The following is a 144,179-nucleotide window of genomic DNA, read 5'->3' as shown; positions in this document are numbered from 1 at the left end:
TGCAGAACCCCAAGAGAACCCAACCCTCAGCCTGTTCATAACTCGGCTCTGGAGTGATGGTGAGAAGCAGAGGAGGGAGAAGGAGCTGGCCACCACACAGCCTGAGGTGATGCTTTCCAGCTTCCTGGGCCGGGATCTTCCTGCCCTCTTTCATTTTGAAAAGGCCAAGCCCTGAAGAGAGAGAAAAATGGCTTTTTTTCTAAATTCCTTCATTTCATTATTTAACATATGCCAGAAAACAGGCAGTCGCAGGAAGAAAGGAACACAGGCTGCTGGTTAGACTGTGAATTTTCTAAAGACCTGAGTTTCTCTTCTGCCTCACAACCCAGGGTACACATGGGGAGACAGAGCTTGGAGGAAGAAAAAGTGAGCCTTCAGCCGGCGCTGTGGAAGCCAAGCCCAGCGGGAGAGGCCGGGAGACTCTGGAACGCAGGCCTGTCCCGTGGCCTGCACGTGGAGCAGCAGGAGCGCCACGGTTTGTTTCTCAGTCTGCTTTCCCGAGCTGTGTAGGGTGAACCCAGAGGTTCCAGCAAACCATGGATAAGGAAACTTGGAAGTGAGCTAAGTGCCAGTGGATGTGCCAGGAGCAAAGAAGGCAGTCAAGGCCAGTGGGTGGATGCAGAAGTGTTTCCTCAGCTGCAGTCCCAACTCCTGATACCCCTTTCCCACTCTACTGAGGAGAGAGCCCTGATTTTTCTTTCAGCGAGTAGTAGGTAGAGCCCTAGGGGTAGAATGATGATTGACCTCAACCTGTCATGGCAATCCCATCCTCTTTTGCTAAGTATTAATTTCCTAGCCTCTCTTGCAGCTAGGTGTGACCATTGTTTTAGTTTGGGCCAATGAGAAGTAAGGGAAAGTCTGTTGGGGAAATTTTGAGAAAGAGAGTAAGAGCAAGCCAAGGAATAAGTTCTGAGAGCCAAGGAAGAAGAGATGCTGGCTTTCTGCCTTTGAATGTAGCCATGATGTCTGGAACAATGGAAGCCATCTTGCTACCATGAGGTAACAAGCATGAGGATGAGAAGACAACCACCCACAGACGGCAGAGCAGGAAGACAGAACTTGGATCTTTTGCAGCATTGTTGAGAAACTAAACCAATCTTCAGACTGTTAATCTCCATGCCTTTTATTGAGTAAATTGTAAATGTCCTTATAGTTTAATCCACCAATAGTTAGGTATCTGATACTTCTAGCAGAGTGTATTTTAGCCGATATACTAAGTATTGGGGTTCAGTCCAGAATACAGAAACTACATCTATTCTTTCTTTTCTTTTCTTTCTCTTTCTTTCTTTCCTTTCTTCTTTCTTTCTTTTCTTTCTCCTTCCTTCCTTCCCTCCTTCCCTCCCTCCCTCCCTCCCTCCCTCCCTCCCTCCCTCCCTCCCTCCCTCCTTCCTTCCTTCCTTCCTTCCTTCCTTCCTTCCTTCCTTCCTTCCTTCCTTCCTTCCTTCCTTCCTTCCTTCTTCTTCTTTCTTTCTTTTTTTCAGAGTTTTGCCCTGTCACCGAGGTGGGAATGCAGTAGTTCTATCTCAGCTCACTGTAGCCTCCATTTCCAAGGTTCTTCTGCCTCAGCCTCCCAAGTAGCTGGGATTACAGGTACATGCTACCATGCCTGGCTAAATTTTGTATTTTTAGTAGGGATGGGGTTTATCCATGTTGGCCAGGCTGGTCTCGAACTCTTGACCTCAAGTGATCCACCCACCTCAGCCACCTAAAGTGCTAGGATTACAGGCATGAGCCACCACCCCTGGCCACATCTATTATTTTAACAGATAATTTAATACAAGGAATTGGCTGAACTGAGTATTGAAAAGGCAAAATGGGACCACTGAGGTCTCACAGAGGTGGTAGCTGAAGGAGGCAGCTTCCATCCTTATGACTGGGGAATCAGAGGAGGTCAGGGTTGTGAGGACTTAGAGGCATGGAGGACGTGCCCTGCAAAGCTGGCATCCAGGCTGGCTCTGGAGGGGTGGGAAAAAGCTGGAACCAACCGTTGCTGCGAAGCTGAAGGCAGCTGCTGGGCTGTGCAGATGGGAACAGGAAGAAAACAGGAAGAAACAAGCTCCTTTTCTCTGCTCTTCTGCCTTCCGGTTTCCCCTGAGAAAAAGAAAAGAACTTTTATCTGAGGATTGCAAGTCCTTTCAAATGATCAGTCCCAGAGAGACATGGCAATGAGACAGCAGTCACATCCGACTCTTCCCTTTGAGCTACGCATTCATCTTTTGAAACTGCTTGCTATTACCGCAAGGAGCTATAAATTAACCCAGTAATGCCACACTAGACGCTGTAACCCACACCCTATAGCTTAATGCACAGCCAATCCCTGCTCAGCGTGATTTCTGTAAACCAATGAGAACTCCTGACAAACAGCGCTGAAGCAGCCCACTCCCTGTCCCCCTTCTTTGCCTTTAAAAACCTGCTTTTAAAAAATGCGGAAGAAAACTCATAGCCAAGGTTACTTGGGTCTGAGTCTTTCGGGCAGCTGTCCTCACTTTGGCTTAAGTAAACTCTTTCTATTTTGTGCCTCAACCTCTTCCTTTAAGACCAAGACTCTCAACCAGTAGGATGTGGCAGACGTGACAAGGAGATAGTTCCGGAGCCTGGACCTTGGGATGCCTTGTGCTTCCTTCCTGCCGATCTTGGAATATTGCCCTGACATGGCCATGCCATGAAGAACCACCACCAACCCCACGAATTGGGAGAACTGAATGTTAGGGTTTGTTACGCAGCAATAATAGATAACAATGAAGACAGCAGTCAACTAAGGCCAGGCACCCAGCAACAGGACTTGATGGCGCTGGGGCAGATAGGAGAGGGACCAGGGGAGGAGGAAGGGGCAAGGACAGGTGAGAAGGGACTGCCTGAGTCTCTCTTCTGAGTTATCTTTATTACTATTACTTTTTTTTTTTTTTTTTTTTTTGAGACGGAGTTTTGCTCTTGTTACCCAGGCTGGAGTGCAATGGCGCGATCTCGGCTCACCGCAACCTCCGCCTCCTGGGTTCAGGCAATTCTGCTTCAGCCTCCTGAGTAGCTGGGATTACAGGCATGCGCCACCATGCCCAGCTGATTTTTTGTATTTTTTCAGTAGAGACGGGGTTTCACCATGTTGACCAGGATGGTCTCCATCTCAACTTTGTGATCCACCCGCCTCGGCCTCCCAAAGTGCTGGGATTACAGGCTTGAGCCACCGCGCCCAGCCCTATTACTATTACTTTTGAGACAGGTCTTCCTCTGTCGCCCAGGCGGGAGTGCAGAGCTTCGATCACGGCTCACTGCAGCCTCAAACACCCAGGCTCAAGTGATCCTCCCACCTCAGTCTCCTGATAGCTGGGACCATAGGCATGTGCCACCATGCCTGGCTAATTTTTAAATTTTTTTTTGTAGAAATGAGGTCTCAGTATGTTGCCCAGCGTGGTCTCAAACTCCTAGACTCAAGTGATCCTCCTGCCTCGGTCTCTCAACATGCTGAGATTATAGGCATGACCCATGGCACCTGGCCGTGACCTCTTATTATTGAGGCTCAATGAAGCCACAGCTGGTAGCTGGTTTCTTTGAGCAACAAACCAATGACGATGTGGCTCCAAAGCACAGTCCAGTCCTGCTCCCTGGAAGGCTGTTCCCTGGCTCCCCATCTAACTCATTTATGCACCCGAATCCTCAGCTTCTATTGTGGTGTCTTTAAGGCAATACTTACTGACCCTCAGTCAGAACCCTCTGAGTACTCTCTGAAGACACACTGAGTTTTCCTGCACAGCACTCATCTGAGTTTATAATTACATATTTATTGTTGTATTTCAAAGGATCCAGACCCACAAAACCAAAACAGCTGATGCATCAAGACCCTATGACACAAGATGAGTAACAGAACTTCCCAGTCCCTCACCCTCTGTGTGAATTTCCTTAGACCACCGGTTCGCCAAATGTGGTCTGCAAATCAACATCATTTGGCATCATCTGGGAACTTGTTAGAAATGTAAATTCCTGGGCCCTAATCCCAGTGGTACTGAATCAGAAACTCCGGGGGTGGAGCTCAAGCAGTCTGGATCTGTCCTGGTGATTTTGATGATATTAAAATTTGAGAACAACTAAGCTAGACATCAGGGAGAAAGGTGAACTGGGGAGAAGCAAGGGATGAGATGAGATCCTGAGACCAGACAGCCCTACGCCAGCCGGGTTCCTCCCTGCCTGGTGTGGCCAAAGCAGCGGGGGGAGGGGGGTGTCAGAAGTGCCCAGGAGGTTTGGAGGGGATTGGTCTGAATACACAAAGATCTATGCCCAGTTTGTGGAAGAAATATCAGATGAGGTATGACTGCATGCTTGACCTACAAAGCTACCCATTGGCCCACTGTCCACAGGGCTCTGGAACGTGTCGGGAAGACCTTTAAGTTCCTCCTGAGGACCATTCAGACTGCAAAGCCAGAAAGGCCTGCATCTCTGCCCTCATATTTTGCCCATTATTATGATTATTATTATTTGAGACAAGTCCTCACTCTGCCATCCAGGTTGGAGTGCAGTGGTGCAATCATAGCTGACTACAGCCTCTAACTCCAGGGCTCAAGTGATGCTCCAGCCTTAGCCTCCCAAGGAGTTGAGACCGCAGGCACACAGTGCCATACTTGACTAATTTTAAAATTTTGTGTAGAAATGAGGTCTCACGATGCTGCCCAGGCTCCTTTCTAACTCTTGGGCTCAAGTGATCCTCCATGTCAGCCTCCCAAAGTGCTGGGATTGCAGGTCCTCAGCGCCTGGCTGCCCATTATATTTAACAAAACTGGATTATGGGGGAACCCAGTGATGTTTTTCATGGTCAAACTTCAAGCAAATTGGGAGCTGCTCAGATCTTGAAGACGTATGCTCTAGTGAGATATCCACTGATATCCTGAATTCATCTCCCAATTCCTGGGCACAATAATAAAATCTGCTATTGACTGGCCTGCCTGACATTTTTCCTGTATTTTATCGTTTAATTCTCACTACACCCCAATGAGGGAGGGACTATCATACCCCCATTTAACAGAGGAGGAAACTGAGCTTTAGCGGGATTAGGTAACTTCCCCAGACCCATTCAGCCAGGATGCCGCAGGGCCAGGACTTGACACCATGCCTGTCTCTCCCCAGGGTCTGCACTGACAGCCAGCCTGTTCAACTACCGGCCTCATCATTTTTTGGAAACACGTTTCACACTCTTTTTTAAAGAAGTAGCAAAACGAACATCTCTGTAGAGAAAGACACTGTGCGCTGAGCTGGCTCAGGAGGTGGAGAGGGGTTCAGAGAGGATTCCCCTGCAGCTGGTAGGCTCAGCTGCGGGTTCCGAAGATGATACTCATTCTCTTTCTCTCTCTCTCTCTCTCTCTCTCTCTCTCTCTCTCTCTCTCTCTCATCCTTTGCTCCAAGCGCTCCAAGGCTGAAGGGAATAAACAGCCAGGAACGCATCTCCTCGAGTTTATTTACTAAAACAACATTTTTTTTATTACCAGGACATGATCACAGCGAAAATATGACAGCTCACATTTTATGTCGCCATTGATCTTTAATCCGAGCCTGCCTGGAGGTTTCCTATAAAATCAGGGCTTCCTGGTCCCAAATGTGATTCCAGCGCCCGAATGAATGACAGCGGGGCTGCTCTTTTCTCATCTGAAAAGGCTGAAATTGCTTTGTGTAAATGGGTAGAAAATGCTGATATTTGGATTCTATAAATATCTCGCTTCCCGAGCGAGCAGCGCCGGGTTTCATCTGCGCGGTCTCCTTGGAGTGTTTGGGGCCTTATCACTTGTCTCCAGGGTGCGGCATACAAATGAGCCCCCGCCCCGCGCGGGGTTGGAACATTTGGGCGCATCTGCGGTTCCCGAGCCGGGATGTTGCGGAGCGAAGCGGGCCGCGGCCCACGAGAGCGGCGTGGGGGCTGGAGATGAGCACGAGCCTCGCTTTAGGCGAGAGAGCCGAGCGCAGCCCCTGCTCCCCCCTTCCATTTGCAGCCGGCGCCTGCCTGCGTGGGAGCAGCTTCTATCTATAGCGCGCTATTTTTAGCTCCATCATCTGAGGAACCTGACAGCCAGTTAATGACTGGGACCCATCGCGGCGTGTCTGCCGCGCTGTGGCACTGGCACGCCAGGAGCAGATGTGCTGAGACTCAAGGTTGTTGCATCTGAAAGTGCCCTTCCTTTCCTGGGAGGTGGGACTGTTTGAGCAGGCCTGTATGAGGGGCGTCTCCCCCCACTTTCTGACAATCCTCATAGAGCAGGGAGGGGGCACCTTATTCACTTCTGCTGCAGTGAATGGTGTCTTCCTGATGCCCTGGCCACCCCCCCTCCCTTTCTAGACAGTGCAGCCTGGAGAGATGGAGGGGACAGGGAAGGCTGGGTGGCAGCTCGGAGCGATGACAAAGGACTCCTATTGCACCCTGGGGTGACGGGAAACCTGGGAAGATCAGGGCACAGGCACCCTGGTTCAGAGGCTGTAATCTTTCCCCAAGGAAGGAACATTCTGTGTTTCAGAGATTTAATGCCTTTCAGAGACGCTGTGCTCTGTGTTGGACTGAACACTGTTTTTACAGATAAGGTGCTGTATGTGCAGAGAGGCCCAGCCACCTGTCCAGGCCCACACAGCCCGACCCCCCACCCCTCCATGCTGCACCAGGGCCATGTTACAAGTCAAGGGGCTCGTTGTACTCCGTGAACCATCCCAGGGATGTAGTCAGTGTTTGTGCACTCATTCATTCTTTCACTCCTCCTATGTGCTTGGATCCTGGGTGGGCTGACTGGCTGAGTGCCAGGAAATCAGATCCAGAGCAAGGGGTGACGCGGAAAAGCCAGCTCAGGGTCCCAGCTGAGAAGCCTGGGAGAAAGTCTTGGGTTGAGAGTTAACATCACAGATGCGCCCAGGAGGCCCTCTGTCAGATTTCCCGAATAACATCAACAGCCAACATATGCAGCAGGTAGCAAGTGCCAGGGCACCATCCTGAGCATGTTACAAGGATCAGCTTAGAGTCCTCCCTGCAACCCCTAAAGCTGGTATGCTGTTATCACCTGGATTTTGCAGGTGGAGAAAGAGAGGCACAGAGAGGACAGTAACTTGTCCGAAGTTGCCCAGCTGGTAGGTAAGTGGAGGGTCTGGGATGGAAACTGGGGCCACCTAGCTCCCTATTTATGCCCTTAACCATTCTTCTGTACCACATTCAGGTCAGAGCAATCTGACTTGCCTCACTCAGCCCAGCCCTGCTTGAACTTCCAAACAGGCTCGGTCACTCTCAGGTTCCTCTAGAACAGCACCATCCAATCACCGCACTGTCTATGACGGTGGAAATGTTCTGTATCTGCTCCGTACAACAGGTAGCCACTAGCCACGTGCAGCTGCTGACTGTTCGAAATGTGGCCACTGTGACCGAGAAACTATTTTACTTAATTTCAATGTCAATAACCACATGTGGCTAGGGGCTAGCCCTTGAACAGCACCGCTTTAGAAGACCAGCGGCACACTTTAGTCAACTAGGGAGATTTGAAAGGTAATTATGCTAGGACCTGTTCCCAGAGATTCTGATTTCAGTTGTCTGGGGTAGACCAGGGCATCATTATTTTAAAAGGGCTCCAGTTGAGTTGAAGTACAATGAAGTGTTGAGAACCACTGGGCTCCGTGACATCCTAAGTCCTGCTAGCCCTCTGTTCACACTGTGGCAGATACTGGAAGTGACTCATTCAGCACTGTTCCTATTCCTTTTATCCCTCACCTTCCTCTACTACAGAGACTAGAAAGCCACATACTTCATTTCTCTAATGGCCATGCAGCTGGAAATGGCCGTGGAACTCTGCTCTGGCCAAAGAAACCTAAGCAGAATTCTGCCGGTGTTCCGTCAGCCGCCTTCTTCCCGCCTAGGATGAAACCAGCATCTAGTGCTGCGCCAGCCATCAGGGAAGACCGGAAGAGTTGCCGTCAGCTGGCCTGGATATCATGCTAAGGACTCAAATCCAGCAACTTCTAGACTTTTTGTTTTGGAAAACAGTAACAACCTATTCGCTTAAGTCACTCTGGTTATCATTTCTGTCTCTTACATTCTGAAGCAATTCTAGTACAGCCATCTTTGTTATCCTCGGCCTTGAGATTGTTGTAAAGGCCAATCATGTTAATATATGGGAAACCACTTAGCAAACTGTAAAGCACTCAGTGAATGGACAGGGTTTGGAATTGGTTTGGAAATATTGCCAATCTCTGCTTTATGCAAAGAATCTAAAAGCAGAGCATGAGGGCTGTGCTATTTCAGGGTGAGCTGGGGAGCATTTCCAGGAGGATTTGGGGGAGGAGAGGCTCAGTCCTGGGAGTAAGGTGACCAATTTGTCCTAGTTTGGCCGAAACCTTCCCAGTTTTAGCACTGAAAGTTCTGTGTCCCAGGAAACCCCTTAGTCCTCAGAAAACCGGGATAATTGGCCACCCTGTGTAGGAGCACACAGCACAGAGACCTATCAGCCGCTGCAAAACATCTGCTTTTGGAGCAGGTTGCTAACTCATCCCGAAAGGCCTGGCCACTTCTTACTGGGGAATCCATCAGCTGATGCACTGTGAGCCAGAACTTACTCCTCTCAGCATTTCAGCTGTGGTTGCTGGTAATGAATAAGCGGCTCTTTGAAATGCTCACACGCTTCCTTCAAAGCCTCCACGTCTGTTTTCTCTAAGAAGGAGAAAATGTGTGGGAATCTGCCACTCCTGGGGAGCAGGGCTGGCCCGTGGGCTAAGGGCTTCACTGCCTTGCTCAGTGCCCTGCCCAGAGCCAGCCTCCAAAACACTTGCTGCTTGGGGGAAACGCACCAGGCTTGTCTGTGGCTCCAGTCCTGTTGCCCATCCCCCAGGTGCTGCATCCGCATCTGGGTCACCCCCAGCCCCTGCCTCGCCTCAAATTCATTCCAGCCAAAATAACTCCTTGCCAGTAATTATGCCCACCCCTTTCATCTGAATGGCATGTTTCTGTTTGCAAGGGAATCTCATGCCTGTTACCTCCTACAGTTCTTCCAATAGTCCTGGGAGGTGCTCATTAGTCACCTTATCCCCACTTTCCAGATTGGAAAACTGAGGCTCGGAAAATAAACTAACTCGATGGAGTCCCTTCAGTTTCTCTCTGCCATTGCTGGGGTGTGGTTAGGGACAGGGCTTTGGAATCTGACACATTTGGGTTGAATTCTGTCTCTTCTCCCTCACAGTGTAACACTGGACATTTCACCCTCCTGAGCTGGGAGGAGTAGATCAGTTGGTGTCTCTGCAGTTCCCAAGAGGTGCCTGACACCCATAGAGGCTCAGTGAGTCCTCCCTTGTCCCTTTTTCCTTTTCCAAGGTGCCACCCCTTCCACTGTGCTTTAGAGTTAAAAAGCTTCTAACAGACTAAAACTTCAGGTTGGGTGTGGTGGCTCACCCCTGTAATCCCAGCACTTTGGGAGGCTGAAGTGGGTGGATTGACCCCAGGAGTTTGAGACTAGCCGGGGCAACATAGTGAAACCCCATCTCTAGAAAAGAGTACCAAAACTAGCCGGGCATGGTGGTACTTGCCTCTAGTCCCTGCTACTCAGGAGGTTGAGGTGGGAGGATCGCTTGAGCTCAGGATGTAGAGGTTGCAGTGAGCCCAGATTGCGCTATTGCACTCCAGCCTGAGTGACAGAGCAAGACCCTGTCTTGGGGGAAAAAAAAGACTAAAAGTCCTTTAATAATAATAACTAACAGCCATGTGCCCAGCACTGCCCTAAGCATCTGTTAATTCTTTTGGTTGAAGTCTGTGCTATTTTCATTTCCATCCACAGATGAGGAAACTGAGGCACTGGAGGCTAAATAACTTGTATATAGTCTCGCAGCTAGTGAGCTGGGATTATGAACCCAGGCTGCCAGTTGCAGGTGTGTTTCCAGCCATGCACTGTTCTGCCTCCATAGATGTCCTACTGAAGAATTCCAGGAGCTGGCAGGACAGGGTAGCTGGAGGGCCTTTGTGGATCCTTCATGCCTTCTGTGCATTGATTTAAAAATACCACGCTTCCCGAAATGACCATGGTGCCCTGGCAGGCATGGGGGGCGGGTGTTAATTTCCTGCTACTGCTGAAATAAGTTGCCACAAACTTGGTAGCTTAATACAGATTTAGCTTCCAGTTCAGGAGGTCAGAAGTCCTAACTGGGTCTAATTAGACTAGCATCAAGGTATCGGCAGGGCTGTGTTTCTCCTGGAGGCTCTAGAGCAGAGGCATCCTGTGCCCTTGCAGTTTGCAGCAGCTGGCTGCTTTCCTTGGCTGCAGCCTCTTCATCGTCAAAGTCGGCAGCACCTTCCAGCCTATGACTCTGACCTCTCTTGGTAAGGATCCTTGTGATTAGGGTCACCTGGATCATTCAGGTTCATCTTCCCCTCTCAAGATGCTTGACTTCATCACATCTGCAAAGTCCCTTTTTGTGAGGCAGCATATTCATAAGTCCTGGGGATGGGGACATGGACATCTTTGGGGACGCCTTACTCTGCTTACTGTGAGGCTGAGCCAGATTTTGAATCCCAGCTCTACCAGGTGTAACCTCTGTGCCCCACTGTCCTCCTCTGCACAATGGGGGATGATGAGGCTGCTGGACTTAACCTCCCTCCAAAGATTGTGAAGGTCAAAGGGGATGACACACGTTCAAGTGCTTTGCAAAGTTCTATGAAGGTGTAACTTCTTATTGCTGAATAAATAGTACTGAAAGAGAAAGACTGCTTCAGGCCAGTTCAGGACCAGTTAGAAAGACTTGCCTTCTGCAGCCCAGAAAATTCAACTGCAAGGTTACCCCCTATAACTCTCGCTTCCATTGCCAGACCTGAAGTGCGAGGTAATTACTCTTCAGCCATTTAGCGCAGCGAGTCTCTTCTTTTTGACAAGAATCAAAGTCAAAGTCATGGAAGAGTCCTTTCTCATTCGGAGGTGCATCAACCAAACACTCCTCCTGCTTCTCTGAAAGGTTTAACTTCATCTGGGAACATCTGCTCAGCGTGCTCCTCATGCCCTCCCCTCCTCCCAGTCCTGTGTTCTGGGGCAGATTGAGGAACTGCAGCGGATCAGAATGAAGTCCAGTGAATCAGAATGCATGGACTTCATTCTTTTCAAGGAGCTGGCACTCCAACGGGGTGAGGCGCTCCCCTGGGGTCTCCAGGGAATGCATCCAGCATGGCATGGCGGGATGTCCACATATAACAAAAACACTCTTCTGAGTCCTTTCAATAAAACAGCTCACTGAATCCTCAGCATAACCCTAGGAGGTGGATATGGTCATTTTTCCCATTTTGCAGATGAGAAAACTAAGGCTCAGAGAGGTTTAACTGCTTGCCCAAGGTTACACAGCTAGTAAGTAGCAATATTGGTATCTACAGGCTGTCACTATTCCCCTTTACCGCTGCTGCGGGCTCCTCTGTTCTTTCTTTTCCCAATCCAGGAAAACTGACATTTTAATAAGACTCATAGGCCTTAACAGCTACGTAATCATTATGAAAAAAAAAGAAGGTAATGATGGAAATATTAGTAATACATGAAGCCAAAGGGGAGAGCTGCAAACGTTCAGAGAAGACTCATGGGAGAAGGAATCAGAGAAGATAACACACTGGGCTTGGCGGGGCTGAACTGTGCGGTGCAGGAGAGGTAAGCCGCCTGTGGCCAAGGCTTCTCCAGGCCAGAGCCATGAAGTTAGGCAGGTCTGGGGACAGTTAAGAATCTTGTTTGATTAGAATGGAGAATTTGTGGCCTATGTTGGAATCGAGGCCAGTCCCACTCATTCATTCAACAAACATTTACTGAATGCCTTCTGCAGGCTGGTTGTCCTTGGTGCTGGGGAATTAACAATGAAAGGACAGATGACTCCAAGCTCCTAGAACTTCCACTGCATTGAAAGAGACAGATAAGGACATACTAATGAGAACATATCAGGAAGTTAAGTGCTGAGAAGAAAATAAAGTCACAGGTGTCGGAAGAAGCAATCCACTGTGAGTCCCCAGCGTCCCTGCTCTTGATTGCTGGGTATGCCAGGAATGCCAGACCCTCCTGCTTTTATCTGGGCCATTTCTCAGGGTTGTGTTTGCAACAAGCAATCTTTTTTGCCCACCAAAGAGCAGGTTTGTTTGCTGCTCACTTTCCCAGGAGCAATGTTCGTTGGCTGTGATGGAAACCACCTGTAATGTGTGGCCTCTACCTGGGCCTGCCTCTGTCACCCCCATAGGACTTGGGAGATGTCAAGACTCAAGCTAACATCATGCTCTCTACTTGCTCTGCTGTGATTCATAAAAATTCCTTTGTCTCTGACCCAAGACTCTCATATCTTCTGCCAGCATCCATGAAACTGTAGCAGGCTTTTTTTTTTTTTTTTTTTTTTTTTTTTTTGAGATGGAGTTTCCCTCTCTCACCCAGGCTGGAGTGCAGTGGCATGATCCTGGCTCACTTTAATCTCTGCCTCCCGGGTTCAAGCCATTCTCCCGACTCAACCTCTTGAGTAGCTAGGACTACAAGTTGGGACTACAGGTGTGGGCCATCACACCCAGCTAATTTTTGTTCTTTTGGTAGAGACGGAGTTTCACCATGTTGGCCAGGCCAGTCCTGAACTCCTTTCCTCAAGTGATCTGCCTGTTTCAGCCTCCCAAAGTGCTGAGATTACAGGTGTGAGCCACTGCACCCGGCCAAACTATTATGAGCTTGCAGGTAGGGAACGTTTCAGATTTTTCCCAGACCCTGACGGAATGATGGTGGTAGAGTATGGACAGGGGACAGGTGGCTTAAGGTGATCTTACTTTGATCTCAAGGGGTAAGGAAACACCACTTGACCTCAAGGTCACATGTCGAAGATCTTGACCTCAAGATCACATGTCGAAGATCTGGAAGGTAAAAAAGAACTGTAATATTATCGTGTTAGCTTGATTTTGTGTCACTATAAATGAATATCCAGGACTGAATAATTTATAAAGAAAAGAGGTTTAATTGGCTCAAGTTCTGCAGGCTGTACAGGAAGCATGGTGCTGGCATCTGCTCCTGGTGAGGCCTCAGGGAACTTAGAATCATGGCAAAAGGTGAAGGGGGGAGCAGGCGCATCACACAGTGGTAGTGAGAGCAAGAGAGAGAGGGAGAAGGTGTCACATTCTTAAACAACCAGATCTCATGTGAACTAACTGAGCGAGAACTCACTCATTACCTAGAGGAGGGCAGCAAGCCATTCACAAGGAACCCATCTCCACGAGCCAAACCCCTCCCACCAGGCTCCACCTCCAATATTAGGAATCACGTTTTAACATGAGATTTAGCGGAGACAAATCTCCAATTCCAAACCATATCAATGACTCATTAGGTGCCTTGGGCAACCGGTGACTGCAGGGCAGTTGGGGAGCACCGTTAGGCTTTCAAAGGGAGTGAATGTGATGGCAATGTGTTATGCTGTCTGTAGTTCCATTAAAAATATTTTAACAGAAATAGTATAATATGTAGTGTGTGTGGGGGTTCACTTTAATCTATTCTCTAGAGACAGTTAACATTTTAAGCATTCTAATCAGAACATGGCCTTGGTGGTTGGTTAGCATTTGATAGCTTCAAGCCAGATTTCTAACCTGAGGGGGCTGCCACAAGATTTCAATTATTAACTTTAAATTTAAGATCAATATCAGAGGCTTTGTTAGCTAACATAATAGGTGCTAGAAGTTATATTTTTTATTGGTGAAATAGGGAGCATTCAAGGTTGCCTTAACATAGTATAGCAGGACCCCTGCTCTTGAACTGAATTTGAGAATCCAAGGAGCCCAATCTTGGCTGCATATTGTAACCACCTGGTGGGAAGCTTTTAAAAACACTGATATAGTATCTGGGCTCGACTTCTAGAAACTGACTTAATTGGCAGTCTTGGTAAGGGCCAATTAAGTTGCCGGTATGCAGCCTGGGAACTGGGATTTTTAAAAGTGCACAGTGATTCTTTTTTTTTTTTTTTTTAGATGGAGTTTCACTCTTGTTGCCCAGGCTGGAGTGGTGTGATCTCAGCTCACCGCAACCTCCGCCTCTCAGGTTCAGGTGATTCTCCTGCCTCAGCCTACTTAGTAGCTGGGAGTACAGGCATGTTCCACCAGGCCCAGCTAATTTTTTGTATTTTTAGTAGAGACAGTGTTTCACTGTGTTGGCCAGGCTGGTCTTGAACTCCTGACCTCAAGTGATCTGCCCACTTTGGCCTCCCAAAGTGGTGGGATATGAGCCACCATTCCTGGCCAAAGCAGCACAGTAATTCTAATGCATGGCAGAGTTTGAGAAGCATTACAACAGCTCACACTTAGGTCTGTCTCTTAGGAGCCATACGACCTTGAGCGAGTTGTCTAACCTCTCTGAGTCTGTCTCATCTGTAAGATGGGTGTGATAATATGCCTACCTCATCTGCTGATTGTGAGGACTTCATGAATTATTCCATGATGAGTGCTAAGAATAGTGTCTGGCAAGCAGCAAGTTCTCAATTAAGTGTTAGTCATTATTACATCATTCTTATTCAAACTATTTTTACTTTGATCTTTGGAAAATTTCTCAAGGTATAATTATGGTGTCTAGCTGCTATCTTGGAGAATTCATGTTACTAGTCTGCTATAACTAATTGGCTGAAGCCTGCCACTGGAATATTTGCCCTAAATGAACCTTTTGTATGAGATGCTGTTGGAACTCCCGAAAAGAGAGCGGGTGCCAGAACTTGATCTTGCTTCCAGAACAAGTTGTAGGTAGGAACTGTTTTAGTGTCAGTTTGCTAATAAATGTCTGCGTGGGCATCAGGAGTCTGTATGAAACTTGCTTTCAATGAAACTGAATGGGAGGGTTGTGGAGCAGTGATCTTTGACCCATCTCTGCCTCTGGTTCAGATGTTCTTACTTCTTTTTAGGGCCTTGGACCCTTTAATAGTCTGGTAATGCCTCTGGATCCCTTTGCAAAATAATGGTTACAAATGCATAAAATAAAAAACTTATTACTACAGTAATAAGTATAAATACCTATTACTACTATAATTATAGTTATCAAATTATTAAAAACAAATTTATTACATAATTATGTATGTACTTGTTAGTATCTTAACAAAGTGAATTGTAATAAAATCTATCTTCAATTGACATAACAAAGTCAATTGAATAAAATCTATCTGTGATTTCTATTAGTGACAATAGAAGTCACTTGTGACAAAGCCGCAAGTATTTTTATACTACTGTGGTTTCTTGTCTCATTTGTAATGAAAGGCAATGCTAAATTTCAGTTAAACATTAATAAAATAAAGATGTTAGCTTTTTCCCCATCTGTGTAAATTTCATGATTCTTGGGATAAAAGCCCTTGATTATTGGTGTAACCAAATGGGCTTAGGCCAGACTTCAATACAATGGAAATACAATGAAAATATAATACATGCCATACAGTGGACAGAAAGGAGCCATAAGGAGAAACTTTTCCATTATTATTGCTGTAATAAAACTCCAAAACTTAGTGCTTTAGAACAATGATTCTGTAGGTCAGGACTCTGGCCAGGTGATACAGTGTGGCTGTGTCCCCACCCAAATCTTGTCTTGAATTCCCATGTTTTGTGGGAGGGGCTCGGTGGGGGATCATAGAATCACGGTGGTGGTTTCTCCCATGCTGTTCTTGTGGTAGTGAATAAGTCTCACGAGATCTGTTGGTTTGATAAGGGGAAACCTGTTTCTTTGGTGCTCATTCTCTCTTTGCCTGCTGCCGTTCATCTAAGATGCGACTTGCCCCTCCTTGCCTTCCTCCATGATTGTGAGGCTTCCCCAGGCATGTGTAAGTGTAAGTTTAATTAATCCTCTTTCTTTTGTAAATTACCCAGCCTTGGGTATGTCTTTATCAGCTGCGGACTAATACCCCAGGGCTCAGCAGGGTGATTTTCTGTTGGTCTCACTTGGGATTTCCCATGTGTCTGAATTCACTTAGGAGCTTGGCTAGATCTGGAAATGCTCTTCCTCCAAGACCTCTCTTCACATAACCTCTGACCTCAAAGTCATCAAGGCTGGACTTCCTCAAAGCATGGCACCTGTGCTCCAAAGAGACAGTAGCATCTGCCTGTCCTCTTTAGACCCAGGCCTGGAAGTCCTATAGAGTAGCATCCAAAACCTTCTGCTGGTGACAAACAAGCCAGAGGCCAGTCAGATCCCAGGGGAAGGCACATGGACTCCATCTCTTGAACTGAAGAAGGACCCAGGGAGGGAAGAAATTATTGGGAGCTGTCTCTAGATTCTTTACACCATGGGGACCTATCAGGACTGGGGACTGCTCAGACACAAGGGTGAGTCAAAGCTGCCTCTGAGACATTCTGCTTCAGGACTTGCTGTTTTTGCTCACACATTGGACTTCCTCTCCCAGAGTTCTTAATCAGTTTTCACTGAATCATCAAAAACTATTGCTGAAGCTTGAGTAGTGTTCACCTCAATGAAAGAAAAAAAAAGTGCCAATTTTATTAATACTCATTAACAGACTTAATTATGAGTGTGTCCTATACTGTCAATATCATAGGTGGCTGTGGCTTTAGGAAAGAGAGCTAAATGCACACTTTCCCTTTCATTACCTCAGCGTGTCTGACTATTGCGATATCTAAGCAGAGGGAATACTCTCCTCCTTGTGGGGAGCCCTGGCTGAGTCTGACCCCAGCCGCAGCCTGAATCAGCTTTCCCTCCTTGGGCTTCTCTAACCCCTACCCTTGCCTGTGCATTTTCAACAGCTTTATTTTTTTTCCTTTTTTTCTCTAATTGCTTTTCCTTCCTTCCTTTGTTCCTTCCTTCCTTCCATCATTCCCTTCCTCCCTCCTTTCTTTCTTTTTCTCTTTCTTTCTCTTTCTTTATTTTCCTCTCCCTCCCTCCCTCCTTCCCTCCTCTCTCTCTCTCCTTCCTTTTTTCTTTCTTTTTCTCTCTCTCTTTCTTTCTATTTCTCCCTCTTTCCCTTCCTCCCTCCCTTCCTTCCTCCCTTTCTCTCCTTTCCTCTCTCTTTCTTTTTCTTTTCTTTCCTTCCCTCCTTTTCTTTCTTTTTCTTCAGCTTTATTAAGATGTATACATACCATACATCACCTGCCATTTCTGGCAGCACTGGCTTGGAATAATCTTACATAGGCTATTCCTACCAGACGACTGGTTCTCACCATAGTCACACTTTGGATTCATCTGGGGAACTTAAAAAAAAATGCCACCTGGGCGGGGAACGGTGGCTCACACCTGTAATCCTAGCACTTTGGGAGGCCAAAGCAAGTGGATCACTTGAGGTCAGGAGTTTTGAGTCCAGCCTGGCTAACATAGTGAAATCCCATCTCTACTAAAAATACAAAACTCCTCTGGGTGTGGTGGGCGCCTGTAATCCCAGGTACTCAGGAGGCTGAAGCAGGAGAATCACTTGAACCCAGGAGCCGGAGGTTGCAGTGAGCTGAGATCTCACCACCACACTCCAGCCAGGTAACAGAGTGAGGCTCCATCTCAAAGAAGAAATTGCCATTTGGCTTCCACCCTCGTAGATTCTGATTTAATGTGTCTGGATGCACAGATGCTTTTTAAAGCTCCTAGATAATCCTAATGTGCAGCCAGGCTTGGGAACCTCGTCCTAGGCTGTGGTGTCCTTGAGGGCAGGGGGCTGTCTTACTGGTACACAGTTGGTGCTTAATAAAAGATGAACACGTGAATGAATGATGGATGTCCCTGCCTTCCTTCTTATGGAACTGAGCCTTATGCTCCAGCTGCTGGAAAAGGTATTAAGCCATTGTTTTTGTTTGTCTTGTGGCTGCCGGAAGGCTAGCAGAACTTGAAAACTTGGAGTCTTGAGAGCATGTATTTTGTTACCTTTGGGGCAGAAGTAAGCTGTTCCTGAAAGCTTACTTAGGAAGGAGGTTGGGGGAGACTAGGAGAGGTTGGGAGAGGCTGGAAAGAGGTTGGGGGAGGCTGGGAGGGGTTGGGAGGGGCTGGAAGGAGATTGGGGGGGATGAGGAGGGACTGGGAGGGGCTGGAAGGAGGTTGGGGAAATGGGGAGGGGTTGGGAGGGGCTCGAAGGAGGTTGGAAGGCTGGGGAGGGGTTGAGAGGGGCTGGAAGGAGATTGGGGGAGATGGGGAGGGGTTGAGAGGTTGGAGGGAGATGGGGGGATGGAGAAGGGTTGGGAGGGGCTGGAAGGAGATTGGGAATGGGGAGGGGTTGGGAGAGGCTGGAAGGAGATGAGGGGTGGGGAGGGGTTGGGAGGGGCTGGAAGGAGATTGGGAATGGGGAGGGGTTGGGAGGGGCTGGAAGGAGATGGGGGGTGGGGAGGGGTTGGGAGGGGCTGGAAGGAGATGGGGGGATGGGGAGGAGTTGGGAGGAGTTGGAAGGAGTTTGGAGGAGATGGGGAGGGTTTGGTAGAGGCTGGTAAGGGGTTGGGGGCACTCTGAGGATTCACAATATCCACAGAGGATCAAACTTATTCAGCACTTCCTTTGTGCTGGGCAGTGTGCCAAGGATTTGATATTAACGCATTTATTTTTTTATCTGACCCTATGAAGAGGACACAATTGTTTTCGTTTTATAGACAGGAAAACAGAGGCACTGAGCAGTTAAGTGGGTGACCTCCCTCATGGGAGGTTCCCAGAGGCAGGAAGTCTGTGGGTTTGGGAGAGTGGCAGGGGGTGACACTCCTGCACCTTGGTTCTGAGGCTTCTTTGGCCAGGAAGCTCCCACAAGAGGATCCGCTGAGCATGAACTCCGGGAGCCTCCCACATGGGGCACTGGCGCCAAGGCCCCCAGCCTCCTCCTGGCAGGGGCTCGGATAATGGGCTCATCGGCCTGTTCAGTGAGAGCTGGAGACCAAAGAGCTCTGTGGACATGCTCTGTGTTACCTATAAACCCTTGCCTCCCTCCACTCAACCCTGAAAAAAATTCTTCCCGAGCAAAGAGCTCTGGTGGGTGGTGGCTTGACTTGCATTTAATTTCACATATAATAAGTAAAGCAAGGATTGTGCTAGAATAAAACCCATGCAATGTCTGGGGCCACAGGATTCTGGTAATTTCGCTTCTAGGCCTCTCCTCCCCCACTGACTGAGTTCCAGGTCGCGCTGTCCCTGGGCGGCCTCCTGAAGCTCCATACCAGCCTCTACCTGCTGCTGCCCCAGCTGCCTTCACGCCCCCGACAGTTCAAGTGGCCTCTTGCCTCAGCCTGTCTGAATTGGGTTTGTTTAAGGAGATTAAGAACCAGACTTGGCTTAACTCAGGCTGGCTCCAAGTTGTTATTACCCCGCAGTCCTAAGCTTTAAGCCAGCCTGAACGAATTCCTGCAAGCCGCGGTGGGGAGAGAGCCACCCCTCCTGTAAAAACAGCCCTGCCACACTTCATGGCAGGTGCATGCTAGGAGGAGATCTGTATTTGATTATTTATATTCACTTTCGGTTTTGCTTGGTAGGATTTAGAATGACCTGAGGGAAAGGAATGTGTCAAGAGAGGTGATGGGCACATTCGGGTAAGGGGAAGCTCTAACAGATGGGAAGGACATAGCCCCTTCCTCATTTTTGACAGTTAGGGGTCTCAGTGGGGCAGGCTACAAAACACAAAACAGGTTATTCGTTTGGGAAAATGGCAAGTTTGTCCTCACATTAGGAAATCACGGTAACAAGAAATGTTGACAATAACAAGTACTGGGTACTAAGTACTTTATCTGCTCGCCAGGACCGGCATCATTTCCCCCGCGTTATCCACTCTCTTTGCCTTCATTGTACAGAGGAGACAGAGAGGTTTCGCAGTGTGCGCAAGACCCCTCAGTGACGGGCGGAGGTGGGCCTTCTGCTTGCGTTGTCCGAAGCACCCTGCTCTCAGCAGCTCTGCAGAGACACAGCCGGGCAGAAGCTGGAACAGACTGCAGCCAGCGGCTCTCAGCCCTGGATGCGCATTCACATCAGCTGGGGAGCCATAAAAACAGCAGTGGACCCAGGCGCCACCCGGAGAGCCTGAGTGAATTGAACTGGGCTGTGGCCTGGGCATCAGTGTGTTTCCAAAGTTCCCCCGGTGAATCTGATGTGCAGTCAGGGCTCTGAAGCCTGGCCAGTGGGTTGGAGCTAAAAGTAAGTCCTGAGGTGACCTGCGCCGAGGTAAGACTCCAAGACCAGGGAGCCTGGGAGAAGGAAGACAGGAATCACGATTTCTTTCTTCTGCCTTCTTTTTAATAAGTGACTCTGCATTCAAGATAAACTTGAAGATCTTTAAATACCACGTTTCCCTAGATAAAGCACAGAGAGCAAATCATCTGAAACTTCTTTCATTTTGTCAGTAGCTCAAGCCAGAACCAGCTGGACTGCCATCTGACACAAACACCACTAGAGAGCCGTCACCCTGTCCCTCGGGCAGGTAAACCCAGACCTGGAGTTAATCCTGACCTGATTTTATATATATATATATATATATATATATATATATATATATATATTAATTTTTAAAATCGTGGTAAAAGATACATAACATAAAATTGACCACTTTAATCATTTTTAACCTGTGCAGCTTGGTGGCATTAACTCTGTTCACCTCGTTGTGCAGCCATCCCCATTGATATGGTTTGGCTCTGTGTTCCCACTCAAATCTCATCTTGAATTGTAATCTGCATAATCCCCATGTGTGGAGGGAGGGAACTGGTGGGAGGTGACTGGATCATGGGGTGGCTCCCCCCATGCTGTTCTCATGATAGTGAGTTCTCACGAGATCTCATGATTTTATAAAGCAGTTGTCCCTGCTCTTGCTCACTCTTCTGTCTCCTGCCATCATGTGAGAAGGTCCAAGCTTGCATCCCCTTCACCTTCCTCCATGATTGTAAGTTTCCTGAGGCCTCCCCAGTCATGTGGAACTGAATCAATTAAACCTCTTTCCTTTGTAAATGACTCAGTCTCAGGTATTTCTCTATAGCACTGTGAACACAGACTAATACACCCGGTATTCATTTTCAGAACTTTTTCATCCTGCGAAACTGAGACTCTGTGCCCATTTAACATTCCTCCCTCCTGCTAGCCCCTGGCAACTAGCATTCTACTTCTGTTTCTGAATTTGACTGCAACTCAGACTTAATTTTATTGCAGATTAATTATTCCTATAACCACTCAAATAATATCAAATAATGATAACTCTCCTTGATTAAGCAGTTAATTACAGAACAGCTATCTCAGTAGGTGCTGTTGCACCCTCCATTGTACAGATGTTCATGCAGTGTGGCAGAGAGACAGTTCTACGTGCTTGCACTGGAAGACCACCCTATATAACCTCTGTGGAGAGTAGGTGGGGCCATACTACTAGGTTTTAGCCAATAGAAAATAGGCAGAAGTGATGCGTATCATTTCCAGGCCTGGCCGTAACCCACTGTGCTATGTTCCACACTCTTTCACCCTTCCACAGCAACCTAAGAGGCTATACATTTAAGGTGGCAGTGTTAAAAGATGAGAAGAGTCTGAATCTTGAGTCCCTGCGTGGACAGAACCATTAAGAATTGGTGTTCAACCTGCATCAAACTGGGGCATGAGCAAGAAATCAAATTGATATATTGGGCATATTTATTACTGTGGCGAAGCCTATCCTTCCCTAATGTAGAGAGACCCAATGACTTACTGCAGTAGTCCATTTTCACACTGCTGATAAATACATACCTGAGACCGGGTAATTTATAAAGAAAATGAAGTTTAATGGACTCATAGTTCCACGTGGCTGGGGAGGCCTCACAGTCGTGGCAGAAAGCGAAAGGTACATCTCATATGGCGGCAGACAAGAGAAGGGAACTTGTGCGGGGAAACTCCTTTCTAAAACCATCAGATCTCATGAATTTATTCACTATCACGAGAATAGCACAGGAAAGAGCCACCCCATGACTCAATTACCTCCCACTGGGTCCCTCTCACAATGTGTGGGAATTGTGGGAGTTACAATTCAAGATGAGATTTGAGTGGGGACACGATCAAACCATACACTTATATCGAATGGCCACTGGAGTCAGTATTCGACACCAGTTCTCTCTCATACCCAATTTGGTGGCCTTGGCATACACCTGCTACGATTATGTTGTCCACATTGCTCTCAAGCTATTTATTTGAGGTTAAATATAGGACTTTAAAAAACTGTTTATTTCTGTACAAAAAGCTGGGCATTTTGATACGTCCCTCTCTCCACACCAAACCAGCCTCCGTACATCTTGCTATCCTTAAAAGAAAAATAAAACAAACTTCTTCTGCTGAGCTCCATCCCTCCAACTGATAAAAATCCCAGAAGCCTCTGGTCCTCAAGTCAGGCAGACATTTAAACCTATTCTTCTTTAAGAGATGGTTCACCAGCAATTTATTTCCTGTCACAGCCTATGTTTTCTGCCTATGAAGGATGATATTTTGTTCACCTTTGGTACCTTTACCCCATCGTATTTGGCAGTAAATGTCCCCAAACAATGCTTGCACTATCCATTAAAAAAAGGCTGTCTCGATTGGCTGTCACCCAGCAAGGCCGCTTCTCCCAGTCTTTGGTCTAAACATAATGTCATTTCTTTTTAGCACATCACCCACTACTATCTCCTGTTGAGTGAATATGTGTGCATTAAAAAAAAAAGTGTTTCAACAGAATGTTTCTTCTCTAGTCTATATCAATACCCATTTCATCACAAGCCAAGTGCTTGATAACCTTTTTAAAACTTTGGAGAGAAAGGGGTAGAAAAATGACCCAGAGATAGAACATACATCCAGAAACTTAGAAAAGTAAAGTTGGACATAGAGCAGCAATGTTAGTGAAAAGAAAATGTCAGAAAACTTTCCGCATTATGAACTTCGCAGAACAGAGAGGTAAATATTTTTGACTCAAGCATTGGAATAGAGTAGGGTGGCCAGATTTAGCCACTAAAATACCAGATGTCTAGTTAACATTTGAATTTCAGATCAGCCATGAATCATTTTTTGTATGTCTCATGCAATATTGGGGTATATTTGTACTAAAAAAGTATTTTTTATTTATCCGAAGTTTAAATGTAACTGGGCGGCCAGGCACGGTGGCTCAAGCCTGGAATCCCAGCACTTTGGGAGGCTGAGGCGGGTGGATCACAAGGTCAAGAGATCGAGACCATCCTGGTCAACATGGTGAAACCCTGTCTCTACTAAAAATACAAAAATTAGCTGGGCATGGTGGCGCATGCCTGTAATCCCAGCTACTCGGGAGGCTGAGGCAGGAGAATTGCCTGAACCCAGGAGGCGGAGGTTGCGGTGAGCCAAGATCGCGCTATTGCACTCCAGCCTGGGTAAGAAGAGCGAAACTCTGTCTCAAAAATAAATAAATAAATAAATAAATAAAATAAATGTAACTGGGCACCATGCATTTTGCCTGGCCATGCAAAGAGAGGGTGCAGGCTTAGGCTCAAACCCTGGTTCTGTCCTCTATCAGCTAGGCCACCTTGGATAGAATACTTAACCTGTCTGTGCCTCAGTTTCCTCATCTCCATGATGGGGACAGTGAAAGGGCTATTGGGAGACTCAACTGGGAGACGCGAGTAAGGACCGTGCACTGTGCCTGGTACAAAGTAAGTGTTCAACAAACATGCAAAAGCTGGTGGCCGGCTATGGGGAAACTAAGCCTGTCAGCATTCGCCAAGGGCCTCCTCCGTGTTTGGTGCTGTGTTGTGTCTGTTTCGTATCTGAGTCCCTCTGTGACTTTGTGCAAACTGTTCATCTCTCTGAGCTTTACTCTCCTTATCTGTAAAGTGGAGCTAATAACATCTACTCTTGGAATTTCTGAAGCATTAGTGAGTACATGCAAAGAGGCTGACTTGATTCAAATCACCGTTCCTGTGGGTTAAGCATTGCCCCTGACGGAGTCTGTCCTTCTGGAGGCCTGAAGCGACCCAAGACGCCTGAAGCCTCACTGAGGAGATGAAATGGAAGAAAGGCCTGGAAGGGCCAGAGGAGAAAATGGCACCCTAAAGAAAAGCAAGGGGAACAGAAGAAACCTTCTCTTTCCTTGTACTTTGCCTGTGTGGGAGGAGCTGAATTTCTGTTTTAGTGAGAGGTCCCCGCTGAGAAGCTCCCTTCTATGTTCTCTCCACCCCTCCTCCTTTCTGATTTGCTGGTGTCATTTTTTTTGTTTGTTTGTTTTGTGATGGAGTCTTGCCCTGTTGCCCAGATTGGAGTGCAGTAGTATGATCTCGGCTCACTGCAACTTCCGCCACCCAGGTTCAAGCAATTCTCCTGCCTCAGCCTCCCGAGTAGCTGGGAATACAGGCACCCACCACCATGCTTGGCTAATTTTTGTATTTTTAGTACAGACAGGGTTTCACCATGTTGACCAGGCTCGTCTTGAACTCCTGACCTCTGGTGATTCTCCTAAAGTGCTGGGATTACAGGCGCGAACCACGACACCCAGCAGATTTACTATGTCTGAAATTCCTTTCCTACAGGATCCTGCTTCTAACACAATTTGATCCTTTAAATATTTGTTGAGCACGTACCACATACATTGAGACAGCAGGTGGTGGGAGAGACATATCTAAAATTTAAACAGGATCAGAGTCAGGCTAGAAAGGAAAACTTCGATGGAAGAATTTTAGGAACTTGGAGAGGCACTTCTGAAAGAGTTTTCCAAGGACTCCTGGAATTATACCATGTAATTTTCCATGCAGCAGACAAGTGTTGAGCACCTATTGCGTGCCCGTCACTGTACTGTGCACTGGACAGGTAGATGAATGAGATTCAGTTCCAGCCTTGCAGTTGCTCCGGTCCACTGAGTAATGTGTTACATACAGTGTGGCAGGTGCTGTGATGAGTATAAGAACTGGGCACCATGGGGACATGGAGGAGGGACGGCCAACCCGGACCTGTGGGGGCAGGGAAGGCTTCCTGGAGGAGGTGATATTTGACTCCAGTCTTGAAGGAGGGGTGGGTGGTTAAAGAAGAGAAAGAAACAAAGGCGAGAAGCATTTCAGGCAGAAAATACAGCACCTGCAAAGGCATGCATCTCCTGTATGAGACCCACCGAATAACAATAGAACACTGCCAAAAACAGCAGAGCCAATGTTTCCTGAGTGCTTACTGTAAGGTAAGGTATGGTATTAGGTCATTTAGTACGCACAATAGGTGGTAATTTTCCTATTCTCTCAATGAGGAAACTGAGCAATAGGTTGGGTAATTCGCTCACATTCACACAGCCAGTTAGCAACAGCTCAGCATTGTAATTGGCCTGTCCAATTCCCAAAGCTAAACTCCCAAAGCCCCTTCCCTAAGCCCTCTGCGTTCTTATTTGGAGCCGTGAAGTGAGAGCTCAGCATTCCTTGGTCGTCTTTCTACCTATTTGCTGTTTTCTCTTTAATGAGAAAATTGGGCTCCGTCTAAGGATCCTGATAAAAACCAGTTAGGTGCCAGAGTCCCTGGGCTTCCTTTCTGCCCTCTCTCTGCCCAGCACTTCAGCCATCTATCTTCACAAAGCACCGAATCAGAGAAAAGTAATGTGAAAAACAAAATCGATGGCTGGATGTCACCCCCAGGTCTTTAATGAAATTGCAGTGATGCTTGACTTGTGGTGGCCTGCCCGCTTCCCACCCCAGCTCCTGAAGCCCTTAGTGTCCCTGTCGATTCCTAGACCTCTGCGGATGGGAGCCCGTTGCTAGGAGTTGCTGAAGTCCTGTTAATCTGCCTTCCGTTGTGGGTTGATTTTTTTTTTTTCTTTCTGAGACAGAGTCTTGCTCTGCCACCAGGCTGCAGTGCAGTGGCACAATCTCGGCTCACTGCAATCTCCGTCTCCCGGGTTCAAGTGATTCCCCTGCCTCAGCCTCCTGAGTAGCTGGGACTACAGGCACGCACCACCACGCCCGGCTAACTTTTTGTATTTTAATAGGGACGGGGTTTCACCATGGCCAGGATGGTCTCCATCTCCTGACCTCGTGATTCGCCTGCCTCGGCCTCCCAAAGTGCTGGGATTATAGGTGTGAGCCACTGCGCCTGGACTGCGGGTTGATTTTTTTGCTTGTTGAATTTCCCTATCTAATTTCCCTAATTGCTCCATTTAGAAATACGTAATACAGTCGAGTTAAAGAAGCAAAGGATCCCGTGGGTCTTGAATCCGTTTCCTCTCTAGCTGTGTGCCGCATCAGAGGTAGCTGACCCCTCAGGTAGCTCTTCTTTCCAGGCTGCAGTGCTGTTGACACGGCTCGGTGTGGCCGGTGGGAGGCCAAGGTGGGAGCAGAAGGGTGGAAAGAAGGCAGAAACCAGGATATTTCTGACCCCTTTCAGGCTCCAGCATGTCTAGCAGTGGCTGCATATTCCCGGTGCCATCTTCCTCCAAGGCTCTACCTTGGCCCTGTAGGGGACCCTGGCCCTGGGCTTTGGTGGCACCACCTCCTCCTCTGTCCCTTCAGCCTAAGAGCTAACTCACTGTCTCCTGTTTGGGTTCCCAGCTCTTTCATCAGCTGGGCAAACAAGGCCCTCTGTTACATTCCTTCTGTTGTAAATACTGAGTGGTTTCTCTTTACCTGGCTGGAGCTTAACTGATCCAGAAAGGGAAGCAAATTTGCTAAGCAAAGACATCTGGGATGCAGCCTGGTCTATAAACTATTAGCAATCCTATCCAGTATGATTCGGTTCAATTCCATTCAACTCAACAACTCAATTTAACTCAATTCAAATTAATACATGCTCACTGAGCACCTACTTTGAGAAACTCACTCTACTAGATAATGGGGATACAAAATAAAGACGCCTAAGAAATCCCCTAGATGTCTAGTGGCATAGTCAAGAGAATGAAGAGTGAAGATATTCTGCACAGTGGATCGTAATAAAGGGCACTGTTAGACGATCTCTGGGGTGGGACGCCTCATTAGACTGGAGGTTAAGGAGCTTCTAAGGAGGCAAGTCTCAAACAGGAAGGTGTGGAATAAAGACTTCTAGCTAAGGAGAACAACCCCAGGGAGTAGATGCATAGGCTTGAGAAATCTGATTTCCAGAAACTGTAATACTCACACCCCAGTCTTTAAAATCCATCCAAGCAGATAGTTAGATGGCACAGAAGAATTAACCTAGGAATCAGAATTAGCATAGGATAAGATTTTTATTTAATAAAAATAATGAAAGGTAAAGAAAATATTACAAAGAAATAGTATTATGACAACAATTGAATTACTGGGGAAAAATATATTTTGTCAAAATTATTAATTGTTCACTCCTCCCCCCAATAAATTATGAACTCTGGCAAACACTATAGGCTTATTGGATTTGAGGATGGAGAAGGGCGTGCTAAAGCATGGAATATATTATAAAGAGAAAAAGTAGAGCTTTATATATTTAACTCCATAAGCAACATTAAAATTGAACAGAAACAAACTGGGATTAAAAGATTGCAAAAAAAAATGACAAAAGATTTGTATATTTAATATGGAAAGAATTTTTACAAACAAATGGAAGTCTAATGGAAACTATAAGCTAGTGATGAAAATATGCAATTCATATAAAATATAAACATAAAAATTTATTTATGTGTATATATATTTTAAGTAAATTTTAAAAAATTACTAGTTTACCAACTAGTAATTAGAGATATGCAAATTTTTAAAAATAAGATTTTTTGCCAATCAAATTGGCAAAGTCTATTTTGTTTTCTAAATAATGCTCAACACTGGTGAGCATGGTGTGAGACGAGAGCCCTTATCATTGCTGGTGGAAGTTTCAATTATTACATTTTTGGAAAACAATTTTGTGACATCTATCAATGAACTTAAACATGTTTATGACTTTTTCATCTCTATAATATCACTTTTAAGGATCTGTCCAAAATAAATAAGCCGAGATGCAACCATCTCAGTATTCCTTAAAATGGAAGATTGAACACAACCTGTCTTAGGCAGCTGTGTTGTGTAACAGACAATCTCATTATCTCATGTTATACAATATTATATAATTGCAATATAATGTATTTCATGTCATATATTATATAATTGCATTATAATATCACATAATGCTATATAATTATCACATTGTAATGTGATATGTAATGAATTATTGCATTATAATGTGATAATTATAATGCAATAAACGCAAAGAAATGTGAACAGCCAGATGAGAAAGAAATTATTCTGCCTGGTGGTAGCAGAGAGGGTGATATTTAAATTGGGTTCTGAAAGATGAATAGGAGTTTACCAGGCAGGTAAAAGGAAGGGCCAGGTAGAAAGAAGAACATATGTTAATGTGAAGAGGCCTGAAAAAGTACATTTAAGGAGCTGTAAGTAGTTTAGTGTGGCATGAGCTGACATAGATCACACTGCTGGGAGAGAGAGGGAAGGTAAAAGAGGGAAGCCAATGGGTTTCAGAAGGATTTTGATGCCATCCTGAGAATCAGACAATAGCGAGTATATTAGTCCATTTTCATGCTGCTGATAAAGACATCCTTGAAACTGGGTAGTTTATAAGGAAAAAGAGGTTTAATGGACTCACAGTTTCGTGTGGCTGGGGAGGCCTCACAATCCCGGAGGCAAAAGGCACGTCCTACGTGGTGGCAGGCAAAACAGAATGAGAGCCAAGCAAAAGGGATTTTCCCTTATAAAACTACCAGATCTCGTGAGACTTATTCACTGCCATGAGAACAGCATGGGGAAAACCACCCCCATCATTCAATTATCTCCCACTGGCTCCCTCCCACAACACATGGGAATTATGGGAGCTGCAATCCAAGATGAGATTTGGGTGGGGACACAGCCAAACGTCAAACCATATCAGGCAGTCAACTTGAGTTTGATATCAGAATTGTGGGAGGATTCATTTTGCTTTGGAAGATTAGTGAGGCATCCTGGAGGCAGGGGGACATTTAAGAGACTCTGGTGAGAGACCAGCCAAGACTTACTGAGATTTAGCCCAAGACACAGGTGGGGAGGGATTAAAGAGGTATGATGGGCAGGACTGCCACAATGAGAATAAACACATAATTCCTGGATTTGCAATTTTTTGAGACAAATGGGAACAATAATTAGAATACAGTTGCCACATGCAATCAATAATGCAAGAGGTACCAATGAGAAGAGTGGTGAACATAGATATTTGGAAAGTTATGACTTCAAACGGTAGGAATTCCAGAAAAATACCTTCACATCTCCTGTCAGTCTTATCCAGTGAAAACAAAACTTGTTTTCCCTGGGAAGTATCTGGGAAGCATAGTCTACTCCTGAGGATGTGGCAGTAGGGTTAGCACATATGCTCACATCAGTTTCTGGCATCTACTGTTGCAGTCTTTTCTCAGTCAGCTCCCCCACTCCTCCCCACACCATAGTGGAAGTGGGGGAAATGAAAGTTCATGAAATGCTACCAGTGAATTTGCCACAGATAATAGAGGCCAGCTGGTAGCTGATATGGTTTAGGTGTGTCCCCACCCAAATCTCATCTTGAATTATAGTTCCCATAATTCCCACATATTGTGGTGGGGGGACCCAGTGTGAGATAATTGACTCAGGGTGTGGTTTCCCCATACTGTTCCTGAGTAGTGAATAAGCCTCATGAGATCTGATGATTTTGTAAGAGGTGTCTCCTTTCACTCGGCTCTCATTCTCTCTTTGTCTGCCACCATCTAAGACATGCCTTTTGCCTTCTGTCATGATTGTGAGCCCTCCCCAGCCACGTGGAACTGTCAGTTCATTACACCTCTTTTGTTGTATAAATTACCTAGACTCGGGTATGTCTTTATCAGCAGTGTGAAAATGGGCTAAAACAGTGGCCAAACTCAAAGTCTGGGTTTTCTGTGAGCATATATAATAGCCCCTTCCCCTAAATGGATTGCAGACACTAACAATGGGCTGTGCAGACACATGCACCGCACTCTATCCTACTCACCCTGCATACCTTTTTGCCTTTCTTTATGGGTGACCATTTGCCAAAGCTGATGTGAATGCCCATGGAGAGTCCATATTTTACCATGACATTGTTATTTAAATAAGAAAAAAGGAGAGGGTTGGGGGTTGGATCATAGGGCTGCAAGCTGCGTCCGGTAATAAGGACCTCGGTTTATAGGTTAATGCTGCCATCGGCTGAAGAGGCTGCCTTCTCAAGCATGTCAGAGAGGAGGATTTATTACCCATGGCACTGCTGTCACTGGGAATGCAGGTAAATAACCGCGTTGCAAATGTGGTGTGAAGGGGACACTTCTGTTTGAAGTTGGCAGGCAGCAGCAGGGTGTGGAGGAAACTCCAGGCCTAAGGGACAGGGAAGAGAAAGACCACCCAGCTTATGTGTGTGGACATTTCCGTTTGGGGACACTGTCCCGGTCAGCTGGGGAGTCCAGTTATTCAGCCCCTGTTAAGCCTAGGAAATAGCTGATTGCACAATTCGGAGCCTGTTTCCAAACAGCATTGTCATTGTCACTGAAGGTTTTAAATGAATGATAGCCTGGTGACAATGGGGTTTAAAATGCCAAGCATGTGGCTGTTTAGTAAAAGCTGGCAATTAACCTTCATGACCCCTATTATCACTTGGTTTTTTTCAAAATTAGGTGCCAACCCCAGATGAAGTTTTGACCCTACATTACAAGGGAAAACGCGTCCTTGCCTCTTCTGGCTTCTGGTGGCTCCCGGTCTTTGCTGGCTGATAGACCCGTGACTCCATGGTCTGTGGTGACAATTAACATTCCAGGCAATGCTTGGGAAACATCTTTTCCTCACTGTACTCCACTGGATCACCTTCAATACCGGATCTTTGGGTCTACTCACTACAGCTTCCTCTTGTGGGCTCCCCATAATTTTTTAGGGTAAATACTAAACGATTGTAATGATACGAGAAAATGCAGAACCTTAAACAAGATTTACATTTATTTCTCTCTCACAGAACACTTCAGATGGAGGCGGATGCTCCAGGTTGGGTGGTCTGGTCTATTGAGACCTGGGGCCTGGGTCACTTCTACCCTGCTATCAACCTTCTTCTAGCAAACATGTTCTGTAAAGGGCCAGAGAGCAAAGATTCTCAGCTCTGTGGGCCCCTTGGATTCTGCTGTGATTACTAAGCTCTACCTTTGTAGCCTAAAGCAGCCAGGGACTATGCAGAAGCAAATGAACATGGCTCTGTGCCAATAAAACTTTATTTACAAAAGCAGTTGGTGGTGGTCAGTGGGGCACAGTGGTTCATGTCTGTAATCCCAGCACTTTGGAAGGCTGAGGGGGGTGGATCACTTGAGCCCAGGAGTTAGAGACCAGCCTGGGAAATATGGTGAAACCCTGTCTCTACAAAAAAATGTGAAAATTAGCCTGGTGTGGTGGCATACACCTGTAGTCCCAGCTTCTTCGGGAGGCTGAGGTGGGAGGATGGCTTGACCCAGGGAGGTAGAGGCTATAGTGAACTGTGATTGCACCATTGCACTCCAGCCTGGGTGACAGAGTGAGACCTTGTCTCAAACAAACAAAACCCTTTGCATTACGAGGTCCTAAAAAAATTTAAAAATATAGGTGGTGGACAGGTTCTGACCAGTGAGCTGTAGTTTGCTAACCCCTGCTCTAGAGCCACACTGTTCAATGGGCATAAAATGCAAACCACGTAGAATTTTAAATTTTCTACTAGCCACATTAAAAAAATCTAATGAAACATGTGAAATTGATTTTAATATGACATTTTATTTAATGAAATATATCTAAGATTTTATCATTTTGACACGTAATCAATATAAAAATGTTTTACATTTTTTTTTGTACTGAGTTTCTGAAATCCAGTGTGTACTATACACTTACAGCACACCTCATTTGGGCGGGCCACATTTTAAGTGCTTGGGAGCCACATGCTGCAATTGTGGCGAGTGGTGACCGTATTAGGCAGCACAGTTCTAGAGGGCTGCTCTTCTTTTGCGTGATTAAAACTGGCTCATTAGAGTCAAGACTCCAAATTCGTGTACGTCACTTTTCCTGACTTAATGCTGGTGAGAATCCAGTCACATAGGCACAAGCTTCTGCAAAGGACACTGGAATATGTATTCTCTGGCTGTGTAGCCCTGTGCTCTGCTAAAATTTGGTGGGCACAGTTCTGTCACTAAGGAGGAAGGGGAGGAAAGATGTAGACAGCAAGCTTTGCCAAACCATCTAAACTTTCCTAATCTTCAACAGAGTCTTCCCTTCGATTCTGAAATTACACTCGGGCCTGAGGCCGATCCTGGAAATCAGCCTGTGGGAATGGAAGTGATGTCTTTCCTTTCTGTCTTTCTTGGCACCTCCCACCCCCCTACCATTCTTCTGCTCCATTCCCTGCATCTGTATTAGTCACCAGGGCTGCCATGACATTACCTCAGACATGGTGGCTTAGAGCAACAGAAATTTATTCTCTTACAGTTCTGGAGGCCAGAAGTTCAAAATCAGAGTGCCAGCAAGGCCTGCGAAGATCTCGGGGAAACGCGTCCTTGCCTCCTCTGGCTTCTGGTGGCTCCTGGTCTTTGCTGGCTGATAGACCCGTGACTCCAGTCTCCGCCTCTGTCTTCACAGCGTCTTCTCTTCTGTATCTCTCTGTGTACTCCCCTCTTCTTTTAAGGATGCTGTCATTGGCTTTAGGGCCCATCTTAAATCCAGAATAATTTCAGCTCAAGATCCTTAAGTAATTACAAGATTAGGTCTGCAAAGATAAGGTCTATTTCTAAACAAGGTCATGTTGAGTGGGGCATGAATTTGGGGAGATATGATTGAACCCATTACACGCTGTTTTCAGGACTGAACCACAACCAGCAGTTTTCCAACCGCCCTCCCACCACAGCCCTGAATTTCTGCTGCTTAAAGCCCCTTACATGTAGGATACCGAGAGCCAGGAAAGCGCTCAGGGAGCTCCCGGAAGACCTCCTCAATGGCTGGAAGACCCAAAAACGATTGAAGAAGGGTATCAGAGTAGAGAGGATACCACTGGAGGAGGCAGATGGGGTGGTGGGCAGAGGGAGTGTGGAAGCAAGCTTTGCACACCTCCACTATGAACATGTGTACCCACCGTGCCCCAAAGATGGAACCCATACAAAACAGTGCATCCTGAGATAACACAACAACAAAATTCAAAAACCGGATCACTCTTTCTATTTCTAGTACCCCACATAAGTGAATCCTTGAGCATCTCCTGATAGTTGCTGATTACCTAGCAAAACACCTTTAACCCCGACTCGTGGAAGGCTGGTTTCTGCAGATGCTGGGAGGATATTCACTGAAAATGGCCATTTGCCCATGAACAGACTAAGGGAAAGTTGGCGACTCTAGTAATTCTTCAGGGTTTGTTGTATTTTTTTTTTCCTTTTAAATACCTGTTGTGTTTTTTATTTTCTTGCTTTCTTGCGATTCTTTGCAAATGGACTTCTTGCTTTTGCCTTGAGTCTTCTTTTCAGTTTCTTTAGCTATCAAGGGGAAAGACTGGCCAAGCTGACCTTCTTCTCCGTCTCTAAGTCCTGTTGATTCTGTCTTCCATCTCTTCCTTCTGTCCAGCTCTCTCCACCTCTGCTCCGCCAACCTTGCTCGTATCCCACTCCGACGATCGCAGCAGTTCTAATGGGCCAACCTGCAGCTTCTCGCCTACCTCCCATCCATTTTCCACACAGAGCCCTCAAACCTGATGGCGCCACCTTCTTGTTACTAAGCTGTACTCACTCCCTGCTGATCTTAGAATCACAGCAAATATAGATGGCACTGTGTGCCAAGCACCGTTAGAAAAAATTTACACACACCAGTATTAATTACCGTAATCCTCCCATGAATATCCTAATATTTCATATAAACAAAATTAAGTTACCTAGCTATTCAGTGATGGAGCTGGGACTTGAACCCAGAGAGACAGGCTTCAGCATCTGTGTTCTTACCTGCCACTCTGGAATTGGCCGGGTGGCCTCTGAAACCTGCCATACTCCCCCGCCACCTTGTCAGCTTTCTTACTTCTGCACTGAGGACCTTGCCTGCTTGTCCTTCCTTGTACCCTTCCTGCTCCTACCTACCACAGAGCCTTTGCACACATGCTGCCCCTGCTGAGCATGCTCTTCCTTCCTTTCTAAGCAACAGTAACTTCTCACTTTCCAGACATCAGTTCAAGGATGCCGTCCATGAGCTCCTCAAGTAAGTCAAAGCCCCAAGAGAGGCTTTCAGAGCACTGAGAACGTCTCCTGTTCTCGCATGCCTCAGTTCTACCTCCCATTGGTTTGGATGATTATTTGATAATGTCCCTGCCTCCCCTCACCCCACTTCCTCCAACTCAAGTGTAAACTCTATGAGGACAGTGTGTTTCGCTCTCTGCTATCCCTTCAGGGCATGACATAGGCTCTGACTCACAAAATTTGCAGAATAAGGACATGGATGAAGGGGACATGGATGAATCGATACCTTGGTTTTCAAAACAGTCCCTACAGATGCAGTTACAGAAAAGCTAACAAGGAGAGAACAGAACTAAAACTGTGGTTTTTGTTGCACAGTCAGAGTTGTGGTTGTCGTTCTCAGTGTGACCTGCCATCGTTGGCACCTGGTGCATGGAGCAGAGGGCAAGCAGGCTCTGCAGAGAAGAGAGACTAGATCCTGGGACCAGAAGATGTTGGCATAACAGCCCATTCTCAGGGCTGATGTCTGCCATATTCCTGTGGATTTCAGATGCTCTTTTGTTCCCTTCAAAATTGAATGTATTTGAAAGCAAAAGTCATCTTATAACAGAGCTGTACCCTTAAATGAAGTGCATTTGTTGGTCCCTATGAAGCAGTTATGAAATCAATGGTGAGTACCACAATCAATGGCATCTGGGAATCAAGGAAATTCTATTTGTGGCCCTGGGTAAAGTCTTTGCTCTTCTGTGTCCCAATTCCCTTCTCTATAAAATGGCAGGGTTGTTGTAAATATTGGAGATGTATGTAATGGCCGTAGTACAGTGACCTGTAGCTTTAATTCATCGATAGAAAGTCTATTATGTGTTTCATAAAACATGTGTCAGATTAGCGTTTTGCTAGAATAATCCATATACTTGTATGGTCAGTCATATATTTGGCCACTCAATTTTAGAGAACAAATGAGAGAGAAGATTTTGAGGGCTCTTGTCTTCTTTACATTTTAATTAATTCTGTCTAAAACCTCTTGCTCACAGCTGTGAGTCACCAGCACAGCCAGGGGAGGGAGGCACCATCTAACCCAGCACAAGGGTGCGCTCTTAAAGCTCAATTTCGTTCACTCCTCCATTTTCTAAAGAATCTGCAAACATTCCACATAGAACTTTACTTCTCCCTTACATTGAAAATGATATGAAATTTGACTCATCTACAAAGCACGTCACTTTTTATTTTATTTTATTTTTTAACTCAGGGCAATTACTTGTTCTATTTCTGCATCTAATGCTCTTCCCAGTTTATTCTTGGTGAGCATTAGTCAGCAAAGCTATATTTCAGTAAAAGATTCTACTTGCTCCCAACCAGCAACGGGAGGATGGGGTATAATCTCAGTAAAGTCATCTGGAGTCTTCATTTACGTCACTGTTTGCTCTTCCTCGACTTAAGCCAGGACACGAGCAATGATATAATTTAAGTCTTCAGATGATTCTGTGGAAAATTATGGCTTCATGAAGGACCTCCCTTTACCCTTAAAAATATCACAGGCCCGCCTGGTAGATGTCTTAATCACATTTAACTTGGCAGACTAATGTGTACTAAGAATAAACTAGAAAACATACATTCCCATTAAAAACAGAAAAAGCAACTGTTGAGTTAGGGCAGAGAAAGGGTATAAAATGGATGGATGACAGCTTCCAAGTGAAGAGGTCCAAATCCCTTTTCTGATGACTGTGGGAGTCTGCCACGGTGAGAGAGTTCGAAGCAGACCTTTCCCACTGACTGACTTTGGTGGATGTTGGCAAATACTTTTCCTCTTTATTTATGCTACTATGAGAAGGTTTTCTATTATTGGCTGTGGAACATATTTTTTTGTCTTCTAACAGTTGATTTAACATTTGGAAAAAGTGAAAAACATCGAGAGCTCAGCTGGGTGAATGAAATTGAGGAAGTAGAGTAATGGAGTGTGTGTGTGTGTGCATGTGCCTGCGTGTGTGTGTGTGCGTGCATGTGTGTGTGTGTGCGTGTGTGTGTGCATGCATGAGAAAGAGAGAGAGAGAGAGAGAGAGAGAGAGAGAGAGAGAGAGAGAATGATCTCAATTGATTATAGTGGGTTGAATGACGCCCCCTCACCCAAAAAAGATGTATCTGTGCCTTCATCTGTGGAATCTATGAATGCAGCCTTGTGGCAGACCAGGTCTCACTAATGCAGCACTGATTGAGTGGTGAAGTTAAATATGAAAGCTGGGAGAGCCAGTGCCCTTGTACAAAGGCTCGAAGGTAACAAAAGCCCACCAGGAGTTTTGCCCAGGCCTTTCCTGGACTTTGAAGCATGACAAGATAATGAGGGCATTCTTAACCAGAATCCTTAATCCGTCTAGGAATTAACAAGTTTTATTGAGGGTCTGAAGAAACGTCCGTGGCCTCCACAAACTAGTTTATTGGGGATCTGAAGGAATGCCCCAAACCTCCATGATTCAGCAGGAGACAAGATAAGGAATCACCCCAGCACCTGGACTCATTTAGATTCAGTCAATTTGCTGAGGCTCCAGAGAAAGGTCTTCAGGACTCGGATCTTAGTTACAGATTAGAAGTTAATCACTTAGTCTTTAGATGAATGCACCTTACCCGTAAACATACAGCTTAGAAGATATTTAAGCTCTGGAAAACTTTGTAAATTTGAATTGGTCTGGTGATATTTTCCAGGCCTTCTCCCTGTAACTGGTAACAGAAATAAAAACTCCTCTCTGGCCGGGTGCCTGTAATCCCACCACTTTGGGAGGCCAGGCTGGCGGACTGCCCGAGCTCAGGAGTTCACGACCAGCCTGGGCAGTATGGTGAAACCCCATCTCTATAAAAATACAAAAAAAGTAGCTGGGCGTGGTGGCACTCACCTGTAGTCCCAGCTGCTCGGGAGGCTGAGGCAGGGGAGTAGCTTGAACCCAGGAAGTGGAGGTTGCAGTGAGCCAAGATGGCACCATTGCACTCCAGCCTGGGCAACAGAGCGAGACTCTTTCTCAAAAAATAAATAACAAACAAATAAATAAACAAATAAATAAAACTCCCTTCTGTCCCCGTTTATCCGCACCTCATTATTGGGCTATGAGAATAAGCAGCTCGACCCTTGGTTTGGTCCAGGAACAGCCTTGTTTGGAAAAAGAGTCTTTGCAGGTGTTCTTAAGTTAAAGGTCCTGAGGAGAGGTCATCCTGGGTTAGCCCGGTGGGCCTTAAATCCGATGACAAGAGGCTTTGCAAGCAAAAGGCAGAGGAGATTTGAGACAGCAAAGACGAAAAGGTCACGTGAAGACAGAGCAGAGACTGAACGGCTGTGTTGCCTGGCGTGCACACCCTGGGGTTCGTCGTTGCACTCTAGGAAAATTTGGGACATGGACCCACACAAGGAGTTTTGGAGTAAAGGTTTAATAGGCAGGAGAGAAGAGGCAGAGCAACAGCTCTCTCTATAGAGAGAAAGCGGTCTGCGAGCAGAGAAAGAGAGGCTGCGTGGCGAATGCACCATGGGTTTGAAGAGACAGTGTTTGATTTACACAGGGTTCACGGATCGGTTTTATCAGGTGTGATGTTTAGCCTGCGGGGAAGGCTGATTGCCCCACTCTAATCTTACTATGCAAATGGGCTTTCCAGTTCGTGGGTGCCCTCTTGTCTGCTCCCTACCCTACACATGGCTGGCAGAGAAGGGAATATGGAGCCACCATCTTGAACACATCTAGTCCCTAGTTCCTGCCGCATTCACTGCACAACCTCCCAGCTTGCTCCTCTATGTCTAGTTCAACGTTCTAGGCTGCTTTTTGTTAGGAAATGGTTTGGGGCTGCTTTTCATTAAAAAGAAAAGGACTCTCATACCCTTACTATCTGCCTAAGTGATTTCTTCTTAACTCCTCTATCAACTGGAGTGATGTGGCCACAAGCCAAGGAATGTTTGAAACCATCAGAAGCTGGAAGAGGCAGCGAAGGATTCTCCCTTGGAGGCTTCAGGGGGAGCATGGCCTGTGGACACCTTGATTTTGGATTTCTGGCCTCCAGAACTGAGAGAGTAAATTTCTGTCATTTTAAGCCACCATGTTTCTATATTTGCGGATATAGAAAAATATTGCTCTTCTATGTAGAGAATATAGAGAATTTTTCTTCTATAAAGAAAAATATGGCTCTTCTATAAAGTTGATACATTGCTTTTCTTTTCTGGCTTGAAAACTTGGTTTTAAGATAATTCCCAAAGAGAAAAAAATTTCAGAACTAATTATAGTGATAGTGTTATTGAAATGTGTCTATTTCTCTCTAAAGTCTACTTAAAATAATTTTCACCCACATAGTCTATGAGGCTCCAGCTAGGAAAATAGAAACCACTTCAGGTATTTATAGGGAAGGAGTTGAATGCATGAATTTATTATAGCAGTAATAGAGGAGCTGAGAAGTGTGAACCCTGAAAACCGGAGACAGGTGTGAGTTAATTTAGAGAGTGTATTTTGCCAAGGCGGAGGACACATACCTGTGACACAGCCTCGGGTGGTCCTGCCGACATGTGCCCAAGGTGGTCGGGGCACCGCTTGGCTGTATACATTTCAGGGAGATATGAGAAATCAATCGATATGTGTAGGATGTACATTGGTTCAGTCAGGAAAGGTGGGCAGCTCAAAGTGGAAAGGGGGCTTCCAGGTCACAGGTAGATAAGAGACACAGGTTGAATTCTTTGAAGTTTCTGATTAGTCTTTCCAAAGGAGGCAATCAGATATGCATTTATCTCAGTAAGCAGAGGGGTGACTGAAAAGAATCAGAGACAGATGTGCCTTAAGCAGTTCCCAGCTTGACCTTTTGAGGCACCAAGATCTACTTTCCTTTCATAGAAGGCAAAAGGAGACGGAGAGATGACCTGAGATTAGCAGCCCCAGGAAGCCGTGAGCACCCTGGGGAGGTGCCCAAGGGTCCCTACAGGAAGCTGGAACCTTGGTGGGCTTCTGTGGGAAGCAGCAGGAGGGAGGGCAATACCCCAGCCTCTCTCTTCCTCACCATCTTGTCCCACCCCCGACCCTCCCATTGGCTGAACCCACCTAGCAGCTTCCTGAGGAACTGCCTTGGGGGACGGAGCAAGGGAAGGGCGAGGAGTTGACTGAGGACAGCCTACCCAGGACCTCGAGCCTCTCCCGAGAACACATTCCGGAAGGGCTGCTCCGGACAGTGAGATGGCATTCTCCTCTCCCAGGAGGCTTGGCAGTGTTTCTCTCTCCTTCGTATTTCCCTTTCTGTGGCAGACAGGGTAATGGCTCCCTGAAGATGGCCACGTCCTTGTCCCTGGAACCTGCGAATGTATTACTTTATTTGGCAAAAGGGACTTTCCTGATGGGATTAAGTGGGGGATTTTGAGATGGAGGGATTATCCTGGGTTATCTGGGTGGGTCCAATGGAATCACAAGGGAGGTAGGAGGGTCCGAAATTGAAAAGGACAGTGACTCAGAATCGGAGGTTGAGCAAGATGCTCAGAAGATGGAGAATGGGGCCAGGAGCCCAGTAATGTGGCGGGTGTCTAGAAGCTGGGAAAGGCAAGGACTTGGAAGCTTCTCTAGAACCTCTAGGAAGGGACACAGTCCTGCTGACACCTTAGCCCAGTGATGCTGATTGCAGGCTTCTGACCTCCAGAACTGTGAGAGAATACATCTGTGGTGGTTTGACCCAGTTAATTTGGGGTAATTTCTTATATTAGCAGTTAAAAAAAAACCCTAATATACTTCCCACTTCAAATAGTAGAAGAAAACATCCAATGTCATCGTCTCTCGAGCTGACACACTGTGCTCCCACACTCACCTTTCCTGCTCATTCGTGCCCCAATGCTCCTCTTTACCAGGAGAGTTTCCAGTAAAGCCATGTGGCCAAGAAAATAATGGCTGTGACTTCGTGCAAGCTGAAGAATTACAAGCCATACTATTTTGTAGTAAATGACGTTACAATGACTTTGTGTAAAGGTTTGATTTACACCTATAAAATAGTGTTTAATCCGATCCATGCATTCAACAGGTAATCACGTTGGGCTCTGACAAACGACCCTTTTCAACACTTAGGCATAATCGCTTCACTTTGGTAGTTGGTGAGCATTACTTTGGTGATATTTATTAAAGCTGTAAAATGTCTTACGCTATTACTTGAGCGTCTTCGTTAAATGAAGCAGGCTTCATTCAGATAAATTACGTGGTAAAGGATATTTTCTAAAATAATAGCTCATGCTTTCGAGAGGGTTTTTACAACCTAATTAATGGCACAACCCCATGGCACCGACATTACTTTCTTCTTTCTCCATTCTAGGGGCCGAGAAAGAGAAAGAGCAGGGAAAAAAAATGAGGAGCCAGATTCCTCGCACACCAAATGATAAAAGACTAATCATAACAATCTAATAATGTAATTTAACGACATAGAATCTATGTTAAGAGAGTGAGTTTGCATATGCTTTTCATTTAGTTCTCATGACCTAATGAAAGTGGCATGATTAGCAATATTTTGTCACTAACGGAGTTCAGTCTTAGCAGGTGAAGTTTATCCAGGTGGTGAGCATTCGAGCTGGCACTCTTAAATCTCGTATTTTAAATAAAGGTGAGTTCAGTTGCTGTTGTTGCTGCTGTTGTTTCCAGCCTGGATTTCTGCCATTTGGATACGGAAGAATACCTCGACTCAATAATAATTGATACATGGTATGCATTTGTTAAATATTTATCACACTCCTGTCTGAATAAATGAATGAAAATTGTCCACTCATCCACTGTACACCTCCAGGCAAATTCCCTGCTAATTCTTTGCCTGAGCAACGTGTTGCGAAGAGGCAAAACACTGGTTTGTAAAAGAATGAATGGCTTGAGCTCATTCATTCATTCAGTCTTTTCATTGAACAGACATGACTGAGGACTTACCGTGAGCCAGATATTGTGCTGGTTAGTGGGAGTTACAGGTAGAGAAAACACAGTTCCTTCTTTTAGGGATGTCCAGTGGCTTTTCTATAGGGCCAGGAAACTCAGCCCACTTTGATAACTCAAAGAATACCCTAGACTCACAGAGCTTAGTCCTGAAAGGGACCTCATGTGAAAGAGGCTACAGCTAACTGGCTGAATTTGAGTCCCAAAGGCCTGGGATCAAATTCTGGGTCTGTTACTTACTAGCTAGACCTCATTTACTACAGATGCTCACTTGAGCACAATATCAGTTCATATTCTGGAGGGTTGGGGTGAAGTTTAAATGAGGTGACATAAACTGATTAGTTCAGGATCTGTCCAGAGTAAGCACCTGATAAATATTTAAACCGTGCATCACTACCTCTACCACGCTTTTGGTCTGAATGCATTCCCTTCTGTGATGACAGTGTTGCATGTCTAATGTTTGTACATCATATCTACTTGTCTACGTCGTAGGTGCCTTCAAAACTGGTGAATATAATACGATGATGAGGCTGAATACTTTCTGTAACTATTTAATATGCAGATTCTAGCCCACAAACCTCCTGGTACGGTGGCGAGTCCAAGCCCTTGTCGCGTCTTACCAGGCCCCTTCTGTGCTCCCCCTCTTGCTTGCTAGAGTCTGTCTTCTATGTCAGCACGTCCTTTGGAAGCAGCGTAGCCAGTCTTGCCTTTCAGTGGCTCTCCATTGCAGTGAAAATGAAGCTCGAACTTCTTCCCGTGCCCTGTGAGGCCCCTGCTGGCTTCTCTGATGCCCAGCCTGTCAATTTCCTCTGAGATCTCTCTGATCTGGCTACCTCAGCCTCCTTTCTGCTCCTTGAACACACCAAGCCCTTTCCTGCCCCAGGGCCTTTCTGCCTTCTGTTTCCTCTCTGCAGAGTGACCTTCCCGTGATGTGCCACCTCCGCTCCTCCAGGCCAGCACTCCCTGCCTCCTCTCTAAACCCTCATCATGTGGCGTCTCCTTCGGGACACTCCTCCCCATATATTTACTTGTTTATTGTCGTCTCCTACGCTGGAAGGGAAACTTTAAGAACATCGGGGTCAGGCAGGCAAAGGGTGGAGGCCAAGATGGGAGGATTGCTTGAGCCCAGAAGTTCAGGGCTTCGGTGAACTATAAGGGCACCAATGCACTCCAGCCTGGATGACAGAGCAAGACCCTATCTCAAGAAATTTTTTTAAAAAATTAATTTGAAAAAGAACATTACATCATTCACTGTTGCATCTCTGGGGCCCGGAATAGAGCCTGGCACATATTAGGTGCTCAATAAATATCTACCAGATGAATCCTACGCAACAGCGATTTTTCCAATTTGAGGTTTGAGGGAACATATTCCTAGGATTCAATAACATTCATATCTAATTGTTTAATCATACATGCTTGTGCTGTAACTGTTTATCAGCAACAACAAAAAGCTAAAAGTTAATGACTGTTCCCCCCTCCCATAGACCTGTGGACCTGTGAACTGCACTGTGAACTGCACTGGACAGAGTAGCAAGAAGACATCCTGTTTATGCTTCATATTCCCAACATGCCAGTGGGGAAAAGCATCCTTGAGTCCTGGGATTGCCCGTGGAGAATCTAGGCACTTAGATGAAACAAGGAAGAATGTCAGGAAAATGAAATCTTAAGCCAGGAAGAGCAGGCTCTGTAACTTTACAAAAAGGTACAGTGTGTGTCACATTCAACAGCCAGGTGGATGTGGCTTCAAGTCTGCCCTTGTGTTTCTGGGACACCTGAAGATGACTTGGGAGAAAATGAAGCTCTGCTGTAGGCTCTTAGCACTGATGGTCGGGTTTGGAAACAGACGCATCTGGAACTTTGATTCAGGTGGCCGATATAGACACGTTAGAATTGGTGGCTCACACCTGCAATCCCAGTACGTTGGAAGGCTGAGGTGGGAGGATTGCTTGAGTCCAGGAGTTTGAGATCAGCCTGGGCAATATAGTGAGATCTCATCTCTGCAAAATATAAAAGATTAGCTGAGGGTGGTGGTGTATGCCTCTACTCCCAGCTACTTGGGAGGCCTAGGCGGGAGGATCACTTGGGCCCAGGAGTTGGAAGCTGCAGTGAGCCATGATTGCACCACTGCACTTCAGTCTGAGTGACAGAATGAGACCCTGTCGCTAATAAATGAATAAATAAATAAAATAAAATACGAGATGAGGTAGCTCATGCATTTCCCATGTGAAAGTTGGTTTTGGGGTGGCAAAAAGTCCTATTGTTTTATGTATCAAGCACATACATCTATATGCATTTCATAGAAGGGGGATGATTAGAAAAAAAATATCTAAATGATAACTATCATTCACCTAACAACAAGCCCTGAGAGGTTAAGACAATTTTGATCACTTCATAGATGAGGAAACTGATTATTGGATAGAGTAAAGCATGCACTCAGGCTCACCCAACTGTGAAGTCTGGGCGCAGGAGCAGTAAGCTCCAAAATCCCATGCTGTTTCTAAGGATTTTTTTCATAAAGACCTTGGTGGGCGCTGGGGCTCACTCAGTGCTGCTGGAGTACCTTGTTAACACAGTGTTAAGCAAAACTGGGAGCTGAGTTCCTTCCAACTTCCTATCAGGAGTCTTTCCAGCATCCCAAGGGCCCCAGAGCCCCTCACCGGAAACACATCTGAGACCTCCGATTGACATCATTCATGTTCAAGTGTGCTCATATGCAGACACGAGGTGACGAGGCCGGGAGGAACTAGGCTGACACAACAAAGCATCACGGGGAGACTGCAGGAAAACAGGCAGACATAGGAAAGAATGCAACCATCAGGCTCCTGACACAGGAGTCCGGGCCCATGAAGGATAATGAAGCCCAGCTCTGTCCTGCCTCACTGCATGCATGACCTGGACAAGTTATTTGACCTCTTTGAGCCTCAGTTTCCTTATATGGGAGAAGGGTATGAGGACCTGTGAGATAGTCTAAAACAGGCGTCCCCAAACTTTTTACACAGGGGGCCAGTTCACTGTCCCTCAGACCGTTGGAGAGCCGCCACATACTGTGCTCCTCTCACTGACCACCAACGAAAGAGGTGCCCCTTCCTGAAGTGCAGCGGGGGGCCGGATAAATGGCCTCAGGGGGTCACATGCGGCCCGCGGGCTGTAGTTTGGGGATGCCTGGTCTAAAAGAATGGCCTCCCAGCTTCTGCTAGAGAAGATGCTAATATCTAGTTGTATTAGTTTTCATGCTGCTAATAAAGACATACCGAGATTGGGAAGAAAAGGAGGTTTAACTGGGCTTACAGTTCCACATGGCTGGGGAGGCCTTAGAATCATGGTGGGAGGGGAAGGGCACATCTTACATTGCTACAGCAAGAGACAGTGAGGAAGAAGCAAAAGTGGAAACCCCTTATAAACCCAGCAGAAGGCCAGGTGTGGTGGCTCATGCCTGTAATCCCAGCACTTTGGGAGGCCGAGGCGGGTGGATCACAGGTCAAGAGATCGAGACCATCCTGGTCAACATGGTGAAACCCCATCTCTACTAAAAATACAAAAAAAAAAAAAAATTAGCTGGGCATGGTGGCACTTGCCTGTAATCCCAGCTACTCAGGAGGCTGAGGCAGGAGAATTGCCTGAACCCAGGAGGTGGAGGTTGCGGTGAGCCGAGACCATGCCATTGCACTCCAGCCTAGGTAACAAGAGCAAAACTCCATCTCAAAAAAAATAAAAATTAAAATTAAAAAAACCCAGTAGATCTCATGAGACTTATTCACTATCACAAGAATGGCATGGGAAAGATGGTCTCCATGATTCAATTACCTCCCCGTAAGTCCCTCCTACAACACATGGGAATTCTGGGAGATACAATTCAAGTTGAGATTTGGGTGGGGACACGGCCAAACCGTTATCATCAGTCTATAAGAATGTCCCCCACCCTCCAGCCTCTGCTAGAGAAGATGCTAATATCTGGTCTATAAGAATGTCCCCCTCAACCTCTTCTAGAGTGTATGTTAATATTTAGTCTATAAGAATGCCCTTCCCCAGCCTCTGTTAGAGAATATGTTAATATCTGGTCTATAAGAATGCCCCCTCAGCCTCTGCTAGAAAATATGTTAATATTTAGTCTATAAGAATGTCCCCCACCCTCCAGCTTCTGCTAGAGAAGATGCTAATATCTCCATGCCTGTTCTGCCATACTTTGAAATAAATGGTTCCTTTTTCCCAATAGTTCTCCCACTTCATTCCCATGTTTGATATATCCCAAACGACTCACTGAGTGAGGGGACATAACCCACAGAGCCCCAGTGTAAACACAAAGGACCGTTGGTGAGCACGAAACCACTAATTGGGTGAAGAACACATCCAGGGAGAATGATAAAATCATGCAAAACATTACACTGTTTCCAACACTCATAAATACTTTAAGAGCCTCTGTTTACAAACAATTGACACAATAATTTCTAATTATCCTTCCCCACTCATTAAATCACTTCTCTTAAGAGCCTTTCCTCAGCTACCCTTTTCAGCCTAGTTCTTTATACCCCATATACCTGAACATAATTAAGTGCCATTTTTTTAACATGCAGGAAATAAAAAACTCCCCATTACTCACATTGAATGTGTTTGGTGCTGTCATTCACCAACTGGATTAACTGTTTTCTCACCTCTCCCTTTGCTTGGTTCTTATGTCCCCTATACTGATGGGTAGAAATGCCACTCCTGGTGGGGCCAGAAGGAAATGGAGGTGGATCCTATTGTTGCCCCTTCGTGGCTGGGTGAATTTGGAAACATAAGCTCTTTGAGCTTCGATTTTCTCATCTGTGGAGCAGAAACAGTGACTCCTGATGTGAGAACCAAATGAGACCTTGTTTGTTGTAATAGCATTCTTGATAAAATATAGCAGAGAGCTCAGCTCAAATTGACACAAAAAATAGTATTAGCTTATGGAGCACAAATAATTCAGGGGTATATGATGCCTGTCACGTGTGAATAGTGCTGCAATGAACATGTGTTAGAGTAGGCAGATAGATAGACATGAATAGGAAAGGCAGCCCTGGAAAACTTGCCCCTGGATCAGCCACAAACACAATAGCCACATCTGGACTTACTGTTAGGCTTTATCTGACCCTAACCAGGACTTATCTGACCCTAACAGGAGATAGTTGAATATGGACTTTCTTTAGTAGCAAGCATGTGCAGTTCCATTTGATTTGCCTCCAAAGTAAACTTTTCTCATTATAATAGTAAAAAAGTGCCCCAGGTGAAGATTTAACATGCTCTTGAGACACAGGGGGTATATACTAGCATGTTCGCCACAGAGCATGCACACCCAGAAAACCACTCTAAACACGCTTACCAGTAACACCCTTTTGCACCCCTTTCATAAATAATCATGTAAGATCCTCATAAAGAAAACTTTCTCCATGCCCATTGGAGCTGTCTCATTCTCTTGAGCAGACTGCTCTTACCAGCTTTCAGAGAGTACTGTCCCTTTAAATAAACTCTGTTACCGCATAACTCTTACCGCATGTGTCTCTTGGCTGAATTCATTCCTCCAAGAGGGCGAAAACAGAGGACCCCTCAGTTTCCAGTAATAACTCCACTGATAATTTCAGCAAAGGATGCCCCTCACAAACGAGGTGGAACAGAAAGGAGAGCCATGGCAGGCCTGGGCCATGTGAAGCTTCCCCACTCATTACACATTCCTTTGGACCTGAAGACTCACTATGTACCCATACTCTGAATATCAAGGAAAAATGGTTCTTTTGTTACTTAATTCAGTTACTGGAAAAATTTAAAGTGTGGTTTGAAAAATTTAGATAGGTGATTCTTTTTCAATTGGGATTTTTTTTAACTTTTATTTTAGATTCAGGGGTACATGTGCAGGTTTGTTACATGGGTATATTGTGTGATGCTAAGGTTTGGAATCTAAATGATCCCATCACCCAGATACTGAGCATAGTATACCCAATAGGCAGTTTTTCAACCCTTGCCTCCTGTCTCTCCCTACCATCTAGTTGTCCCAGGGTCTATTGCTTCCATCTTTATGTCCATGAGTACCCCACGTTTAGCTGTCACTTATAAGTGAGAACATGTGGTATTTGGTTTTCTGTTCTTGCATTAATTCACTTAGGATGAGGGCCTCCAGTTGCATCCCTGTTGTGAAAAATGACGTGATTTTATTCTTTTGTATGGCTGCATAGTATTCCATGGTGTGTATGTGCCATATTTTCTTTGTACAGTCCACTGTTGATGGGCACATAGGCTGATTCCATGTCTTTGCTAATGTAAATAGTGCTGCAATCAACATGCAAATACACGTGTCTTTTTGGTAGAATGATTTTTTATTTCTTTTAGGTACATCCCTGGTAATATGATTGCTGGGTCAAATGATAGTAGTTCTGTTTAAGTTCTTTGATAAATCTCGAAACTGCTTTCCACAGTGGCCAAACTAATTTACATTCCCACCAACAGTGTCACAAAACATCCGCAACAAAACACTAGCAAAGTGAATCCAACAGCAAATCAAAAAGTCACCACAATCAAATAGGTGTCATTCCTAGGATGCAACATTTGTTCAACATATGCTAATCAACAAACGTAATTTACTACATAAACAGGATTAAAAACTACATGATTATCTCAACAGACATGGGAAAGCTTCAATAAAATCCAACATCCCTTTGTGATAAAAACCCTCAAGAAACTAGGCATTAAAAGAACATAATTCAAAACAATAAGAGCCACAGTCAACATCACACTGAACAGGCAAAAACTGCAAGTATTCCCTTTGAGAACTGGAACAAGACAAGGATGCCCACTCTCACCACTCCAATTCAGCAGAGTATTGGAAGTGCTAGTCAGAGAAACTGGGCAAGATAAAGAAATAAAATCCATCCAAATAGGAAAAGAAGAAGTCAAACTATCTTTCTTCATTTATGGTATAATTCTATACCTAGAAAGTCCTAAAGATCCTGCCAAAAGGCTTCTGGGACTGATAAATGACTTTAGTAAAGTTTTTGGGTACAAAAATAAATGTACAAAAGCCAGTAGCATTTCTATACACCAATAATATCTAAGCTGAGAACTAAATCAAGAATGCAATTCTATTTACAATGGTCACAAAATGTAAAATACCTAGGAATACATTTAACCAACAGGTAAACTATCTCTACAAGGAAAACTACCAAACTCTGCTAAAAGAAATTACGGGTGACAAAAACAAATGAAAAAACATTTCATGCTCATGGATTTGGAAGAATCAATACTGTTAAAATGGCCATACTACCCAAAGCAATCTACAGATTCAAGGCTATTCCTATCAAACTACCAATGTTATTTTTTACAGAACTAGAAAAAACTATTCAAAAATTTGTATGAAACCAAAAGAGAGTCCAAATAGCCAAAGCAATTGTAAGCAAAAGGAACAAAGCTGAAGGCATCATGCTCCCTGACTTAAAGATACCTATAAAGGTACAGTAACCAAAACAGCATTTTGCTGGTACAAAAACAGACCACGTAGACTAGAGCAATTGATCGTGTAGAGCAATGGAACAAAACAGAGAACTCAGAAATAAAGCTATACACCTACAGCCACCTGATCTTTTAAAACGTTGACAAAAATAAGCAATGGAAAAAGACTCTTCAATAAATGGTGTGGGATACAGCTGGCTAGCCATATGCAGAAGAATGAGACTGGACCCTTCTTTTCACAATATACAAAAATTAACTCAACATGAGATGGAAAGGCATAAGAATGATATATTGGACTCTGGGGAATTGGGGGAAAGAGTGGGAGAGTGGTCAGGGATAAAAGACTACATATTAGGAACAGTATATACTCTTCACTTTACGTGTGCACAAAATTCTCAGAAATCACCCACTAAAGAACATATTCATGTAACCAAAACCCACCTATATATTAAAAACTATTGAAATAACAAAAGTAACTCAAGATAGATTAAAGATTTAGATGTAAGACCTCAAACTTTAACAATACTAGAAGAAACCGTAGGAAACATCATTCTAGACATGGGCTTTGGGAAAGAATGACTAAGTCCTCAAAAGCAATTGTGACAAAAACAAAAATTAACAAGCGGGACCTAATTAAACTAAAGAGCTTCTGTGCAGCAAAAGAAACTCAACACAGCAATTAGGCAATCTATGGAATGGGAGAAAACATTTGCAAAGTATGCATCTAACAAAGGTCCAGCATCCAGAATTTATAAGGAATTTAAACAAGTGAACACACACACACACACACACACACCCCATTAAAAATGGGCAAAAGACATGAACAGACACTCCTCAAAAGAAGAAATACAAGCAGTTAACAAACATAAAAATGCTTCATCTTGCTAATCATTAGAGAAATATAATGAGATACCACGTCACCTAAGTTGGAATGTCTATTATTAAAAAGTCAGCAGGGTATGGTGGTTCATGCCTGTAATCCCAGCACTTTGGTAAGCTGAGGTGGGAGGACCACTTGAGCCCACGTTTGAGACCATCCTGGGCAAGATGGCAGGACTTCATTTCTACACAAAATAATTTTAAAATTACCTGTGTGCAGGGGCATGCAACTGTAGTCTCAGCTACTTGGGAGGCTAAGGTGGAAGAATCCTTTGAGCCCAAAAAGTCAAGGTAGCAGTGAGCTATGATTTTGACACTGCACTCTAGCTTGGGCTGGGTGGCAAAGCAAGAAAAAAAAAAGTCAAAAACCAACAGATGCTGGCAAGGCTGCAGAGAAAATGGAAATTTTATGAACTGCAAATACAGATAAAGTATTTTTGATGAAAATTTAGTGTTATAAGTATAAACTATTATAAGTGAGAAATGGACCACTATATATCATACTATATGCATAAAATTCACCATTGTACTTCAAAGTCTTAGTACAAAGACAAGTGAATTGTCTCAATAATTTTTATACGGATTAGATGATAAAATTTAAAGTATCTTGGTGTTTGGGTTGAATTGTGTTCTCCCCAAATTTATACGTTGAAGTCCTAACCCCCAGTGTATCAAAACGTGACTGTATTTGAAAATAGAGTCTTTGCAGATATAATTCATTAAGATAAAGTCATACTGCAGTAGGATGGGTTCTCAATAGAATAGGACTGGTGTGCTTTTTAAAGAATGACGAAGAGAAAGAGACACATACAGACATAGGCCATGCAGAGACACTAGGAGGACACCATTTACAAGCCAAAGAATGCTGAAGGCTGCCAGCAAGCCACCAGAAGCTAGGGAGAGGCATGGAACAGATTCTCTCTCATAGTCCTCAGAAGGAAACACCACCACTTGCATCTCCATCTTGGACTTCCAGCCTCCAGAACTGCAGAACGATACTTTTTTTGGTTTAAGTCACTTAGTTGGTGGTGCTTTGTTATGGTAGCCCTCGCAAACTAATGCGCTTGGGATAAATAAAATGGATTATTAAAGTGAATTTCACCTTCCCTTTTTTTACTTTTAAAAAATGCGGTTAATAGGTTTAAATCATATATGTAGCGTGCACTTTATTTCTATACAATAGCGCTTTTCTAGGGGAAAAGTACAGATACTCTATCTTCCTCAAAGACGTGAGGTTTAGATGGAGACTTTGAGATTCGTTAGGGTTTAAGTGATGGAATAAGGTGAGTGAGATGTGGAAGGGCAGAATGCTCCAGATAGACGAAGGGGTTTGTATGAACACTCAGGCAGGAAAAAATACGGCCCTGGACGAAAACCCCCCTTGCCCGAACCCCTCCTTGCCCACAACAACTGGCCGAAAGTTGTCATTCAACTGTTAGGTTAACTACTCCCTGCAATCCTACCCCTGACCGCTGAGGGGCGCGGTAGCACAAAACCGCGGCACGCAGTTGTACAGAAGACTCAAAGACAGTCAACAGCTTCTGGTCAACACTGCGCATAATTGAAAGCTTAGAGTAAATAATCTGTAAACAATTCAGTCACACTTGGAAGATAAGATGAGCCTATTACCAAACTGAACAATTTCAAGTTACTGAAGCACTCCCTAGTCATCGCTCAAATAACGCATCTCCAGTTTACCTCATTTGTCGGTGTTGGGTGTGACTTTCAGGGTCTCCTTTTCATGCCAGGCAATAGGACCAGTTTTTACTGGGTTATCAGAAACAACAACTCCAGCAACCCTGCAAGGATTTACCATAGGACCCAGAGGATTCTAATCTTTGTGCCCAGAAGAGGAATCCCCTCTGCACCCTAACACAGGGTGTGAACCCAATGCTCTCAGCTGAAAGCGTGGATGAGGCTGTGCTCAAGAAGATGACAGAATGAAAGCAAGGACAGAGAGAAGGAGATTCGTGTATTCATTTCCAAGCTAAGCCCTGCTGCCTTAAATATATCTGGTTTCTTAACTGGGAAGGAAATTTCCTCTACACTTTGAAAAATGGAAATGTAGTTGGTTAGCACTAGAAGAACATCTTTGAGGCAATCTATTTTTGAATGTAATCTAATTCTTCTCTAGCCCTATGCGCCATTGAAAATTTGAACAGCTGGAAGTCTCTATAGCATGAAGTTTTCATTCATTCATTCATTCATTCATTCACTTGTTAACCCCTTTTGGAGCCTAGAGAGGTTAGTGATGAAGGTTACAGAGGCAATTAGTGGCTGAGCCTTTCTTTTTTGGCTGAAACCTCATTCCCTATGATGAAAGCAGAATTTTTGTATGTGTGTAACAGACAGGGTCTTGCTATGTTGCCACTCTGGTCTTGAACTCCTAGGCTCAAGCAATGTTCTCGCCTCAGCCTCCCAGCTGGCTGGGACTACATGCATGCTCCACCATGCTCAGTTAAGGAAGCAGAATTTAAGAAGCCAACCTTCAAACTATGGCAGGAATAACCTTGGCCTAGACCAGAAATCTGAATGACCCCAGGGGCCTAGAGACCTTTTGGTCCTCCCTGGTTTTTCCTTGTACGGCTTGTCCTTTTCATTAATGCTTATCCCAGATGCTCCAAACTCAATGCTGTCTAGGAAACATCCTCAGTCACAGTGTGGGGATGCTGGGATGAACGTAGGTCCTTTCTTTATTCTTTCATTTATTCATCTATTGAATATTTGAGAGATTATGCTCCATCAGGGACTGGGCTGAGCCAGGAAACCGTAACAATAAACCAGGCATCATGAGCTCTGCCCTTGGGCTTCTTCAGGAACATGTCATTTCAATGCCAGCCACTCATCATTCTGCAGTAGGAGCTTTTCTAGGCCTTTGGGACTGAGCAGAGAACAAGACAGGCAAGGACTCTGCCTCTGTAGAGGTCAGAACTTTACTCCAAAAGTAAAGTTCTTTACTAAATACTCCACATTCGAATAAGGCAAACAAACATTAAACAAATGTGTGAGCAAGCAATATATACTATACTGAGTAGTGTGAACTGTTTACAAAGAGAAAGCTGTGTGCACGGATAGAAGGTGATGGAGGTACCATTTTAGATGAGGTAGGCAGGGAAGGCTTTGCTGAAAATGGGACCTTTAAGGAAAGGTATGAATAAAGCCAGGGTGAGCTGTTGCTGAGTGAACATGAGTAATGGGCTCTTATTCCTCCCAAGGGTGAAATTGACAATGGAAGAATCTTGTGGGGTCTCGGTTCCCGCAGCACCTGAGTGGGGGTCTTCCTGGCATCCCTCATCTGCTCCCCCTGGCCTAATGATGTTGTGTCTGAAGTTGCTCAGTGTCCTCTTCTGCTGACGGCAGTGCAGCCAGGGGACTGTAGAGAGCCAGGTGGAATAGTCAAAGTCAGAGTGACAGAAAGGAGGCTCGCCACACGAGATCGCATCCCTCTTACCTCCTGGGAGCTCTTCATCCGTTGAGGAGAGAAGAGTGTCATTTTCTAGAACTGCGTGACCAGAACCTAATTATCCTTGGAGCCATGAGTTTAAGCAGTGGGATTCCTGTCATCTGGCGCTGGGAAATGGGTCAGCTGCCAGGACAGGATGTGCTGCTCTCTTGAAGTGGGCAGCCTTGCCAGGCATGTGCCGCAGGGCTGGGCCACTCAACTTTGGTACAGGAACACTTGTGGACAACTCAACACACCTATGCTCAGCACCTTATTATAAAAGAAATCATGGACACCTAATTTCCTACAGGGAGAGCAGTGGCCTGGTTCTATTACTTACTCTCCCAGAGGCACCTGCCCTCACCAAACCCAGCAGGGCCCTCTAAGTCCCCAACCTTCTCAGAGCCAGCACATGCCAGAACTGGAGGCTGCTCCCGTGTCACTTCCCTCTTTGCATCAGAACAATGTCCATCTTCTTTCAGCTTCTGCCTTCTGGTCCCTCCTCCCCCAAAGCCCGCAAGCATTGGGACATTCAAAGCTCTGGGCTCCTGAGGTCTGGAGCTCCCACATGGAGACATGAGACCCAGAGACGTTCAGTTGATTTGTCCAAAAGCCCAGCACTTGTTTCAGGGCAGAGCCAGGCCCCGGCCTCTTCCTTCTGGTCAAGGGCACCTCCATCCTCTCTCCATTCTGCCCTTTGCTTTCTCTTTCACAGGGTTTGGGCTTCTCTGCAGCTCCTTAAGCGGTGCAGAGTAAGGGAAGTTCCATTTCGGCCTGTTCTTTCTCAGCCAGGGCGCCCTTGCTTCATGAAAACTCAACAGATTTGATTTAAATCACCAGCCTGTGAAAGGCTAGAGCCCTGCTCATAGTTTCTGCAAATTCTCCACACTTGGGTTTTCAGGGTCCCTGTGCCTGGACCTCTGTTCCAGGTTCACAGTCTGTTTCACCCAGTGTGGGCCCTAACATGAAGGCTGCTTTGTTGATTTTCACACACACACACACACACACACACACACACACACACACACACATCGTTTGTTCAGACCACGTGTGCTTTTGGTAGTTTTTCCGAAGGTTGGGGAGTCACGAGAAAGAACTTACAGTGAGCAGAGCCTGCCTCGCCTTTCTCCACCTCTGCTCCTATTTCTCCAGCCCATTTGCACCCAGCAAAACAGATTCTGCTCTTCCGCTACAAGACACCCTAGACATCTCACGCTCGTGGCGTTTTTCCAAACAGACCCACTGCTCTCCCTGAGTGAATAAACAGACCTCCACCTTTAAAACTAGCAACGATCTCTCCCCTTCTCTCTCCAACACCCCGTTCTAACCCCAGCCTCTTTTCTGCATTTGAAACTCAAATTCCCAACTGGCTTCTGAGCATGTCCACCGAAATGTTCGACAGTCCGCCCCAGGGTGACCCACCACCCTTCTTCTCCACTCCAGAATGTCTCCTGCTCTTCATCCTCGTCCTGCCACGTGCCCGCCCTGGCCAGCCGTGTTGTTAGCCTCACATTTACCCATGTCAGCAGACCCCGTAGGTCTGGGAATTGGCTTTCAAGTCGGATCGTCTCACTTTGCAAACGGAATCTGCTACTGCCTGTGCATCCTTAGGCAAATTACTTCGTTTCTCTGAGCCTCAGACCCTTTTCTATATATTGGGAATAATAATACTAATATATGGTTTGACTGTATACTAATAATAATAATACTAATATATGGTTTGACTGTCCCCACCCAAATCTTTAAGTGTAGCTCCCATGATTCCCTCATGTTGTGGGAGGGACCCAGTGGGAGACAATTGAATCATGGAGGCCGTTTCCCCCATACTGTTCTCAAGGTAGTGAGTAAGTCTCACGAGATCTGATGGTTTTTATAAGGAGAAACCCGTTTCACTCGGCTCTCATTCTCTTCTCTTGTCTGCCACCACGTGAGATGTGCCTTTCACCTTCTGCTATGATTGTGAGGCCTCCCCAGCCATGTCAAACTGTGAGTCCATTAAACATCTTTCTTTTGTAAATTGCCCAGTCTCAGGTATGTCTTTATCAGCAGCATGAAAATGGACTAATACAAATACCTCCTGGGCAGAACTGTTTCAAGTCTCAGGTAGGATAAACTGACATAAAGTGTGTGGCACATTATGGGAACTAGAAAAGTGTTAGTGATTATTCCTGCTGTCATTAATCAGTGGCTTTACTCATATCATTCCATGTGAAATGTCCCTCTCCTGGTATCTGTCTGCTGAGGTCCTACCCATCCTTCATGGCCCAGCTCCAATGTTAACAGTCCCAGAAAGTCAGTCTGACCTTGCAAATTAGAGGCAATCACTACCTCTTCTGCACATTTATAGTCCTCTGTGTTATCAACCCCTGTGAGGCAGCAGACTTATAAGGAAAATGGGTGGACACAGTGACTTCCCCTCTGTAATCCCAGCACTTTGGGAGGCTGAGGCAGCAAGATTGCTGAGGCCAGGAGGTCGAGGCTACAGTGAGCAATGATTGCACTGCTACACTCCAGCCTGGGCAACAGAGCAAGACCCTATCTCACCAAAAAAAAAAAAAAAAAAAAAAAAAAAAAAAAAAAAAAAGATAGAAGGAAAGAAAGAAGGATGAAAGGAATAAAGAAAAAAGGAAGATAGAAATAAAGGGAGAGAATCTCACAAAAAAAAGGAAGACAGAGAAAGAAGAAAGAAAGAAAGAGGGAGAGAAAGACAAATTACTGCTACTAGTCTTTTGGGTTCAGCCAGAAAGACCTGAAGATTTTCTGTGACAACTTTTACTGAGTTTCTCTCAGTTTTTGTCAACTGATCAAGCCCACATGTCTTTCTTTTCAGTATCAATTGTCCCAAGCTTTCCTGCATTTCTTCAGCTATTTGCACACTGTGTTTATCTGTTGCAGAAGGGCAAGCCCTCGGAGAGGAGCCCAGGAGCCTCAGGATTCTTTGTAGCTTCAACCCTTTACCCAGGGTTTGTCATTTCCAAGGAGCTCAATAGATATAGATTGAAAATGCTCAATAGATGTTTATTGAATTAGCCAGTGAAGTAGGAAACAACAAAATTCAATAAGAGGCAGTTATGAACTCCTGTTAAGCAGTGAGTTTCTAGGGAGAAATCACCGTAAATACTCTTTTGGGTCCAGAAAGCCTGGAGATCTGTAGCATCTTTGACTGAGATCCTCTGAGCTCATGTCCCCTGACCAAGCCCAAATGTCCTTCTCACCATTTGTAGCAGACCTGGAGAATCGCAGCTCAGAACCGGCTGCCAGTGCCTGGGAGTGTGCTTAGCTCACCGCCTCGAGCTGTTAGCCCCTCCGGATTCTCCTCACCTTCCCGGGAGCAAGGGAACCCTGGCCCTGTATGTAACTAAGCAAGGCCGCGGTCCAAGGACCCAGCCGCTTCCCCTGGATGTGGGATTCCTCCCACACGCAGTCTGCTTCGGAGCTCCCTGCTGGCTGGTAGGGACTTTATCCGGTCTGAGGTGCTTCGCCTCTTTTTCTTTTATCGGTGTTACTTCCTAACAAGGCTTTTGCATTCTCAATACCAGCTCAACCTCTACATCCCAAAGATCCCAAAGAGCACACCACTACAGATCAGTGTCTCCAGGGAGCTTGAGGAGAGCCTGGAGGAAGACTGACCTCATTTTCCAGGAGCAGTGCTCATTTCCAGCAGGTGAAGAAACACGCAATACTGAGCTGATCTGACAGCAGCAGTCGTGTGGCCATCAGAAGCCTTGTCCAGTGGCCTGGCCTGCCCATACACCAGAAGGACACCAAAAGTCCCTTGGTTTTGCTGGGGGAATCCAGCTCTAATTACATTGTTCAAAACATGACACTGTAGTAAAATCGATCAAAGAGAATGTTGTTCTCGTGGTAAACTTCCTGATTTCCCAAATGAGCCTAAACGCAAGACGTTATTGATGAATCCTATTATTTTTCTCAGAGGATAAAAGATAAAAATAAATAGGGCTGTCTTGGATTGTTGTCCCCAGGGAGCTGCCGCAGCTCATACTAGAAGGTGGAGAAATGTGCAGAGAGGCTGGGGAGTTTTTCCAGCTGCCCTTTGCTGGTCTGGAGGCTCCAGGGTTCTCCCCGATGTCCGAGGGTGACTATGTCTTTTCTGCTCTCTGCCCCTGTCAACATTCAGGGATTCTCTCTTGGATCTTGGGAAGGCTTGCCTCTTGCCAGGTCTCATTTGGATCAAGGAGGAATTTGCAGAGGGCTTCCATTCTCCACTCCCCCTTTTGCACTTGACTCATGCCCGAAGGGATATTTGGACAGGCTCGTTGAGAAGTTTCTGTGTGTCTGCAAGTCATTAAGACCCACCCTCTGAGGACCTGAAGAATGGTCATATTCAAAATCGCTTGTGAATGATGTTCCAACATCAAAGAGATGCCTTCAAATAATTTCGGCTTCTGCCTTCTAGAACTTTGTGGAAAGTATTGATACTCTTTTTCCTTCTTCAATATTCTCCAGCAGCTTTGTTGATAGAATAGGACAACTCCATCCAGTTCTGCTGTTGACACGTTGACATTGGCTGTCTGATCACATAACCTAGCCAAGCCTCAGTTTCTTCCTCTGAAAACTTCTGTTCTAGGTTATGTGAGCTGCAATGGAGATAATGGAGATGAAAAGACACTGTAACCTACAAAAGCTCTATACCCACATCAGACAGTATTATTGTAACCTTGAGAGCTACTTTACTTCTCCTTCCAGGGAAGGTAAGTATCCCAACATCGGGATGCTGGAAATAGGAACTCTCCCAGAAGTTTCTGTATAGTAGAGGGCAAGCCTTTGTGTGACATGAGCTAAGACAGCCTGCTGAGGACAGACTTGAGATTTACAACTGTCCTCTCCTTGAAGTGACCGCTCCTGTGTGTCAGCATTTGGGCCAACAGACATGCCCCTTTGCCCTTCCTGAAATGATGTATCACCCACTCTCCCACCAAATTAGCAGTCTTCAGGAGCCACATAAATTCTAGGCTCCAATGTCGTTGTAACAATCGAGAACAAAGGATCATGAGGTTTGTTTAAGGACTGGAGATTTATCTCAGCACAGTGGCGGTTCCGGTCTTGTCCTCGTGGAAGGGCAGTGGTGATTGAGGATGCTGGAGTTTCCCCCATCTCGTCCTTGGGCTGGGCTCCTAAGACACTGTCTCGTGGCCTGGGGGCTGCTAACCCCAGAGTGCAAGAGGCACCCCTGGAGTTGTTGCACGTGCAGGGCAGGCTGAGGGCAGCAAGCGTCGCCTTGTTCACCAGTGGACATCCACAGTCTAGCACGGTGCCTGATTATGGGAGCTGCTCAGGAAATGCTTGTTGAATGATTAAACTAAGCTCCCTGGCTTTCAGAGAAATGCACAGATATTATCTCTTGGGACTGTGGAAAGTGTTGGGGAAAAACGAAAACACTTGTGTGATACGAGGAGGCTGTTTTGACATAGAAGAGTTTTATTTTCTTGGTACATTTTAAGCTTCTTGAGGAGAATATCTCTATCTTCTCTCTATATGTATTTACCTATATCTATCTATCTGTCTACTGCCTATCATCTACTTTTTTATTTTTTGAAACAAAGTCTTGCTCAGTTGCCTAGGCTGCAGTGCAGTGGTGCGATCTCGGCTCACTGCAACCCCCACCTCCGGGGTTCAAGTGATTCTCCTGCCTCAGTCTCCCAGTAGCTAGGATTACAGGTGCCTACCACCACACCTGGCTAAGTGTTTTGAATTTTTAGTGGAGATGGGGTTTCACCATGTTGACCAGGCTGGTCTCAAACCCCTGACCTCAAATGATTCTCCCGCCTCAGCCTCCGAAAGTGCTGAGATTACAGGCATGAGCCACCATGCCCAGCCTCATCTATCTGTCTAATCTATCTGTCTGTCCATTCATCCATCCATCTATCCATGTCCATATCCATATCTTACCATATTTATATCTATATCTATAGTGATTTGTGTCTGTCAATAAACAGGTAGAGACCAACTAGCTAGCCACTTAGTTAACTAACTTGTACTGCTTATAAGAATGTTCACATTCTTCAAGTGACTTCATCCTTCAAGCAATCCAAGCTGAGGTGCACTGTCCTCTCCTATTTGCAGAAGAGGAAATCAAGGCCTTAGAACTGGTGAAACTGAGATTCAAATCATGCCATACTCCTTCACTGCACCACTGTCTCGCTTGATGAGCTTTGGAAAGGGAGGTGTGGGGGTGAATTCTGAAGATGAGCTGTGCCTGCTCGTCTTCTGAGCAACTCTTCCTATAAGATGTAGGTGAGGTGAAGAGGAGACACCCACTGCCAGGCCTCTAGGTAGCAGTGGAATCCTTTGTCCATGTTCTGATTTCAGGAACTCTGAAATTCCCTCCGTGGTGATTAGTTTAAGTCTGAGAGCTATGTTCAAACACAAACATCCCTGGGAAGTCTAACCCAATAAACAAGCAGTCATGGGATTAAATGTGAATGCATTTTGGACACTTTTCCCCAAAGACATTTTGATGTGAGCTAGGATGGGTTGAACAGAAGGCTTCAGAACACAGAATAACTCAGATGCTAAAGACCAAAAAAATTTATAAATCCCAAATATATTTAATTTAGCCTTAATTAAAATTAAGTTGAGACCAGAGGCCACAGTCTTGAATAGCAAAAATCTTGAGAGGATATAAGACCTTTCAGAATGCAAAGCATTGGATTAACCATGGTTTGTGGATAAGAGAAGAGCTTAGAGGATATTTACAGACCCCTTATTATAAATTTAAGTTAAATCTCTGCTTATTCCACAACTCGTTCGCCTAAAGTAGAATTTCTGCGAAGTCTGTTTGCTAAGAAGAGCAAAGAGATTTCCCATAAAGTTACCATGTTACTTGTAAACTTGAGACTGTAAGTTTGTTATATAGAAAACTGTGCTTGTCGGCCAGGTGCGGTGGCTCCCACCTGTAATGCCAGCACTTTGGGAGGCTGAGGCAGGCAGATCAAGAGATCAGGAGATCAAGACCATCCTGGCTAATATGGTGAACCCTGTCTCTACTAAAAATACAAAATATTATAGTCACATGCCTGTAATCCCAGCTACTCAGGAGGCTGAGGCAGGAGAATCACTTGAACCCGGGATGTGGTGGTTGCAGTGAGCCAAGATCATGCCACTGCACTCCAGCCTGGGTGACAGAGCAAGACTCTGTCTCAAAAAAAAAAAAAAAAAAAAATCAACCAACCAAACAAACAAAAACAGAACCTTGCTTGTCTCTTAGGGTTTGACTTGACTCACAGACTCTCTCTCTGTGACTGTACAGATGAACTTCTCATCCACTCAACCCAACTAAAAGACTGGGCAGGTTCTCCTAGAACTAGGAGCACAGCTAAAGACATTCTATCTTGTAAACATAAATGAAATGTAAAAGAAAGTGACCTGCATAATAAAGTGACTCTGATTAAGTTTTTTGCACAGTGCAGAACTTCAGAATAAGTAAAAGAAAGCAATGATGAAAGTAAAATCATGTAATAATGAAATAGAAAACCAAGATAGAATACAAAAAAGCAACAAAGGCGTAACTTGATTCCTGGAGAAAACTAATCAAATCGACAAATCTCTGGCAGTCTTGATCAAGAAAAGAAGAGATGACATAAAGGAGAGAGGAGCAGAATTTCAAAACCCCCTTCACAAAGAGGATGGAAAGAATGTTACGAAATTAGGGCAAGAGTTAAAGAGCCCCGTCAAGAGGTTTCGTTAGCCCTGGTTGTTCCAGTTGGGTGGTGTGTTTATCTCTAAACCACTCTGTGGCTGGGAGAATGGAATATGCTGGAATGCTCTAGTCTAGATGACATGTGTTCTTCTGGGAGATGAAGGTATTCATCAAGTGAGCCACAGACTGAACGCTGAGGAGGAGTGATTCTCTCCAAAGGAAAGTCGTGCCCTGTTGTCATGAGAAGGTGCAGCTGGTGCGGGGTGACACAGATCGCACAGACGCATTACACCGGTGATGAGGAGGAGGTAACAAAGGTCACCAGAAACCAGTGCCTGGGTCCTGCGGGCCCTTGGGCTGATTTAGGAATCTGGGTAAGATATCCACAGGCAGCTCTTCAAGAACATGATGCAATCTAAGAGGCCAATCAGGGACAGATTCAGAATGAGTTCCAAGCTTGTGACACCAACTGAGTTTATGAAGAAAACAAATGGTGGGAAGCTAGAAACAGGATCTACATTTGGTCAGCAGCCAACCACACGAATAGCACACTGGGGTGATGCGGTCAAGAAAGGACTGACATACACTATGATTTAAAAACAAAAGAAAACAAAAAGAACGGCCAGATGCGACGGCTCATGCCTGTAATCCCAGCACTTTGGGAGGCTGAGGCAGGTAGATCATGAGGTCAGGAGATTGAGACCATCCTGGCCAACATGGTAAAACCTGTCTCCACTAAAAATACAAAAAATTAGCCGGGAATGGTGGCACACACCTGTAATGCCAGCTACTCGGGAAGCTGGGGCAGGAGAATTGCTTGAACCCAGGAGGCAGAGGTTGTAGTTAGCTGAGATCGCACCACTGTACTCCAGCCTGGGTGACAAGAGTGAGACTCCATCTCCCAAAAAAAAAATGGACAAAATTTTTTTCTTTTCAACCCAAGGAGTCTAGTTTGTAGCCATTCAAGCCAAGTGTTCTTGATGTTTGGATGAATAATTTTGTTTTAGTTGTTACAGCAAGCATCAGAGTCAGAAGTTTTAGACATTAGTGGAGGCTTTCCAAAGCTTCTAGCTGTGGTGATAAGACCAGGTGGGGGGTGGGGATGAAGTTACATTGGAAAATGGGAGGTAGCAAAAGAGGAAGGATAAGCAGCATGATGAGGTATCTGAGGTTCTTACAGGATTCACAGTTTGATGTAGAGTTTAAAGCCTATTTGGGGTCCTAAAATCGAATTCCCAAACTGTGATATCCTTAGTCACATTCTTCTGTAAGATTTCTGTTGCTTCTTACAGATTGCACCTGAGAGATATTGTCTCTCTAATGTCTGTATTTCTGAAATGTCATTCCTTTATTCAATCAACCAATGTTACATGGAGGGCTTACCAAGAGGGAATCACGGATAGCCATATGGTCTGAAGATTTCCCATCTACCACTGCCCGTCTCCCTCTTCCCATCCTGATTGGGCTTCTAGCTACCAGCTCAACATCTGCACATGGAGGCCTCCTGGACATTTAAAACTCAACATCCCCAAAACGAATCTCTTGATACTTCTCTTCCAGCCAAATCCTCTCCTCTTCTAGGAGTTCTCGTCTTAAGAAACGGCACCTCCGTCCACCCACTGGCTCCAGCCAAAACCTGGTGTTCTTGCCGTTTCTTTCCACTTCTCTCCTAATTTCAATCAGCAGCAAGTCTTGTTGCTCCCTCTTTCAAGATACACCTTGAGTCCACGTCCACTCTTCCATGCCACTTGTCACGTCCCAGCTGCCATCATCTCTCCCCAGGACTTGTTTCCATTCTCCACTCACCAGTCAGAGGTAACTGACGTACAAAGGACAGCACGCTGCTTCTCTGAGTGACATCTTTCAATGGCTCCCTCTGGCATTTAGAACAACATGCAGGCTTTTTGTCTTGGCCTGCAAGGTCCTGCACAATTGAGCTTCTTTCTGCCTTTCCAACCTCATTTCATCTCTTCCTCCCCTCACTCTCCATGCTTTGGCCACACAGGCCTGCGTTCAGATCCTTACATGCATTCAGCATTTGCTGGTCTTGGTGAGTTCACACACTCCGTGCTTCCTGCCTGGCCGTCCCTCCCTTTTAGCCTCTGCTTACTGCCCATCGCCCTCCTGCACGTGTCTGTCTTTTCTCATCTCAAAGCACCCAGCTAAGTTCTCAGAAAGGCTCCCTTCATCTGATAGGATTTGGTTGTGTCTCCACCCAAATCTCATCTTTTGTAGCTCCCATAATTCCCACATGCTGTAGGAGGGGTCAGGTGGGAGATAATGGAATCAACAGTATGGCCATAGTGTTCTGGTTAGTGAAAAGTCTCCTAAGATCTGATGATTTTCTTAGGGGAAATCTTTTTCCCTTGGTCCTTTCGTTCTCTCTTGTCTGCCACCATGTAAGACCTGCCTTTCTCCTTCTGCCATGATTGAGGCCTCCCGAGCCATGTGGAACTGTGAGTCCATTAAACCTCTTTTTCTTTATAAATTATCCAGTCTTCAGCATGTCTTCATCAGCAGTGTGAAAACGGACTAATACCTCAATTAGCTCTCCCCTCTTCTCTTCCTTCATATGCTCTATTAATATTTGCAATTGCTACTGATTTGTGTATTATTTTAGTTTAGCTATCTACAGTGAAGGTGGGGACCATATCTGTCTTAGTTATTGTTTTATTATTGATGCCTAGCACATAGTTGGTGCTCAGTTAATTCTGACAGAATGAACTGACAAGTAGCTGAACGTGAGGGTGCATGAATGCATGAATGAATGCCGTTTTAAGCTTCCAACACATGTAATCATATAAAATAGAACAAGTTTGAGACTTTAAAGAAGGCCACTCCATCCTGCACCATTTCAACCAATGTAGGAACGTGTGTTATTCGTGTTACAAAGACATAGCTTGAGTAAGTGTACATCCAAACAAGGATTTTTACATTTTCAAAAACTCTTGCTATTTCCTGAAACAGATTGTGTCTCTCTGATTGTCTATTAAGTTTTTTTTTTAACTGCTGAGGAACTTGGAACTACACCAAAGTAATCTGCATTTCCATTTTTATATTTTAATTTATAAACTGCGCCTTATAATTTACAAGCACTCACTCACTTAGTGCCTCTAGCAGAGCCGAAACAAATACTAACTCTGCCAGCTCTGCTACTCCAGCCTGCTCTCCGCACCATTCCTATTGGGAACTTTTGAGTTTTTCGGGTTGGAGAGGGCAGGCTGGAGCTAGCCTTAGCTTGGGGAAGTTAAGATTAGTAACAATGATGATATGTCACATTTATTTGGGAAAGGGTGAAGAAGAGCTCTTTATTTGCATTTTATAGATGAAAAAAATAGAAGCTGGTGATGGGAATCACATGACCAAGAAGGTTTGCTTGTGACGGATGAACTGGGCCGACTGTCTGCATCTCTGGAATTCCTCACGCCAAGGGTCTTTCTGGAACACTAAGCCAGGCTCTCTCAACCTCAGCTCTAGCACCATTTTGGCCTGGATCGTTCTTGCTGAGTATTGCAAGATGTTTAGTAGCATCCTCAGCCTCTACACATTAGACGCCAGGGGGACCCATTCCAAATGTCTCCAGGCATGGCCAAGTGTCCCCGGAATTACCCACAACTGAGAACCACAGTACAAGACAGTGACCCTGACTTTGATTAAAATGGAGGCACAGAAGTCAGGGAAACCCATCTCCCTTCACAGGCCTCTCGCTGCACTTCCTTACAATCTAGCCACATAGAACTCTGCTCCAACACTCATGTGGTATTAAGCGCTTTATTTTCTTGATCTCATTTAACCCCCCCAAATGGTTACAACAACCTCTTGTTTACAGGTGAGGAAATCGAGGTTTAGAAAGATCACAAGTTGCACAGCAGTGAGTAGCAGGCTGGGACTACACAGTGACAAAGCAGAGAGGGGCAGGCTGGGATGCCAACCCCAACCTGTCTAGTCCTGGGGCCAGCGTTTAGCTACCCCACCCTGCCCCCTGCCGCCCTTCCCACTCTCACAGGTGAGAAATAGATTTTCTTTTTCTGGGTCAGCAGGGAGTGCTGTGTTGCAGAAGCCCTGCTCCTCTGCTCTATAGAGCAGTAGTGCCTCCCTCTTAAGGCAAACGTTTTTCAGGTGCACAGCACACACATCCATGATTGTGGGTCTGCATGTCTGTTGCCCTCCCCAGGCTGTGGTCGGTGTACTGAGCCCCTAACACTGGGCCTTGCTGAGTACAGCATTTGTCAAACACGTTTTCCATACAGCAGAGAGAGTTAGACACAGCAGACAGTTGTGGAGTCTGAGCCCCCTGGCCGTGTCCTCTGTGACCTTGGGCAAGATAAAAACTTCTCTGAGCCCAATATTTCCATCCATAAAATGGAAGGACTCATTTCTCAGGACAGATGGGAGAATTAAATGATGATAAATGCAGACTGGTTTGCCCTGATGCCAGGCAGGTGCTGGACACATGGTCCCCAGCAGGGAGTGTCTAACTCCCTACGTGAAGTTGCCTACACAAAGCCCCCTTTCATTCCTGAACCTCTTTTGGTCAGTCTGTGACCCCCATGTACCCAGTGGAGTTACTCTTTTAGGGTTGTCTGTCCAGCTAGACTGTAAGCTCCCTGAGGACAGGGGCTGTTCCTTTGTTCCCTCCCACAGCGGCCAGCCTGATCGTGTTCTCATGGATCCTGTCAATGGATCACCAACAATAATTGCTGAAGTAGCAGTAGTGTGATTCCTGCTTTTGCATTGGATACTGCCTTTTCAGGATAGGTTTTAGCATCTGCAATGCTTTTCCTCAGTTTGCAGCAGAGCAGTGGGGCTGTGACTCCCTTCTTCGAGAAGTTCAGGCTATTAGCCATTACTCTGCTTCTGCTTTGGCCATTTTCTTTGATTTCCCCAGCCGTACACTACCTGTGTTAAGATTCCAGCTCACTGCTTCAAACTTAAGGCTTTCAAGAGGGGATCAGGAGGGCCTAGTTAGCTAGCCTTCAAGGCTCGGAGCCCCATCCTACCCAGCCAGGAGCTGCTGGACCGCCGGCCAGTCAGGATGCTTTCTGGGCTTCAGCGGCCTCATCAGTAAATTAAGGATATGAATGGGACCTGCCTCAAAGGGTAAGGACATGAAGAGCACAGTGGCTAGAAGGTATCACACCCTCAGTCTCTACTAACCCTCGTTTGACTGGGGCAGTGGGGTGGCCCGTGAGCGACTGAGCGAGGGGAAACTTTCCCGGGCTTTCCAGCTCTTTAGCAAACAGCAGGCAGGGCCCAGAGCGCCGGGCGTGCAGGCTGCAGCGGCTTTGCTTCCCCACGTTCCTCCCATCGGGAAGGCTGCTGGCTTCAGTAAACCCTGGTGCTGTGGGAACGGGAGCCAGACCTCACCGCCCCACCGCAGAAGACAAGCAAAGCCACCCCCCTGACCCCGCTGCACGCACTTCAACATTAACAAAGGCTGCTCAAAAGTCTCTCCTCTTCGAAGCACCCAGGGCTGCCTGCCCCCCGGTAATCAGCCCAGTTCTCCACACCCCCCACCCCGCGACTTTATTTATTATCTGCCAGAAAGGAGATCAGTGCCCTCCCCGGGTTATACCCCTGGAGGGACTGCAGGCATCCGATCCTCCACGGCTCGCCAGGCCCCTAGGGGATCTCCGCCAGGCTCGGCCCCTCCCCCAAGGTCACCCAACTTTTCCCTCCGTCCCCGCGCCCGGGCCGGGGCGGGAGGGGGTGGCGGGACGGGGACCGGCTGGGGCGCCCTCGGGGCGGCGCTGGCCCCCTCCCCCGCGGGGCGGGCCCCACCATGCATTATTCATTGGCCAGAGCCGGGCTGCGGGCGCGAGTGCTGATGTCAGGCAGGCGCGAGTGCGGCGGGCGCAGCGGCGGCGGCCGCCCAGCAGCCCGGGCTCGGGTGGGGGGGCGCCGAGTGGGGGTGGCGGCCAGCATGCTGCTCGGCTGCGGCTCGGCCTCCCACACCCGCGGCGCCCTCGTCCTCGCCAGCAGCGGCGGCGGCGGAGCAGCGAGCGGCGCCCGCGTCTGCAGCGGCGCCGGGTCCGAGCGCGCGGCGCGGCGGCGGGAGTCGGGGCCCGGGCGGGTAGCGGGGACCCGGCATGGCGCTGCGGAGAGGCGGCGGCGGGGCGCTCGGGCTGCTGCTACTGCTGCTGGCCGCCGCGTGCCTGATCCCGCGGAGCGCGCAGGTGAGGCGGCTGGCGCGCTGCCCCGCCACTTGCAGCTGTACCAAGGAGTCCATCATCTGCGTGGGCTCTTCCTGGGTGCCCAGGATCGTGCCGGGCGACATCAGCTCCCTGTGAGTGGGACCCCTCCAGCCCCCAGCCCGCCCCGCCCCACCCCACCCTGCGCCGGCCGCCGCGAGGGAGTTGCCTCTGGCGCTGAAGCAGCGCGACCCTGACCCACTCCCCAGGGCCCTTCTTTGCGCTGGGTGGGGGACGTGGGTGGAGTGTTGACACCGGGGAGGATGGTGAGAACCTGAGCCCCACCATCTGGAAACCCAGACAGGTCCCTGGGGCAGTGTTTCTCACAATGTGGCCCGCCGGCCACCTGCATCAGACTCACCTGGGGAAGCTTGTGCCAATGCAGAATCCCGCTGCTCCGAAGCTGCCTTTGGAGCGCAGCCCTGGAGAGTGCATCTCACGTCCCCCGGCGAGTCGGGGGTGCATTAAAGTTTGAAGGGGTGTGTGTGTGTATGTGTGTTTGCGGGTTGGGGCTGTGTGATTCTGTAGGAGCAACTGAACACGACCTGATTGACTGCAAACTGGGAAGAGTGAGGCCTCACCGCCCCACGTCAGGTCTGGGGTGAACGTTCACCCGTGGCCTCCTTCTAACTTCTCCACATCACAGGTTGCACAAAGCCGAGATCAAGGCAGGCAGGCTCTGGGAGCTGAGGGGCCGCCCCACGTGGCCTGGAAGAGGGGGTCACAGAAGGCTTGGCAGAGGTTTAGGGCATGTTGGGCGCCTAGACCAGTGGCCAAGTGCTTTGAAGCCAGCCTGACTTCTTGCCCTGAGGTCAAGAGGGCTACTTGCCCCCTTTCCCCATCACACAGTTGTGTTGGCTGCGTTTTCAGCAGGAGGAACCCACATGATTTATCCACCTGCCGAGAGGGGCTTTCACCCTGCCCTCACCTGGCCACTCACGCCAAATAACCAGATCTCATAAGGGCGGTAGAAGGGGCTGTTGGGCTGGACCTTTACTGCTAGGACGTTTCCTGCTAAGACCACTCTACTGTTCCAGGCCAAGGTGCCTGGGCGCCTATTCAGCAGTGGAGGCAGGGAATCCCCGGGATGATTGAGTGCTTGCACTCAAGATATTGTCTTGTGTCCAGTGCTCCCCCACCAACCACCCAAGGCAAATTGTAGGGGCCTGAACCCAGGAGTGAGGGGGTTGCCGTTTGCACTGATAGAAAGTCAGAAGAGTTTGGCTCGCGGGAACAGAGGACCTTTTGGTTATTGCCAAGTTGGGTAACATGGAGGATTCCAGAAATTAGAGTTCCCCGTATTAAATCCTTCAGACCAGCAGCTGCTTAAATGATCTGCATGTGAACTGAAAGGAATTCTGAAATAATGTATTCAGATCCTGCTGTGGCCAGAAAGGATAGGGGCCTGGGGGCAGAAATAAAGCCAAGCAGTCTTGCCAGCTAGTTGACCATTTTATCTGGCAGATGGCACTGCCTCTTCCCACATAGGGGAGTTCAGGTGTTTGTGAGTTTTTCCCCAGGGCCTTCATGGTGCATTTAATCAGAAGTGTTCCGACTGTCTTTCAGAGATGGGCTCCAGAGAGGAATGCTTAATCCTACTCCAGGTTTCGTAGGCCAACAGTAACGCTATGTCTACACAAACAGAATCAGGGGCAGCAATGAAGCGATTACCCATTTTCAGGCTGGGGCCTCCTGTCGTTAAGGAAGTGAGGGGATTGATTGAAACCGACTGAGATAATGTCTGTGGAAGGAGCTGATGGTAAAGATTTCTGTTATTCAGACTAGTTTTCATATTGATCTGATTCATTGGGAAGTGGCTTGTCTCTTCTCCTTCCTATCCTGGGAAAGATCCTGGCCAACTGTGAGTCAGGGTTTGAAGTACAGGTGCAGGCAGAGGTTGATTGCCCACCCTGCCTGACTTCCTAATAGAAACCTATGCCTACCCTTTTACCCATCTTTTGCCCATAGGAGCCTGGTAAATGGGACGTTTTCAGAAATCAAGGACCGAATGTTTTCCCATCTGCCTTCCCTGCAGCTGCTGTGAGTATGGGGAGATCCCTCTGCACAGTGGGGGGCCCTGAGGTGCCATCCTTGAAGAGTGGTCTCTGCCTCTTTGATATGAGCCCTTCCCAAAGTACGCCAGCTCCATAAGTAGACCATGGCTGCCTCTTGGTGTTCATTTACCCTGTGGTGCCCCCAGCAAAGCACTGAGGCTCCCTGCTCAGTTTTCTTTCCTTGGAATTTGTTTTCTTCAAAGACTTTATTGTAGACCCCAGCACGTAGATCTAGTAAATGGGGAGGTGATTGCTTTGACTCATGACCTGAACATCACCTAAATGCGCTGTTTCCCCAACACCTCAGTTTAAAAGAAAACTTCATTTTAAAATCTTAATGTTACTCTGGAAATAGGAGTGTTTCTAGTTTACTGAGAACTGAAACCAGTCAGGCAGCATACTGTGAACTTACTTGCATAATTTTATCACCCTACTCCCACGATGAAGGCATGTTGATAATCCCTTTTGATAGATAAAGAAACGGAGGCTCAGGGAAGTTAAGTGACTTGCCTCAAGTCAGAGCCAGGATTCTAGCCCAGGACCAAAAGCTCTCACTCGTATCTATTCCCCATCCCAGTTCCTCTCTGTGAGCAATGCCCAAGGCACTGTGGTGATGCCCATGGCATGCCCTGTAACCCAGGCTGGGTAATGTTTACTGGTGAAAAGAAATGTCCAAAAAGCAGTTTTCAAAAGCAAATCAGTGACAGGCAAAGTATGAGTACACATCTCATTCTCTTTATCTATGTTGGTTTCTTAAATATGAGATAAGATTGAAATTAAAACAAGCAATGTGCTATAGAAAATTTTGATAAATGGGCCAGGTACAGCGGCTCATACCTCTAACCCCAGCATTTTGGGAGGCCAAGGCAGGCTGATCATGAGGTCAGAAGATTGAGACTATCCTACCCAACATGGTGAAACCCCATTTCTACTTAAAATACAAAAATTAGCTGGGCGTGGTGGCATGCGCCTGTAGTCCCAGCTACTCAGGAGGCTGAGGCAGGAGAATTGCTTGAACCTGGGAGGCAGAGGCTGCAGTGAGCCAAGATCGCGCCACTGCACTCCAGCCTGGGAGACAGAAAGAGACTCTGTCTCAAGAAAAAAAAACTTGGATAAATGGAATATAGGAGATCACTATTCATCCTAAATAAACATAGTCTTGATACTTTTGTCCTTGAAATGTTACATGCCTACTTTTAACATTATACTTAACATTTTAAAATCTGAGGTCTCTTAGGAATTGCAGTGCTATTAAAATACACTTTCCATATAATAGAGATATAATTTAGGTATTCTTTTGCCAATTGAGTTGGTGATGACTCAAATAGAAAACTGTATAGTGACAGTCTTCTGAAAGTTTCTTAAACAAACTGTTTTTTTTTGTTGTTGTTGGTTTTTTTTTTGTTGTTTTTTTTTACTATTTCTTATGGGAGTGTATAATGTAATAGAAAAGGTTTTTCTGTCTTTTGTTTTTTCTTGGTCTCAGCTGTGTGACTTTGGTCAAGTCACTTAACTTCTCTGGGCTTATATTTTCCTAAAAACAGATTTGGATGAGATCTTTTTACATCTCAAATTTTATGATTGCTTGTATACCACAGGGCATTCACTGGCCATTTAGTTGTGCTGAGTATTATAATGTTTTAAAATAACAGGTATCAGGTCATATTTACTGAAACACACAGGGAAGAAAGGAGTAGAGTTCTGGAGATGACAAGAAGATCTGGTCAAAAGAGATCCACTTGCCACTCTCTCTAAGAGCAGGCTTTGAGAGTCTGCTCAGGCTTTGAGAGTTTCTGACAACCAAATGGATTCTTCTTAGGCTAACAAGAGCTCGTGTTTACCCACAGATCAAAACGTAGCAAAAGAAATAGAAATGACCTTGCATGTGACTCAAGTTTTACATCTCTGCATTGGAATCTGTCTCTTACTTTCAGATTGCTGAATTCTAACTCATTCACGATCATCCGGGACGACGCTTTCGCTGGACTTTTTCATCTTGAGTACCTGTAAGTTTTGTGCTTTGTCTATTTGCTGAACATCTGGTATCTTGGTAGAATTTCTGGATTGGTTTCTATGCTGGAACGGCATCTCTGCAAGGGTCTAGGGGTGGAGAAAGTGGAGAACACCCCATTCTCTTTTCAGCACTGACCTTTTATAGCTGACTTGCTTACGAACATGCTGGGGCAGGAGAAGGCTGGAGACAGAGGGAGAGACGAGACCAAGGAGAGAGATTCATTCATTCTCTGCTGACATTTAATTTGTCATGTAGTAAGCACAATTGGAAATTGCATTGGATATTTTTACCTCTCATAACTAAGCATGGATTTGCTGATCAGCCAGAATTAGAGTTGCCGAGTTTTGAGGATTACTGATTTTTAATAAAGCCTCCCTATTTGGCGGGTACAACTTCATGTTGTTCATTCACTGGCCTGCATCTCTTTTGCAGTATCTCCTATGAATTGCTACCAAAGGCCTAATTTTATTTTATTGTTTCCCTTAAAAAAAAAAAAAGGTTATTTTTCCCTTTTGTGATGAGCAGGTCTTGCCCCTCGCAATGAGCTTTGCCCTTGTTCTGATTTCTGACTTTTCCTCCTTTCATGTCTTTTTTCCCCTTGAAGTTCTTTCATCCTTGTGTTTGGTAACTTTGTAATAATGTTAATCCTGCTATCAGATGGGATTTCCTCACTTAGCATTCAGAGAGATTTTTAAAGCCTCGTCTCATTTTCTTGTCTGAGTTCAACAGGTAGTATTGGAATTCTAGACACATCTCAGATATAAGAAAGGTCTCTGCTAATTTTGTGTCTTGAGGAAAGATGTCCTTGAGGAATTTTTTCTCCAGAGTATACGTAATATGTGTATTCTCATAATACTCTGATATGATGGTATACATAGTATGGAAAGTGTAGCATGACTGCAATGCCAAATCTGGCTAGGGTCTGTGAAAGCCCATACATAGCCAGTGGAGGTCATGGTTGTAAAGCTATGAGTTTTCTCTTACAGGTAGTTCATCTTATGGTCACGGTTATTGGAGAGGAAGTTAGCTCATCAGTTTATGCTGAAGTCTATTACTGAAGAGACACCTCACTTTTAAAAAACATCAGTGAGTTCTTGTTGCAGGAATCAAGGACTAATTCATTGATGATGTTGTGTTACAAAGCCTTACCCACGGAGCATGTCATCCAAGACCCTCTTACATTTGACTTCATGTGATGCTATCAACTAAAATTTAGTTCTCCCTGGGCCTAGAGAAGAGTCATAGGGAGTTCACATCCGTTCTTTCTCACAAAGACCTTAAGGCATGGCCAGTGCTATTACTGTAAGATCCCATGTGCAAGCCCCATGGAGCTTCAGTACAGAGAAAGAAGTTTCGTCCCTCCTCAACTTCATTATCCTTCCTACTTCCTCGTGGCTTAAAGAGCTTGAGCTTTTCCCTGCCTTGTCACCCATTTGTTTGGTGATTAGGTGATGTAGGGCACGATATAAACTCAAAGTTGCTGAAAACCAAGCTTGATGGAACTCTCCCTCTGCAAAAAACTTTAATAAGGAGATGGAAAACAAGGAACCCTCTCAAGGGATAGTGCTGCTAACAGATGTATGAATAACCAGACACCGTGCAATGTGGAAGTTGCTCACTGCAACTTCCATCTCCCGGGTTCAAGTGACTCTCCTGCCTCAGCCTCCAGAGTAGCTGGGCCTACAGGCGCGTGCCACCACGACTGACTAATTTTTGTATTTTAAGTAGACGTGGGGTTTCACCGTGTTGCCCAGGCTGGTCTCGAACTCCTGAGCTCAGACAATCCGCCTGCTTGGCCTCCCAAAGTGTTAGGATCACAGGTGTGAGCCACCACACCCGGCACCTCCAAGATGTTTTTACCCATGTTGCCAGCTCAGAATTTGAAGACTTTCATGCTGCTTCTGGAAGGAGTGCACACCACACACTCATGTGCATGCCTTTTTGCACACACCCTGCTACCACGTGGAATTTGGTGTAGCTGACCTAGTCTTCAGAGATAAATCCTTAATATCCAGGAATGCTTTTAGATTTTATTCTCAAAGCTTACTGATGCAGTTTTTTAAGAGATACTAAGGAGAAAAAAAATCATTCTAATTATACCACTTTTCCTCTTAGGTTCATTGAAGGAAACAAAATAGAAACCATTTCAAGAAACGCCTTTCGTGGCCTCCGTGACCTGACTCACCTGTAAGTCTTATGAAAAGTATTGTAAGTCCTTTAGTGTGTGGAGTAAGATTCATTTCCTGGGGCCTCCCTGTTTCTTGACTGTTATTTCCATATTGTAATAGTTCTTGAAGGAAACGAGTTCCTAGATTACCCAAGAAGTTTCTATGTTGTCAATCAGACACTGGCTCGTTGTGACTACTCACATACTTGTCTTTATTGTCATCTCCAGCAACCTGAATTGCAGTGGTAGACCACATGACTGTGTGTGAATTAAGGAGCAACCTGGGGTGTGAGGGGCTTGTGTCACTTGATGGAGGACATGGGAAGGCCATGATTTTTTTTTTTTTAGCCCAGGCTAAAGTGCAATGGCATGATCTCAGCTCACTGCAGCCTCCACCTCCTGGGTTCAAGAGATTTTTATGCCTCAGCCTCCCGAGTAGCCGGGATTACAGGCACCTGCTACCACGTCCGGCTAATTTTTGTATTTTTATTAGAGATGGGGGGGTCTCACTATGTTGGTCAGGCTGGTCTTGAACTCCTAATCTCAAGTGATCCGTCTGCCTCGGCCTCCCAAAGTGCTAGGATCGCAGGCATGAGCCACCACACCCGGCCAGGAAGGAAATTAATGTGGGTCTTACACCTGCTTGGCACCAGGCACAGGGCTGGGTGCTTAGTGAGCCTTCTCTTCTTTAGCTTTCATAATAATCTGTAAGTTCCCATTTTACAGATTTTGGAATCTAGACGTAAATGACTAAGTGGAATGTTGGATCAGAATTAGGACAAAGTAGAATAGAGACGTTTTCATGGCTCTTCTCATTTGAATGTAAATCACTTTTTCTTTTATGTTGGGTTAATCTGTGGTTTCAGCCAAGCTCTCTGGTTCTTTAAGAGCTTTCTGGAGATAAAACTAAACAAATCAATTTGAAATTGGCTTATCAGAATGAAGCAAGTATACACACTTAGAAAATTTATAAAATTTACAAAGCTGGAAAAAATAGTGGCTGTGTTTATGGAAATGTCAAACTACTCATTGTCTTGATAGGAGTAATTTATTAGCCAGGAACCAGGTCCCCCTTGTGTGATGGATATTCTGCGTTTGAGTAAGAGAACATGTCTCATCTCTGTAGTCGGCCTGCCTGCCATAAGGATAGTGGGGAAACTTGGAGGATTTCGATGGGAAGCGTTGGGCAGGGATGGTAGTACCTTCAGCGTGTGTAACCATGACTGGTACAGTGTGGACATAGTCGTCGAATGAGGTAACCATTCACATCGAGCCCTGATATTTGCAAAGGGGTCTGTCAATAGGCCTAGCAAGTGCTTGATTCTGGAATGCCCACAAGCAGAGACTCTGCCTGAGTTAAAGCTTATGTGGTAAGGAGGGAACAGACGTGGGAGGCCCAAACATCCGTGTCAGCATGGTTGGTACTGGAGAATGTTCGAGGTCTTCATTTCCTCCTAAAAAAGCCCTGATTGTTTTTCAGATTCAAGCTAAGTGTCAAATCCCCAGATTCCTGTAGAGGCTACAGTCGTGGGCTTGGTGTTGTGTAGGCTCGGGTTCAGATCTCAAGGCCATGATTTATTGATATTGCTTAACTTTGCTGAGACTCAATTTCCTTCTATTAAAATAGGAATAACTATACTGATTCCATGGGATTGCTGTACATAAAGGGTTAATGCTTGCTTGCAAAGCACCAAGCCCATTATTCATGGTAAACGCTCAAGGCATAGCTGGCATCATCATCATCATCATTGTCAACATCATTCCTTCCCTCCATGCATTAAGAAGTCCCCATTTCCTTCTTGGTCCATCAAGTATCTTTGGCAGTAGCAGTTTGGGTGGCCAGACAGGGTCTGCTAAGAAGACAGCTGTGGGTATCTGAAGAGGAACAGCTGTGGCCAGATGAGTCTGGTTCCCAGAAGTCAGGAATTAGGGGCTTTGTATTTGAGCAAAAGCCCTGGGCAGATTATAAACCTAAAGCAAATCCTGTGTGACCGGCTGAGTTAGCCCAGATGACAACTTTCACTTGCTCGGATGGCTGCGGTTCTTCCATCAGCAGCAGAGTGTGAGCAAGCAGGTATCACGCACGGACATTAGCATGTCTTCGTGCAGGTGTACAGTGTCCTTGGATGCATGGACTTACATACATGAGCGCACATAGCTGTGTTCATGTGTGCATGCTTATGCATTTGTTTCATGTGTTCTCACGTGTACGTGTGTGCAAGAGGCACCTCTTTTTCTGTGGTGTGCACAGAGAACACAAACACAGAGGGAGTGAGGGAGTCCTGCCCTTGGGCCCAGAGAGCACAAATGCGTTAGAGAAAAACAAGCTCAACTCGGTGAGTAGGACGACCCTGCAGTCCCCCACAAGTCAAGCCTCTTCTCAGCTCTCTAACCTCATCGCTCTGAGTGTCCTCAGAACAACAGGCTCTCGGTGCTCCCCCATGCTCACCCACCTCATCCCACTGCTTTTCCTCACATCCTCTCCCTTGCCCAGGATGCTGTTTCTCCTGCCCCTGGTCTCTTGGAATCTCTTTGCTTTCAAAGTCCAGATTGAGTTCAGTCTCCCTCGTTAAGTCATCTCCATCTTCCTCTTCACTCTTGCCATTGGCTTCATGCAGCCAGCACTTTACTCTCTGCAGTGGCCATACTGGTTGGTGCTACAGCCTGGTTGTCAGTTTTATCTCCCAGCATGTTGGACGCTCCAGGAAGGCAGGACTTCTGATCTTCCCTTAGCTCTGTTCTTCCCCCAGTGTCTAGCGCCAGGCTAAGCCAGCAGGATGTACTTTCTGATTTGCTAATTGATGGATGGCTTCTTAATGGAGTTGGATTTTCCATATATCCTCTACTTCTGGGCAAGTCAGGTGAGATTTGTTTTTTTTGAGATGGAGTCTTGCTCTGTCACCCAGGCTGGAGTGCAGTGGCGTGATCTCAGCTCACTGCAATCTCTGCCTCCTGGGTTCAAGTGATTCTCCTGCCTTAGCCTCCTGAGTAGCTGGGACTACAGGTGTGTGCCACCATGTCCGGCTAATTTTTTGTGTTTTTAGTAGAGATGGGGTTTCACTGTGTTAGCCAGGATGATCTCAATCTCCTGACCTCATGATTCACCCGTCTTGGCCTCCCAAAGTGCTGGGATTACAGGCATGAGCCACTGCGCCCAGCTGTCAGGCAACTTTTAAAGTTGACTCTTCTAGGTTGGAGATGTATTTAGTAATTCAAGCATTAAATATATTGTTTAAAAAATGAACCAATTCAGCTCACTCCTTTTTTAAAAACCTCTGAGTGAAGAGAAGATATGAAGTCTCTAACGTTCACTCCTGTGCTTATAAAAGTTCCTATGTGGAATTTGCTTGATTAAGTTAAGCAGCTGATTTTTATCTTTTATGCTTACAGACTCACGAGCCTAGGAAAAGAGACGCAGATCAGGTTTCAAAGCATTGAAGGAGCTCTGCCAATCTGTAACTAAAATCTAGAACATTTGTTTCCAGCAGTTCCGTGAAGCCCAAGGGACATGGAGCTGTTAAATAGTTTTAGAAATAAAGTTAAGAAATAAAGCGCCATGATTTGTAGGCAAAATGAAGTGGAAAGGCAGGTGTTAAGCACTTAGTGTGAGTGGGGTGAGTAACCCATCTGAATAATTCTGCTTTCTGAAATCTAAATTGAACACTTGGAACGTTGCTAAACACTCTGCTGGTTTTTTTGGCTTTGATCATTCCGTGTATACTTAGCATTTCAATACAATAACTTTCAATTAGCTGAAGTTTTTAGCTAACAATGTTAATTAGCTAAAATATTTTTGTACTTTACTTTCCAGAAAAAGTAACCATCAACCAGGAAAAAAAAAATCTAAACAAACACTCCCTTCTCTAAATTTCCAAAAGCTCTTTCAGTGTTGCTTCAATCCGATTACATATTCAGCCTATTTTCCAACACAGTTAAAAATAAACAAATACATCATTTAGAAAAGGGAGGTAAAAGAGTACACGAAATTTTATTTAAATTCGTTTGTGGTTACCTAGATAGAAAGGGGCACAATTCAGAAACTATAGGTCTTCCCATATCCAGTTGATGTCTTGAAGGAAGAGGATTTCGGATCCAAGCTTTCTACTCTGCCCGGCTAACCTGCTCTAGGCAGGAACGCCCATTTCTTTAATTCATCTTTCTGGGATGGGTCGTTAGGATGATACAAAAGATGCATTTCAGATATATCTTAAATAGATTGGTGCTGAATTGTGTACATGTTTATCATTTATATATTTTGCTGCTGGCATTCACATGTGTAAAAGAAAACAAAAGTACGTATCGGCTTCTTGGCTGACTCACATTAGAGTGCAGCGCCTGGGGAAATCACAGACTCCATGTACATCATTTCAACACTCAGCGTCTTTCTACATCAACAGCCCTGCACCATGGACATTCATCTTCACAGGACGATGACAGGGCACTGCAAAATCCTGAATCATCGGAGAAAGAGTTGATACTGTGCATTCTAGTCTATTTCCCGGAGGTGGGAAAATGGACTAGGACATCTCAGAATGATTTTCAACACTAAGAACAAAAATGCAAAATGGTTTCGGGTCAACCTTCATTAATGTGAAAATGAAATTAATCATAGTCAATCATCCCCTAAACATTCTGATTCATTGAGGTTTTATTACGTTATTCGTAAAGGTTGAGCTGAGTGTCTTTATGTAAAGGGGTGTTTACTGAGTCCTTTCTTGGACTCACAAGTAATAGTATTCACTTAGATGAACCATTAGGAAACGTCTTGGGACAAGACTGTAAATCTTCTTCCATCACGCTCACTTTGGTGCTTAATACATTAGCCATATACCGAGTGCCTGCTGTGTGCCAGGCACTGTTCTAGGAACTGGAGATACAGCAGTGGACAGACAGACAGTAACCTCTGTCCTCATGTGGCTTATGTAGAGGGAGGATATGCAGCCAGTAAACAAATAGATAATTAAAATATGTAGTGTGCCAACTGATGGCGGTGCAGCGAAGGGAGATGTGCAGAGGCCTGAGAAGGTGATGATACTTGAGGACAGACCCAAAGGAGGCAATGGAATGCTAAATGGATATCTGGGGGAAGAGCATTCCAGGTGGGTGACCAAGTTCAGAGGTCTGGAGGTAGGAGCATGCCTCACCTGTTGGAGGAATAGCAAGGAGGCCAGTGCGGCTGGATCAGAGATCCGCTGAGGAGTTGGAGACCGATGAGATGTGGTCTCCTAGGTGAGCAAGAGTGCAGGTAATCAGGCAATAAAGGTCTTTTACCACCGAAGGAACTTTTTTGGCTTTGATTCCAAGAAACATGGGAAGCCATCTGAGGTTGAGCAAATATACATAAAGAGCTTAAAAAGTGCTTTTTGTATTAAAAAAAAAAAAGTAGAATCCAGCATCTCTGATGTTGTCTTTGCATAACTAAGCTCATTTCTCTATCTCAGTATTGATGAGCAAAGTTGCACTCAATAGCTTTCCTGGAAGGGAATTGAGAGCGACAGGGTGTGAGGCAGTAACCACATTGCAATGTGACTTTCTTGTTCTAGCTCTTTGGCCAATAACCACATAAAAGCACTACCAAGGGATGTCTTCAGTGATTTAGACTCTCTGATTGAACTGTAAGTAATGGAATTAAGTTTATGTGTGCCTGTCATTGCGCCTCATTTAATCATGTCTTTAATCCCCTCTCGCCTTTCCTTTATGTGTTTATTTTATGCTGTGGCTAAAAATCTATAATAAAGTAGTGCATCCTGGGAAACAGCATACAGTTTGAGTTGTGTTGGATTTTGCCATTTTATGCTTAACGCTCATGAGGCCAGTGGTAAATCGCACTTCCTGGGTGGGAGGTCCCCTCCCTGAGATAGTGTATTCACCTGCTTTATCTTCTAGCTTTTGTTGCTTCTCACTGGACGTAGTGTTTTTTGTTTGTTTGTTTGTTTTTTCAGACCGAGTCTCGCTGTGTAGCCCAGGTGGAGCGCAGTGGCCTGATCTTGGCTAACTGCAACCTCTGCCTCCCGGGTTCAAGCGCTTCTCCTGCCTCATCCTCCTGGGTAGCTAGGATTACAAGTGCCTGCCATTATGGCCAGCTGATTTTGTATTTTTAGTAGAGACGGGGTTTCGCCATGTTTGCCAGCCTGGTCTTGAATGCTTAACCTCAGGTGATTTGCCTGTCTTGGCCTCCCAAAGTGCTGGGGTTACAGGTTGAGCCGCCATGCCTGGCCTACAGGACATAGTTTTAACAAGAGCTTGAAGTTTAGATTGTGTTTGTGAAACCGTCTTTTTACAACATCTTCTTTATGTTTATGAGAACTTCTGTTGGAGGATGTTTTTCTATCATCTGTCTCCCATTTCCAGCATGGTGTGGAGACAGCCTTAAGAACGTTTGGAGAGATGATGATATGTCCTCACTGAGAGCTCTCTGGACATTATACAGTTAAATCCCCAGTGCTAAGGAGCATTCAATAAAGTCAATGATAGATATGAGAAACAGGAGGAATTCAACCCAAAATTTTTTAAACTCCATTTTTAGGGGGTTTTAAATATATCAAAATGTTAATAATTCTGGAGTTAGGTGTTACACGTCAGACACGTCTACTTCTCTGTGTATGTGTTTGTGTTTTGTTTTGATTTTTAGAGATTTAAGGGGTAATAAATTTGAATGTGACTGCAAAGCCAAGTGGCTGTACCTGTGGTTGAAGATGACAAATTCCACCGTTTCGGACGTGCTGTGTATCGGTCCACCAGAATATCAGGAAAAGAAGCTCAATGATGTGACCAGCTTTGACTATGAATGCACAACCACAGGTATTCAGAACCTCATCAGACATGGATATTTCAAATAATCGCTTTGTCTTTCTTTTAGGCTGTCAACAGAGAGTGGGGAAAAGTGAATATAGAATTGTTTACCAAAACTATTTTAGAGAAACTTCAAGCATTCTAAAGAAATGAATCGATGCGGTAAGGAAAATGTCTCAAAAGTTAGGAAGAATTTGTTAACTGCCCTGGCTTCAATTTTGCTTCTTTACAAAATTCAAATTTCTCTAAGGGTTTCATTTTCTTTTCTTTCTTTCTTTTTTTTTTTTTTTGAGATGGAGTTTTGCTCTTGTTACCCAGGCTGGAGTGCAATGGCGTGATCTCGGCTCATTGCAAGCTCCACCTCCTGGATTCAGGCAATTCTTCTGCCTCAGCCTCCTGAGTAGCTGGGATTACAGGCACGTGCCACCATGCCCAGCTAATTTTTTGTATTTTTTTAGTAGAGACGGGTTTCACCATGTTGACCAGGATGGTCTTGATCTCTCGACCTCGTGCTCCACCCGCCTTGGCCTCCCAAAGTGCTGGGATTACAGGCTTGAGCCACCGCGCCCGGCGGGTTTCATTTTCTTAAGACAAAATATGAACTTGTGGGTTTGGCATGAGAACGTTGTCAAATCAATCTAGGTTTCATAGAAGGCCAGCCAGCACAGGGAGGCCTAAGTTACTTGTTTGAGACTGTTCTCTTGCTTTAGTAAGTTCACTGGACATTTAACTAACAAACACCAGCCTTTTACACTCTTTTTTTTTGAGATGGAGTTTCACTCTTGTTGCCCAGGCTAGAGTGCAATGGCATGATCTCGGCTCACTGCAGCCTCTGCCTCTTGAGTTCAAGCAATTCTCTTGCCTCAGCCTCCCAAGTAGCTGGGGTTACAGGCACCTGCCACTATGCCCAGAAAATTTTTGTATTTTTAGTAGAGATGGAGTTTCACCACGTTGGCCAGGCTGGTCTCAAACTCCTGACCTCCGGTGATCCGCCCGCCTCGGCCTCCCAAAGTGCTGGAATTACAGGCGTGAGCCACCGTGCCCAGCAAACACCAGACTTTTAAACCTGTGAATGACTTTCAGAGTCCCATGTAAGAAGAGGTAACTAGGTAAATTATAATCAATTGCAAAATAGAAAGTAAAAGTTAACAACTGGTTATCAAAAGAAAACAATTCACGTTGATGGAAAAACGTAAAGAAAGTTTTATTTTGTTTTCCAGGGCCTGACACGAGCTTTCAGTTTATACATTTTTCAGGTTATAAGATAAAATTAAAACACTAACTTCCTCCACTGTTACAACGTGAGGCCCATGGTATTGGTGAGTCTCTCCGCTGGAAAGGTTTAGGTAGGGTTTCTACGGCTTCTAAAGCCAGAGAAAGGATCAGGCCACCGTATGAAACCTGCTTACCCGATTTATAAAAATACACATTCAGGCTGAGAGCTGATATCTACAAAGCCTCAAGTCATATCAGGAGAAGCAGCAGGAATGAGAAACAAAATAGTTACAGAAACTCAAAAGACACCAAAACTCCAAGAACAAAACATCCCATTTAGGCCAGTCCCGCTACCACCTTCCAACAAATAAGCAAAAACCCACAAAGTAAAAATCATATCTAGATGTCTTTGTTTGTAAATAAGGGACCCTACAAGTTCTGTTCTTTTCTGATGAACAACCTGAAATCTCACGGAAATGGCTTTTTCTTTCATCATCGAATAGCGGATTATTCAGCTGTGTGATTGGCAGGTGCCCCGTAGTCAGCTGAGGCCGCTAGGAGGTTAATTTATTGTATTTTTGAGCCAGGGCAATACCTCAGATGTCGTAGTCAATAACATTTGCACCAAAAGGTGGCATTCAAGACTCTGGTATTAAATGCTAAATTGAATTAAATTTAATTAAACCACAGCTAAACCACAGCTCACTGAGACTTCTTTCTACCTTTTCTCTATTGTTTTTTCTGGAGAGTTCTAGAAATGCCAAGGTGAAATTTGCAGATTTTCCATTGTTCTCTTCACACCTGGCCATAGTGTGTGGAAACTTTGCCAATCTCTGATAGAAGTAATGAGCTAGAGGGCCATGGGGATAGAATATAATTTCTACAAGAAAATATATTTTCTGAATTTAGGGCCCTGGGGATGGTTATAAAAATGATCTAGGCTCTGAGAGTTGTTATTGGAATGGAAGTAGCTTGGAACTAAGGAAACCTGTCCTCATCCCGGAATCCACGGAGCAGCAAGAGAGGCCTTAACACGTTTGAGGGCCTTCTCTGTCTTATGCAGTATTTGTCTTCACAAACAAGCTTTCTACTAAACTTTACGAAGTCAGCACAAGGCTTTCTGGTGAGAGGGACACGATAATTCTGTCTTTGCCATAGTTTTATCCCTTTAAGACTCATGAACAGATGAGACTCTTGCTGACAGTTTCTTCCATCGGGAAGAAAATGGTACAACAAAGTTGTGACCCACCCCTAAATATAGGCCCTGCCGTGTAAGAACTAGGTCAACAACTTGTGTGTTCGGGGTTCATATCTTCTGTTCAGATCAAACCCCAGCCTCTGTTCAGATCAAACCCCAGCTTCATTAAAAGCTAAATGGGGAGTAGGGGCTTGTGGGGGCGGAGGGAAATGAATGATGATGGATGGAAAACGGAAGGTCAAATTCGAGAGTTTATAGTACAGTTACCGTATTCTTTCTAAAGGTTTGGAAAGAAGCACATTTTCTGAGTGTTGTTTTCCTTTCAACTCAGATTTTCAGAAAAGGGGTAAGTTTTCTTGTGTCTCACTCTGTTTTTTTCCCAGAGAGAGGAAGGCCCTGTTACCATTCTGTTCCTTGGCCAAGGGGTTTAATTTGTACCACAGAGCCACCACTGGGCTGTTTCAGGTCTTTAGATTAATAGTCTCTTTTGTAACCCTTCCCTTCAAGTCTATTTTTAACCACCTCAGAAGTCCCTGTTACCTACCGATGATTTCCTGTGTTAGGTGAGTAATTCACTAAATTCCTTAGAGGAAGTGAATTTTGCATCCTAATTGTCCTGTTAGCTTCCCCTTTTCAGGGCTGATGAAAATGCAAAGAGAAATAATGCATTAATGTGCAGTTTCTCTCCCAGTAGGATCGGCATCATGTATAATTTATTTTCTGCAAGTGCTATAAATAGCTATGTAAAAATCTGTTGATTCCACTGGGAGAAAGGCCTAAATTGTGAAAGTCCCACTGACATCATGAACTTAATCCAGTGTGAATGGAAGTGGCAGTTCTTTTTGCAGAGTGCCATTAATATTTTAACACTAGTAAATTGATGTCATATCAATATGTGTATTTCTGAGATCTTTCCACAAGAATGTGCTTTTGCTGTTTGTGAGAAGTAAATTTAGGTGGGGGTGGGAGAAGATATTTAAATTCCTCTGATCCTCGTCTCTGATACCCGCAAACATATATGCATCAATCATTTTCTTTTCATTCTCTCTCTCTCTCCTTTTTTTTTTTTTTTTTGTTTTGTTTTGAGACAAGGTCTTCCTCTGTTATTCAGGCAAGAGTGCAGTGGCACAATCATAGCTCACTGCAACCTCAGCCTCTTGGGCTCAATCGATCCTTCCACCTCAGCCTCCAGAGTGGCTAGGACTATAGGCATGCACCACCGTGACCCATTAATTTTTTAAATTTTTAGTAAAGAGAAGGTCTTGGTATGTTAGCTAGGCTGGTCTCAAACTCCTGGCCTCAAGCAGTCCTCCTACCTCAGCCTCCCACGCTGCCAGGACTACAGGTGCAAGCTGTCTTGGCTATCTCACCTGGCCCCATTCTTCTTTTTTCCTTCTCTTCCTCTTCTTCTTCCTCCTCCTTTTTTGGGGGGGCGTAGGGGGTGGGTTCTTCTATTAAGCGTTAGATTTGTAATTCAAATGATTTAACAATCTGTAATATGCAAGATAGTCAGTATATAGAAAATATAAAACCGCTATATGGGAAAAATAGATGAAAATAGGGCCACGAAAGGCTAGACTTGTAAAATGCTCTCTACTGTGACAGCTCTTTTTCATCCTGGGATTCTTCAATAAAAACAGAAACTTTCTAGTTGATGCTTTAAACAGCCTGCCTTTTGAAGCGAATGCTCTTGTTTCTGAGAATGCAGAGGGCAGTAGGGAGGCGAACAGGAAGGAGGAGGTGAGTGAGTTATGGGCGTCGAGGGAGTGCTTAGAACCTTTGGCAGACTCAGATTAGTCGAATGCAACTGGAGATGCAGGAGAGGAGTTTATAGCCGTCTTGGTTGTAATTAAAAGAACGCAGTTGTGCTCTCCAAGTCCTTTATATCCCCAGAAAAGGGAGCACATGATGACTACTGCCACCTCCCCTTCCTCTGGCCACACGGGAACACAGAAACCAGCAGAGCCTTGTGCAGTGAACACGCGCTTTCTGGCTTCTACGCTGGTTCTGCCAGCGCCAACAGGAGTGAACACAGGGTCACTGTTTTCTGTTTATTTATCTTTGACCAAGCGACTGTTATTTTGGTGGTGGGGGCTCGGGGGGATTTGTGACTCGTTGCTAAGTCTTCAAGCAGGCAACTGAATATTCTCATTGTTGCATACAGGAACGATGGAGTGATCACCCTAGCACTGCAGTATGTACTTACACGTACTCTTGCATTTAGTCCTTAATGGCAAGCTTAGGAAATAGACATCACCCTCATTTTACAGATGAAGGAAGAACCTGAGGCTCAGTTTTCTTGCCAAAGGTCACATAGCTGAAAGTGGCAGGGCAAGAATTGGAAGCCCAGTGTGTCTTATCTCCCAGCCCCAGCCCTTCCCCAGGCTGTTCTGCTCTTGACTTGGGGATGAGATGTTTCCCCGTCCACGAGAGTCACTTGTCCACACTGTCCTCTGTCACCTCCTGCCTGTTGGGCGGCAGAGGCAGCCTCTTCCTTTCTCCTCCTTTTTCCACATGTGTGTGCACCACCCAGCCTCCGTTCCCTCCCCTGTCTTTAGAGTGGGCTGAGAAGCAAGGCCAGGCCACTCACACTGGTTTAGCCAAACTACTCCGCCTCCAGGGTGACGGGAGGGGCACCTCTAAAAGGTAACATGTGTTGAGCACTCACTTTGTGCTAAGCTAAGTGAGTAGGAACCTTAATAAACAATGCAGAAACTAAGGCAGAGAGAGGTTAAGTCATTTGCCCAGGAAGGTCGTGGCTCAGCTCCTGCATCTTATCTTAGATGCCATTAAAATAGTCACTTCCTGAAAGACAGGCCCAGTGGTAGCTAGGACAGAGGGGGTGAACTGTCCTTTCTCGGACCTCAGTTGCATCTTTTTTTTTTTTTTTTTTTTTTTTTTTTAAAGACAGAGTCTTACTCTGTCACCCAGGCTGTAATGCAGTGGCGTGACTTCAGCTGACTGCAACCTCCATCTTCTGGGTTCAAGTGAGTCTTCTGCCTCAGCCTCCTGAGTAGCTGGGATTACAGGTGCCTGCCACCACACTTGGCTAATTTTTGTATTTTTAGTAGAGATGGGGTTTCACCATGTTGCCCAGGCTGGTCTTGAACTCCTGATCTCAAGTGATCCACCCACCTCAACCTCCGAAAGTGCTGGGATTACAGGCATGAGCCACCGCACTCAGCCTCAGTGCCTTCTTTATAATGTGCTGAGCCCTGAGGTGGGCATTTGGTATTTCCACCATTATCTGATCTGTCCTTGCCATCAAGCTTGGGAAGTAAGTGTCACTGCCTTCATAGAGTGAATACATAAACTGAGCCCTTGAGAAGAGAGGTGACCATCCCGGGGTCTCAAGTGTGGGGAAGTAACCTCAGCTGTCGGCCTCCAGGCACAGGGCTCACTCCTGGGCCCCCTGCTGCCCTCCTGCCCTCGACCCCACCCTGTTGTCCTGCCCCCTGGCTGTCACCTGCTCTTCCCATTTCTCTTCCACACTTCCCCTTTTGACACGTGCTCAGCCCCTCTTACTCCTCTCCTGCCTCTACTCCTCTTGCACTATCCCCTGTACTCACTACTGAGGGGCCCTTCGTTGACATTCTCATTTGACTCAGTTGACATTCTCATTCTCAATGACATTCTCATTCGGAAGCATCTTTGATGAGGCTTCCAAATCAGTGGTTGCCTCCTGAGAGGCTGCCATGAGCTTGAGCTGTGGGAGGCTTGGAGAGCGTGGGATCCAGGCCCTGCCTCAGGGAGCCCTTGGTCTGGGAGACGCATCATGCTGGCTGCCTGGCCATGGCCAGACGCTCACCCTCTCTGGGTTCTGGAAAATGGCTCGAGGATCTCAGATCCCTCTAGTATCTTCCGATCGGACTCTGATGTTATTATCTGGCGTCATCATGAGTAATAAGATTTAAGCAATAGTGCCTACTTAGGAGTCCAGAGAGTTAGGAAAGCGTCCCGTGGATTGGACTTGTCAGGGAAGGCTTTTCAGAGACTTGAGTGGAATGGGATAAGGACTAGGTGGAGTAGAGATGGGCAGAGCCAGGATTTCCTCATTAACGTGACTTTCCTTAGCCAGGTGTCTACCATGACGCCATGTTTTATCATGGGTGTGTTTAGCCTACCAAGAAGCAGTGCACATTGAAGCACCTCTGGCCAAAGAAATAACTTAAACCAGGTCTCGGCGCAGTGACTCATGCTTGTAATCCCAGCACTTTGAGAGACTGAGGCGGGTGGATCACCAAGGTCGGGAGTTCGAGACCAGCCTGACCAACAAGAAGAAACCCCCATCTCTACTAAAAGTACAAAATTAGCCAGTATGGTGGTGCGTGCCTGTGATTCCAGCTACTCCAGAGGCTGAGGCAGGAGAATCACTTGAACCCAGGACACGGAGGTTGCAGTGAGCCGAGATTGCGCCATTGCACTCCAGCCTGGGAGACAGAGGGAGACTCTGTCTCAAAAAAAAAATTTTAACTTTATTTCTTAAACTTTATTTACGTGTGTGTGCACTTTTTGGAGAGGCTCTTTGGTCGCTGGATTTCTCTAGTTACCCCACATGCTTCCAGAGGCCATGCTCACTCTGTTTTCTTGGAAATTCTTCATTCCCTGACTGCCTACAGTGAGTCAGTTGTAGCTAAGAGAGCAACGCAGATGAAGAGCTCTGACTTATCACTAAATGCAAACGTGGCATGCCTGCTAAAATAGGAGGGGCTTGGTATTGCTTCAGACGCACTAGGTCTGTCGTAATCACTTGCGGAGCTGCAGAGTGCTGCACAGCTGTTACCACTGCATTTACTGGCAACTTTCCAGTAACCAGTAACCAGTAAGCAGACCTAGGTTAACTACCCTCCACAGTGGACTTTATAAACCCCTGAGACCGGAGCAGAGGGTCTTCTAGTTCGGTTTCCAATGTTCAGTGTGCCATTTGGGGAGTGTACCATTTATTCTGAATGTGCAGTGGCATTTTCTCGCGATGGGTAATCTCAAGCTAGGGGTTGTAAGAACTGGAGATAAAGGGTCAGGTAAGTTTGAGAAGCACCACATCAAACAAAACAAAACAGACATCTTCCCTACAGGGCTGTTCTAAAAGGGCTGGAAGTACAGCATTTTCTAAACTCACTGGACCGAGGCACCCCTTTGTCACAGAGCGATTTGAAGGTGGTTTTGAGCACGTTGCTGTGTGGCGTCCCGTCCGTCTTCTCACTTTGGATGCCAGGCCTCACCAAATATGTTTACAACTTTGAGATCCTTTAGCCAAACTTGGGGAAGCCATTTCTCCCCAGGAAGCTGTACTGGAAGCTGTGCATTCCATCAGATAATGCTGTGCAAGCCAGAACTTTTTCTGGAATGTCCCAGAGTCAAATACGCTGTGACGTTTGTGTGGCTTCCCTCCGGCCTCCTCCTTCTCCCCCGTCCTTTTCAGAACTAGTGTGATGACGGAAAGGTGCTGGTGCTTGGTCATTCCTGCAAGAGATTTTATGAACCCTTTTCTTTTTAAATGCCTGTTCCCAGATTTTGTCGTTCATCAGACTTTGCCCTACCAGTCGGTTTCAGTGGATACATTCAACTCCAAAAACGACGTGTACGTGGCCATCGCGCAGCCCAGCATGGAGAACTGCATGGTGCTGGAGTGGGACCACATCGAAATGAATTTCCGGAGCTACGACAACATTACAGGTGTGTGGTGGCTTTGATGGGACGTGTTGACCTGATTTCAGCATTGCCGCAAGCCGCTGAGAGAAGGAATACCCTGTGTATCGAGGGCAAGCTCGGCTCTGCAGCTTGGTTGAGCTGGGGAGCACGTCGCAGCCTATCCGCTTGGTCTCTCCGGTTTTTGTCTTGGTGTGGTCAGTTACTGGGAGAGTGGAAACCCCAGGTCAGTGATGCTGCTTATTACTGACGATCATTTTGGAAAGGGAGAGGGTGACGGGTTGCCTGTGGTGGGAGGCGTTTCCTAGTAGTGGTGAGAAGTCACACTGAGAATCCCTTGTCTGAGCTGTACGGCAGACCAAGACCGCGCCAGCTTTGTAGCAGGTAAATGTTGCTTTGACTTCCATTAAGCTGATTGTTAACTAATATGCTAACACACACACACACACACACACACACACACACCCTGTAGCTTGTTCCTAGTGCCCTTTGCTAAGTCCTGGTGATCACTGCTTTCTTTTAGTAAGTACATACAAGGCCGGGTGCAGTGGCTCACATCTGTAATCCCAGCACTTTGAAAGGCCAAGGAGGGCAGATCACGAGATCAAGAGATCGAGACCATCCTGGCCGACATATAGTGAAAACCCATCTCTTCTAAAAATACGAACATTAGCTGGGTGTGATGGTGTGTGCTTGTAGTCACAGCTACTCAGGAGGCTGAGGCAGGAGAATCACTTGAACCCGGGAGGTGGAAGTTGTAGTGAGCTGAGATCGCGCCACTGCACTCCAGCCTGGTGACACAGCAAGACTCCGTCTCAAAAAAAAAAAAAAAAAAAAAAAGTAAGAATAAATGGATCCCTAAATGAGGCATGTGGGATATGAATTGGTTAATGCTTCTTTCAGTGCCATCATGGAATCCCAGTGCCTTAGCCCTACTAAATACGGACTGTCTACTTGCTTTTGAAATAATCTTTGAAAGACTTCTCATTTATCAAAGTGCAATCTGACAATAATTATCACCCAGGAGAGGGTTTCCTTTCGAGGTTCCTGATGCGGCCTTAGAACAGTTGCAGCGAGAAGCATATTCAAGTAGAATTTCTGGGCTGGGAGGCTCCTAAGAGTCTCTCAGGCACCAAGTGGCTTCACGGCAGGTACAGGGATGTGGGGAGGCAGGAAGCGCTGCTAATGAGCCTTATCTCACCGTGTATCTCAGTGTGGGATGTACATCGGATGCTCCGAAGATGCCGTTTCAGATGAGCTGGCCACCGTCGGGCCATCTGGCCTCCCAGTGCTGAGCTCACCTTCCGGAGAGTAGCCCTCTTGGAAGTGCAGACTCAGCACAGAGCGGCACAGGCGAACCTGCCATGGAAGCCAAGAATGAGGGAGATGGGGCAGTGAGTCCATGCCCACGTGGTTTTGTGCCTTCCTCTTTGTCCTGACATGGAAGGTAGGGGAGGGAAGGATGGCCGGCCTCTCTGCCTTTTCTCCCCCTCTCCAGGGCCAGAGATGGGAGCAGAGTGAAGGTTTGTGGTTTTTTTGTTTTGTTTTGTTTTTGAGATAGCCTCTTACTCTGTCACCCAGGCCAGAATGCAGTGATGCAATCTCGGCCCATCGCATCCTGGAACTCCTGGGCTCAAGGGATCCTCCTGCCCCAGCCTCTCAAGTAGCTAGGACTACAGGCACACACCACTGCACTCAGCTAATTTTTTATTTTTTGTAGAGATGAGATCTCACTATGATGCCCAGGCTGGCCTCAAACTCTTGAGCTCAAGGGATCCTCTTGCCTCAGCCTCCCAAAGTGCTGGGATTACAGGCATGAGCCACTGTGCCTGGCTGGGCTTTGCTCTTGGACAAGGGGTTCCAATGCTGATGTTGCCTGTGAGCCTGTGAGGTGCCAGGCCCTAGTTTATCCCATTGGAAGCTCACAACAGCCCTTGAAGTTATACCTGCCCCTGTGTTAGAGGACAAAAGTTCTCTTCTCCAGAGAGAGGAGGCGTACAGACCGGAAAGAGCTCAGGTTTTGAAAACTGACGAACACAGATTGTACTCCCAACTCTGCCGCGGACTAGCAAGTATCTGCGCCTTGGAGGCTGGCTTTTCTCATCTGGGAAATGGGGAGTAGATGAGCCTCATATGGGTGTTGTAAGGATTTGCTGAGTGCCCAGAGCAGGCGCTTCTCAAAGCCGCCATCATTTCCACAACCTTACAAGTGATGAGGTCAAGAATCAGGTGTGTCCAGTCACCCACTGTTTATTCAGGGCAGAGCACGGGGTTTCTCACAGTTGTATCCCACTGGTTTTCTCTCCCAGGTTGACCTTGGTTGGACAGCCCTGTCTTTCACCTTCCCTTCTGATATACTGAAGCTGGTGACATTCGTAAATTCTTTCATTCATTCACAAAGATTTCTTGAACACTTACTCTGAGCCAGGCATATTCCTGGTGCTGGGGACACAGCAGTGATAAACCAGATAAAACTCTGCCCTCAGGAGTTTCCATTCTAATGGGAGAAAGAGACAATAAGAAAGGATATTGGTATTGTGATCATTATCGCAAAAATAATTGTAGTATTTAAAAAGCACATCAGACAGAAATGTGGGAAGGAGGGGAAATGAAGTGAAGAAGGAAGATGTGGAGTACTGTGTGTGGGAGGATTTGAAGGCTTGGGCAGAGTGTCCCGGAGAGGCCTCATCAGGAAGGTGCTGCTGGAGTAAGACCTGTGGGATCGGAGGGATTGGTCCCCACCATGGAGAGCTGAGGGAAGAGCATTCCAGGCAGAGGGAAAAGCGGGTGCACAGGTCGAGAGGCAGGAGAGCGTCTTTCCTGTTTGAAGAACATCAGGAGGATGGTTTAGCAGGAGCTAAATGAGCCAGGGGGGAGTTACAGTTGATGAGTCGGAAGTCAGGAGGGTGGAACACGGAGTCTCACAGGTACTAGGAAGGACTTGGCTTTTCCTCTGAGTGTTTTCGTGCAGAGGCAGAAAGATGCAGCTACCTGGCGCAGAGGCTGGATTGTGTCCAGCTACCCGGTCAAACGTAGCCTTTTGGAGTGAGGGCACAAAGGTGGAAACACAGTGACTGGCTAAGAGGCTATAGCAAGAATCTGGAACCCAGGCAAGAGAGCATGGCCCGACCCAACGGAGACCACAGAGCTGGTGGGGAGGAAGTCAGTGGGGTCTGAGTGGGTGTGGTTGGAGCCAGAGTCCTGCTGGACCTGGTTAGTTTCCAAGGATTCCTCAGCCTCTCAGTCTCCAGGTCTGAGTCATCCCGCAGCTCGGTGGCCATGACATGAAGCCCACCCGGCTCCTGTTTTCACCATCAAGCCCAAGAAATGAGTTCCAACATCAGACTGGCTTTTGATCCTCCGGCTCCAGCTCTTACTAGCTGGTGGCAGTGGCCAAGTGATTTAATGGGCATGAGCTCCTTTCGTCTGTAAAGTGAGGATTTGGGGAATTTCCGTTTCATCTGTAAAATGGAATCAGCATAGTATTGGATTTGGGGAAATACTATAAGGAATTTTTTTTTTTTTTTTTTTTTTTTTTTTTTGAGGCAGAGTCTCACTCTTGTTGCCCAGGTTGAAGCGCAGTGTTGCCATCTCAGCTCACTGCAACCTCCACCTCCCAGATGCAAGTGATTTTCCTGCCTCAGCCTCCCGAATAGTTGGTGTTACAGGCATGCACCGCCACGCCTGGATAATTTTTGTATTTTTAGTAGAGGTGGGGTTTCACCATGTTGGCCAGACTGGTCTCGAACTCCTGACCTCAGGTGATCCACCCTCCTTGGCCTCCCACAGTGTTGGGATTACAGGTGCTAGCCAACTTGTCAGGCCAATGCTATAATGATCTATTCGGGGTAAAATAGGAGCAACCCTCTTTTCCACCGCCACAGATTCTACCCTTTTTGATCTCCATTAAAACTGTTCCACAACTTGCATGATCGGGGAAATGCAGAGACCGGCAGACTGCCCCGAGGGAGGTAGAAGGCTATGCTACAGAAGGAAGGGGGATTGCTCCGTGGAGGAAGGAGAGGAGCTGTCTCTCGGTAGCTGGCATTGAACCTGGCATGAGGGAAAGCCCTATGGCACACATAGGTAGGCCAGGACACTGCCCTGGGCGCCACTGGCCTTGAAGAAGAACGAAGTAAATGTGGACCATTCTCCTTCCCTGGGCCATGGATACCTCATTTGACATCTTGTTTGGCCATGGGTGGCCCTAGAGTTGGCAAGGGTGGGGCAGGATTTTCTCAATCCATGTACTTCCTCCTTTGCAGCCCTGGTGACAATGTTGCAAAAGGGATGGCCGCAGCTGTCCATGTGTCTCCAAGGGAGAGAGAGAAACCCGTGGTCACTTTCACCCTGAGGCTACTTCCCCTTGTTCTCTCTACACCTCATCTCAGCTTTCTCAAGTTTGGTTTATTTGTTCACCTTTTGATTTCTGCAGGCTAAGTATGTTGCAACCTGTAATCCCTCTTCACACACAGACACACACACACACACACGCGCGCACACACACACACACACACACAATGCTCTGTCTGCTACTGACAACTCCATAGTCTAAAAGTGTCTACCTGGACAGAGTGCGTCACGGAGCACCTCCAGGAAAGGTATTCCTTCTGTTTCACTTGGTCCTTTGGCTGTGACAGGCAGACCTCTAGGATGCCTCTGGAGAGCGGTGGCCTCCATAGCCAGGTGCTCAGGAAGGGGACGAGGAGCCTGCACTCTCAATTAGTGTTGGTAGGATGGAAATCAATGCCACTTTGAAGAGCAGTTTGGCAATTAAAACCCAAAAGCTTAAAAATGTGCACAACATTTGCCTCAGCAATTCTTACACTGGAGAACACTGCCAGATGGTATCAAAACATGTCATTTAACAATATTTTAAAGGAAATGTTATTTTACAATAAGGAAAAGCTAGAAATAACTGCAATGTCCAACAATAGGGCAATAATTAAACAAAATATGGTGCATCCATGCAACGGAATACTATGTAGTGCCAAACATACCAATTTGTTGAAGAATCATCAGCATGAGGCAATGTTCACAACATGGGTGTCAAGTGAAAAAGATAGATTATAAAATATCTATGAGCCGGGCGCGGTGGCTCATGCCTGTAATCCCAGCTCTTTGGGAGGCTGAGGCAGGTGGATCACAAGGTCAAGAGATTGAGACCATCCTGGCCAACATGGTGAAACCCCATCTCTACTAAAAATACAAAAATTAGCTGGGTGTAGTGGCGCATGCTTTTAGTCCCAGGTACTCAGGAGGCTGAGGCAAGAGAATCGTTTGAACCTGGGAGGTGGAGGTTGTAGTGAGCTGAGATCTCGTCATTGTACTCCACCCTGGAAACAGAGTGAAATTCTCAAAAAATAAAATAATAAATAAATAAATAAATAAAATATATATGGATAGCATAAGTCCCAATTTTTTAAAAAAGAATATTTGGCTATGTGCACAGATTAAAAATTAAACAGCATATCAAGCTGTTAAGTGTGATTTCACATTTGTAGTACAACCGGTTAGTATGTTCTTCTCTGTGCTTTTGGTTCCTGGGTGGTAGAGTATAGACTGAGGCCAAACTACCTGGATTGAAATCTCAGGCTCTACCATGTACTAACTGTGTGACTTTTCATAAATTACTTAACTCCTCTGTGCCTCGGTTTTACCCTTTGTAAAATGGGGATGCTGATGATGATAGGAATAGTACATGCCTCATATAGTTGTTATAAGGATTAACTACATAAATGCATGTAAAGTGCTTAGAGCCGTGCCTGGTCATACCTACGCACTTTTTAAGTTTTACCTCTTGTTATTTTCAGTATTTGCTTTGGTCAACATTTAACACACATACCCTCAGGGAAAAAACAGTGCAATCGTTTTAAACAAGGAAAAGGGATTAAGTCCTTGTAGGAAGGCCAGAATGGTGAAAGAGGATCTGAAAACCACCCAGTGTCTGCCCTTAAAGCCAGTCCTTAGGGTAGAAATGGAATAAAATTATCTGTAGAATTTAGGATTCTGGCCAAATTCACTTTGGTCCAAATTACCCAGAAAATTAAAGGAAAGAAATAACCTTTAATGGAATGATCTAGATGGAGGATCAGTGGTCTTGTAGGTGGTCCCTTGCTTAGTGGTTGGTCTTCCGGAATGGGGAGGTCTGGGGGGCATCTGGGCACAGGGTGAGAAAAGATGGTGGGAGGTGAGCCAGAGAGGAGAGTCACCACGGAAAATGGTCCCGTCTCTGCAAAGTCTTAGTTTTATGACACCTGAGCTAGGTCATTCAGACTATTGCTCCTTCTCTAGATATTTACGCAGTGCCCACTATGGGCAAGCACTAAGGGGCAAGGCCTTGTGATTATCATGACATTTGCATCAGTTGTTCAATAATGATAGCCACTAATGACCCACCACCTCCTGTGTGCCGGTGTTCCATGCTAAATACACTTGCTATGAATGGCCTCATGTCATTATTACAGTCACGTGTAAGATCTGAGCTGGTAGCATCTGTGATCTCATTTTATGAATGAGGAACTGGAGTACAGAGTGTTGGGTTAACCGGCACAGGGTCAGAAAGCTTACAAGGTGCAGGGCTGGGTTTTGAACCCTAGGCCACCTGACCTGAATCATCAGGTTTAACCCCACTCTTTCTGCCTTCACTTGGCTTCCTTTAGCTCTGGAAATCAAAGGAGTCCAAATATCTTCATGAACACTCAGAAATCTTTTTTTCTCCTGCCTCTGAGACCTCGCTCCTACCTTTTTACCATCCCTTACCCCTCAACCCCCAGGAGAAGAAGCATGTTTAACTGCCTCCTGCCATATGGAGTCAGGAAATACATTTTTTACTTTTCAAGGATACACATTTTTTTAACTGACAAATAAAAATTGTGTATATTTGTTTGTGTATAACATGTTGCTTTGAAATATGTTTACATCGTGGAATGCCTAATCAAGCTAATTAATGTAGCTTTATTCAAAAGTATGACGATAATTCCTTTGGTGCATTAGTGAGTTTCCTGAATTGTATGTCTGCCTTTAAAGACTCCAGAGGCCCTGACGACCTTACTTAGCCATTTTTATGAAAGCACATTTTTGAACAATGTGCTTTCATATTGTTCAAACAAAATATTTCATATTGTTCAACAACTAAAATATTTCATATTTCATATTGTTTAACACAAAAATATTTTACCACAAGTTTTTTAATTGTGGCACAATACACATAGCAAAAAAGGCTGATTATCTTAGCCATTTTAAAATATACTATTCAGTGTGTTAGGTACATTCACATTGTTGTACAACCAACCTCCAGATGCTTTTCACCTTGAAAAACTGAAACTCTGTGCCATTAAATGACAACTCCTCATCTCCGCCATCCCACAGCCCCTGAAATCCACCCGTTTACTTTCTGCCTCTATGCATCTGACTGCTCTAGGTACCTCCTATAAGTGGAATCATATAGGATTTGTCCTTTTGTGACTGGCCATTTTATTCAGCCTAATGCCCTCAAAGTCCATCCGTGTTGTAGCTATATGTCAGAATATTCTTCCTTTTTAGGGCTGAATAATATTCCGTTTTATGTATATGCCACATTTTGTCTATCCATTCATCCACTGAAGCAACCTGGGTTGCTTCCGCCTTTTGGCTATATTGTGAAGGATGACTTTATGGGTATCTTAGTCTGTTTGGGCTGCTGCAACAGAATACCGTAGACTGAGGGCTTACAAGCCACAGAAATTTATTTCTCATAGTTCTGGAGCTGAGAAGCACGAGATCAAGACGCTGGCAGATTTGGTGTGTGGGAAGAACCCACTGTATAGCTGGCCATCTTTTTGCTGTGTCTTTATGTGGTGGAAGGGCAGAGGGAGTTGGAAGGGCACTAATCCCTTTCCTGAGGATTCTGCTCCCATGACCTAATCACCTCCCAAAGGCCCCACCTCCAAATACCGTCACATTGGAAATGAGGTTTCCTCATATGTTTTTGGAGAGAGCACAGACATTTGGTCTATAGCGTTAGGTGTACAGATAATCTCTTGGAGTCACTGCTGTCAATTACTTTGGGTATATACCAAGAAGTGGAATTGCTGGCTCATAGGGTAATCCCATGTTTAATTTTTCAAGGAAGCACCGCACTGTTTTCCATAGTGGCTGTGCCATTTCACACTCCCAGCAGCAGTGTACAGCAGTACCAGCGGGGGTGCCTTTTTAGCTGGTGTTGCACTAATCTCATGTCCTTTATTTTGGAGCACAGGTCAGTCCATCGTGGGCTGCAAGGCCATTCTCATCGATGATCAGGTCTTTGTGGTGGTAGCCCAGCTCTTCGGCGGCTCTCACATTTACAAATACGACGAGAGCTGGACCAAATTTGTCAAATTCCAAGACATCGAGGTCTCTCGCATCTCCAAGCCCAACGACATCGAACTGTTTCAGATTGACGATGAGACGTTCTTTGTCATCGCAGACAGCTCGAAGGCTGGTCTGTCCACAGTTTATAAATGGAACAGCAAAGGATTCTACTCTTACCAGTCTCTGCATGAGTGGTTCAGGGACACAGATGCGGAGTTTGTTGACATCGATGGAAAATCTCATCTCATCCTGTCCAGCCGGTCCCAGGTCCCCATCATCCTCCAGTGGAATAAAAGCTCTAAGAAGTTTGTCCCCCATGGTGACATCCCCAACATGGAGGACGTACTGGCTGTGAAGAGCTTCCGCATGCACAATACCCTCTACCTTTCCCTCACTCGCTTCATCGGGGACTCCCGGGTCATGAGGTGGAACAGTAAGCAGTTTGTGGAGATCCAAGCTCTTCCATCACGGGGAGCCATGACCCTGCAGCCCTTTTCTTTTAAAGATAATCATTACCTGGCCCTGGGGAGTGACTATACATTCTCTCAGATATACCAGTGGGATAAAGAGAAGCAGTTGTTCAAAAAGTTTAAGGAGATTTATGTGCAGGCGCCTCGATCTTTCACAGCCGTCTCCACCGACAGGAGAGATTTCTTTTTTGCGTCCAGTTTCAAAGGGAAAACAAAGATTTTTGAACATATCATTGTTGACTTAAGTTTGTGAAGGTGTGGTGGGGGAAATTAAAAGACATGTAGCATTAGCTCTCGCAAGAGAGGACCAAGAGAAATCAACAAACCAGTCAAAGTCAGGCTCGGAGCTCTGAAATTAAAAAGCACTGAAATAGAAGTTTTCAAACTTTTAGAACTCACATTTTAATCAGGGATTGCATTTATTGGCTAACTGCATGACATGCCCATTCTACCATTTAAACAAAACATCTTAAAGCCTGTAATTTCTGAGAAAAGAGTACAGCATTTACTCTTACTATCTAGAAATGTAATATGCTTTTCTTTCCCTTTTGAATGAGGAAGGAGAAAATCGATAAGATGGGACAGCTCTTATAATGAAATAAAAAAAACAAACTTTGAGCCCCTCTCATTCCACTTTAGTAATATTTTTGGTAAGAACTCTTAAAGCCAAAAGTCAGCTGGAAAGATTTGCTGATTATTAGTTTAAAAATCTTCTAACACTCAGCAGTGCTATTTTGAGTCATTGCTGTTTCTTGAGAGTAATGCCCGGTCTTCCTGAGTCCTTAATAGCAGAACGTTGGTGATTTTGTTGGCTCATATGAATGCTTGTCATGGGTATGTTAACAATTTAATGTTTGCCATTGTTTCCTCTGCCACAGAGAAAATATTCTGGTGACACATGTCTAGACCCAGCACAGGCTGTAGGCCCAGGAGCTAGACAAAGGAGTTTTTCCCTCTTTCCTACCGTTCAAAGCTGACCCTAGTGGTGGCCGGAGCAGTAAAGCCTGTGTGATGCTCTTCATGGCTCATCTGCTTCTCTGAACCCGCCCTTTGAGTCTGTGTGTAACCAGCAGACAGGCCAAGGACTGAATGGTGCTTTTCATTTTGTCCTTTACAGGGATGAAACAGTTATTGCCATCTGATGAGCATTTGGTAGCATTTTTGAAGTGAGATTTTATGAAGTCAAAGGGGACTTTACACAGATCTCGATGTGCTTTGAAACCTAGAGGTGGCCCTTTGATTTGTGCGTGTCCTTGCCCCCTGGACGACTTAATATTTCAAGTCATCGAATACCAACTTCCCTGCCAGCCCACCTGCTTTCCTCCCCACTTGTGTAACAGTCTCGTTTTGTTGAGTTGCTGCTATTGCTGCTGCTAGAGGAGCCCACACCAAACCACAACCCAAGACACTCAGATAGGAACGCTCCTCTCTCCCAGTACTCCACCAAAGGAAACGCTCCAGGACCCACGTGCTCACAGGGGGCCATGTGTTGGCTGTGGAATCAGGCTGTGCAGGCTGGGGGGGCTCAGGCTAATCAGTAGGGACCAGCTTTGGAGCCAGCCAAGCTGAATCCCACACTCTGAGTCTGTGCTTGAGAAACCAGATGGTATATTTCCAAATGGGTCTCTTTGATACAGGCAATAGGGAAGCTCGTGGGGAACAGTTGTGTGGAAGGTTCTTAGTGGATGTTCTGCCTGGTTAGCTGGTTCTCTTCTGAGAATCTAAAGTGAATGCCTTTGGGGTAGCTCTGGAAGAGAAACGCAACAACTTCACTCCTAGCCATGAAAGTAGCGCGATCATATGATCGTGTACTGTATTGTTATTTTAAAATGATTATTTGCCATGTCATGAGTAGGTAGATGTTTTGCCACAAATATGAATGTGTTTGTTGTTTCCTGACTTTAAGCAATGCAGACGGAGGCAATAAATAGCACTCAGAGAATGAGGCATTGATGTTACTTCAGCACTCTTGGGTATGTTCTGGGACTACTGTAGGCTGAGGCTTTCAGCCTCAGAAACCGCGGATTTGAATGAACGAACTCACCCACACACAGTAGTGTTGTTACTTGAAACGTCTGCAAAATACCAAGCAAACAGGAGAAAAGTGGTTTGTTTTCATATTTAAGTGCAAATTACTTTCTTCTGCTTTTTTTTTTCCCTGCCTTCTTGGTTTATTTGAACAGGCTACAAATGCCCAGGTCTCCACCTTGGAGGCTGAAAGGGGAAGTCCTGCCATTCCTCCAGCCCCAACGATGGCAAGCTCTTCTTTCTGTTGCATGGAACCCCTCAGACAAACCTGGGTGGAAAAATGGGTACTTGGCAAACTGTAGGAGATATTTAGACAGTCGTAGCAACTGTGTCAGATCAGAGTGATGTTCCCAATTCCAGCCACCTGCAGGGATGGTAGGGTGGCATCTTTTCAGTGTTGCCACTGCGGAGAGGTATCACACTCCCAGCTGTGCCTCTGAGGGGAAATTGGCCACTGACCCCCTGCACTCACTATTCTGATCACGCCACCAGATTCTGGGAAACCAGGAAACACAGGGCACCGGGCTTGGGATGGGGAGAGTTGTTGAGTCCAGATGGGGAATGAGGGAGTGAAAGAATGATCTAAAGAGGTGATGGGTGAAGGCTGAGAAGTGGGTGACCCACTCAACTGCAGTCAGCTTTTCCTTTTTTATAATCTTATTTTATGCAAGACTAAAGCCTCCAATCTACAGAGCGCCTGTTTCTGTGGGAGGAGATATTTGTTCTGGCCAACTTACTAAAGGAGCATAGATGCTCTTGGCACAGGGTGGTAAAACCTTTGCTTCGTTAATCTTACTGCTCCGTCCCAAGAATCTCTGAAGTTTTAAACAATTTCTGCAAGAAGCATTCTTCCAGTAATAATGTAAAACAAAAAAACCAACCAAGCAGCAGCAAAAGCGCAAAGCAGAGAAACATGTGGACCGTCCCCAGCGGAGATCAGCTTGAAGGAGGGGGCAGATCTTTCTTCTGCCTTCCTTCCCATCACCCATTGGGTGGTCGTCTGCTCAGCTTGTTTCTTCACGAGCTCTGTGGCTAGGCTCCTGGACTGATCCCTCTGTGCAGCTATGTGGCTTTAAGGCCTTTCCTTAAAGGGGAGACTTGTCCCCACACTCCATAGAGTCAGGAATGAGTCTGTTACCAAGACTAAGAATAAACCTTAGACGTGAAGAGCACTGTGTTCTTGGACAGTGGATAATGAGGCCACCTTACATTTTAGCAAAACTTTATATTTTTCCAATGCACATTGATATTTACCTCATTTGTTCATAAATAGTTCTGTCGTTTATTGCAGGGCAGGTATTATTCTAATTTCGGAGAGAAGGGAATTGACATGAAAACTATATAAATTGCCTGCCCACGGTTATCCAATAGGGACTGGCAAAGCTAGAACTTTTCCTCTGATCAGCAGATGTTGAATTTTCTTTCTAAGACACCCTGCTATACTCTCCCAAAGAAAGACCTTCATTTCTATCATGATTTTGAATTTGGCAGCACCTTGAGATAAAGTAAGATGTGCAGTAAAAAATGCATAGCCAGAAGAAAAATCATGCTGAATAGACACCGTTCAATCAACTGATCCATTTAACAATGAACAAACATGCTATTACATGCAAGGCCCCACTCTTGAAAGTCTTCCAGAAATTTTGGATAGTTTTTCTGTTGTTCTAAGGAGGATTTCTAGCTGGTCTGGTTGTTCCTCGCCCTGCATAGCCATGGGAGGGATGTTGAGGTTGAAGCACATCTGCTTCTTGTCACAATGTCCACCAGATAAACAAGAAGAGATCTGTGTAGGAAAAATTCAAACCCTGAACGCACGAGCAGTGATGGATTGCCCTCAGCCATCATCACCCTTCGGGGAGCACACTGAAAATGGCAGAGTTGCATTTTTCTTCCCCATGGAGTGAGAGGCTGTGTATTTTTAGGAAAGAAATCAGCGTGGGATGCTGGAGGTTTGGCGGCCAGGAGCGCTCATGATGGAAATTTCTCCAGCCTGGGGTATAATGAAGGGAAGATGACGTTCTGCAGGAGGGGATATTTGCATGCCACCTAAAGAAAATCTCTTAAGCTGGCTTCCCGATTCTTCCGCAGAGGTATCAGCCTCTCCTTCACAGCTACGGAAGGAAGTTCTTTAATTAGGCAGTGGCCAAAGATTCTGTTCAACAGCTTCCTGGGGTGGAATGCAATAATCTAGTTGTATGCAATGACGCAATAAGAAAGTGGTCCAGATTTGGGTGGCAATGGAAAGGGAATTGCAAATTGGGGCAGATGGCTCTGGAGGAAACTTGAGAAAGTGAAAACAAACTAGAAGAAAGGGGAATAAGGATAATGATTTCCTTTGCCTCAGTCAGGCAAGCAGAGGGTAGAATGACCAGGAAAATTAACAGCATCTCAGTTATTAATGAGGAGAAGAACTGTAATGCTCATTCAAATAAGAAGTATATTGTAAAGCTACTGAGATCTAAAGCAAGTCATTATTATCCTTACTGTATTCCATTGCCTGTAGCAAAACCTATTATTTTCTAGTAGGAAACATTTCCTATCCCTTTGACTATCAGGAAGGTATAAGAATTGTGATAAAATAGGCCAATATGCTATTTGGTACCATTTTTATGTATTTTAAATGCATAACCTAGATAAAATAAGAATAGTTTCTACGTGTAAAGAAGCAAGTTTTACAGTATGCAGACTACGATGGATGTATTTTAGGCTGTATATATATTTAGCTCTTTTTGGTAAATAGAGTGTGCAAACAATATGCCTCTTAATGCAATATATACGGTAAGCCTATGAATAAAAAGTGGTTCATGCCTAATATGGTTTTCATCTCTGGTCTGCTTAATATGAATATGTCCACTCGAGTCACAGATTTGCAGGGACACCCATGGGCCACGGGGGGACAGCAGTATCTCTGCAGCTCACGCTCTGTTTAGATGGGAGGTGACCGCTACAAGGATCTTTTGCTTCTTCTACTTGGAAAGTTAAAAACCACTCAAAAATCACTACAGAGTTACTGAAGAGCTTCAGGTTACACTCTGTCTGATCTGTGGAATTATAATCCTGATAGGTTGACAAAGAATTCTAGGAATCTTTGGATATCTTCCAATTCTGCCAGGTAAGGAGGAAGTGAGATTGTAAGATATCATTGGTTGGGTCGAACTGTCGTGAACGCCTGAGGATAGAGCTTTCTTCTTGTCCTCTGCATGTGTGAGGTCTACCCTGGCACACAGTAGGCATGCAGTGTTTGCCACATAGATCTCATCTAAGACCCATCTGGTTTAGTTGGACAAATGAAGCCTCAGAAACCCAAATCACATATGACTGTGTACTCACTGTGTGTCAAGTACTTCCATATGCCATGGAGCTTTTGAAAATCTTCAAGAACAAAGTTCTTGCCATCAAGCGACTTAAAATCTAGTTAAGAGGGAAAATAATAAATGCATGATGCTATAGACAACAATACAAGGTTTAGGTAAAATTCTGTATCACAGTCCAGGCACAGTGGCTCACACCTGTAATCTCAGCAATTTAGAGGCCAAGGTGGGAGGATCACTTGAGCTCAGCAGTTGGAGACCAGCTTGGGCCACAAAGAGACTCCATCACTACAAAAAATAAAAAATGGCTGGATGTGGTGGCATGCATCTCTCATCCCAGCTACTCAGGAGGCTAAGGCAGGAGGATCCCTTGAGCTCAGGAGTTTGAAGCTGCAGTGAGCTCTGATCATGTCACTGCATTCCAACCTGGATGACAGAACAAGACCCTCATCTCTAAAAAAGTAAAATCTGCATCACAAAAATCACAAAACAGTGTGTGACTAATTATGCAGTGAATGAAACAGTTAGATGTAATAACCAAAGAGCTCATCACCTTTTCTCTATTCTACTGGTTCGAAACAGGTCAAAGTTTGTGTCCTCAAAGAGAGGAGATTATACAAGAATGTGATTCAGGGGTGCAAGAAGTCACCTGAAGGTGTGTCCACCACAGGCACAACCAAACAGTGTGAATGCCTACCTGCTCAGAATAGACACCAACCGTAAGCCATCCACCTGGACCCAAGGCATTCCAGTGGAATCTGAGTGCGAATATAGACAATAAATTCATGTGAGGAAAGGTTACGTTAGGTCAGGAGAAGTACCCTTCTAACCATTTTGAAGAGAACGGCCAGGCTTCTTTCCATTGTTGTTTTACCATTGAATCATTGTTTTGTGTTTGTGGAGAAGTACAGAAAAGAACTAAAGTTTTTCAGACCTGCAAGTCAGAAACTCATCAAAGCAGAGATTAATCCTAATATCTCAGTGCATTTCATCTTGGAACTAAAGTGCTCTATATAAATTGCCCAGAGCTGACCATGTACCCATTAGTGAGGCAAGTACACTTATTTTCTCCGTGTCTTGGAGAGTAAATTGAGGGCTGAGAAGAATTGGAGGCCTAAGTAATGTGTCACTTTCATTGATCTCCTGCCCTTGCCATTGGCTTTTGTACCTGCCTCCCAGACAGGACAACACTTTCCTAACCAGGGTCTAATTGGCACAAATGATTTTTTTCCGACAAATTGGTAGCAAAGCTGAGACGGAAGGCCTGGGACAAGCCTTAACGCTCTTGGCCTCTGCTCCAGGCAGCCTCTTGCAGAACGTGAGTTTCTCCCACTCCTGCCATTAACCAGACAGCAAACCAAAGCAATACAGGGGAAAAGAGGCCAGTAGTCATGGAAAGGCTACCCCAGAATCTCCGGCACCTGCTGGAATCTGTATGTGGGCCCCAAAGAGCTTGTTTCTACACACATCTCCAGGTTTCTACCCCAGAAATCCACACAAACAAAGAGAGAAAATCCAGCTAAGTTATCTTCCTCTTCCAAGAAACAATTGTTAGGGAAAGAGAAACAAGTCTAGATCTCTGTGCCTTACCTCACACCATTCATCACCCACAGAAATGATGCAGGGCTCTGATGAGCACCTCCCGTTTTGGAGCTAAGAGATTCGAGGTGGTGCTGCCAGCCCATTCGTTCTGCCATCTCCCTGTTTTCTTTCAGAGGTGGTGTAGGCTGCAGAGCCTATGGAAGTAGGGATGGGACCTCAGAGGAAGTGACACTCTTTTTTTTTTCGGTGATGGAGTTTCGCTCTTGTTACCCAGGCTGGAGTGCAATGGCGCATCTCGGCTCACTGCAACCTCCGCCTCCTGGGTTCAAGCAATTCTCCTGCCTCAGACTCTCGAGCTGGGATTACAGGCAGGCACCACCACGCCCAGCTAATTTTTGTATTTTTAGTAGAGACGGGGTTTCACCATGTTGACCAGGATGGTCTCAATCTCTCGGCCTCGTGATCCGCCTGCCTCAGCCTCCCAAAGTGCTGGGATTCCAGGCGTGAGCCACTGCGCCCGGCGGAAGTGACACTCTTGCTATTTGTCCTGGGCATGGGCTCAACTCTGCTCACCCCGGTGTGATTCTCTTCTTGTCTCCTGTTTTTGTTTCTCTTAAACTGTCAGAGTTCTGGACACATTGTAGCTTAAAAATAGTTTTATTTCTAGTTTACATCATTTTCCTGCCTTTTTGGATTATAGCATCTTAGCTTATAAATCACAAGAAAATCCAAATAAACTTTTTGCTTGGGTCTTTCCCACTAATTTTGACTACCTACTATGTGAACAGTGCTGTACTAATACTGAGAATACAAAGGTCTTAAGATACAAAAGTGTTCAAGAATCTTTTAACATAGTGCTTTCTTGCCAGTTTGCATAAGATGGAAATTCACAAGGAGTGTGAAGGTAACCTGAATAAGTAGTATGACCCATGTGATCCAGTCTCTCCACAGTATAACACTTAACGAAACAGACTCCAAACCAAATCGTCATACAATTAATGCTGATTTTTACTATGCCCTTGAAAGAAGAGAAAAGCCTGTTCACAACCATGCGAACGCTGCCTCTGAAATCCAGTCCCCACCAAGCGTCTTGCTCTCCCACTGCCCACTTCAGTGCCAATCCTCCACTATTCCACAAAGCTTACCTTTACATCACCCTCCCATCCACTGGCTGGCTGTCTTCCACATTTCTTCACATCAGTTTTCCTGGGCAGATCATAGAGAGAAAGGAGCTCCAAGTGTTCTAACATTCACATATTTCATTCTTGCTGTTAAAAATTCAATAGGTTTTCATATTCTTCGGCTCTGCTTCTCTCTTTCTGCACCATGTGACATGCAGTAGTTTTGAAATATACTTGCAAATTATTTGGTGCCCCTCCCTTCAAGAGGTGGAGCCCGGTTTCCCTCCCCTGGAGTATGAGCTTTGCTTAGTGACTTGCTTCTAAGGAGTAGAATGTGGCAAAAGTGTTGGCGTATGACGTCCCAGAATAGGTCTCGGACTGCTCACTTGGAGGGAGGCCAGTCACCATGCTGTGAACATACTCAAGCAGCCTGTTGAGAGGCCCACGTGGGAGGCACTGAGTTCTTCTGCCAACAGTCTGCACCACGGGATTGAACCAGCTTGGAGGTGGATCCGTCAGCCCTGGTCAAGCCGTCGGATGATGGCAGATCTGGTCAGTGTCTTGAGTACAACTTCCTGAGAAACTTACGCCACTCCTGGATTCTTGATCCATGGAAACTATGTGAGACAATAAGCGTTTATTGTTTGAGGCTGCTGAGTTACGGAGTAATTTGTTTTGTAATAATGAGTAACACGCCACCACTTTTACTGGCTTATAGGAATGAGGTTGCTGCCAAATGGGTCTATTAATCTGAGGAAGAACTAACACATCCACATACCACACTATGACATGGCACCACACACACGCACACACACACACACACACACACACACATACACACACAATGTTTAAGGGAGAGAAGTCATTTCCACAAATAATTTATGCACTCAGGTGAGTAAACAGTTGTATTGAAATTAAAAAGAAGGAAAAATCAATTTAGCTGAAAAATCAAGGGAGATTTCTTGAAGGGATTTCAGCAGAGTCTTGACTGGGGATTGAATGTTGAAGAGAAATGTTGTCACCTTAACTTCCTTAATTACAGCCAAAAAGACTTATTAGTGATGACAAAGTCTCCTAGGCAGTGTTTGGTGGGTTATGGCTGACCAGGAGGAAGATGATAATGCTCTGAAGACTATCCATGATACCCCAGAGACATCTTTGTCACCTGCTGGAGTTTGGGATAGCCCTGTCACAAGCCCCGATTCTCTGCCTGAATACCGCAGCCCTTGAGAAGTAGGAAACATACCAGAATAGCATCCTTTATGATGGATAAGGTTACGCTGGAAACTGCAACTTGTTATCTGCGTGCAGATGGGTTTCCTAACACTGATCCCTGAAACACACGTTTTAACATACCTGGTCACATATTTGCAGTGTAGAGAAACAGATGAACATTTGTGCTTGGCAGGCAACCGGAGGGAGAGGGTGAGATCAGTTTTAGTGTGTCCAGTTTCTGGTCCTAATTCACCAATCTTCTTAGGATAGTGCATCTTACTAAGGCTGGAGAGTGAGGCCTACAGACTAGTGCCAGTACTGTGCTCCTGGGTTCCCTCTACGGGGAAGGAGACATCAGGAGTAGGAATCAAGCCTTTTCTCTAACGTCAGCTACTCAGGACAAGGCAATGCTTCTTATCCTTGAGTGGATCTGGGGAGCTCAGGCTCCTTGTTCCCTAACTCTGTTTGTAAGTTATGCACAGAGACCAAGAGAATATATTTTTAACCACTTGGAAAAGATCTTTCTGGTATGAAACAGACCAGAAAAAGGAAATTTGGCAGCACCGAGAGAGGATCTTTCTTCAGTGCAGGTGATGAGAAAGGACTTGGTGTCGTTCAGCGAAGCTCTGTTCTCCACACACTCCCTTTTAAGTTTTTTATTTGGTATTTTATCAGCTTTTCACATTGAACAGCACTGACTATAGTGAAATACAATGTCATTCTGGGGTCCTGGAAAAAGAAGCAGGTCAACTTCACATTTCTTTCATTAACATAGAAAGTCAGGAGAATTTTCTGGTGTTTCATATTTTCAGCAAAGTGGAGTATCTGCTCTACTTACTAAAAATGACACTCCACCTCCCATTTCCATCTGCATTTACGTTTTGCACATACTGCTGAAGTAGCTTTTTCCTCCTTATGTTTACTGCCAATGCATTTGCATTTTCTGTCGCAATAAATAACCCAGTAAAACCCTCCAATGGTAGGTTCTAGCCTGGCTCTTTCTAAGCATGGAATCATAGACAACGATTTATAGTCATGCTGGCCCAGAGGAAAGAAAAAAAATGGACATTTGTAAAGGAAAAGTAAGTGAGTTCAAACAATTGCTCTCTGAGCTCTTAGAAAATTAAAGATGTGAAATTAACATGAAATTTTCTATGATCCTTGAAGTCATGGGTTGGGGTGGGAGGCAAGGCAGAGGAAGCTCTCATTTCAGAGGCTCTATTTGTGGGAGTCACCACTCTCCCCAGAATGTCTAGCCCCAAACTGTACCTCAATTAATATTTGCTAAAAGGATGCCGATTGAATGATTGGCTGGCATTTGCGGAGTGCCTGGCACCAGGAAAGTGTTACACACCATAACTCATTTATTCTCAGGACTCTTCACAAAGCAGCACTTTCATATCCCCATTTGACAGAGGTGGTAATGGAGGCACAAAGAAGTTGAGAGCTTCCCCGGGTCACAAAGCTAAAGAGTGGTGAAACCAGGAAAACAGGGCCCAGAGTGGTTAGGCAACTCCCTCAAGTTTGCACAGCCAATAAGACAGAACCAGAGAAAACAATAATCACAGCTAACCCTTCTGCAGCCCTAGCCCAGAGCCAGGTGCTATTCTAAAGGCTTTATAGCTATTATCTTAGTTGCTCCTCACAGATTCTGTGAGACAGATCCGATCATTATACCCATTTTATAAATGAATCCACAGAGGCACAGAGAAGTTAAGGAACTTGCCTGGAGTCACATAGCCAGCAGGAAGAGAAGCTTGGGTTTAAATCCAGGAAAATCTGCCACCAGAGGGTGTACCCTTATCCACCGGGCTCCCCTCCCTTTTTAATCCATAAATATGCAAAAACCTTCAGCGTTGTAAGTGCCAAGTGCTGATCCAGATGTGTTTGACTCCAGAGTCCATGTTTTGTTATGTAATCCCATTCCAAGGAGAGCATGAGCATGTGGCAGTGGGGTGAGGGGTAAGGGACCACAAGAAGGGGGAGGGGGTCTGTTTTCCTGCATGGGTCAGTCAGATGAGAAGCTGGATAGGCCATTCTTCATGCAGGGCTCCCTAAGCCCAGCCTTTTCTGCTGACACCCACTTACCCATGAGCAGCCAGTAGTCACTGATGTGGAGCCCTCTCGTGTGCCACCAGCCAGCTGCTCTATCTGGAGCTTAAGACATGGGTGGGGGGGGGGGATCAGGTCTGAGTCTGGGAATAGTTCAGGGGCCTGAAATCCTTTGGAGCCTCTCACTCCAACCCCCTCGTGTTCCAGGTAGGAGGCGGAGGCCCAAAGATGACGTGTCTTGCCTAAGGGAGGCAGAGCTAGCACCTTCCTGCTTGGGCTTTGTCTTCACAGTGGAAGATGATGGACAGGGTACCACCTTGGAACCTGCAGCTTGAACCATCTGAGTCTCAAGTAATCAAAATTGTAAAAGCCCATGACCTTGTGATTTACAGAAGCACAACTAGGAGAACTGTGAGGCTGTGGCTTCTTGAATGGGGATGGGCCAGCCTGTTTCAACACCTCCAGCTTCCCTTGGGGCTCTTGTTCTCTACACAGTAGCAACGCTAACGTGAGAGCTGTGCACCTTAGGAAGGTGACGCGAAGGTGGAGTTTACGGCAGACTCTGTGTGAATTGCTCTACATGCGCTTTCCTGCATTTTTGTATCTTGTTGGAGAAATCTCTTCCTCCCCTCCCTTCCTGCCTTCCACAAATATTTGTTAATATCTGGCTATATGTTACACACTGTGCCAAGCAGTGGATAGTCAGTGTTTTAAAAAAAGACACAGTTCCTGCTCATGTGAAGCTATCTACCGTGATACTCAGACCTTAAGTGGTTCCTTAAAGCCTTTGGTCATATCTAAATGTGACTGGCCTACACAGTGATTTGTAAGTTTTTGGAGGATCAACTTTTGATAAGCCAAATAAAGTCATGAATTGTATCAGCAGAAAAATTTAGAAGTGTATTTGCATTTATAAATATGTCTAGATTCTGACCACGCCCACTCTGGCCCATGTCACCATGGTTTCCCACCTTGATTACTGTCAAGGCTGCCACACCGGGCCCCCTGCTGCCTCCCTGACTCCTCTTTGTCTGTTTTCTACTTAGTGGTTGGAGGGATCCTTTTAAAGTGTCAGGCAGATCAGGTGGCTCAGGAAAAGACAGGGCTTTCCATCACAGAGCCAGAGCCAAATTTCTGCAATAGTGTACAGAAACCTAAACAACTCTTTCTGTCTTTGTTTCTCTGACACACACACACACACACACACACACACACACACACACACATCCTCTCTGACCTCATCTCCTAAATTATTTCCTTTGCTTGCTTGGCTGTAGCCACGCAAGCCTTGTCCTTGCTATTCCTTGAATCTTCCTTAGGCATAGAAGAGCAAAAGATGAAAGAGGAAAAGAATCTGGATCCTGAATGACCACATGGGGCAGAGCTGCCCCGCCAGCCTGGATGGTCACCTCTAGACTGTTCACAGGAGAGAGAAATATACTTCTGTCTTATTTAAGGCAATATATTTTGGGTCTCTTTGTTATTATGTAGTCTATATTCAACCCAAAGGATGGCACATAAAGGCCAAATCTGTTTTTCTGTATGCCTTTATAAATAAAGTTTTATTGGAATTCAGCCTCACACATCCACTTATGTATTGTCTGTGGCCACTTTTGTGCTTCAGTGGCAGAGTTGAGCAGGAGCAATAGAGACTCTATGACTCCAAGGCCTAAAATTTTTATTCTCTAGCTTTTCACAGAAAATATTTGCTGGCCTCTCTTCTAAACAATATAAATCTGTTATTTTTACTTTTCATGTGAAAAGAATGAAGCCCTCAAAGGTTAGGGAAGTAAGAGTCAAACAGCGAGTAGCTCAGCTGGCTTCAAACCCAGAACTGTTGGACTTTCCTATTCAGAGCAAATAGTGTCTTAAATACACCAGGCTAAGAAATGAAGTCAAGCCATACATTTAGTCACACTCCACTCAAACATGCAAAAAATTAAGCTGCTGTATTTTTTTTTTTTTTTGTCTAATTGACCTAATTTTTTACTGGACCCCCTAGCACTGGATAGTAAGTAAACCATGCATAGACCAACCCACTAATGTTAATCTAATCTAACAATTTCAGTAGTCCTGTTAGACCATTCAGACTGTTATGACTTAAACACTCAGTTTTTCAGATTTCCACCCTCTTCAGCTTCTCGTGCAAGATAACATTTAGGGTTCTGGTGGAAGTGGGGATGGGGTGGAGTGGGGAAGGGTCTTCACGTGCATATAGAATCTTCTGGACACGCTCTGTCTTATGTCTTATTCTGATTTGGTCTCTGAGCTCAGGACCACTGAGGTCTTGTTGATCCTATCTAATCTTGCTGAGTAACTTTGGGCAGTAACTTCTTATCTGAAAAAATAGGCATCATAACAGTGCCTATCTCCCAAGGCTAACTCCAGGCTTAAATATGAGATAATAAATGGAAAACACTAAGACGAGCCTCACATTTAATAAGCGTTCAATACAGGTCAGTGTCATTGTTTTTGGCCAGGACCCATCACTGGATCTTGGCCATTTGCTCCCGTCTTAGGAAATGACCAGCGATGGACTCTGTTCCCCGCAGGACCCCCTGCCAGCCCTCTCAGCCCCTCCAGGTCTCCTCAGCAGGGCATGAAAATGAGATTCCATGGTGGCCACAAGTACTGTGTCTACCACAGCTGCCCCTACATTGTGTCATGTTGGAAGAGGCCACTTGGCGGGCTTCTCCCGGACATCCTACACGTCCCTTTGGAACTCACAGGGAAGCATGCCTCCGGCTCTACAGAGTTTCTGGCCCTCCCCTTCCCTCTGGAGCACACTCCCCGCATCCAGAGCCTTGGCCATTCTTCCTCTGCTTCCTCTGCCTGGCTCCTCTTCCTCTCACAAACTCCTGGACTGGAAGGAATAGACTTCTCATTTCCTTGTCATATCATGGCTTCTTCCTGTTCTGTCTTGTGGTAGAACTCTATGATCTAGGCAGCTAAGCTTTAACGTAGTAATGAGAAGGGAGTTTAGAAAGTCCTCTGTTGACAGCGCCCAGCTATCAAGACCATTGTCTTGTTAAAGAGGTCAAGGAAGGCAGCCTGGTGACTTCAGCTGATTAATGACCTCTTTCTTCTGGATAGAACCTGCCCTTTCCTTCCCTGGGGCAACTGGGAATGATCGTCCCCACTGGAGAAGCACTCTGGCAGATCCACTAGGTGGGGATGTTGTAGAAGGGAACTGAGTAGCAGATGTCTGTCTGGCCTGAATGTCCTCCAAGGTCCTTCCTAGCTGAGGGCACATGAGCTAGTGTCATGGCTTACGGAGAACCAAGGGTGCTTCTGGCTTTCCAGCCTGGGACAGGACTCTGAACTCTGGTTTTTCTATCACCCACAGGAATAGTGCAGATCCAGTCTAGGGGCTTCTAAGGGCAGGTACAGCCTTGAGAAGTGGCTGAATGCCCCGTCTCAGGGGCCACATTACAAGGTGCTGAGATACACACTTCCAGTTGGCTAGTCATGCTTATGCTTTCCCAGGTTGGAACCTGGAACCAGCCAGCAGGTGCAAAGGTGTGGTGAAGAAAAACCTATACGTACAAATAAACAAATGTTTCTATCTATGAAAGCATCATGTAAAAATGCCTGAATGAAGTCACCAAACACAGAGGGAATGTTAGAAAAAGCCTGTTTTATACTCTGTGCTGGTATTGTATACTTTTGAGGCTCCTCAAAGGGACATGCAGAGGCAGACATCCTTCAGAGAGGTTCTGAAGCCCACGTGAAGACCGGTTGGAGGAAACATGCCAAGTTGATTAAGCTGATGTAGATGCAGAAAGCCAGCTGCAGTTTCAAATGTGAGCTACAAATTAAAATTCAATTACGCAGGTGTCACAGGCTATATTTTCCAAATTTGGCCCCAGCAACACCTCCCATTTCAGTGCTTAAATCTGGGTGGGCTTGTGGCTCATTTGTAACCAATAAGATGCAGCAGAAGTGATGCTGTGACTTCCTAAGCAGGGTTATTACAGATGAATTAGGTCTTTTTGTGGTGTGACAAATGACCACAAACTTAGTGGCTCACCACAACATTTAGTATATCACATTCTCTGTGGGTCAGAAGTCTGAGTATAGCTTAGCTGCATTCTCTTCTCAGGATCTCCCAAGGATAGAATCCAGGTGTGGTCTGGGCTGTGTTCTTATCTGAAGGCTCAACTAGGGAAGAATCTATTTTCAAGTTCCCTCAGGTTTGGTGAAAGAATTTATTTCCTTATGACTGTAGAATTGGTGGCTGCTGATTTCTTTAAGACAAGTGTATTATTTTTCTAGGGCTGCCATAACAAGATACCACAATCAAGTTGGCTTAAACAACAGACATTTATTTTCTCACAGCTCTGGAGGCTAGAAATCTGAGACCAAGGTGTTGGCAGATTTGGCTCCTTTGGAGACCTGTCTCCTTGCCTTATAGATGGGTGTCTTCTCGCTGCGACCTCAAGTGGTCTTTCCTCTGTGTGCACACATCTCTGGTGTCTCTCCCTCCTCTTTGTTATAAAAGGCACCAGTCAGATTGGATTAGGGTCCACTCTGACAATCTTCTTTTAACATAATCACCACTTTAAAAGTCCTGTCTCCAAATACAGTCGTATTCTGAGGACCTGGAGGTTAGGGCTTCAACATATGAATTTGGTAGTGGTGTTGGTGGGAGCAATCCAGCCCATAATAGCAAGCAATGGAGACAGAGAGAGAGAGAGAGAGAGAGAGAGAGAGAGAGAGACTCTCTGCTGCTTGGATTCTTTCACTACAGGGAAGATCTAGATCTTCTAGGTCTTCTTCTTCTTTTTTTTTTTTTTTTTTTTTGAGATGGAGTTTCACTCTGTCACTGGGCTAAAGCGCAATGGCACATTCTTGGCTCACTGCAACCTCTGCCTCCCAGGTTCAAGTGATTCTCCTGCCTCAGCTTCCCAAGTAACTGGGATTACAGGCACCTGCCACCACACCCAGCTAATTTCTGTAATTTTAGTAGAGACAGGGTTTCACCATGTTGGCCAGGATGGTCTCAATCTCTTGACCTTGTGATCTACCCACCTTGGCCTCCCAAAGTGCTGGGATTACAGGTGTGAGCCAATGTGCCTGGCCCATCTAGGTCTTCTTTTTGAGGGTCATATGATTAGCTCAGGCCCATTCAGGGTCATCTGCCTCTTGATTAACTCAAAGTCAACTGATTAGGGACCTTAATTACACCTGAGATGCCCTTACACCACTGCCATATCACATAACATAATTACAAGCATGACATCCCATTCCCTTGCCATATTTACTGGTTAGAATCAAGTCACAGTTTCTGGCAACCTCAAGGTGAGGCAGTTATATAGAGTGCAGACACTAAGAGGTAGAAATCATGGGGGCCTCCATGGGGAGTGTCCACCATGAAAGATATTGCAACCTCAGTTTGGTTTCCTGGGCCACTAACCTGGAGCTCTCTGTCATCCATGTAAGTGGTCTTACTGTCCAGAGGCCTCCATGTTGAGAGGAAGCCCAAGCTAGCCCATATAGAGACCTCAAGGAGAAGCCTTGAGACTAAATGAAGAGAGAGGAAGATCCCTGTGCAGCCTCTACTGCTCCAGCCACTATCTGACCATGGTACATGAGAAACTTGAAGCCAAGACCACCTGGCCAAGCTCTTCCTGAATTCCTGGCTAATAGAAACAATGAGAACTAATGAAATCACTCTATATGTGGTTTTAAGCCACTATATTTGGGGACCATTCATTATGCAGCAATAGTTACCAGAATAGCAGGCATTCCAAATGGGACATCACTCCTTGTATTGGTAACTCTATGGAATAAGCATCACAGGGATTTTATTTAGCAGCCTCTTCTGCCTCCGACCACCCCTATTCTCTGACCCCTTATTTGTTTCTTCTTCTCCATTGCGCTAACCGCTCTCTGGTATACGATACGTTTAGTTGCTTGTTTGCTTGCTGTTTGTTCCCCACCACCACCACCTTCCAAAACGTAAAGTCAACAATGGAGAATTTTGTCGCTTTTTTCATCACCTGGCAGGTATGGATCCTCATCAACAACTTTAGTATTTTAGCTGTTTATGGCTGGCCTAACAGCTGGAAAGAGGCCAGCACAAGATAACAAGTGTCCTGAAAAGGCAGAAGATCAGAAAGCCATAGAGAAATCAATCTGGAAGTGTCCGTAGAGACCATGCAGCTCAATGCCACACCATCCTTGAGGAAACTGATACCTAGAAAACAAGGACTCGAATGATACAGGAGGTAATGGCAGAGCTGGTCACTCCAACCACGCCCTCTGCTCCTTCTTCTTGGGTTCCTGCCACGAAGTCACTTTCATGGGGATTCCATGCAAGGTGGTCAGTGTCCTGACTGCTCCCCAGGTTTTCTGGTGGAGTTCTGCTGGGACATGTACACATCAAAAGACATTTTAATTATTCTTAAGATTTTTTCCTATTTCTCTATCAAAATTCAGTTACGGCATTATATTGATTTTTTTCAATGTGTGGAGGCAGGCTATGTTATACTGTGAATGTGTTTCATTTCAGAAGATTAGGGGATCATCTTAGACTGGGATCCCTGGAAAGCAGGGCCTCGTGCGAAGTCTTTGTTACATGGATTGACTATTGGAGAGCAGGATCTGGGTGAGCTGGAGTGAGGAACAGAGGGAGGTACGAGTTGGCCCACGCTGCAGGGGCTGCTGCCTGAGCACCCTACTGGGACCTTCTAAGTAGCTGTGGTCAATGAATTTTGGAGCTGCATACCACGGGGATGAAAAGGGAAGCATTTATCTATCAGCTTTGTTCATCCCCCACTAGCCAGGGGCGGCCTCACAGGCATTTACTCTCCCCATTTCTGAGTCAGGTAGGCTGTGGGGGTGCCCCATATGAAGGCATCAGGATGTACGTTCACCCAAGACAGGAGGACAGAGGTGCGTGGTGAATCCCAGTACATATGTCCAGTTGTACCTGCATAAAGCTGATCAGAGTCAGCGTGGAACTGGTCCTGCAGCAGTGGCTGGGATAAGAGGTGGGGCCCAGAAGATTTTAAGGAATACTCAGGAAAGATCTGTCTGATCCCCTAAACTTCACAATGCAGACAAGTGTCAGCGCTTTAGAAGGAAGCGTCTGGGAGCTTCTGCGATGCACCTGTGGCATTTCTGGCTAATCACATGACCTGGATTTCTCATCTTAGAGTCCTCTAGGAAATTCCATCTGCAGCATCAAAGTCATATGGGAAGTTCAAGCGCCTTTATATTTGGAAAGAACTGAAACAAAATCTCACTTCTGGGAATTCTCGGCTCCTTAAGGTCTCCTACTTCCTTGATGCTGCAGTGGGTGTCCAGTTTGTCCTTACATGGGCTCTGAATACATGGAGGTTAGTAACGGGGGTGCAGGGAGCTTAGCTTGCCAGGGAGGATGCTGTGAGGAAATTAGCTGCGCTGACGTAGAGCAGCCATCAGTCACTGAGAACCCACCAGTTCCAGGCACTTGGCGAAGCACATAAAAGACATTTTCTCATTCACTTCTCTGGGAAATAGTATTCTCATTTGTTAGAGAAGAAAGACTGGCTACATAACTTACGTGTCCCGGGACACAGTGAAAACGCAGGGCCCCTTGTTAAAAATTATTACAAATTTCAAGATAGCAACAGCAAAGCATGAAACTAAGTAGGGAACCTTTCCAAGTGGAAGAGAGCCTGAGTGTCTGCACATTTCACAGACTCTTGAAACTGATCCTGTAGAGGAGGAAACCAAAGCTCAGAGTTGTTAAGTGACCTTCCTACGATCACACACAGTGGTAAGTGTTGGTGCTGCGATTTGAATCCAGGTAGTCTCACTTTTTCATGAACGTTCTTGGGCTGAAGCAGAGGGGTGTGCTGGGAAGTACACTCCATCCGGAGGCAGACGACTGGTGTCCCAGCAACTCCTCACTTGCTTGGTTTCCTGACCCAGGTTTCTTCTACCCAGCTTCCTCGCTAGCAACTTGAATTCAAATAGTGATTGTCAATTCACTCTGTAAGCCCAGCACTGCAGCGGCCTCCAGAGATGGAGGCGAGTGGGGATAATGAGAGTTGTCTTGCATTTTGCCGGTGGCACAGATGACGGTGCACTTGTAATGTACGGAACTACTTGATCTCAGAGCAGTGTTTCCTGCTGAGAAGTTAAGGATTCCTGTGTTTTTCCTTGGGAATAGGATTTCAGTAAGAGACTACTGAGGAACAAGACCTTAACTAAATCCCAGCTGCAGCCGTCAGTGCTCTAGGCTGCAGGCGACTGAAGCTGGCTTGGGCTGGCTAAGCAGAAAAGGAGTTTATGAAAAGGGTGCCAGGGCTAAACGCTAAATCCTCTCCTCCTGTTTCTATGAATCAAAGCTTCCCTCAAAACACTGACTGGCAGAGCCTCATGCCAGGAGAGACTTGGCCATTGGGGGTTTCTGAGTTCTGCCATGTGGCGGCCCAACTCTTAATGTCAGAATTTCCCCAAACTTAGCAAAGATGCTCAAATGCTTGAGACAGACTGAAATGCAAAAACATCAGTGCATTGACTTCAAAATGACACCGTAATGATCAGTGATGCTCATGTTTAACTCATGTCACAGAAATCCAGCTACTGTGGCCAAACCAAAAGAGGGTGTATTCTGCTCACGTGATGAAGAGTCCTGGGTGGGCAGTGCTGGGCCTGTGAAGCTGCTTAAGAAACTAGTCTCCTTCCTCCTTTCACCATTCCTATATTGTGACTGTCAACCTCATGGTTCCAAAGAGGCTGCTGTACCTTCAGGCGTTGTGTCTGCATTCCAGGCAGCAAAAGTAGGGAAGGGCAAAGGGCAAAAGGCAGATGTCAGTCAAGTCTTCTTTTTCTCATGCTAACAACAGCTTCCCCACCCATTTGACTTCCATTTATGCTTTTTGACAAAAACTAAGTTACATGGACTCTAAGAACAAGACTATTTGAACACAAGACCATCACACATACAATCAGGATTTTGCTAGTATAGAAGAAACAGAAGTGAGTATTGGCTGGGCTGGCCAAGTGGTGTCACCCAGAGCCACTATGATACCATTTTGGCTTAAAAAGCCTCACTAGCATCCCACTGCCCATTCCAGCACTGTCTAATAAAAATAGAACACAAACCACAAATGCCAGCTCCAGCTGTCCTTTCACATTGTCTAGTAGCCACATCAGAAAAGCAGCAAGAGGCCGGCTGCAGTGGCTCACACTTGTAATCTCAGCACTTTGGGAAGCCAAGGCAGGCAGATCACCTGAGGTCAGGAGTTCAAGACCAGCTTGGCCAACATGGTGAAACTCATTTCTACAAAAATACAAAATTCAGCCAGGCATGATGATGGGTGCCTGTAATCCCAGTTACTCAAGAGACTGAGGCAGAAGAATCGCTTTGACACAGGAGGCGGAGGTTGAAGTGAGCTAAGATTGTGCTATTGCACTCCAGTCTGGGTGACAGAGTGAGACTCCATCTCAAAAAAAAAAAAAAAAAGTAACAAGAAGCAGGCGAAATGAATTTAAATATATCATTTACCATGATCTATCCAAAGTATTATCATTTCATCATGCAATCAATTTTTTTAAACTATTAATATGATTTTTTTATACCAAATCTTCAAAACCCAGTGTTTGCTCTTTTCCACTTGCAGCACACAGACTAAGTTCATCTCAAGCCCTTCGTAGTCACCGGTAGCCAGCAGCTTCCATACTGGAGAGCACACGTCTATACTTAGACAACTGGCTCTCAGCTGGGTGTTTTTAAAAGTGCAGGGGAGTTGGGCTGTCTTTCATCAGCAGAGATGATGAGGGTCCTGAGAAACCTTTGGTAATCACACAGGCTTAGGACAGTCCCATGATGATGAAGAATTCTCCCGGCCAAATGCTGATAATGCTTTTATTGAAAACCACTCTTTCATACATGCAAAGAGCCTAGAACAGTGCCTGGCTCACAATAAGCACTGAATGCCAGTTTATTATTATCATTACTGTGCAGTCAAGTCCAGACTTCATCTTCTAGCATATAAACCCTCCATAATCTCACCCCAACACTTTTACCAAGAAACTACACACACACACACACACACACACACACACACACACACACTCCATAATAATACATATGGGTAGTTTCTATATCTTCTATGCATATTATATTTGTGCATGTCTGTATGCATAGTCCCGGGTGTGTGTATGTAAATATATATATATTTTTTTCTGTAGGAGGTAGGACTTCACATATCTCACTTCATTGCTCTGCAAATCTACCTTGAGAATAGGAGAGTGTATTAGTCCATTCTTACTCTGCTGATGAAGACATACCTGAGACTGGGCAATTACAAAAAAAAGAGGTCGAATGGACTCCCAGTTCCATGTGGCTGGGGAGGCCTTACAATCATGGTGGGAGGTGAAAGGCACATCTCATATGGTGGCAGACAAGAGAACTTATGCAGGGAAATTCCCCTTTATAAAACCATCAGATCTGGCGAGACCTCTTTGCTATCCTGAGAACAGCACAGAAAAGACCTACCCCCATGATTCAATTACCCCCCACCAGGCCTCTCCCACAACAGGTGGGAGTCACAGGAGCTACAATTCAAGATGAGATTTGGGTGGGGACAAAGCCAAATCATATCAGAGAGTAGCTATAATTAGTTTTGTTGTACAGATAAGAAAACTAAGGCCAGAGAAGTTAAGCTGCTTGCTTAAGTTCACACAGCAACTGAGGAAGAGCCACAATTTCAACCTTTGCTAGAGATTAGAGGTTACTATCCATAAATCTGGGACCGCTGGCAATGCCAAGGCTATAGGTATCATGACTGAAACCAGCCCATCTTCCACTGGACTTGCCAAAGACCTGCCAAGACCTTCCTTGGGTGACATGCCAGAACAATTCTGCCCATGCTTGGGCCCGAGGCTCATGATACGATTTCACTCCTGTCCTAGAAACGAGCCTGGAGCCGGCGACAAAGAGAAACATCCCAGTGCAATTTCAGTCTCAACAATGACAACTGATGATGCACAATAGCAGGATCTGGCCTGTAATCAGTTTCAAGCTATACTTAGCCATTTAGGCGTCCATTCTGCTCACTCCAGAGAGTGTGGGGGAGAGTCACACACCCATCAGCTTCAGCTTCTGGCTCATCACCGAGGAGCACCATGTGGAAAAAGGACCCTTTTGTGACAGCACCGTAAATTACAGCCCAGGCAATCTGGAGTCTCAGTTAGAGTGGATTTTTCTGTCTCCTAAAAGAAGAATCTGTTTTAGGCTTAATTACAGTCTGTCATTACCCGCAATCTTATAATGATCCAAAGTCCCTGGAAAATGATAATAATAATTTAAAAAAAGAGAGAAAATTGATTCAAATATGAATGGAAAAAGGCAGACAAATGGAAAAAGGCAGGGAGGTGCTGGTAGCGTTCTTCAGAAACGATTGTACCATGACGATCAGGGCTTTACAATGGTAAATACTTATTCTGGTTCAGTTGTCAATTTACCAGGCCCAAGGGCTCGGTGTTAACTTTACCCACTTTCTGAATCTTTAACCTCATTGCTTCAGAATTCACCTTATAAAATCCAGGAGCAGTTCCCACGATAAATTGATGCTGAAAATTAGACAAATGAGATATAATAGGACAATGCTTCTCAGATCCCGTGAGGATGCCTTGAACAGACAAAAAGTGTTCAGTGATTGCTCTTAGTATGTTAGCAAGGAGATGCTGAGGTTTATCAGAATCAAGTTGTGTCAGTTTTCATGGATAGGACTTTCAGGTAGAGCCGACCATTGGGAGCTCCCTCTGGTGGCCATATCAGGAATGAAAATGTAGCTCTTCCACCACCTCACTCACCTCCAAAAGCAAAACTGAGACCAACTGACCCAAGCTGGTGAATCCGCGATTGCGTACTAAAGTGGGAGGCTTTATGGAAGTCTCAAATGTTAAGCTTAAGTTTTCCTGGAGTCCAGATGTCCTTCGGAATCCACAAAACCTTGTGAAGCGATGTGAACGTCAGGAAAAAATCCTTTTTTTCTTCCTGTTTAACTTTCTCAAATTATTTATGGACGCAATTACTTTATGTTATATACAGATTATATGAAATAACTCCTTGATTATTTTTAATTCATTGCTTGTGAGAATTCCTGGTGCATCAAAGCAGCCTTTTAACACCATTTGGTTCCACAAGAAGATTCTCGGATGAATTCCGTTTACTGGAATTAACATCAATGCACTGACATGACAGTCAGTTTGCAACATGGAGTGGACTGTGTTTAGAGAGGGTTGAACAAGTTCCCGGGGCAGGTTCCTTTTACTGTGATGGTCCCTGGGTCACAGCGAAAACTTGGCCACCATCCCAGGCAACTCCTCCTTTTCTTTCCCTTGCACTCTGGTTTCAGGAAGGAAATGATAACATGACTTACCCATCAGCCTTGTTTCCTGATTTTGAAACCACATTGAATCTATTCAACTGTAGGAACCAGGTTAGGAAAAAAATGAGTTAGGAATCATTACATTGTCAGTAACAGAAAACCCAAACGAGTTTAAACAGCATATGGAATTTATAGGTGCAGATAAATGACAAATCTAGCTGTAGGTTTCAGGTAAGGCTTGATCCAGTACATCAGGACTATCACCAAGGACCCCACTTCTCTCCATATCTTCTCTCTTTCTTCTAAGGCACTGTCTGTGCTCTGACAGTTCCCCACAGCCTCTCCTGAAGATCACTTGCAGACATTTCCTGTGTACTTAAAAGAGTGCCTTCATCTTTCTGCCTGAGGGCATTCTCTTTTCCTGGTGCTGTACACCCAAGCCGGAAATGCCAGAAGGTTAACACCCCAAGACTGACCCTCAATCCTAACAAATAAAAGTTAATTAATAGCCCCAGGTTCCTTATCCAGGGACAATTGGGAGATACACTCCACAGTATTTCTCAAGGTATTTCCCAAGACACTGAGTCCCTGTCCCCCATGGTGGCCTTATTAATTCACCCTTTACTGGCTTCCATTTGTTCCCGTCTCACTTCCCTTCTCTCTCAAAGTGCTCACTGTGATTCCTCTCCCCAAAAACCATTTGCACGCAGTCCTTCTCAGGGTCTCCTTGACGGCGAAACTCAGGCTAAGAACAAATTGCACAACCTCTTCCAGAAGGGAGCCATGAGTGTTGGACAACCAGCCACAGACATCGTCCTACTGAGAAATCCTAAAGACACGCCCAAGTCAGAGAAACCAGGAGACTTCCCTTCTGGATATGGGGCATTTTACCAAAGGAAACCAGTGAGTCCAAGTAGAGCTGACTATGTGGCAAAACTGCCAGCATTTCAACCGTGAACGGCATACAGCATGCTAAAACCACTTCATTCTCTGGTGGGCGGTGGGCGGTGGGAGGAATAACCGGGAAAGGGAAGACAGTTCGTTTTATTCACAGGGAAAATTAGAGCCAACGAGCATGGGAGAATGGGCTCCAAATGCCGCCCTCCCTCATCCTTGCCACTTCATCTGAGGTTTTTCTGATTTTCCTGACTACTCCAGAATTCACTGACCTCCCACGCCAACAATGAACCATCCCGCACGATTTAGACTAGTGGTGCCCAACAGAAATAGAACGTGAGCCACAAATGCAAGCTGCCACAGGCAACTTACAATTTCTTAGTGTCTACGTTAAACAAGGGGAAAGAAACAGGTGAAATTAATTTTAATAATGTACTTTAACTCAGTAGATTACAAATATCTTTTAACATGTAATTAATATAAAATTATTAATGTAATATTTATATTATTAAAAGTATGAAGTCTGTGAAAGCTGATGTGTGTTTTACACCACCCCACATTTCAGCTCAGACTAGCCACATTTTACACGCTCAGCAGAAGCAGGTAGCTCACTGTGTTGGACTACTGTGTTGGATAGCACAGTTTATTTATTCATTTATTCTTTTTTTTTTTTTTTTTTTTTTTTTTGAGACAAGGTCTTGCCATGTCAGTGAGGCTGGAGTCAGTGCAGCCCCAACGTCCTGGGCTGAAGCGATCCTCCTGCCTCGGCTTCCTGAGTAGCTGGGACTACAGGTGTGCACCATCAAGCCCAGTTAATTTTTAATTTTTTGTAGAGATGGGATTGTGGTTATGTCGCCCTGGCTGGACTGAACTCCTGACCTCAAGCAATCCTCCTACCTCGGCCTGATAAACTGCCAGGATTACAGGAATGAGCCATTGTGCCCAGCCAGATAGCACAGATTTACAACATACCTTGTTGCTATGTTTGCATTGAGCTTTTGATTTTCAAATTGCTTTCACATATGTTCATATGATCATCTGGTCAATATTCCTAAGAGGCAGACCTATGTGGTATTCATCCCCGTATGGGTAATGCCTTAGGGAGGTTCAGCTATTTTATCCTCCTTAGGGGTAGCAGGGCTGGGAATAGTCAAAGTGCTGGGCGCCTTTGACCTTGTCTTAGGTATTTCATCTTTGTTATCTTCTTTGACATCTGGTATTAGCTAGACAGGCTTGTTGATTCACAGGTAACATTAGTCAGATTTTGTTTGGCCACAAATGACAGAGACTTGATTCAAACTGGCTTAAGCCTAAATAATGAAGTTGTGACGGGGGGTGAAATGTTGGTTTGTAAAATGAATGCATGTGGTTTCAGGAATGGCTGGATCAAGGGAGAAATGGATGTTTCCTGAATCATGGCTCTGCTTTTGTCCATGCTTAGTAGATCTCAGGCAGGGTCTCCACACAAGATGGCTAAGAGGATCTCCAGCCCGCCAGCTTGGCGTCCTCAATGGAAAAAGGATACGTCTTTGCTAAAGCTCCAGCAAATGCGCTGGGGAAGGAGCTCGTTGGTCAGACTTGGGTCCATGCCCATCCCTGAACCAGCCACTGAGCACCGCCACTGAGTCCCGTGTCCACTCCTGCAACCAGAAAGCAACACAATGCCAAGGGTGGCTCCCAAAGAAAGGGGAAATAATGGGTCCCGGGTAGGCAGAAACCACAGATGTCTTCCCTGCCAATCCTGCATGTCTGTCTTTGAATTTTGTAATTAGAAATGAGCCTTGTTTGTTTGTTTTTCCTGATCAGGTCCATCCTTTAATCAAGCCTGAACAGGCGTCCTGGGAAGTGCAGGGCCTGTGTTATGATGTGACCCATGCACACTCCTCTAGCGACCAGATGTTCTCCACAATCACGTGTAGCTTCCAAATCCCCGCTCGGCTCCAGAGCAGGTGTCCATCGCACACACCTGACAACACTTCTGGGAACATCCTTCGCAGAGGACACCGTATCAGCACAGGCCAGATGATGGCACACTTTTTCTTTTCTTTTCTTTTCTTTTTTTTTTTTTTTTTTTTGAGGGGGAGTCAATCTCTCACTGTCACCCAGGCTGCTGGAATGCAGTGGCGCGATCTTGGCTCACTGCAACCTCTGCCTCCCGAGTTCAACCGATTCTCCTGCCTCAGCCTCCTGAGTAGCTGGGACTACTATAGGCGTGTGCCACCATGCCTGGCTAATTTTTGTATGTTTGGCAGAGACGGGGTTTCACCATATTGGCCAGGCTGGTCTTGAACTCCTGACCTCAGGTGATCCACCTGCCTCAGCCTCCCAAAGTGCTGGGATTACAGGCACGAGCCACCACACCTGGCCTGATGGTACACTCTGGATAAATGTCCTGGTGGTACCTCTGCACCCATTTCCATCTTCTCCAGCCCCTCACCCGACAGATGCCCGGTTCCAGGGCCACACAGTGCCCAAGGAGGATGCCTGCAGACGACCTCGAGGGGGCTCTGCCTGTGTCCTATGTTGTTTTCCTTGATCAATGGGACCCGGAATTACTCTAAGGGGCCCAGATAGGTTAGTAAGGATCCTTTTGAACACCAGGTACCTTAAAAATAATTAAATTGATTTAAGGAAAAAGGTAATTATTGGCTCAAATAACTGAAAAATCTAAAGTAGGCCCAGCTAAATATGGGGCTCGGATGATTGCCAGATCTTTCCTCTCCCCTCCACTTCCCCCCTTCCCCTCTTCTCCCCTCCCTTCTCCTTTTTCCTGTCCCCTCTCCTCCCCTTTTCTTCCCCTCCCCTCCCCTCCCCTTCCTCCTCCCCTCCCATTTCATATTCTCTCCCCTCCCCTCATGTTCCTTTCCTTTTCTCTGCCCTCTCCTCCCCTTCCTCCTCCTCCCCTCCCCTCCCTCTCCTGTCCCCTCCCCTCCCCCCTCCTGTGCCCTCTCCTCCCCTTCCTCCTCCTCCCCTCCCCTCCCTCTCCTGTGCCCTCCTCTCCCCTCCCCTCCCTCTCCTGTGCCCTCCTCTCCCCTCCCCTCCCTCTCCTGTGCCCTCCCCTCCCCTCCCCTCCCTCTCCTGTCCCCTCCCCTCCCCCCTCCTGTGCCCTCTCCTCCCCTTCCTCCTCCTCCCCTCCCCTCCCTCTCCTGTCCCTTCCCCCCCCTCCCCTCCCTCTCCTGTGCCCTCCCCTCCCCTCCCCCCTCCTGTGCCCTCCCCTCCCTCTCCTGTCCCCTCCCCTCCCCCCCTCCTGTGCCCTCTCCTCCCCTTCCTCCTCCTCCCCTCCCCTCCCTCTCCTGTGCCCTCCCCTCCCCTCCCCCCTCCTGTGCCCTCTCCTCCCCTTCCTCCTCCTCCCCTCCCCTCCCTCTCCTGTCCCTTCCCCCCCTCCCCTCCCTCTCCTGTGCCCTCCCCTCCCCTCCCCCCCTCCTGTGCCCTCCCCTCCCTCTCCTGTCCCCTCCCCTCCCCCCCTCCTGTGCCCTCTCCTCCCCTTCCTCCTCCTCCCCTCCCCTCCCTCTCCTGTGCCCTCCCCTCCCCTCCTCCCCTCCTGTGCCCTCCCCTCCCCTCCCCTCCCTCTCCTGTCCCCTCCCCTCCCCCCCTCCTGTGCCCTCTCCTCCCCTTCCTCCTCCTCCCCTCCCCTCCCTCTCCTGTCCCTTCCCCCCCCTCCCCTCCCTCTCCTGTGCCCTCCCCTCCCCTCCCCCCTCCTGTGCCCTCCCCTCCCTCTCCTGTCCCCTCCCCTCCCCCCCTCCTGTGCCCTCTCCTCCCCTTCCTCCTCCTCCCCTCCCCTCCCTCTCCTGTGCCCTCCCCTCCCCTCCCCCCTCCTGTGCCCTCTCCTCCCCTTCCTCCTCCTCCCCTCCCCTCCCTCTCCTGTCCCTTCCCCCCCTCCCCTCCCTCTCCTGTGCCCTCCCCTCCCCTCCCCCCCTCCTGTGCCCTCCCCTCCCTCTCCTGTCCCCTCCCCTCCCCCCCTCCTGTGCCCTCTCCTCCCCTTCCTCCTCCTCCCCTCCCCTCCCTCTCCTGTGCCCTCCCCTCCCCTCCTCCCCTCCTGTGCCCTCCCCTCCCCTCCCCTCCCTCTCCTGTCCCCTCCCCTCCCCCCCTCCTGTGCCCTCTCCTCCCCTTCCTCCTCCTCCCCTCCCCTCCCTCTCCTGTGCCCTCCCCTCCCCTCCCCTCCCTCTCCTGTGCCCTCCCCTCCCCTCCCCTCCCTCTCCTGTGCCCTCCCCTCCCCTCCCCTCCCTCTCCTGTGCCCTCCCCTCCCCTTCCCTCCCTCTCCTGTGCCCTCCCCTCCCCTCCCCTCCCTCTCCTTCCTCCTTCTCCTTTTGTCTGCCCTCCCTTCTTTCCCCTTTTTCTCCTGTCTTCTGTCTTTTCCTCCTGCCTTCCCTTCCTGTTTTAGAATACCTGAGACTGGGTAATAAATAAAGAGCAGAAATTTATTTCTCATGGTTATGGAGGCTGGAAAGTCCAAGATCAAGGTGCTGGTATCTCATGAGGGCCTTCTTGCTGCAAACTCACCTGGCTAAGAGCAGGAGAGCAAGCCAGTGGAGTGCTGCACAAAGCCTGTTTTATAAGAGCCTTGATCCCACCAACAAGGAAGGACCGCTTATGGCCTCATCACCTCTTACAGGCCCCACCTCTTAATGGAATCACATTGGCAACATCTGCATTTTGGAGGGGACCCATTCAAACTACAGCATTTCCCTTCCCTCCCCTTCCTTCCCCCAACCCCTCTTTCCACCCGTGTTTCCCTCTAGCTCCTGGTTCTATTCTCTTCACTCACCTCTTTCCCAGTCTCTCCAGCAAAGACGGGGTGGCCGAAATGGAGATTTTCAGAATCAGGGAGACCCTGAGCCCCACAGCACTGGATCATCTGAGGTCATGCAGTTGAATGGGAGGATGTGGTTCAGCAGACATTTATTGAGCACTTACTGAATGCAGACTGGTGTAGGGAATGTGGATGGGTAGGACATGGCTTCCCTTTAAGAAGCTCAAAGTCTAGTGAGAAGAAAAAAAGAAAGTCACATTGGTTGAGACATCCTTATGTGCTAGGGCATTACATTATGAAATCCTCATGACAGAGTCACCCAGAAAAATGCAGAAAGGTCTGATGGTTTCTGGGTGCTGCAGCAGAGCTGGGAGTTGACATCAGGGCTGCTTGGCTCCGAGGGGGTCCTCTGTCCTCCAAAGCCACACGTTTGCTACTTGAAAAACTACATCTCCTGGAATTGCCGAAAAAGCAAAGAAGTGAGGGTTTCCTCTGCAGAATGCGGGGATTTTCACCTCTCTAGGGTTCTGGCTGGGGGCGGGGCATGGGGCGGGATGCGGAGCCGATGCCTCCCGAGTCTCTCCTAGGCCTGTGAGTCTCAAACCCCAGATGGCTGATTGGTGGGAAAAGCAGCCGGCACCTGCGGGTCACCTTCCACCCTGGGGAGCAAACTGTCAAAACGAGTTGTGCCCGAGGCTGACCTAGTTAGACAGCGGGCCGCACACAGGCGTCTCCTTTGCGGGATTTGTTCCAGCCGTTTGTTTATTTGCACACCACTTTATTTGCCACTAAAAATACTTCTCCGAAGCAGAGGCGCAACTGACCGTGACTCGCGCGGAAATAGCCGGGTGCACAAGCACTGAAGGGTTCTCTCTCGGGTTTCCAGGGCTCGGGGACGGCAAGGGGGTCAGAGCCAGGCCTTCTTGCCTTAAGGTGGGCAGCTCTACTCACTTCCACAACCCCAAACCCAGTCCCTCCCTGAGGTACTTGCTGATGAGGAAGCACCTCTCAGCCTGCCTGGGGGACTGTGGGGGTGATGTTGCACAGAACGCGTCAGTTCCAACAAAGAAAACTCAGTGCGGGCTGGGTTAATCAGACACACACACACACACACACACACACACACACACACACACATTGTCTCAATGAGCAGAAGTTCCCGTGAGAGTTGCAGGCACAGGCACAGCTGGACCCAGGCAATGGCTGGCCGGAATGTGGTCCTACTCTGGTCTTTCCAGTTCTTTTTTTCCTCTTGCTTGGCCTCACTCTCAAGCGGGTTTTCTCCTCACAATGTCAGGATAGCTGCCAGTAGCCTCGGACGTGCCCACTCACAGCTCCGAGTGTAACCAAAAGAGGGCTTCTTTTCATCGAGCCTTTTTTTAAAATTTATTTTGTTCTTGTGACCCAGGCTGGAGCGCAATGGCACGATCTCGGCTCACGGCAGCCTCCACCTCCTAGGCTCAAGCAATTCTGCCTCAGCTCCCGAGTAGCTGGGATTACAGGCGTCTGCCACCACACCCGGCTAATTTTTTGTATTTTTAGTAGAGATGGTGTTTTACCATGTTGGACAGGCTGATCTTGAACTCCTGACCTCAGGTGATCCACCCACCTCAACTTCCCAAAATGCTGGGATTACAGGCGTGAGCCATCGCGTCCAGCCTTTGAGACTTTTTTTTCCAAGAGTTTTATTGAGGTACAATTGATATACAGTAAACAGCATATACTTAAAGTGTACAATTTGATAAGTTTTGTCATATATGTACACCCATGGGACCAGCACCATGTCGACAAAAAGAGTCAGACTCCATAAAATGTTTTAAAAGGTTTATTCTGAAGCAAATAAAAGTCCCAAGACACAGTCCCAAGAGGTGCTGAGAACATGTGCCCAAGATGGTTGGGTTACAGCTTGGTTTTTATACGTGTTAGGGAGACAGAATACATCAGTCAATACTCGTGAGGTGTATATTGGTTTGGTCTGGAAAGGTGACAACCTGAAGGGGAGGGTGGGTTACAGCTCACATGTGGATTCCAAGATTTTCTGATTGTCAATTGATTAAAAGAGTTAAGTTGTTATCTAAAGACCTGGAATCAATAGAAAAGCATGTCTAGGTCGAGATAATGGGCTGTAGAAACCAAGGTTCTTGATACACAGATGAAGCTTCATGGGTGCCCACCCTGAGAGGCAATAGATGGCAAATGTTGCCTATTCAAACCCTTAACAAGTGCTAGACCCACAGTTAATCTCGTCAGGATTTGGAGGGCCTGGAAGGGGAGAGATCTAGTTAAGAGATTCCTTACAGATGCAATTCCACCACGAAAACAACTTTGCAGGCTATTTCAAAATATTGCAAATAAACATGCTTTGGGGTGAAATATTTTGATTTCCTTCTTTATCTGTAATGTGATGTTATGCCAGGGTCAGGCTGGAAAGTCAGTCAGTCAGTCAGTCAGAGAGGACTAAATACAACCTCTCTCAGGAGATTTTACAGTGTGAGTCCCCAGGCCTCTTAGGAATTTGGGCAAGAGAGGAAGAAAGGCTGGGCGCAGTGGCTCACGTCTGTAATCTTAGCACTTTGGAAGGCGGAGGCGAGTGGCTTGCTTCAAGCTCAGGAGTTTGAGAGCAGCCTGGGCAACATGGAGAAATCTCATCTCTACAAAAAATGCAAAAATTATCTGGGTGTGGTGGTGCATGCCTGTAGTCCCAGCTACTTGGGAGGCTGAGGCTGCAGTGAGCCAAAATGGCACCACTGCACTCTAGCCTGGGTGACAGAGAGACCTTGTCTCCAAAAGGTCAAGAAAAGAAAAAAAGAAAAGAAAAAGGTCAGAATTCAGTCCTCAATCACAATCAACACGGCAAACAGGTTCATGACAGCCAGGGTTTTCTTGTGTCCCTTTGCCATCCTTCCCTCTGTCTGTGAAAAGAGACAAACTCTGAAATGTTTGAAGAGATTTATTCTGAGTGAAAGATTAGTGACCAGTCCTCCACAGATTCTGAGAACATGTCCAAGGTGGTTGGGCCACAGCATGGTTTTATGCGTTTTAGAGAGATATAAGGGACCAATTGATACATGTAAGATGTACATTAGTTTGTTCTGGAAAGGTGGGACAACTGGAAGTGAGCTCATAAGCAGATTTAAATAGTTTTTGATCAGCAACTGGTAGACTTATTTTCAATAGAGAGAAATGTCTGGATTATGACAAGGGGTTGTGGAGACCACGGTTTTATTATGCAGATGAAGCCTCTAGGTAGTAGGTTTCAAAGAGAATAGATTATAAATGTTTCTTATCAGACTTAAAGACTGTAAATCTGTTCTATCCATAATTCTAAAAGGGAGGAGGACATAATGAGGCATGTTTGGCTCCCCCTTCGCATCATGGGCTAAACTAGTTTGTTTTTCAGGTTATCTTTAGAATGTCCTTGCCAAGAGGAAGGGAGTTAGTGGGCGAGTGGTGGATAGCTGGGAAAACACTCGGGGAATTGCAGGCAGTTTTGACATGGCTGTACTCTTTCTCTGGGCATGAGCAAACCGTATGTACAGTGTTGGCAGGGTAATTCTACCTTTTACAGACAATAGTGGCTTTAAACCAAGCATGAGCTCACATGAGTGATCCCCTAATGTGCCTCATGGGGTGTAGTTATACAATCTATGTAGTTGTGCACCTGCACTCCAAACCTGCTGAATCATGCTGCGCTGGAAGGCCACCTTGGCATACTCCTGATGAAAGTGCAGCCATCTCCACCTTCCAGGCTGAGGGCATCTCCCGGGCAGGGACACATGCCTGTAGGGCAGAGCCCGGAATTCATAACCCACAACAAAAATACAGAGAGCAACAGCTCACTACTAGGATCCCAGCTATGCTACTTAGGACCATTAGGGCCCAGTGTAGGCCAGAGCCTAGGGATGCACACCATCTCTGCAGGGGGTTGTAAGGCTCTCAACCACCTTAATCTCCCACGAGATCCTTTGCAGAGCTGCTGTTATATTCTTCTGATTGTCAGGGATAACGGTACAACATTGTGTTCCTAAAAGGGCACAGGTGCCTCCTTGGGCAGCAGTTATGATGTCTAAGGTCATTTGGTTTTGCAGTATGACCTTTCCCATCTGAGCAACCTCAGCTGTAAATGGAGAGGGCCATTTGGGTGTAATTCAGTGCCCTGGCAGTGTTCTCTACAAGAGCAGTAACTTGTGCTTCTATAGTTATGACACCCGCTCCAGGGATAGTCATTGCCAAGGGGTGGAACCGCCAGGGGGCTTATCACACTCACAAAAACCGAGAGCATAGTGCCTCCCAGTTATGTAGGAGTCTGGGCAACATGGGGAGAACACTGCCAGGCACATAAGGCCACCCCCAGGTACAATGTCCAGTTCAGTCCACTGGTAGGTAAGGCCACCCTGTGTCCCCACGGACCCATAAACTCCCAGGGGACACAAAATCCATCAGGGCCTGATGTTGGTGGGGCTGCTTGTTCCACCATGCCTTTGGTGTGGTGGCATGTGTTGTGTTTACTCAGGCCATGAGGGGTAGCCACCACACAGTGGTGTTACCCTAGTGTTGCTCTGTGTACCACAGCATTTAGGCTTGGGGTACTACATGTGCCCCCACTAGCCAGCCCCACCTATCATAAATGCTACAGGCCAGCCAGGGGGTGGGTGTGCCGTGGGTCTTTCAGCATCAGCCATGGGACTCTAAGTCTCCAGCCATGCGCAGTTCTCTGTAGCCACTGAATGTATGTGCCAAGGCAAGCCATCTGCAGCTGTTGCTGGAAGGGCAGTACAGGTCCAACAGTTGGAAACACTGGTCACCTCAGCATAGGTGTGGGCCCCATCCACAATGCAGTTGAAGCATGTTAACCTACAGTCAAAATGACAGAGAAGGCACAGGTACTAATGGAGGTAAAGCATGTCTGTCAGGCAAAATACGAGCTAATCTTTCATTTCTGAATGATAATGCAGCCACCAAGGGCTTCTGCCCTGGGCAATGGTCATAATGTCTCAGCTCCCCATAGTTCCTTTGAGTCCTGAATCTCTGCCAAAAAGTCATGGGGGAACTCGTAATAGGCCACACAGACAATACATATGTCCACCAAAGGACAGTTTCTTTCCTGGCCATTCCACTATGAATGGCCAACCACGGATGCCATGTATTGAACTTCCAAGGAGTGGATACCAGTCATACTTTAGGCCCTCCCCCCCAGGAAGCTACAATGGCCAACCACCAGCAGTGAGGGCTTGGAGGGTCCATGGCCACAGATAAGTGGCCATTCTGTTCCCCTGCCTTCAGGGAAGCTGGGGTAGGCAACAACAGGTTACCATTCCGTTTCCATACCTGATTGAAGGAGGTCATCCTTGGTATGTATCGGCAACTGACTGGGGATGGTGACCTGGTGTAACAAAGCCTCCACTGGGCTGGGCTGCCTTTCTGTGGCCATTCGTTTAAGGTCAGGAGGTCCAGCCTGGAACTCCAGCCCTGCAAAGACGGGGCTGTGACATGCAAACATAATCCATTATTCAAGAGTCTGTTATATTGCTCAATCATACCTGTGGCTTGTAGGTTGTATGGCACATGGAATCCTCACTTTATGTCCATTTGTTGTACCCATTGTTGTGCCTGTTGCATTGTTGTACCTGTTGTCCATTGTTGTGCCTGTAGTCCATTGTTGTACCTGTTGTCCATTGTTGTGCCTGTTGTCCACTGTTGTGCCTGTAGTCCATTGTTGTACCTGTAGTCCATTGTCGTGCCTGTAGTCCATTGTTGTACCTGTAGTCCATTGTTGTGCCTGTAGTCCATTGTTGTACCTGTTGTCCATTGTTGTGCCTGTTGTCCATTGCTGTGCCTGTTGTCCATTGTTGTACCTGTTGACCACTGTTGTACCTGTAGTCCACTGTTGTACCTGTAGTCCACTGTTGTGCCTGTTGTCCATTGTTGTGCCTGTTGTCCATTGCTGTGCCTGTTGTCCATTGTTGTACCTGTTGACCACTGTTGTACCTGTAGTCCACTGTTGTACCTGTTGTCCACTGTTGTGCCTGTAGTCCATTGTTGTGCCTGTAGTCCATTGTTGTGCCTGTTGTCCATTGTTGTGCCTGTAGTCCATTGTTGTGCCTGCTGTCCATTGTTGTGCCTGCTGTCCATTGTTGTGCCTGTAGTCCATTGTTGTACCTGTAGTCCACTGTTGTGCCTGTTGTGCCTGTAGTCCATTGTTGTGCCTGTAGTCCACTGTTGTACCTGTTGTCCACTGTTGTACCTGTTGTCCATTGTTGTGCCTGTTGTCCATTGTTGTACCTGTTGTCCACTGTTGTACCTGTAGTCCATTGTTGTGCCTGTTGTCCATTGTTGTGCCTGTTGTCCACTGTTGTACCTGTTGTCCATTGTTGTGCCTGTAGTCCATTGTTGTACCTGTTGTCCACTGTTGTACCTGTAGTCCATTGTTGTACCTGTTGTCCATTGTTGTGCCTGTAGTCCATTGTTGTACCTGTTGTCCACTGTTGTACCTGTAGTCCATTGTTGTACCTGTTGTCCATTGTTGTGCCTGTTGTCCATTGTTGTGCCTATAGTCCATTGTTGTGCCTGTAGTCCATTGTTGTATCTGTTGTCCATTGTTGTGCCTGTTGTCCACTGTTGTGCCTGTAGTCCATTGTGCCTGTTGTCCATTGTTGTACCTGTTGTCCATTGTTGTGCCTGTTGTCCATTGTTGTACCTGTTGTCTAGTGAAAAGTGTTCACCTATCACTCTCAAAGGCCAGACACAACCATACGGGTGGATAAGTGTTGCAAGGCACAGATGGTGTTCTGCTGGTCAGCTACCCTACAAGGGTGTGTGAACAACAGGCCTGTGTCCACAGCTGTTAGCGCATGCATATACCCTCCTGACTTCAGCAGTGGCCTGATATAGTCTACTTACCACCTGGTCAAGGGTACTGGCCCTATTGTTACTTGTTGTGTGACACTGGGCAGCTGCCTCTGTTTACGTAAGCCTGAGCACATGCCAGGGATTTCTAACAAGACTCCCAAATGTCTTGCATGGGCAGGAACAGACTCCAATGCTTATTGACCTGTTCATCAGTTCACCCCTCGCATGTCCCAGTTGCCAGTGTAGCCACCTCTCATGTAGGTGCTGACTCTATCGGACTTTGACCAAGGCATCTGCCTCATCATTGCTGGGGGTGGTCAAAGGCATATGGCCTGACACATGATACATAGTTATCACATTCTGACCCATTTTGCAGAGGTGTTGCCACATGACTTGGCCCCAACTGTGTCAGTGGCCAACTAACCACTTCTGTATTTTCCAGGTAGTTAACCACAGGTTAAGCCTCAATAGACCACCCAGCTATTGAAACGGATTACCATAGGTGTCATCTCCTTGGTGATCACCATCCATACTGTCCAGTGGGTTACTCTGTCCACACCCATACTGTCCAATGGGGCTATTTTGTACTTTGTCAAACTATATGGTGTCAGTACTAGGCTGGACTGCAACAGCAGTTCAGGCAGCAGTCGTACCTTAGCTAGACCCATCTTTGTACCATGCCCCATTGGGAATGAGAGGATGCTCTTCCTTGAATGGTGGAGGCTCACGATCTAGGGGTGCCTCAGGTCCCATGACCTTATGTTGCGTTAGGGCTATAGGTCCCAAGACCTCTTACCACTGTATTGCTAAGGGACTTGTATTCAGTGTATTCTGCTGCTTCAAGTAGGCACCCCACTTTGCCAAAGTGGTTGTCTATACTGTCCCAGTCCAGGGGGTCATTACCCATAAATGCACCCATCCTGCTATCAGGTAAGTCATCCCTACGATGACTGCGGCCCATCCTGTCACACTCTCACAGCCTGAAGGGTAGTATATACAGCTTCTAGCTGTTTCTCTATCGAGAAATACCAGAGCTCAGCTCCCTTCTTTAGTTGGGACCAAAAGCCTCCTGGCATTCTCAAGCACTCTGTGTGCTGCCACAGGCCCCAACTGAAACCATCTGGGGTTCATGCACACCCAGCTCAAATGAGCACCCCTCATCCACTACCTATAGGGCTTTTGCCTGCTGAATAACCTGCTTTGGCTGCCAGGAAGGCAGTCTCAGCTGCATCATCCCAATCCCAGGTAACTCCCTTGTTAACCAATGGAATGGTTTTATCATCTGGGCTATATGGGGAACCAATTCCCACCAATATCCCAGGAGGCCCACAAAAGTTTGCAGCTCTTCATGGTGGTGGACCAGGGATATGCCTGAATCTTATCAATGAGAGCCTCTTGGATGGCCTTTGTCTTACTCAACCTGATTACTTCCAAGAATTTGGCAGATAATCCAGGCCCTTGGACCTTGGAATCACTGACAGCCCAACTGCATGCTGCCAAATGTTGCTGCAAGAGGGGTGCTGCCACAACATTTGGCAAGGTTAATCAGAGGTTAATGTAATATCATCAATATAATAGAATAGGTAGACCTCTTCTGGACATTGCCAGGTGGCTAAATCCGTAGCAACTAGACCATGACATATGGTGGAGCTATGTACACAGCCCTGCAGCAACACTGTAAAAGTCCATCGTCATCCGTCCCATGTGAAGGTGAACTGTTCCTGGCTTTCTGGAGTGATGTCTATGGAGAAAATGCATTGGCCAAGTCTGCTACATAGTGGTACTGTCCCAGTTCTGTCATCAAATGGCCCATCAAATCCATGATTGACAGTACAGCTGCATGCAAAGGGGGTGTTACTTTTTTCAGTTCCCGATAGTCCACCATCATCTGCCAAGTTTATCAGGCTTTCTAACTGTCCACACTGGAGAATTGTAGGGGCTGTAGGTGCCACACATTATCTACGTCTCCTCCAGCTTTTTAATTGTCTTAGTTATCTTTGTATACTCAACCAGTAAATGATATTGATGGATGGAAATAACCCATTGGTGTTGTGGCAGGATCTGAGGCTGGTGATGCATATGTCCATCACATGCACTCAGAGTCTGAATTCCCTGGCCATGTCTTGTAATGCCAGACCATGTAAAATGTCCGCCCCCAGAACGTAATTCAGTATGGGAGAGACATACACAGTCTATAAATGAGAAGCAAATGGCTGATGCCAAGGTGCAGAGATACAGGTTTCACTTTCACTGATCGGCCTCCATAACTGTCAATGTAAGCAGGTTTGCTCTGAAACTTATCTGATTTCTCATAAACAAGGCTGCAGTCTGAGTTATGGGCAAGTGGCAGCATCCACCAATACCAGTACCTGCCATACATTGGTGGAGGAACAGTGAATTACTAATTCCATATGTGGCTTCCAGTCATCCAGTGTCCCACCCAAGCTAGCTACTTCGGCTAGTTTTCTAATCAAGAAGGAAAAGCTCTACATTTCCACCTGGCTGCAGCAAGAAATCTTTGAGCTGAAGTGCCTGGGCAGGACCAGGTTGTACAGCAATGTCCTTCTCCCCCTTGAACATTTTCTGGAATTGCTGCTCCTGAGACAACTGTCTCCACAAAGTTAAGAGTACTTCCTTGGGCTGCTTATTGATTTTCTCTTGGTCAACCCCTGCCAAAATCAAATCTATCCACATCTGTGAGTGTGACACTCATTGACGCCCCCTCTTCTCCTATCAGGGAGGCCCCTGTGGATGGAGCATCTGCCCCTTCTTTATGGCATGGACCCCTTAGTCCCACTAATGGCCTTATGCTTCCCCAAGAGCCACCATAGCAGTGTCACTTCATTTATACAGTGCCCTGTGTATGGGGTAAGGACAACAGCTAGGGAGCCAAAGGCAGTTGGTGGGCACAGAACCCCACACAAGATCCCTCATGTGGGAGGTGAAGCATTCATCATCTAACCTCCGGGTATTCAGGTCAAACATAGCCTGCTGCATACCCATTTCCCAGATGACTTTCACCAAATCAGCACATGATTGCCATTTACTCACAGTTTTGGGTATTTCACTGGTATCATTTTGCACAGTCTGTGTGAGCTGCCCAAAACTACTCAATCAGGGTGTGGTCATGTCACCTTTGTGCCAACCACTTGCCCACCTGCAACTGCTCAGGGTCGTATTTGTGATGCTAATTGTCAGGTTCTAACTGAGGTCTGAGGGGAGTTATGGGCAAGTGGCAGGCTGGAAAAACACGTGAGGAATCATAGACAGTTTTAACGTGGCTTTACTCTCTCTCTCTGGGGGCAATTGAGCAGTATGTACAGCATTAGAATGGTATTTATACGTTTACAGACAATAGTGGCCCCAACCCATGCACGAGCTCACACGGGTGATCAACTAATGTGCCTCACACGGCACGGTTAAATAACGTGCGGGCTTGTGCTCCTGCACTCCAAACCTGCTGAGTCATGCTGTGCTGAAAGGCCACCTCAGCCTACTCCTGACTAAAGCGAAGCCTTTTCCCTTACAGGAAGGTAGTCTTGGATTACTGTTAGTTAATTGGCCCTTGTTTTTCTAGTTTCTCAATGTGGAAGCTGAGGTCTTCTTTCTTCCTGTCTAATGCAAAATTTTCCCTAAGTATTGCTTTAGGGACATCTCAAATTCTGATATGTTGTGTTTTCAGTTATATTCAGTTCAAAATACTTTCTAATTTAATTGTTAATTTTAATCCATGTTATTTACAAGTGTGTTATTTAGTTTCAAACACTGGGGAATTTTCCAGAGATTTTTCTGTCATTGGTTTCAAATTTAACTACATTGTGGTCAGAGAATACACTTGGTATGACTTGAATCTTTTTATAGTTTTTTAGTAGTTGTTCTAGGTATTACAATATACATGTAACTCATCACAGTCTGCTGATATAGGTGTTTTCCCATTTTGAGAGTAGAAAATTTACTTGCATTTAGGTCCCTTTATCCTCTCCACTTAAAAAAATATACAATTGTGCATGTATTTCTCTACATATACTGATTAACACATAAAATGTTATAATTTTTGCTTCAACCATCAAATGTAATTTAAGAAATTCATAAGAAGTAATCTGTTGTTTCTAATATAGTAGCATGTTTTATTTACCCCCAATTTTACCCATTCCAATATTCTTTCCTTTCTGAAGTTCCAAACCTTCTGCTGTCATTTTCTTTCTGCTTAGAGAACCTCCTTTTACAATTTTTTAAGGATAGTCAGGAACAAATTCTTTTATCAAAAATGTTTTAATTTTCCTTTATTCCTGAAGGATTTTTTCATCAGATAAAATTTGCAGTCTTGTTTTCAGTACTGGAAGAAAGTACAGTTCTTTCTGACTTGCATGATTTCAGATGAGAAACCTGCTATTATTTGAAATGGTGTTTAATTAGTATTGTGTCATTTATCTCTAGCTATCTTCAAGATTTTTAGGCTGGGCGTGGTGGCTTATGCCTCTAATCCAAGCACTTTGGAGGCCAAGGCAGGCGGATCACCTGAGGTCGGGAGTTCAAGCCTGACCAACATGGTGAAACCCCGTCTATTAAAAAAAAAAAAAAAAAAAAAAAAAATTAAATTGTCTTTAGTTCTTAGAAGAAAAAATTCTGATGTGTCTTGCCATGAATTTCTTTGAGTTTATTGTATTTGAGATTCCCTCAGCTTCATGAATCGTAAGTTTGTGTCTTTTGCCAAGTTTTCAGCCATGACTATTTCAAACACTTTTTCAATTTCATTTTCACTATTCACTCCTTCTGGGTCTCTTGGTGATAGAAATAACAGTTATTTTGTTGTTGTCCCACATGTCAATATTGCTTTAGGGGTATCTCAAATTTTGATAAGTTGTGTTTTCAGTTTCTTTTTTTCTTTTCTTTTCTTTTTTCTTTTTTTTTTTTTTTTTTGAGACGGAGTCTTGCTCTGTCACCAGGCTGGAGTGCAGTGGCACAATTCTGACTCAGTGCAACCTCTGCCTCCTGGGTTCACGCAATTCTTTCAGTTTCATTCAGTTCAAAATATTTTCTAACTTAATTAACCCATGTTATTTAGAAGTTTGTTGTTTGGTTTCAAATACTGGGGAATTTTCTACAGATTTTTCTGTCATTGGTTTCAAATTTAATTCTACTGCAACCAGAGAACATAGTTGGATCTGTTCACTTTTGTCAGTTTATTTTTTTGTCTGTTTTTGGACTGGGCAAATTCTGTTTTGGGTTTGCTGATTTTATCCTCTGTCATCCCCATTCTACTACTGAGGTCACACAGTGCGCTTTTTATTTTATTTTATTTTATTTTATTTATTGTATTTTTCAATTCTATCATTTCCATTTGGCTTTTTTTGTTTGTTTTTTGAGACAGGGTCTCACTCTGTCACCCAGGCTAGAGTACTGTAGTGTAATCACTTCTTACACCAGGCTCGACCTCCTGGGCTCAAGTGATCCTCCCATCTCATTTGTTAGTAACTGGAACTGCAGACATACCACCACAACTAGCTGATTTAAAAATTTTTTCATAGAGATGGAGTCTTGTTATATTTCCCAGGCTGGCCTTTAACTCTTAGGCTTAACTCTTAGGCTCATCCTCCTGCCTTGTCCTCCCAAAGAGCTGGGGGTCCTCCTTCCTTGGCCTGCCAAAGTGCTAGCATTATAGGCATGAGCCACTGTGCCTGGCCTGGCTCTAGTTTATAACTCATTTTTTTACTGAAATGTCCTATTCTTCACTAGTTTCAAGATAAATTGTAATTGCTTGTTAACGCATTTTCATGATGAATGCCTTAAAATTTTTGCCAGGTAACTCTAGCATCTCATTCATTTTAGTGTTGGTATCTGTTGATATCTTTTTCTCATTCATGTCATGATTGTCTTGGTTCTTGGTATAAGATTGTCTCTTGGACATTTTGGACGTTATGAGACTCACCATTCTATTTGATTTTTTTTTTTTTTTAAGCAGCCATTCCTCTTGTTGAGCTATAAGTTGATAACTAGGTAGGTATGCATTCAACTCCCTGCTGGGCTCCACTAACACCTTCCCAGAAAAACTGAGACATTGACTTGTACCACCTTGTTGCCATTGAGTGAGTGGGAACACAAACTCAGTTTCCCATTGGGCCCGCTGACTCCAGGGGAGAGAGGAAGTAGAGAACCAAGTACCTTGCTTTGCACCACTTCGTTTACGTTGAGTGAGGGTGAAGGCTCACCTCCCCTTGGGGTTCCGCTGACACTGAGAGTGTGTGTGAATCCCAGTGGTGACTACCCAAACTGCTTTGTTAAGTTTCATTGCTGCTGGATGTGAGTGGAGGTTCAGTTCACCTATAAATGCCAGTGCCACTACCTTGACTTTGGAGATGAAAACTACCTACTTTGGCTAGGTGGGGAATGGAAGATCAACTCCCTGTTCAGTCCTGCTGACCCTGCCTTGGTAGGGAAATCGCTGATCCTACTCCCACCAGGCAGAAGATGGTAAATTAGATCCACACTTGGCTTCGCTAACACCACACAGTAGAAAGAAGAATTAAAATGTACTTCCTGCTTTTCTTGGGTGGAATATCAACTTCCCGCTTGATTGTGGATGTTTTTATATTGACGTTTGGCTGGAGTAATGAAAGTGTTGCCACAAGATTTTCAGCTGTTAGTCCACCTTTCTCAATCCTTTGGGTAAAGAGAGCATGCTTTCCTTAAAGGTTCTTTTTGTTGTGGTTGCTCTTGTCATTGTTGCTGTTGTCACTATCTGTTTGTGGTTCTGGTTGGAGGCATCTGGAGCACCCTTTTTGGAATATATGAAAGAAACTCACCACCACCATGTCATTCCTCAAGTCCTGAGACCCTAGGCTACCCACCTGCTTCTTTCTGTCCTTCAGCATCTTCCAGTGAACTGGAATCCTTTTACATTTATTGAAACTTGTTTTCAAGGCCCAAAATATGGTCTATTTTGGTTCGTGTTCTGTGTGCAGTTGAGAAGAATGTATATTTTGTTGCTGTTCAGATATATGTAGGGTGACCAACTATTCTGCTTTGCCTAGGATTCTTCTGGTTTTAGCACTGAAAAGTCCACCTTCTGGGAAATCTCTTTTCTCATGCAGACTTGGATAATTGGCAATTCTAGTCTAAAAATATCAATTTGGTCAAAGAATGAAGTATGCTGCTTCCAGAACCCAAAGATTCCCCCATGTTTCTGCTTCCTTCTTAATGTAGGCGATTCAAAATACAATATATTTATTTGTTTATTTATTTACTTTGGATGAAATATCATGGCCTGCCTCAGGCCACTGAACACCTATAAATTTAATCAGTGCAGCAGACCCCTGATCCTTTGTAGGGTTTATTTCTCATCTCCTAGAGTGTCCTGCTGTGGCATCCACAGTACTTTTCACTCACTTAGCTCAATTACTATAGGCATGGAGTGTCCCAGGTAAGGTATGCATGTGGGTGCATGCTAGGGAGAACTGAGGTACTGGATCACTCACTAAAATAATTTATATTAATAGCCCAAAGTTACCTAAGCCTGGTTTAGCTCTCACAGGAATGGCAATATAGTAATTCAGAAGTTCAGGCGGGAGAACAGAATCAGAACGTTGTCAGCAGCCTTTAAATGAACAAGCCAGTCATTTTGAAAGTCTTTAGAAGTCACTTTGAAAGTCTTTACATATGTTAATAGAGGGTCACCAAGAGGGTGAGTTGGGACTATCAGGCCTGGGGCAGGTTCAGAGAAATCTTTGTTATGGGGTTGGGTGTGTTAACTAGGTTTGCTGTCATCTCACAAGAACTTTGTCTTTCAAGGCAGCAAAAGGAGAAATGACTCAGCATACAACCAGTTTATTTGGGAGATGATACATGAAAACCTTGAGGCCTGTATTTTTGCCTCTCAATAGTCTAACAGTTGTGCATCAGTTGTTTCAGAACCATGGCTGGAGTCTAATGTATGCATTAAGCTTTCTGCCATCTTCTTGGATTAAGATTCAAGCAAAGATTGTGTTCCTCTGGTTGGGGTGGTAGGAGGGGTGTGAAGAAAGTGCTATTCAACTAAAGTCTCTATAAGAATTTTTTTTTTTCAAACTTTTCATTGTGGTAAAACACACAACCAAAAATTTATCGTGTAATTTTTTTTTAAGAGTACAGTTCAGTGGCATTAAATACATTCATAATGTTGTATAATACCATTTCCACCACTCATCTCTGCTACTCTTTTCATCTTGAAAAAACTGAAACTATATACATTGAACAGCAGCTTTCCCTTTCTCCCTTCTCTGGATTCTGGCAACCACCCTTCTACTTTCTGTCTTTATAATTTTGACTACTCTAAGTATCATATAAGTAGAATCGTACAATATTTGTTTTTTATGATAGACTTATTTTACTTAACGTAATATCCTCAAGGTTCATTCATGTTGTAGTATGTGTCAGTATTTCTTTATTAAGGCTGAATAATATTTCATTGTATGTACATATTACGTTTTTCTTATGCATTTATTGATGGATACCTGGGTTATTTCCAGATTGCTATGGTTTGAATGTGTCCTCCAAAATTCACGTGTTGTCAATGTGATAGTATTAAGAGTTGGGGTCTAAAAGAAGTGACTAGGCCTTGAGAGTTCCTACATCATTAACGAGACTAAGGCTGTGTGAAAGAGGCTACTCAAATGCAGCATGTGAGTAGTTTGCCCTTTTTACCCTTCTGCCTTTGCCATGTGAGGACAGAAGGTTCCTCACCTCTGAAAGGATGCAGCAAGAAGGTCTTCATCAGATACCAAATACCAGTACCTTGATCCTGGACTTCCCAGCCTCCAGAACCAAGAGAAAGACAAACTTTTCTTCTCTATAAATTACCAAGTCTTGTATATTCTGTTATCGCAACACAAATGGAGTAAGACAAAAGTTTGTACCAGGAGTAGGGTATTGCTGTAACAAATAACAGGAGCAAAACATTTGGGATACTGTTAATTATTTACAATAACATACAGGTAGAGACATTATTTAATTTATAATAAAAGGGAAGCAGAATGTAGAAAATTTAAAAATTCTCAGCTTACCATGTAAAGAATTAAAAAGCATGTTTAGGGAAGAAAACCAAGAGTGAGACCCCATTTGATAAGATCAGTATGAATAGAAAGCATCCAGGTATTACTCACCAAAACAATGGGAGAATGACTCTGAAGGTGTTTTGGAGCTCTTCAGGGCTGCCATGCTTATCACAGGCCCAGAGTGCAATGACCTTGGGGCCAGAACTGTTTCTAGGAAGGGGGCCTCAGGACTCACTACTCAGGGCCATCTTGAATCTCTGCTCCCTGTGTTCCAAGACAGTGTCCTTGGATTGGAAGAAATCCAGCTTTGGCTCAAGTGGGCCTAGGTGTAGCTCAAGGAACCACTCAGAAAAGCACAGTGGTGAACTTTGGTGGCATCCTCATTGTGCTAATTCTGCAAGCATGCAGAGTGTGTAAGCTGTAGAGTTATGGCTACCTCCACATGGATTTAAAAAATATCTTGGATAGCCTTGGAGCCCAGGTAGAGACCTACCATAGAGGCAGAGCTGACAGAGAGCCCTCACTTGCACAAAGCATAGTGGAGCCTTCTGGGTAGGGCCATCCATGAGACCTTGGAACTGTAGAGCCACTAGCATGTAGCACCAGCCTGGAAAATCTGCAAGCATGTGACTTCAATGCATGAAGCCTGGGCTGTACCCAGCAAAGCCATGAAGGCAGAGCTGTCTCGAGGCTGTCTATAGGTTTTTTTGAGTTTATCCTACTTTGAGCTTGTTGAGCTTCTTGGATGTTTATATTAATGTCTTTCATAAAATTTGGGAAGTTTTCAGCCATTATTTCTTCAACTATTCTCTTGGTCCCTTTCTCTCTCTCTTCTTCATTGTGACCTCCACAATATGTCCCATATGTTCTTTAGGCTTTGTTCACTTTTTTTTCCATCTTTTTTTCTTTTTGTTAATCAGACTAATAATTTTCATTATCCTATATTCAAGTTCACTGATTCTTTCTTCAGCTTTCTCAAATCCATCTTTGAATCTTTCTAGTGAGCTTTTCATTTCAGTTATTGTACTTTTCAGCACCAGAATTTCTTTTTGGTTTCTTTTTAGCTTTTCTCTCTTTTTGCTATGTCTATTTTGTTCAGACATCATTTTCTTGACTTTCTCCACATCTTTCATTAGTTCTCTGAGAATCTTTAACACAGTTGTTTCAAAGTCTTTGGCAAGTAGAGCTACCATCAGTTATTTTTCAGGTACGGTTTCTACTGATTATTATTTTTTTCTTTGAATGGGCCATACTTTTCTATGCTTTGAAGTATTTTTGTTGAAAACTCGACAGTTGTATATAATAATCTGGTAATACTAGAAATCAGATGATCTTGCTTCCCTAAAGTTTGCTGTTTGCAAGGATCAGGCTGAGGTGTAAACTTGAGGTCTTTTAGGGTCATTTCTGAGTATGTGCCTTTTCCTGGGTTTGTGCAGTCACTTTCTAATTTTTCTAGTATAGGCAGTTGTTTTTGAATGCCTTAATCTTTAATATCTTGGTCTCAAAAGGCAGAAAAGAAAAAAATGAGGTGGGGAGGAACCCTTTTAATCTTCTGGAAGTCATTTCAGCTGGAGAAGGAGGGACTTGTAATGATGCGCATGTTCCTGGAGGAAGCTGCACAAGGGTAGGCAAAAAGGGCCTCATCCTCCAAAATGAGGCATCTGTGCTCTGATCACTGATTGCTACTCCAGTAGTAGTTTCAGTTTTGAAAGATAAAAAGAGTTCTGGTGACAGATGATGGTGATGACTGCACATTAATGTGAATGTACTTAATACCACTGAACTGTACAGTTAAAAATGGTTAAGATGAAACATTTTATGTTATGTGTCTTTTACCACAAATATAAATATATATATATATTTGAGATAGAGTCTTGCTGTTTTGCTCAGGCTGGAGTGCAGTGGCATGATCTCGACTCACTGCAACCTCTACCCTGTCCCCCGGTTCAAGTAATTCTCCTGCTTCAGCCTCCTGAATCGCTGGGGTGACAGGCACCTGCAACTGTGCCTGGCTAATTTTTGTATTTTTAGTAGAGCTGAGGTTTCACCATGTTGGCCAGACTTGTCTTGAATTCCTGACTTCAAGTGATCCCTCTTCCTTGGCCTCCTGAGGTGCTGGGATTACAGACAGGGGCCACCTTGCCCAGTCCAAAAAAAAAAATGTTTTAAAAAGCAATTTAAACTTCACCTACTTCAGAACTGATGTGGCTCCAAACCATTATTAATAGAATGCACATATGTATAAACAAAGCCAAAGGTTTGAGGCGTGAACATTAGCACGTGCTGCCCACAGATATGTATACATATGCTCCACCAGGCTTCCAGGGGAGTGGGGTTGTGAGTTTCCTAAAGCCTAACTGAGGGAACTTCTTGGGGACTTTATGTGAAATAATGAGAAAAAGGATGATCTGAGAGGAGAACGGTTTAATTTAACTGAAGCAAAGGCAATAAGCACCCAATGAAAAGAGGACTCCCCTTTCAAAATTGAGAAAGGAAAAATCCTCGTCCTTCACAGAAACTCCTTTTCTTCTAAGACTGAAGGTACCACATTAATATACAGCACTTACCCTCTGCAGAGTTTCAGAGGGTGCCTCTGCAGTGTGGGCCTTACTGAAGACTTGGATTATTAACATGCAGATTAATAATCATAATTCCTGCCCCTCAA

At 45.6% G+C, this 144,179-nt stretch overlaps 1 protein-coding gene across 1 annotated transcript; it reads left to right on the top strand.

Annotated features, from left to right (window-relative positions):
• The first annotated feature begins 66,139 nt into the window (after positions 1-66,139).
• Positions 66,140-101,245, top strand: LGI2 (leucine rich repeat LGI family member 2). The gene is made up of 8 exons (XM_039468568.2): positions 66,140-66,590; positions 68,464-68,535; positions 70,484-70,555; positions 72,679-72,750; positions 78,274-78,345; positions 79,362-79,531; positions 87,447-87,611; positions 95,824-101,245. Exons 1-8 carry the CDS (start codon positions 66,394-66,396, stop codon positions 96,639-96,641), a joined length of 1,638 nt encoding a protein of 545 aa, XP_039324502.1. The 5' UTR covers positions 66,140-66,393; the 3' UTR covers positions 96,642-101,245.
• Positions 101,246-144,179: the final 42,934 nt, after the last annotated feature.

Source organism: Saimiri boliviensis, chromosome 3 (assembly GCF_048565385.1).
Source record: "Saimiri boliviensis isolate mSaiBol1 chromosome 3, mSaiBol1.pri, whole genome shotgun sequence".
NCBI classification, from domain to species: Eukaryota; Metazoa; Chordata; class Mammalia; order Primates; family Cebidae; genus Saimiri; species Saimiri boliviensis.
The sequence above is the reverse complement of the archived record's forward strand: the minus strand, read 5'-3'. Positions and strand labels throughout refer to the sequence as shown.

What these genes read in the sequence shown, in the direction of transcription:
- LGI2 (XM_039468568.2), top strand. Translation starts at nt 66,394, where the DNA reads ATGGCGCTGCGGAGAGGCGGCGGCGGGGCGCTCGGGCTGCTGCTACTG. An exon ending in TTAGACTCTCTGATTGAACT is followed by an intron (nt 78,346 to 79,361) that starts GTAAGTAATGGA and finishes TTTGATTTTTAG; the next exon opens with AGATTTAAGGGGTAATAAAT. An exon ending in CTATGAATGCACAACCACAG is followed by an intron (nt 79,532 to 87,446) that starts GTATTCAGAACC and finishes GCCTGTTCCCAG; the next exon opens with ATTTTGTCGTTCATCAGACT.